At 42.1% G+C, this 130,472-nt stretch overlaps 3 protein-coding genes across 8 annotated transcripts; 2 read left to right on the forward strand and 1 right to left on the reverse strand.

The window, feature by feature from the left end:
• Positions 1-18,632: 18,632 nt before the first annotated feature.
• LOC133209059 (tropomodulin-2) lies at positions 18,633-53,226 on the reverse strand. The gene is made up of 10 exons (XM_061347403.1): positions 53,096-53,226; positions 42,925-43,133; positions 41,025-41,181; positions 29,775-29,897; positions 28,944-29,030; positions 26,147-26,277; positions 25,414-25,521; positions 25,032-25,175; positions 24,580-24,724; positions 18,633-22,145 (listed from the first exon to the last, which is right to left on the reverse strand). The coding sequence occupies exons 2-10, from the start codon at positions 43,048-43,050 to the stop codon at positions 22,111-22,113; spliced, it is 1,056 nt and encodes a 351-aa protein (XP_061203387.1). The 5' UTR covers positions 43,051-43,133; positions 53,096-53,226; the 3' UTR covers positions 18,633-22,110.
• A 7,161-nt stretch (positions 53,227-60,387) lies between these two features.
• On the forward strand, positions 60,388-84,305 carry LOC133209060 (tropomodulin-3-like). 5 transcript variants are annotated; one of them, XR_009724578.1, is made up of 11 exons: positions 60,388-60,533; positions 66,903-67,088; positions 68,539-68,695; positions 75,634-75,756; positions 76,371-76,460; positions 76,967-77,097; positions 78,307-78,414; positions 79,818-79,961; positions 80,306-80,450; positions 81,553-81,674; positions 82,553-84,305. XR_009724578.1 is itself a non-coding variant. In XM_061347405.1 (10 exons), the coding sequence occupies exons 2-10, from the start codon at positions 66,963-66,965 to the stop codon at positions 82,582-82,584; spliced, it is 1,056 nt and encodes a 351-aa protein (XP_061203389.1). In that variant the 5' UTR covers positions 66,546-66,569; positions 66,903-66,962; the 3' UTR covers positions 82,585-84,305. The 5 variants fall into 5 exon arrangements, 2 of the variants coding, with proteins under 2 accessions (XP_061203389.1, XP_061203388.1); XR_009724579.1 differs by lacking the exon at positions 60,388-60,533 and adding an exon at positions 61,418-61,514; XR_009724577.1 differs by lacking the exon at positions 60,388-60,533 and adding an exon at positions 66,546-66,569.
• A 2,171-nt stretch (positions 84,306-86,476) lies between these two features.
• Positions 86,477-97,171, forward strand: LEO1 (LEO1 homolog, Paf1/RNA polymerase II complex component). 2 transcript variants are annotated; one of them, XM_061347406.1, is made up of 12 exons: positions 86,477-86,581; positions 87,494-88,219; positions 88,496-88,603; positions 89,342-89,436; positions 89,821-89,966; positions 91,360-91,444; positions 91,786-91,880; positions 92,164-92,298; positions 92,858-92,993; positions 93,282-93,468; positions 93,734-93,831; positions 96,903-97,171. In XM_061347406.1, exons 1-12 carry the CDS (start codon positions 86,524-86,526, stop codon positions 97,002-97,004), a joined length of 1,971 nt encoding a protein of 656 aa, XP_061203390.1. In that variant the 5' UTR covers positions 86,477-86,523; the 3' UTR covers positions 97,005-97,171. The 2 variants fall into 2 exon arrangements, with proteins under 2 accessions (XP_061203390.1, XP_061203391.1); XM_061347407.1 differs by having other exon boundaries at positions 88,499-88,603.
• Positions 97,172-130,472: the final 33,301 nt, after the last annotated feature.

Raw genomic sequence — 130,472 nt, forward strand, 5'->3', positions numbered from 1 at the left:
GAGCAGTCTTGCACAGGAAATGATGCAAGTGGTTTGGGTCCCCTGGTGAGAGCTGGCTTGTGCTCTCACAAATGCATTCTGTTTCCTCCAGCTGTGTGTTTTTTGGTGTTAATCTGCTGGAGAGTGATGATACCAGTCAGCCTCTTCTACCTCACTACATCTTTTGGCTGATCCTTTTTACTATCTGTGCATGTTGAAAACACAAGTAATTATTGAGCAATTCATAGTTGTTTCCACTGAAAATAGATGACCAAACATGCTAGGTGGAATCACCATGTTCTGCACATCTGCATCTGAGACAGGCCATCCATGTATTGCGTGTTTGGTCATGGGGTCAGCAGGCAGTACACAGCACAGGGGACTTGGCAGGTTGCTGACACTGCTTTGGAGGACTGTGGGACAAACTGTCCAGTAGCTCTTCAGGGACAGCTCTGGCTTTGTTCAGATTTTTTTTAGCCTTTTTATTGTTTGTCAGCTTCTCCTTTGGGTCATAAAATACTTGAAATCAAATTGTTTACAGCTCTGTCTGGTTAATAAGCTATCAGGCAGTGAGGTCAGCAATACAGGAAGAGGGAACATTTAGATCAACAGCATATGTAGTTCAAGATGTTAATGGATATATAAAATGCTGTTCTTGCTAAGAAGCAATTCTTAGGAAGGTGCTATGGACAGTATCTGCTGTTCTTCAATGACTTCTGGGTTAATTGTGTTCATTTCACAACTGAAATGTCAGGCTATAGCCTTCCTTAAATTATGACTTGCTGATGCGTGCAACCTCAAATTATGTGTACCAGATGGATACATGTTGACTAACTTTGTAATGTGTCAATAGTGGTCCCTTTTACACTGTTTAGCAAGCATATTAGTGGCAGGAGATACTGGCAGCCTACCTTTGACCTCCCAAGATGGTTTATAGATTTGCAGGTGGTGGTGCCTTATGTTGCTTTTTGTGTCCATGTAAATCCTGTGAATGATCACAGCAGGTCATACTCATTTGGAAACGGAGATGTGCGGAGAAGAACACCAGAAATAATGCTGGCACTCAACTCTGAGTGATTCCTTTGTCATTGAACCTCATGATACCATATTTGATTTCAATTTTCAGAGTGAAATTAATGTAAAACACATTTTGCATATTTCATTGGAATATTAGGCATTGCAATATACTTCTGAGTTTAAGCATGTTTTCAGTTCAGCTTCTGTATGTTTCCATTCACACTGCTTCACCTTATTCTTATATAATAATAGTAATTAAAAAAAGAATTAAAAAAAACCCCACAACACAATGAATATGGTGAATCTGGATGTAGTATGATAGTTAATGGCACATCCACTGATGTGTAAACCCAACAGTGAGCATAGAACAGACAGCTCTGTCGTGTGGGAGAGCTGTGCAAAACAGCCAGAGGGATGGTAACGAGGAAGTGTCTTGTTTTCACCTCATTACTCCTCTCTGAGTGGCTTTCACTCCCAATGCTTTTGGTTAGGGGATATCTTACTGAAAACTCTGTAAACAGGTAATTCACTGCTAGAAGTGGGTTATGAACACAGAAATTTCTTTAAAAACCAGTATTAATATATCAGTGGGGTTTTTTTTCTTTAAAGTGTCATTATGCACCTCACTTAAGCTTTCCATCAATGTGCTACCTACTAAACTATGTTTATTCTTTCTTTTGCCTGCTCAGTGAGTCTATCTCTGTTAATTATCCATCCTCAGCCTACATTTCCATCTTTTTCTTGCCCTTTCTCCTTCAGGTTGGATCTGGCTTCAGGTCCAAGAATCTGAACCAGTAGACTTGGTCTCTGTACTCCAGTTGGCTTCAATAGGTGGAGTCACTTAGGTGACCGAGAGTGTAATTTTTAACTAAAAGATGTAAAACTTCAGCTGCTTGCAGATATCCCAACAGTCCCCTGCCCACTTGCAAGAGCTGGGAGAAGCGTACAGATGCTTGCTCTTGCAGTGTATGATTGCAGGGTATACATGTGTCTGGAGAAAAACATTAGAGCAGCAGTTAAAAATAAAAATAAAGGGCAGGGGTTTCAGTTTGTGAATATTTTCCTTCAAGGAAAACCAAAATTTGACTCCTGTCTTGGAAAGAGCAACTCAAATTAGTGTTTTGCTGTGAGTCACTTCCAGCATTACCTGTCTTCATTAAGGGCAGAGGATGCCTCAGATGCCGGCTTCCCCAGCCAGGCCTGAAGGTGGTGGCCCTTGTGATGCTCTTCTGAAAGCAGCTTGTTGCTGGTAAGAAGAAAAGCTACTCTTTGCATCAGATGACAAAACAGTGACAAGGGTGCCTTTGAAGCTGTGTAGCAAGTTTCTGTTCCAGGAGCTCTCTTTGCCTACCAGAGTGTTTACTAGAGTGTATTTTCTTCCTGTGGGAATATTTTAATTTGTCCTACTTTGCCTTGTTGCTCATGTTGTCATTCAGTGTCCAAAACTGGAATATGTTCTTGGCCTGTGACTGTTTTTAGTTGGTGTAAATAGGGCAGTAAACCAGCAGTGTTCATGCTCTTTATTACAGGCTTCTCACCTCGGGCAGTTGGCCTTAGAAACATTACAGTGGCATTACTAGAAGTGAGAAGGTGATGATGAACCAAGTGGGACATTCATTTGTATCCTGACAGTTTCTGGATTGCTATTCCTTAGCTTTTAAAGTCACAATTGTACAACAACTTTGTGTGACCTGGTAGAAGACAGTTGGCTGATCTGAGTGAAAACTTTTTCCTTATCTCAGGTAAATTGTTCTCACTGAGGAGTAGGGTGTGAGACGTGGGTGTAGGTGCATCTGTCTTTCTTTCTGGTAAGCGTAGCTAAGCCATAGGCAAGTGCTCTGGTCTTATTTATCTGGTCTTGATCTCATTTTTCTTTACTGCTTACACTTCGGTACTCCTTTCATATTGCCGCTCTGTTTATGTAGACACAGAAAGCTTTGAGATCAACCTGCAAAAAATCTTCACAGTGAACTGAAGCTGCCTAGCGGTTTGGTGTCCATTTTTGTTCCCATGTTGGGTTCTTTTGTACTGAAATGCTGCCCTCGAGTGGCGACCGGCTGACGGATCCAGCCGGAGCTGTTATTCCTGCTTTGCTGGAGCCCTTCGTGCCCTTTGAGGGTGAACGTGCCCAGGTAGCCCCTGAGTGCAGCGAGGCTCCGGAGTCAGCTGAAGCCAGGCTGCTCTCTGCAGAAAGTGATCCCGAGTTTCCAAGTGATGTTACAGTACAGCAGCTGGAGCTCCCTGGCAGCAGCAGTGTCACCAGCCCTTACAAGCAAATGGACAACTGTAATTCTGGAGGAAATACAATGTTTGAGATGCTACTCTGACCACAAACCCTCTAGATTTAATTTATATTAATGTTTCTTCCTAATAACTCCATCTGCTACACTGTTTCTGGACTATGGTTCATTTTTTTAAAATAGAAACTATAACTTTGTAGAGGAGTAAGGTAAAGATCTCTGAGCTTGTACAAGCAGTACCTCTACTCTACTCTCTGGGTCTCCCCACATTAATTTATAACTTCCTTTCTGTTAAACTCCAGGCATGCTTGAGTTAGTCTCTGGCAATGTGACACGGAGAAATGTCATGTAGCAAATGAAGGTAGCCTCTGAAATTGCTCTGAAGTATTCTGACAGTTTACTAAATCAGAATCTTATAATCACAGAATGGTTTGGGTTGGAAAGGACTTTGGAGATCATCCAGTTCTAACCCCATGCCATTTACAGGGACACCTTCCACTAGACCAGATTGCTCAAACACACATCCAGCCTGGCCTTGAACACTGCCAGTGATGAGGCAGCCTCAGCTTCTCTGGGCAGCATGTGCCAGTGCCTCACCACCTGCACAGGGATGAATTTCTTCCTAATGTCTGATCTAAATCTTCTCTCTGTCAGGTTAAAACCATTCCCCCTTGTCCTGTCACTACATGGCCTTGTGAAAAGTCCCTCACCAATTTCTTGTATGCCGTTTTAGGTACTGGAAGGCTGTTTTCAGGTCTCCCTGAAACCTGCTTTTCTCCAAGCTGAACAAGACCAGCTCTCTCAGCTTTTCTCCACAGCAAAGGTGCTCCAGCCTTTGGAACATCTTTGTGGCCTCCTCTGGACTTGTTCCAACAGCTCCGTGTCGCTCTTGTGTTGTTGCCTCAGAGTTGGATGCAGAACTGCAGGTGGGGTCTCACAAGAGCAGAGTAGAGGGGTAGGATAACCTCCCTTGACCTGCTGGCCATGCTCCTGTTGAAGCCAGGTCATGTTGAACTTCTCATCAACCAGCACCCCCAAGTCCTTCTCCTTGGGGCTGCTCTGAAACCACTCTCCATCCAGCCTGTAGTTGTGCTTGGAAGATACAAGATGAAGAATTAATAAAAGGATGGATACAGATGGCTTGTAGAAAAGCAACTTGAGGCATTACTGCTTTCAGTTTTATACCACATCTCTATGTCAGAGGGTAGTCTTTATAGCAGTGTTGCTAGAAGCCTAAGAAGGCTGGCTTCTCAGTGAGTAAGTCATAGCTTAGTGTACTGGTTTAACTTGGAGATGCTTGTTTTTCTGGGCCACTAAAAGTGTGTCAGTGTGTGACTTGTTTTGCCTGCAAGTTAAAAAGCAAAAACAAATGAGGATGGGTTTTTTATGTGAAGGGTGCTATACGTTTTGTGAGTACCTTGTTTTTAGCATCCCAGGTTATTTGAAGAATACTCTGTTTCCGTGCTTCATTGTAGACTAATTATCCAAAGGGATATATAATCCTACCTGTATGTTATTGAATCTTCTGGTAAGTACCAAGTGTGTCCTATTGGGAGTATTCTCATGCTCTCATCTTTTCATAAAGACAGAGGATAGTACTTTTATTAGGTACTGTAAACTTCTGTCATCGTGCACAATGTGAAAATAGCATACATTCTTTCTGCATTAACACATTTAGCGATAGGCTTGTCTGTGCAAGCGTCAGCATGCTTGTGGAGTCAGATTTAAGTGAGTATATAAGGTCACGCAAAATAGTTTCTTCCTCTTCAGAGAACCTTAGCTGCAGAGTCCCTTCTATAGGGAGCCCTTCAGGACTGGTTATTTAAGTTGCCTACTTCCCTGCTGGTTTGGAATCTCTTCAGCTGCCAGTTTGGTATTTTATATATATATTATTTTTTTCCCCCAGTTATTTCCCCCCACTGCTCAATCCTCAGCCTGTAAAGTACTTGCTGCAGTGACCAGCTGATTCTTGCTCACCATCCCTTGAGTGATGAGTCTTTGCAATAGTTGTGTCTATGTGTATATGACTGTATGGCCTGTCTTAGTATATGAAGACCTCTGAGAGCCTCTGTATGAAATACCTGTCAAATATTGCCAGTAAAATAATCTCCTTGATGGCTTGGCTAAGCTGAAGACTGTACTGAAGAGCTCTCTCAGAAATTATTTACATCTCTATTTCTAGTTGCTGAGAGCTCCTTGGTTAAGGCTCTGGTACTGGACATAAAATGTGATTTTTCAAATGACTGTACTGGCACTTCATCTGCTTTTACACAGCTTTTACCTATCTGAAATCCCATCAAAGTGGGGAAAGACTGTCTGGGGAGTTATTAACACAGGCAAGAATATAGAAAGGAATTTACCAGAATATTACAGTAGTAAACCAGGTGCATAACAAGTTTATGCTCTGAATTTGCAAACATGAATGCCAGACTGGCAAACGATGCTATGGACAGCTAATTCTAGAGCAGAAGTTAATAAGTTAGAGTACTTGAAGCAATGGTTATCTCTAATACTAAACTTTAATATTAAATACAGTATAACAGTGCTGGACAGTATAGGAGTGCTGATTTATGCCAACACCGATAAGTATATCAAACTGTTTTTCTTACACTAAAACAGTGGGCACAAACATAACCTTAAAATATACAGTGGCAAAGAGTAATAAATTGAAACAATACGTTGATGTGATCAGTTGGAAAGTAATAAACTAGTAGTGGTTTCTTTGTTAAGATTCGTATTTAAATTATCTGGTTCTTCTGTAAAAGAAATTATATCAAAGCACATAATGTTTTGCTTGTTGGGGAGGTGAATTGGGGATTTTTGTATGAAAGCTTTCTATACTGATTACCCCTTTCTACAGAGTTTGGATGAGGTATGTTGGCAGAAGAATGAGAAACCTGAATTGAATAGGAACCCATTGATTTACTTGCTGCTTACATCAAGTAATTTTTGTTTCCCTTGAATTTCAAATTTGATCATGTATAGCATAATGAATGCTAGTGTCTTGTGCCCTTAAAAAGATAACTTGAAAGGAAATGAAGGGAACAAAATGGAGAACAGTAGTAAAACACGAACACTTGCTCCCTGTGATTCAATGCAGAAAAGCATTTTTCTTTCCCTTTCCTGGCTGAAATCCTCAATATACTTTTGGCTTTAGTTTCCAAGCTCAGCCCAGCATCCATTTGTTACTGTGCAGCAAATCTGTGTATGATACTAACTAGATGTGGCAGCTCTTTTCTAAAATAGACTGTGCCAATCTGTCACTTTATTCTTTGGCACCAGGGGTTTTCCTTTTTCCTGAGATTAACTCCGCTGCTGGCCATCAAGCTGATGGAGTGGAAGAACTGCAGAACAAACTGCTGCCATCAGCTAGTTCACCTGAAGAGAGTGGTGTGGGGGACCTACCTGGTCCTGTGAGTGTCCTCCCATTAGCAGCAGCTGTGCAAGTATTTCCAAGATGTCAAGTGAGCCATTGGGAGGAATTACCTGAAAGAGCACAAACACTTTATGCAAACATCTGTGCTATTGTCATACACATTTCCTGGAACTTGCCTCACATTTTCTTTTATTAACTGATTCATTGAAGATGATTTGAGTCACTTAACTCCATGCCATATGAAGAGCCTGAAATCTTGAATTTCTCAGAATCAGTTGTCTTCTGCTTCCTGGTTAGCATCCCTCACAGACTTGTTCCTTTAGGAAATAATCATGGAATTCATTAGCATTTAGTATCAAGATTGAGTTTCTTGTAAAAATTATGTGAAGCCCTTTGGAGAACTATTTGTTACAGTGGTTATGTTTATGGCTGCCAGGATGCTTTTCTCCATCAAAAACATGCAGTTTGATCACTAATGTGGCATCCCTAAATAATGCCTTCATTTATGTATTGCTCAGTAGCTTGCTTCTAGAAGAGTATGCCACATAAAAAAGGAAAGAGAAAGTGAAGGAGACAAGGGGTAAGGAATCCATCAGAAGAGCCGAGGGGTCAGGAGGTGTGTCTTGACCTCGTGTACAAAACATAGAGCTCACCTCCACAGCTGGAAACAAAAAGCTCAAAGGCTTCAAGCGCATGTCAGGAAAAGTCAGAACAACCATCTGGAGCCAGAGTCTCTGGAGAGGCGTGTCTGTGCCTCTCCAATGACTTTAAAAGGGGGGGGCAAAAAAACCAAACCCAAAATGATTGTCATGATTTGGTCCTTGTCTTGTATGGATGCTGGGGAATAAGGGTTGTATTGAGATGGGTGTTCAGACCCTTTTATTGTCTTTGTCCTCTTCTGAAGCATAATGAAAAATGTGACTCTAGCAGAAAGAGCTAGACTTTTTTCTCCTCACCCCACTTCCATGTGTTTAGTCATATAGATTGAACTTGGCAAGCTGACCACCAGTATTTAATGCATGAATTGAGAAACAAGAAGTACTGAATATATTAATCTCTTGTTATGACCTATTTGCCATCTGCTTTCATTAATTACTGTTTTAGTTGTCTGACAGGGCAAGAAGTTAACTTTCCTTCATTAAAAGTATCATTTCATATATCAGTATACTTCTGCTCACTCATATGACTGATGAGTATGAAATGTAAATTGAGTACAAAATGTGCAAGAAACAACTTTTAAAAGTAAACTATTACATATTAATTGGTCTTCTGGTTGAGGGTGAGGTCTGCTCATGTAATCAAGCCAAGTTACCGCTGAGAAATACATGAAATCTAACAAAAATCAAGGTCTGCTAAAGTTTTCTCACAGAAAGATAGGGCTGTGAGTAACAAGTGTCTTTGAGGGCAGAAGTTCTGTGAATCTGCAGGGGTTTTCAACTCCTATGAAGTGCACTTACTCATCTCAATGAATATTTGTACAGATGGCTCAAACAGCCTGGGAACTCTTATAGTAAACAATTACATGCCTCCTAGGGCAACGATGAAGGCCTTAAAATTAGCAGGCAAAAGGAAAATGTTCAGCAGTAGTTCTGAGAGGTTGGCTCTGAATTAGATACTAAAATTGGGATCTTATTTCACAGCTTTGGATAGGGAAAAGCTGGGTTTGAACAAGAATTGTTGGTTGGTTTTCTTTTTGTTTTAACTGGCAATTAATTTCCTTGAAGTAAAATGTGTTGTGAAAATGTGTCATGAACTGAGCTTTGGCCAGCTTGGTTATACAAAGGTTCATCAGCCTGTTTTACTGAAGTAAAATTAATACATGTGTTTAATCATCCTGTGAATTGTGATCATTATTTTAGTATAGTCATAACTACAAAGGAAAATGTTAATCACTGAGACTGGATTGTGCAGTGACCTTTTAAATCCGTGGTGTTTGCAGCTATTAGACTTGCTTCAAAGTAGAAGTCAGAAACCACTTTCAGTAGTGGACCTTTAGGAAATAATTTAAATGTTTCTGTGTAAAAAAAAATACAAGTTAAATTAAAGAAATTCTACTTTCCAGTTAAAGATTCTTTGAATTCTTTGTGTAGTTCACACCATGAATACACATTATGTTCTCCAGTGCCTCGGTGTCCTGAAAAAGAACAGCAGGTTTTTTTGTTTATAAACCTGTACACTTTTCCTTTCTTGATTTAAAAGGACTTGATGCTTTGGTTTGGTATTTACATTAAACCTGAAAGTGGAAACAAGAACAAGTTCTTTCAGGCAGATCTTTCTCTCCAGTAGGATGGCATCTGCTTGAGTGGTAGCTCAGTGGCTGTGATGGCCATGGGGTTTCTGTGGGGAAAGCACCTGCAACCAAAGAAGGGTTTCTGTGGAGTGCAGTGGGTGAGGACCAGGAGGTGAGGAGTCCTTGCTCTGCTGTGGAAGCTGAGTTAGGTCCCTGGGCACCCAGTTGTGCCTGGGCTGGTCCTGAGTGCCTGCCTGCAGGTACTTTAAGAGGTACTTGGCCTTGAGGTCACTGGAGAGAGCAGAATACATGAAGGCAGATGCAGCTGAGTTTGTATACGTCAGGTACCATGGAGGCAGGCAAGAGTTTGTAATTTTGAACTGTAAATTGGAGGCAATAACACTGTTGGTTCAGTTTGTAATCTTTTTTGCAATGGTAACTATGCTTTTGCTAGATATTTGGTCTCTGCATGGCACACTGGAGCCTCCCATTCAGCTGAGGCTCCTGGCTCTGTAAAATGTAAAGAGCTATTACAAATGTACATGCAATCTTTAGAGCTAGTTTTGTAGCTTTTAATTGGCCCAAGTGATTACCTAAGCTACAGTGAGAGCACTACCAGTGCAGGGCTTAGACTCATCTTCTTAAAAGCCTCTTTATGAATCATAAGTATTTCTGTCCTTGAATAACTTAAATCTAACAGCATTGCAAATCTCAAGATTACCAGCCTTAATGGTGGCTGGTTTTGAAGCACATCTGAAATAGGTACCATTACTCATCCTGCTTGAACTATATCCCTAGGTCCATTTTGTAACATCCATAGCTCTGTTTCTTCATCACCGACTCCTGCCCTGGTTGTGTAAACAGGCAGACTTCTGTTGTTAAATGTTAAATCTGGCAAACAAGTAAACAGAGTAAAATGTGTATTCAAAACTGACATTTCAAAGGTAGAGCCTATGAGGATTAGACTAGGATTGAGTTTATTTTTCCAAAAGTGATCACACTAAAAATTACACCGAAACATGCTCTAGAGTGGACATGCTGGTGTTGTACCATCCAGTCATTTCTCTAACTGCACTCACTGGTAAGGAATTCTCTTGGCAAGTGTGTTTTCTTGCACGTTTTCTGCTCATCATCTCAATTGCCAACATATCTGTGCACAAAATCTACCTTAGTTTCACTGACAGCCTGTAAGGTTTAATGTTAGAGTATTGGCTATTACATTAGTATGTACATGTTGGTTTTCTGTCTGTATTCTCTCAGGCTCTCTAGTCCTGAGATAAAACCAGATCTTGGCAGTGTAGCAGCATTTCCTTGTAGTGACCTGTCTCCCTCAGCCTCCCTGAGTGTGGCTTTGTTCTTAGGTGATTACATCTGGAGGGGATGATGCTGCTATTGTTTCAGCTATGCTGTCACACAGCAATGTAGCTGCTCCTTGTAGCTGGATGGCAATTACTATTTGCACTGAATTTCAGGAGACTCACGCCAGTCTCACCATGAATGGCATTGGTTTCTACCTAGTTTTATATTTTGTCTGGGTACTGTGTGGTGTGACACATAGCAGACCTTTCAAGTCAGTCTGATCTGGGTTCAAATTAAAATCATGATTCTACTCCCAAATTGCATATGTAATGGGATGAAAGCTCTATGTTCTTTACTACAACTGGACTGGTCATTTTGAAAATAAGCTTAATCTTCCCTCTGTCATCCTGGCAACAATACTGTAAATAGGTTAGTTCTACCTTGTTAACATCAAACCCCACTATGTCTCAGGCCTGAAGTGCAGGGCAAGAAACTGTCCTCTCATTGGAGAGAACGTTGTTAGTTATGTTTCTTTCTGCACCCAGACAGGTTTTTCTCTATCACTTATTGTTGTTCTGGAGAAAGAATGTGTCTGCTCCTCCCTGAGCCAAAAGAAGCTCTCAGCTCTCTAGACAATCCTCAGGAATTTCTTCTGGGCAGGTCAGTCATTTGGCCCTAGTAACGCAAGTTCAGCAGGAGCATTTTCTGGTGACAGAAAACGGCTTCTGAGGAGTGCGGCAGAGAGGGAAATCCAAATGCTGATTTACATCACTCAGTATTAAAGAGCTCCCACTCGATATTAGAGTAGGGAGCTCTTTACAAGTCAAAGCTTTTAGCTAGAAGCTTGGCCATATCTGGAGAAGCCTTTTATGTCATCTACATTAAGAGAAAAAGCACTTTGGATTTTGAACCTTGAAATCAAATTGTAGTCTTGAAAGGACAGAGTTCTGGTTTTATCCCCCACACTGCTGATCCTTTCTTGCTGTGAACATCAGGCAGTTAGGGGGACAATGCTGGTCTTGTTCTCTTGTTTCTTATTGTGTACCCCTTATATAGTAGCAGTACTATTTATTTTAAACTTATTTTATACATGTAAAGCAGAAATCAACTTGAGTGCTTTCAGTTAAAGGGAAAATGGAGATTCTCAATGCAGTGCTAGTAGATAAGTAGCCCTTTCTCCAACAGCATAAAAATGACTGGGAGCAGAATGTATTAACTAGAAAGGTAGTGCAAAGGGTCAGTGAGATCTGGGCTCTGTAATGTGACTAGACTTTTAGTGATGTATCCAAAGGTGTGATGAGCATCAGTGAGCATATGAATGTAGCTGTGATATATGTGATGACCTTGTCATCAAGAATAGATGAATCTCTTTCAGCTGTTAGAAGTAATCATCACTGAATCATCAATCTTGAAAACCTCTAATGGTAACCGTCCAAAGGCCACATACTCATGGAATGGTGGTGTTGCTCCACTCCGCTCTACTGGAAGAACAGGATATGGCTGAACAGTTCTGAGTACTTCCAGTGGGTATGTGCTATTCTGGCTGTGCAATGATTTAGGGATGAGTTGAAATATGTTTAAATTAGGCCTGTGAGAATGCAGGCTTTAACATCTGGAAAAGCAAATTTCCTCATGTTCTATTTTTTTAGTATTTTCTGTCTTCCTTGTGTACTTAATTTGGTCTATAGAACTCACAGGCTGCCCTATTACTTCAGGCTGTGAATTTCACTTGCTTGTCACTGAAAGTGGATCTTTACAGTACCTGTTGTGTATCTGTCCCAAGTTGATTTTTCTTTATTAGAAAATGACTTTCAGCATCCACTCTGGATTGATGTCTTCCCATAGCACATGTTGTGAGTGGAATTTCCTTTACTTTAAAGAGTTTCAAAAATGTCATTCCGAAAATTTACAGGTTTGTAGTGTTAGCGTTTCTTGTTGTCTTTGATTTTTTGTATCTCTTTCCTGAATGATTACTTGTATAGACTGCCACCTAAAACAGCAAAATAGCCCTGCAAGTTCCAAGTGCATGTTCAGTTTTTAATTCTATACTGTAGTAGTTTTTAGCCCATGATTTTTGGATTCCTGAAGGTTAGTGGTCCACTGTCCATCTACCAGAAGACGTGAACTTACTTGTGGTAGGTCTCAGTCATCCCACCAGGAGGAGAATGGGCAAACCCTGACCTCTTCCTCCCATGATCAGTGATAAAACTGGGGGCAGTTTCTGATTCTGTGTGTTATCTTTTGCTTCTTTGCTCTGATGCTGAAGGGACTTTATGAATGTTAGAGGTTGACAGGTGCCAGCAGTGAATCTCACTCAGGTTTTCCAGTGATGAGCATACTGGCTCTGGGCAGATCTACTTGGTATCCATCACCCTGGCACTGCTCTTTTTTGAGGCCATGGTCAGGCCACCCAGTGCCCTTCATCAGTTCTCCTTGAAGATCTGGGCTTTCTCCCACATGCTGTGTGGAGTGGCTGTAGTCTCTGCTCTTTGCTGTCTGCTTGAAGTGCAGTAAATATTACGACTGTGGGAGAAAGGAGGGAGTGAGAGTTAAGCCATTAATTAAAGGCTGCCTGGTCCCAGTAATCCAGTGGTTAAAGCGCAGTTGCCATGGCAGCACAGCCTCTGGATGCTCCAGCCTGAGTCATGCTCCTGCTCCCCTCTGCTGCTGGGGTACGTGTGTGTGGAGAGGGTGACGCTGCTCCTACCCAGACAGTGAGCAAAGGCTTCAGTGACTCACTGCAGAGATCAGAGGGGAAGGAGACATATTACCGCAGCCCCAATGAGCTCCACTGGAAAACAAGTGCATGACTAGTAGATAAATCCTCGTTGACAGGGCAGTGCATCAGGCTGTGTAGGAACTGCTACAGGAAACATCAAGGGACTTCTAATTTTAACATTTTGTTGAGTGAATGGGAAAAAAGTATTGAATGTATTTGTCTTCGTTTCCACCTGTGTAGTGTGGAAGATATGTACAGTACTTGCTGTTTGAGTATTTTTACACTTTTGCACCACAACTGTTTGCAGAATGCAGTCAAACTGCTTATTAATGATTTGAAGATGGTCCACAAACTGAAATGTCAGCTGTACCAGTCAAAGGGGGAGTGCAATTGATAGCCACCCCTTCTAAAAAAGGACCTACTTTTACATGTCAAGTTGACAATGGAAGGGGTGTTCTGGCAATCAGCAACCTGAGAGGTAGCCATTAATGCCCAGTTTAAAGAATTATATAAAAGATGGATCACACAAAAAGTACTATTTTTATGTGCTTGGTGTATTCCTCAGCTTTATGAAAATCTCTGTATATTTACAGTGAGGCCCACACATTCAGCCCAAATCTCTTCCCATCTCCCCTCCCTCTTCAGTTAACCATAAGTAACTTGTTTGCCATCCTGTGACTTCTGTGACTGAAGGCAAACCTGCTGTACATGATGTCCCTGGCAAAGCAGCCACCAGTACTAACCTACGCAAAGCCACAGCAGGGGACTGGGGAGCTGTACAGCACAGGGCACCTCACGGAATGCCAGCACTGGTTTCAGAGCCCATTTTTTCTTTGCTGCTGCTTGTAAAACTTGTTGAGGGTAATGTTATCATTTGCCTTTGCAGTAAGTTGATATTAATAGTAGGTTACTGGTGTTTCCAACACAATACATGTGTGTTCGCTATTAAAACACAGCAAAATCAGGCTGATTTTGTGACAGTGAGCAGTAATTTCCTGCTTGCTTGGGCTTTCCTTCACAGTGTAGGAGTACTATTTGTGTCTTGGGCTGCAAGATAAGAGAGGATTTCCAAATACAGCTCAGCACAGCAGCAGTATCTATTCCAAACTCCTACCAGGTAGATGCACCATCAGCACGCTGATGGTTACTGCAGGTGCTGGGCATGGTCTGAGTGAAAGCACTTAAGAAGTGCTTGCTAATTTCAGTGGTGATGAGGTTAAACTCTAGTTGTGCAATGTCGGATTGCTCAGAGCTGGGACCAGAGTTTTACTTTATGAACCCTTTGTGGTATCTAAATTCTTTTTGGGGTAAATTTCCCTTTAAGTTCACAGCAGCTTTATGCAGAGAAGGAGATTCAAAGGGTCATCCAGAGGGCTGATTATCTTGGCACTGGTTTAGACATTTTCAAGTAAGTTAGACTGCTGAGGTCTCTTTTGTTAAGTTGCAAGCAGAGCCAACAATTGGACTCGATGTGAACTTCCATAAAAGAATCCAGAAGGTTGGTGCCAATGCTTTTTTAGTACCTCTGGCAGATCTTGTGTGCCAGACTGCTCATGTGTCCAGAGGCAAAAACTTAATTACCAGCTCTGAGCTGATATCCCTCCAGCCCAGCTCAGCTGACAGACCTTAGGCTTTTCACTTCTTCTGTAGCAGGTGGATTTTACTGTCAGCACATAGGAATATCTACAGTATGTCTTACCTAGCTCATTCCTGCTGTTGCATTGCTTATTCTCTGGAACACATTTCTCATGTTAACTTCTTTCTTTTATTCTAAATGATGCAAGTATTCAACCTGAAGAAATGATAGGCTGGGTACTGGCATGCAATTTAAAGGTATCAGATGCACAACAGGCTAGACTAGGTGGCCCCATAGTCCCTTTTATGGAAAAATGAAACCCAGTAGGGTCATTATTATAAAGCAACAAGCAGTTTCAAAGCAGCAGGAGCTGGATGTAACTCACGGGCAAAGCTGTGACCTGTACCACCAAGGTGAAATACACACCTCTGTGGCCTTTGCAATAGCTTATATGATGCTGATAGGAATGGCGTGGCTGGACACTACAATGGCTGCATGCATCACTGGAAAAACAATAAGCAAAACCTTTTGCAAGTCTGCCATTCAGCACCCAGATCTCCTTGGAGCCTTGCAGTGATTCATTCTGACTCCAAGCTCACAAGGAGCTGAAGGACAGTCCAGCAAGTCCTTCACAGGACCAGCAGGTACTTCATCGGTGTCTCTGAGGATTGCTGCGCCTCTGGGCACTGGCTGTGTGCAGGTTGGAGTCCCAGCTGACTTCAGGGCACGCAGGATCGTGCCTCTTCTCCTTGGAAACAGTGGGTTTTCCATTGTACAAATATTAAAAGCAACTTGTTCAGACTTGTTCATTTAATTAAACTTGGTTTGAAAGGTTCAGAAGTGAAGGGAAATCATGTTTTTAATTGGATTTTCTCATTGGTACAAAAATAGAATAGGAAATAATGAGAAGATTAAGTACAACTGTCTCATTTTACTGAAAAAATGTGTACCAAGTGGAAGCAAATGCATTTTTAAATGTCATCACATATCTTTGTTTAAGCCTTCAGTCTTTCTTGTTGTGGAAATGAACTTTCAAACTCTCTGAATCTCTAGTGCTGGAATGGACTCAGCTCTTGGCAGGTGGCATAACTGCTTATGTCCCTGCTGGCTGGGTTTGTCACAGCTGCTGAACCCTTCTGTCCCCTTATGACAATCAAACTCCCATTTCCCTTCTGTCAGGCACTCTGTTTTTTTCCATAAATGCATATGAGATAAGGTCTCTGCCAAAAGCATGGTAAGGGGAGCAACTTACACGTGAGGTAACCAGGTCCAGCTTCAGCAGAAGTGTTCCTGACCTTACTCCAGGCTCAGAAGTGCCATAAACTTCCCTATGGTGTGTTTAAGAAGATGTCACAGTAGTTAACCTGGATCAACCAGCGTGTTTGGAGTGGAAAGGCAGAGAGAGCTTAACTGGAGCTTTAATCAGCAGCCACAGAGCAGTGAGTTCTGAAGACCAAAGTTTAAAGGAGATTATAACGAGGAGCTATCCTTATTTTCTAGTGGGCTTGAGACATTTAGTGACACTTCTTTTTGTCCCTCCAAGCAGCCTACAAACATGCAGGAAAAAATACAGGAATGGAATAGAGCAACTGTGCCACCCATTGCTGCCTGACAGCTGGGCAAGCTGGCCATGGGGAGGCCTCACCACCAGCTCCTGCCCATGTCTCTGTCTTTTCAGTTCCCAAATGCAGAGTTAAGTGAAGTGTTACAACACATTTGGCGTCTAAGCAACCTAGTTGATGTGCGGATGAAACCCAGTGTGTACAGTGTGCCAATGTTAATAAAGTACAAACCAGCCAAGAATGCCAACACCCCTGCTCACCAGCCACTTGTACAGAGTGACCTCTTTCTCCTCCATCACCATCTGAATGCTTTTGATGCTCATTTAGACAGATGATGACTGTATAACCTTTTCGTGGACAAGTGGTAGAATTAATGTGAGCTTCTCAGGTTTGGGGAATTCTTTACATGTAGTGTTCATTAATGTAGACTGAGAGCCTAGGCAGCTTTTAGGTGACCTGCACCTGTAGTGACAGCTGGGAAATAAACTTTGAATATGAAATGTTGTTTCCAGATTCTATTCACTATGCTACCAGCACAGTCCCTACCAGAAAAGATAAAGTGAAACAGTGCATGTGATGGCTTTATCTGACAGCCTTGTTTTCTCCTCCCTTGCTCATTGAGTGAGTCTACCTAATGTCAGAACCAATAAAGTCAGCAGCTGTCTATAAGAAGCAAACAGACCCTCATTAAAGGAGGCCCCTCATGCTGCTTTTGTTTGTGCTCATCTGCTTTACGGGAATGGACTAGGAAAGCATGAATATTTAAAGCAATTTGTTGTGCTGGGAACCAGCTGAAAACAGTTCTGCTGTGTGTTCCCCTTCCTCAAAAAGGAAATCTCAAATGCCATTGACCATTCTGCTCCATTCAGACAGACATTTGCTGTAGCTGAAACAGATTAGAATGACAGATTCCTTGCTGGTTGTTGATTTTAATGTGCAAATGCTGTCCTCTATTAAAATAGCTGAAAAGATGATTTGAGAGCTGTGTGGTTTAGTGGTTTCTGTCCAACGTCCTCACACCCAACAGAGAACTTGCCCTGTGGTTTCTCTCCCTCGCAGTCTGCTCTCCACAAGCTGCATTTGAATGCCAGCCTTCTGCAGGTTTGGCAGCAGCTTGACATTGGGCACAGAGTGCAGAGCTCCTGGCTGTGGTCAAAGGAATGCACAGGGAGGTCAGAGCTGCTGTGGTATGGCAGAAGATGTAGTCAGCTTGTGCCTCTTTGGTATTAAAACTCTCTCGAGTCTCTGTATCAACCAAAATAGAAGATTTGTGTATATGTATCAAAAGAATACAAGCAAGGCACCTTCTGTATGGCAGCAGCAGGAGATGGATGGCCAGTAGTGAATGCAGCTTGCTGCAGTTCAGGCTGTTGCTCCCTATCATGTTCATGGGGAGACCAACCTGGCATTCCTTGTAGAAAGTATGATACCTGGGGTTTGCACTGCTGTTGCTCAGGCCTGGGAGAGGAACGGAACAGATTGGAATAGGAAAGATATGAGGATGCATGCTCAAGAGACTGTAAGAATAGTATCAATCATTTTTCTATATTAGTTATTTTTCAGTCCTTTGTGTACAAAGTTTCCATTCTGAAAAATGGAAGGGAAGAAGCTGATTCCTAAAATAAAGGCTCAGATTGAGAAGGTGGGATACAGTATTTGTGTTCCTTGGCATATATTACATTTATAGTCAAAATCCCAAGGGACTTCAACACAACCCTTGTAATAGAAGGGATGTAGGACCAAACCCAGTCTTTTTGCAAAAGCTATGAAGTATGTAGAAAAATAAAACCCCATCCTGGAGATAGGAAATGGGAGTGCATGACCTCCTGAGCTTCTCTGCAGCTGTACTCTCTCCTTCCCTTACGACTGAGGATCTGGGAATTGTGCTGCATAGTTTCCATGAGCATTCCCTCTGATGATAGTCTCTGTGAATCCCAGCAGTACCACATACTGAGACATGGATATCTCCTCTTCTTTCACTATAAGATTTCCCCTTTTTATTGAGGAGTCCCTTTTTTTTTTTTTTTACATGTGAGAGAGCAAAGGATACTCTGAGATTTTGGGTTAAAGTAATAACATAGCAAAAGGCTGCCTTTAAATGGGTAGGGAAGAGGTTTTTACTGTGTGTAAACTGACTGGGATCGCAAAGCACATTGTAGGGAGGTGTTCTGGGGTTTCCTTTTTAACTATCCTCACGTGTGTGTAGTTATGTATATTTTGCAGTGTCTTTTAAGGTGCAGTGTAAGTTCTAAGGGTCAACTTGCCCATTTCCTTAACTCAGTCTCTATGCTTTTAAGTGTTTTACAATGCCCTGGATTCCTTTGAAGCTTAGAGCCTATGTATATCCTAGAAGACATCAGTGTATGTTCTCGGTGTCAAATGAAGTGCCATACAGAAAATTGCTGAGACACCGTGTGGAGAAGAAAGTGGCTTGGCAATGACATCATCCAGTTCCCCAAGACTTTGGGATACATCTTATGATGATGGGGTTCTTTCCTCCCAGTGCTGGTTCTGAGCACCCAACTATCATTCACAAAGGTTCAGCCCAGTGTGTGTACTGTGGAGGGAAGATGTCAGAGCATCAAGGGAGGCTTGATTCAAGGCCCAAAACCATAAGAAATTGCAAAAGCCAAATCCTTTATGAAGATTTATTTAGAAAACCCATGATGCTGGGGAGTCACTGTTACATAGAGTGGCGATTCTCCCTCTTGAGTAATATGCACCACACCGTGCGCATGCAATTACTTCTGTTCCAGAGATTACATCTTCATCTAGAGTTATACATGTACACATATGATCCTTAGTGCACACATTGTTCACATATATGTTAGGACACGTACGAAGTTGAGATTTTTCCATGAAAAAAGTATAAAAAATACAAACCAAACTGAAGCTGTCAACACAAGAAGCAATGTGCAAAACCAGACAAAGTTACTCCTGAATGTTTGCGTAAGAAAAAAGGGCTCTTCTGTCCCTGTTCTCCATTCAGTACTGAGAATAGGAAGTAGAATTTAAAATAGTCACATCCCAACCCCCTTCATGTTAGCTGCAGAGATTTTTATCCAGCTAAATGATATTATATCTATATTAATACAAAAATCTGCCTTCAAGCATCACCATCGTGGGCTGCTGTTGTACTGAACAGATCTTTATATTGGTGCAAGTTATTTGAACTGTGATGCTCAAGGCCAGGTGACAGCCAAGCTCGTGTGGAACCCACACAAGAGGCAGGACAGAGATGTCCCTGGTCACTGAGACACCCATCAGGGGCTGGCAGCAGCTGCCTGGAGAGAATGGCCAGGGCTGAGGAATTCTCCTCATGCATGCAGGAAGGAGCCAGACCTCCCAGGTCCCTGCCACGGGGGAACAGCTCCAGGCACTGTCTGCTAGTGCATGGTGGGGCTGGGGTTTGAACAGATACTTCCAAGTGCCTGAGGAATCCTCCCTTCAGAGGAAATGTGCCTGTGCAGACAGCATGGCACAGCAAGGGATGGAGAGCCCCCAGGACCTTCCCTAGCCAGGTACATTGGTCCACGGTGCAAACTGTAGCTAATGTGGATGGAGCCACCAGACTATATAACCACTGTGTGGCTCCGAGCAAAGCTATACAGGATGACACGCTGCAGGCATCATGGAGCAGTCAGACCGTTCCATCCTTGTAAAACTGCTGCATGCAAATACCAACACTTTAAATAGCAATTAAGACTAGTATGGATTGCACTTGTTTCCCTTCAAAACATACATGTACCGCCCTTAAAAAAAAAGTTACAGTAATAAAAATATCTTCAAAATACATTAAAAAAAAAATAACAGTTGGGATTCCCTTGGTTGGATCAAATGAGGAAGAAATAGGGGCAGTGTGAGTCTAATCACTGAAGTTTGTTAGTAACCATAATCTTTAGGTTTTGGGGATGAGGATTTTTCCTATCCATAAGACTTTGTGCTGCAAAGCCCAGTATTCCCATGGTAATCCACAGAGGTTTTAAGGACTGTTTTTTTAAGCCCATGCAGAGTTACAACTGTGTTACAGAACTTGACTTTTTTTTTTTAATGGGATATCAAAGTTTTTCCCAAAAAATCTTGCATGGATCCAGGGAAAACCTCAGCAAGACTCCCTGGTGTATTATGTTTTCTATTTGCAAAGCAAAGGTTTCAGCCTTATTCTGGGGAAGAGAGGGAGAGGTGGAAATTGTAAAGACTGGGAGCTCTCTAGGGAGGTAAACTGTAGATAACACTCGTTGCATCCCAGCTCAGTAGACTTAGAATAGTCTCCTAAAGTGGGATTTAAGTGTATGTTACTCAGTTTGGACCCCAGTGTGAGGGCCAGTGTTTAACAGTGAGTTAAATAGAGAGTGTTGCCTTGGACCTACTTATTTGCATTATAAAAGGCACGGAGGGAGGGTGCATCCTGTCAGCTTGCACCCCAGCTCTGGTCATGAAGACATCACTCAGGGAAGTATGTCAAACGTGTACCAACTGCTTCTTGGGATCCCCTGCGTTCTAATCCCTGGATGCCCAGCTGCACAGTGGCTCACAGCTCTCCCCGCAGGTCAGGAGCATGCTGTAGTGACCATGACCTCCAGCATTCATCCATCATCTGCAGGAAGCTGTGCTTCATCCCTGTTGTTCTGGAGGAGAGGCCAGTGTTTCCCAGGTAGCAGCTCTAGTCCCAGGTCATTTTTGCAGCTTTCTGAAAGCATTACATCTGTGTGACGCACCTAACCCGAGTCTCCCTTAGCTCTTGCAGCATGTGTGTGTGTAAGCAAAATGAACCTCTGGCTGTTAGTCAGAGGCAACTGTTGGCAGTGATAAAACAGTGGTAGAAGAACAGTTCTAGACTGCAAAATACACAAAATGAAACATCAGACTGAATTCTCACTAAAAGGTTGATGCTTTTGAGCATTGGGGTTAGCTGCTGCTTCTTTAGGGGTGCTTTCCACTGGGTTAAGATCATGTCCAAGCATCTGAGTTAAGGCTCTGATTTAGCAAAGCATTTGAGCATGTGCTAAATCTGCCTTTATTTAGGTAATCACTGATGTGAATACCTAGGTGCTTTGTGATACAGGGACAAACCTTAACTGGAGGCTATAAATGTAAGTTACGTAGCTGTCACAACTACCCTTCTGATGTTTCTTTTCTGGGCAGCACAGCTGCTTTCCTGGATTAATTGTTTAATTAATCTTCATCTAAAAGGTCCTGAGAACAGTTCTGTAATACTAACAAATGTACATAAATACTAGAACTAAAAAAAGTCCAACACATGGCTCAAAGCAAAACAAATATTGCTGAGAATACTTGTTTAGATTAAGATTAATAGCTGTAAACTGTGCATTCTAGTAACAAATAAAAATCTGTTGGTCTATAAAATCCAAAACATTCAAAATCTATAGAATTGGCAGCACTACTATTATTTTACAATGTAGAGTAAGGATAACAAATAACATTGCAAAATGATGCACCTAACCTAAGCTTATGTAAACAAGTAGGCTTTGACAATGTTTAGATGTCTAGGCATGAATCTACACTTGGACCTGGATGGGTGGAGACCCAAGAAGGTAGAAGGGTGCTGTTCCAGTTGCTCAGATCCTGCTGCAGGAGAGAGGCTCAAGGGTGTGATCCTGCAAACCTGTACTGGCTTTACTAGTTCGAGCATCCCATTGCAGGATTTAGTTCAGCAGGACTATATACAAAGGATTATTCACAAACATAAGGCATTGCAGAACTTGGCCCTAAAACTTCTACTTTCAGCAGAGAATCCCTTATCATACACAAGATCATAATTGAACATGTCAAAAGGTATCTAAAATAAGGGTCAGAATCACTATGTGTTATGCTCAGTAACACAGTTTAGATTCTGCATATTGGCGTCAGATACTGCAAAACATTTTGGTGTTTTTTCCATTAAAATCAAACCAACTGTGATTCTTTCTCACAAAAAAAAAATAAATTTAACCTTGAAAGTTAAAAACGAACAGGCTGTGTTTTCAAGGTTAAAAGGAGACATTAAGAGAAATGAGCAATTCCCATTATATACTCCCTTCTGACCAGTGAGCACTCTGAGATTGCAGTTGTGGGTGGCCTCCAATCTTGCCTTGCATCCTCTATGGCGTGGCTACTGCCGCTCTGCTTCCACCCGCTTTTTACGAACTAGACCAATAAAACAAGACAAGAGCAGTCATTATTGCTTTTCCAATTGCCTAAGGACTCTTCTCACTAACATGTTCCCTTCCCAGTACCATGAATAGGAAGGAAGAAGCTTCTAAGAAATACTCAGCGGGATTATGACCATAAATGCTGTAATTAACAGATCTCAGTGCTAAACAAAACATTTGTATCTAAATTGCACTTTTCTTTCTATATCACAGACTATAGAATTTCACCAAGTGTTCATATCAACACAGTGTATAAAAAATGGATTCTGAGCTAAAGGTTTTAGATGATGAAGAAATCACCATTTCCAGTGCTTCCTCCCAATAATTCTGTTTAGATTTTTGCTACATTTTAACTGTTCTTTTAAAAGCCACTCTGTTCCAGCTAACTTGATAGTTGTCTGCTCTAATCTGTATGACGGTGCTCTGGAGTATTTAAGCATTAGGCATCAAAAGTAAATAACACTTTTAATTGTGAAAGTGTATATTATAGGTGAGAAATAATCATATTCTTTTAGAAAATAATTTGAAGTACTTTTAAGTACTGATATCAATGAGTATTGGCAACAAGGAAAACAACATATTGCACCGTAAATTATCTGGTTTAACTTCACGTGCTCTGACTGCATCAACCATCTGATAGTAAGTTAATTACCAATTAGCTCCAGATTCTCACTAGAAACCAAGTAGGTTGAAGTTGCCATTTAGCAGAGCAGACAGTGATGAGCTTTGTGTATGTGCAAGAGTATTTTGACAAGCTTCACAAATTAATTGTGAATTTTTACAGTACTTAAAATACATTACAGCAGGCCTAGTTGGGCAGCATTTGCTACTCCTTGCCCTAATAAAAATGTATTGAGTCATCTCTGACTTGGCCAGAAAAGATTAGTGAGGTTCTCCTGTTTGTGCGATACAAAATTTGGTGTTACATCAAACTGTCATGTCCCATTTCTGATATTGAATTGCTGAAGTACAGCAACAAAAGTACAGAACTGCTGAAGTACAGAAACAAAAGTACAGAACTGCTGAAGTACAGAAACAAAAGCAGTAAAACTGGATGAATGAAGGTTTTTCACTACAGAAATTCAATAAAACAATATATTACTACAAACATCCCATTACTTTACTATTGGGAGATTTATCTCATAGTGCTTTCTTGACAGACTGTGTTATTCCAAAGCCTACAGTGTAACATCAATTATTTCTGTCTGCTTTCAGTGTTTCTGTTGCTTCATTTATTTTATTGAATTCTTTTAGGTACTCCATGCTACTAAATCTTGAACAAAACAATCCAATACAAAAGCAGGAAAATGAAGATTGGGTACAGGACAGATGTCTAATGGCATCTGGTTAAATAGTGAAAAAAGGTCTTTTTCTCTTTGTTGTTGGGATGATCCAAATACCATTCCAGAATGTTAATAGTTTCAGGACAAATAGTATATAACTAGAATCTTAGGTATTGCTAAAAATTAAAGCTGAAAAAGCATAAAAGTATGTGTAAAAGAAATGGGTTCTAGCTCAACTCTTATCTTGGTTCTCACAGACATAAACCCAAGCTGAAGCCAGCAAAGGCATCATGGTTTGATACCCCACTTTGAAGTGGAATTGATTAAAAAATAGAGTTAATATTCCCCTACCCCTCTTCTTATTCTAAACTGCCGCTGCTTGGTCAGCTCCTCCCTGTTCCATGTACTGAGCACACAGGGCAGAGCATGTCACGCTCAGGTAAAACTTGCAAAGCTTTGTCTTTGCCCGTACTGGGTCACGCAGGCAGGAAAATCTTTTTTGTTCCCTTGGTTGAGCAAGCTTGGTTTGTCATGGGCAGGGCAAAGAAGCAATGACTTCTGCGTTCACTGAACAAACAGGATGGGTTTGGCTTTCTACTTACTGGCCAGAACAGCTGACATGGCAGCTGGAAATCCAGGGTGCTCCATTGAAAAGACTGAAGTAACTCTCCTTCCCAGGAGGGGTGGGAGAAGAATAAGAGTAGCTTTTAATCACCCATTCCAGTGCCTCACCACCCTAACAGGAAAGAATTTCCTCCTTATATCCAATCTAAACTTCCCCTGTTTAAGTTTTAACCCATTACCCCTTGTCCTATCACTACAATCCCTAATGAAGAGTCCCTCCCCAGCATCCCTATAGGCCCCCTTCAGATACTGGAAGGCTGCTATGAGGTCTCCACACAGCCTTCTCTTCTCCAGGCTGAAAAGCCCCAACTTTCTCAGCCTGTCTTCATATGGGAGGTGCTCCAGTCCCCTGATCATCCTCATGGCCCTCCTCTGGACTTGTTCCAACAGTTCCATGTCCTTTTTATGTTGAGGACACCAGAACTGCACACAATATTCCAAGTGAGGTCTCACGAGAGCAGAGTAAAGGGGCAGGATCACCTCCTTTGACCTGCTGGATGAGTAAATGTAGTAGCATCTTACCCAGATCATTGTTTTTAGTTATAGCTGCTGCTACTCTGGTTCTTGGACCTTGCTTGGTGAACTGGTATCCAAACTTGAGAATCTTGGAGTTTTCCTCCAGCATCTTGGCAATCTCCATCTCTACAGCTGTCCCCAGCTGTTGCCTCTGTTGGTCGTGTGGTGAAATGTCCCCAAAAGAAAAGAAAATGTTTGTTCTCTTATGAGAGAGAAATAAGTAGTTGTATTTCAGTACTGTGCTGCAAACTACAAAGAGAATCCCATCCCCAGGGATTTTTGCTCTGGGTTTTATATTTGGCTTTGACCAGTTTTATTTAGAAGTTTTCCGCTGTTTGGCTGCAGAATGACTGAGTCACAGCGGCTGCCTTGACTTTGCCAGAGCCCTCTAGGAGAGGCCTCTTGGAATCCATATAGAAGGGAAACAAAAGTGGATTCACTCAATGTTCTCTCTTTACCTGGTTGTCAATTTTAATCTCTGTCAGGGATTCATTCTCTTTCAGTGCATCAATCAGTGCCAAAATACCCGTGCCAGTGATGAAGTTGGATTCTACATTCAGACTCTTCAGTGTTTTGTTCACTTTCAACATATCTGCAAATGCCTGAGGGGTCAAAAAGAAGGAATATGAGATAATGTCTTGAGGGTTTCAGGAAATAACAAGGAATTTGCAAAATATAGTACCTGCAAAGAAATAGAACATAAATAGGCTTACAAGGACATAGAGGTAGATCAGAAGAGATTACACTTCTACTTTGCATAGTCATAGAGAAATTCTGTGAGGGAAAATGAAGAATGCATCCTAAAGCAGGGTTTTTTTTTCCAACCAGTGTTTAACTTACAATAGCTACCGGGTCATTGCTTCGAGTAGCTGCAAGGCTGAATGTCTTCACATGCGTGTTGCTTTCCAAAGCTTTTGCAAATTCTTTCAGTGTTGGAATAGGAATATTCTACATTAAGAAGACAAATCCAGTAATTAGGAAAGCCAGTCATATCACTAGACACTGATTTTAATTACTATCAACCTGATTGATAGCCACAGTCTATGCAGTTTAAACATCCCTGATACTTTTAAGGGTAACTCAGAATGGACAAAGTGTCCTCTGTTCATAGAGGCCTTCAGAGACCCATGGGACGCCTGCGCCAGGATGCGATGTCAGCACTGCTTTTAACTGGGTCAGGCCACCACAAGCATGTGACTGATCTTGAGCTACTTTCCTATTCCTGCTGTCGGTTGTTTAGTCTCTACATGCCAGCTCCTCCTCCATTTGCATGGGTGGACTAATTGAATTTGGCTGGTGATGACTGCATAGTGCCCATGAGAGATCTTGCTTTACAGTCTGCTAAAGAAAGGCATCTAGAGTCACCCCTTGGGCTTTTAATTGGCATCTAATTCAGTATCAGGCACAGGTGACCTTGAAACCTCTACAGCAGTTCCCTCCACACCCCTTTCCTGTGTGTCCTGCTTTTTCTGAAGAGTAGAGAGAGACAAAATTTAAAGTTAAAAGGCAAGGGCTTTGTAAATATTTGAATAAACTCTCCTATGAATGACATAAATGAAACCACAGCATCTACCTTTATGTTGTTAAGATTGATTTCTATGAGACTAGGATCATTTGCTTTTATCCTTTGTAAACTTGCTTCCACGTTGGTTGGATTAGGTGGCTCCTCAAAGATGGGCTTGACCTTTTCACCTTTCACCACATCTGCAACACAAGATCTCATGAAATGTTGATGTTAGGATCAGGCATCATCAGTAACAGTCTGATCTTCCAATTCCCATTTAGGTTTCTATAGTAGCATTCAAGAAAGGGTTTATATGAACCACAAAATTTGGAAACAGGAGTATTAGTCCTGTTATCCCTGCCATGCACTTTGCACCTTCTGTGTGCCCAGAAGCATGTCATTGGAGGCTGTAGTTACAGAGGCTGGGCAGTATCATCACGGGCAAATTCCTCCTTTATGTACAAAAGTCGTAGTGCAATGAAACTGAGGCAAAGCAGCTTTAAAATGGGATAATATACACTGTAAAACACTGCAAGGGCTGGTTTGTTTTTTGTCTAATATCTGTAAAGGGAAGGCGTGCTCAGAAATTGCCCATTACATTAGTGAGAAAACATCCCTGTACCTATGAATAGGCTGTGCTAACAGAAAAGAACATGAGAAGGAGGCCCCTCACTTTCCTTCTCTCGGCTGATGCTATCAGCCTTGTATTTCAATTCAATTAGCTCTTGTAAAATTGCAACATCTGCACTTTCTAAATAATAAAACTATCAAGGCATAAAAAGTAAGTCTATCTGCCAGCACCAAGATTTATGAAGTCTTTGAGCATTCATGCTCCAAAGAGATAGAGGTTTTAATGCTGGAAGCTATGGGCTATAAATATTCTTGGAGATTCATAAAAATCATAGGTTAGAACACAATTACTACTTCTAATTCCCATGCATGTAGTTTCAGAGATTAATTTATAATCCCTGACCAACCAGCCCACCAAGGAATATGTTACTGACCACAAGTATGTTTATACCCTTTTACGTTGCAGACAGTGAGTGATTTTGAAGACATGCTCAAGTCTCAACATACTACACATTGCTGTTCAGAGCAATGGGTAAAGTTCATGCCATATCACAGACCAAAAGAAAACCAAGTATTTTTTTAGAACTCTTAGTAGAGATGAAGTCATACACAAACCTGGAGCTGGTTTTCACTCTGCTCCCTTGCACTCTGAACTTTTTATTTCACTAAGTCCCCGAGAGACCTCACGTATCACTAAATTAACACTCCAGCCTTCCTAGGGAGTAGGTACAATGAATAAAGTGAATTCACCTTAGATGCAAAGATGCAAAGTAAAGAAAAACCAGCAAAGCATGTTTTGCACTAGTGGTAACACTATGCCAAGCTGGGAGCTGGAGAGACACTAGCACCCTGCCCTCAGGTTAGACATCACAGTATGCTCAGACTGCAGCCAGCAGCCTTTTTCACTTTCTATTTCTTGTTGCTTCTCATGAGTTATATCTTGTTTCTTTAATCATCATGCTGTTCTGCCGCATTGATGGGCAGCTGTTTGAGATGTCTCCCTCTTTTACCAAAGCATTTTAATTGGCTAAGAAAAGGTCTTGCTTTTGAACCAAAGAATACAGAGATGTGACTTTCTGGTTCTTAACTGTGTGATTGGAGCACAGTGTAGCTGACTCACATAGCTGACATTTTCACTCAGTGCAACAAAAATATTCTGAAATCTGTGTAATCTGTGTAATGCTTGCAGTGCCTCCTATGAGATAGACGGCAGGCCGCACAGTGCCCTGTTAGGCAGGCTTGCAGAGCAGTCTTAATCCTGAGAGAAATGAAGTGGCACGATGTCCTGTCAACTTTCCCACCTCCACTTTAGTAATGAAGCATGAAAATTAAAGTCCTTGTTAAAGATAGCTGCTGTTCCCGTGGCCTTAGAAGAAGCTTCTTGAGTAATTTCCCTAGAAAAGGGCATTCCATGATTTTGTCTTAAAAAGCAAAATTTAGCTCACTTGATATTCCAAAGCTTGGAGGTGACAAGCTCCTGATCAAGACCTGGAAGTACTCAAGAAAAACTTGGAATTCAGACGTACCCACTTCTCTCCCCATCCAGCCTCCTGTTGGTTGCTGAGCTAAGATCTGATTCAGCAAAGGTCTGTTTATCTAGTGCAAACATTTCTGCATTTGTTTTTAGTAACTACAGATGTTTCTGTTGGGGAATTTCCTGAACGATTACGCTTCCTGTGTACCTAAGGAACCATATAACAGACAACACTTAAACACGCTGCCACAAGGCAAAGGTGGGAGGTAGTAGATCAGAGAGAGTAGCTGGGGCAGGAACACATCCATGTGGTTGTTGGCTCCTTGTGAATGCAACTCGATGTGACTCTAGTCACCAATGTGATTCTGCTAGGGATTGTGCCACATTTGAGCCCCATGGTTACAAGTCATTCTTCAGCTGAGCAAATATACTTGGGGTGAGATGGCCTGGCCTGTGTCATGGCCACCTCTTAGCCACAGCTCACTATGTTTTCCATCTGCTACCTACACTGAAGTGTAAAGAAAATATGTATGTCTTAGCTTCTTAAATACTCTCATACTTTCAAGCACCTCTGCAGAGCCAGATATTGCTTTCTAGGAAAGCAAAGCTCCTTAGGAATGATTTGTTTGCGTAGTACTGTTGTCATTATACATAATTAATTTTAAGATTGTATTTATCTTAAAGAGCTACCCCTCATGAATAATTAGATCAATTAAGGTAAGGCCCAGTTACATTACACTAAATTAGACCAATACAACCAACCTCTAGGTGTAAAGTCTCTGAACATGAAATACAGCCCACAAGAGAAATCAGCTTGCTTACTTCTTACAGTTCCTTTTCCATCTTTACTGCGGGCTCCTCCTTCATCAAATTTTGGGTTGTTGACCATGTTGTGCACTCCAAGAACAGCTAAAATGTGTAAATACCAGCAACAGGATACAACGTTAATGGCAGGAACAAAGACTGCAGAAAAATATCTGCTACAAATTCTAGTTTAAGTCCCCAAACAAAACCCCTTTATAAAATATTCATTCTGAGTCATGCTTGTTTGTAGGGAGGGTCTTTTGAGGTCTAAGTACTGGACATACAGACATTTTTAACATGGATTTTTGAGCAATTGAATCAATGTAGTATGCACATCACAGAAATGCCAGCTGGAAGGAACTGCTGCGGGTCATCTTGTCCAGGCTGCCCCCTCAAGCAGGAATGTTGTCAGCGTTAATGAGGTCAGCCATGGCTTTGTCAAGCTGAATCCTAAAAACATCCAGGGAGGGAAATCCAGAAACTCTTTGGGTTACTCCTAATAATTCCTTTTTTCCTCATATACAGACTGAACCTCTTACTGCTTTCTGTCTGGCATATCTGAGAAGAATTTAACTGTACATGCTTGAACTTCTGTAGTGTCAGAGAATAAATTGTGTTTTATTTGCTGATACTTCTCCCATAAGTTATCTAATTAGGTGTTATTCTGTAGGATCATGTATTAATTAAATGTTATTAACTCTGTGTAGATTTTTACTTTTATCATCAGTTTATTCTTATGGAAAAGTGAAACAGCAGATGCCTGGGAGATGATCATGAGACACTGCTGGTGGCAGGTTAGGCAGAGAAGAACCAGGCATGTAGGGGGATCATACCTATACATTATCTAACCTGCAAGATCATAGAGCTCAGTATCTGAAGCGCTGGCCAGGGCTTCTTCTAGTTCTGGATCCAGGGTCACTTTCTCTTCTGTACGGGTTTCTATGGGCTTTTCTTTAGGGATAAATATTTTTCCTAAGACAAGAAAAAAGCCAAAATGAATAATGAATTATTGGAACAACTCCTCTGCCTCCTGGCAGTGCTAAGAGTAGGTCTGTGATAGTGGAAATGCCTGGTTTCCTCTTTCTTACGCAATAGTATCTTCCACACCAGAATCTAAAAATAAAAGGTACAGACTTCTGCTCCTTATTGGTGCTTATTAATGTGAAAGCAAATTCCCTAAGATAAATCCCTAGGAGCAGTCACAGCTGGGATTTTTCTGAAGTTCCTTTGACCTTAAACAGGGAGAATCAGGTCTACACAAAAAGCTTGCACACATTTTTCTTTTACAGTTAAACGAGGCACTAGAAGCAGTTAAAACCATCCGACTGCAAGAACCTTTCAGTTTACCAAATTCCATACAAGAGCCTGAAAGCTCAGTAAACCTGTTCTCCTCCAGTAACGGAATTTAATTCCCACCCTCTCCCTGAGTATTTCCCCTCTGTGTCTTCTGATAATCATTCACATAAGTAGCCTTACCCTAAAAGGGCAGGCCTGGAAAGTATGAACTGAGTTAAACCATATGTTCCCCAAGAAACACTCCTGATCTCTTTGTCCCTCTGTGTATGCTGCTGTTACACTGAGGTCAGCAGGTGTGTGTTTTCATGCTATATGCCCCCAGGACTGAGATCATGGTCCCTTCTGCTGAAATGAGAAAATTGTAGGATAAATCCAGAAACAACATAAACCATCCCACTTCTCCTTTGGCCTGCTATTGTAGTTAACTTTAGGAGTGTGATGATGTAACTGCAAATGCTTGGAGTGAGGCCCTTGACATCAGAGCTAAGGCTGCACTTCAATCACCAGCACTGCTGGGGCTTTTCTCCCATTCAGCACTTTCCGATACCAAACCCATAGTCAGTAATACAGCAAATGACGACACATGCAACAGATGGTGTCAGTGTTCTGACAGTTCTGTGAATTCCCATGTTTTACTCTGCTGTGGAGTAGTTCCTCTCACCTTGTCCCTAACAACTTCTCAAGCAGGCTTTAGTTAATCCCATTGTAATGAAGCTGGGATGACCTCTGGATGCAGGTGGCTTTGGCCCACGGTCAACTTTAAATTGTCTTCTTGCGTAGCTTTGTACACTCTAAATGTAATGCTTGAAGCATATCCCATGGCTTTCTGGAATGTCTCTAAAATAGCCTAATTTTGACTGTATTAGTGATATCATTTTCTTACCATTAATAATCGCAGTTCTGATATTTAGTGTTGAACTACAGATGCTTTGCCTCTCTTTTTTCAACACTGTCATCCTTTCGTCGCTTAATCCTTCCCCACCATGGTCCAAAGTATCATTTTCATTTAGATAATACCCTATTCATTTATCTCTTTGTCTACAGCAATTTCTGTACTGTCAGCTTCCATAACTGAGGTCACTGAATAAGCTCAGGAAAAAAAAAAAAATGGAAATTTCTGGAACTCTGGCAAGGTCTGAATTATTTACTCTAGAAATACTTGTACCAATAGTACATAATTTCTGATTACAAAATTGGGCAGAAGGTTATGCAGAAAGACAGAAATATCATATTATGATTCATTGTTCAGGAAATATTTTAAGTAGGTCATTTTTTTAAGAGGCTTCTAGAAGAAAAAAGCCTTTGTGGGCCAAAGGTAAGAATCATTTATCTTTCACCATGTAGTAGGTGATATAAATCAGAGACAGTTATCTCAGTAGCATCAAACAAAAGTCAAGTGGAAATCGGGGGGGGGGAGGGGAGAAATACTCTGTGAAGGTACGATTAGTCATGTTCTCCAGATTTCATAACAGCTCAGGTGCTAAGATTTCAGACTCTCTCTGTACAACCACCTAATCTGGAGTGTTGGATAGCAGCTCCAGACACCACTGACCAAAACTTGATGCCAGTTTGACTTCTAAGGATAACACATAAGGAAGTCATTACTATGCTGGAAACTAGAAGACCAAAATTAATCGGACTATCTGAGTAAGCAATCAATAGCAAGCAGTGCTATCCATAAAGTATTTTCCTTTCTCATCACTGGTGGTTCCACATGAGTTTCAAGTAATCAGTAGGTTGTCTGAGATCTCAAGGGAATCCTACTTTCCTTTATCCTGACTGATAATACTATCCCTTGACAGCTGTGCTCCACAGCTTGCACGAAACCTCTCCATCAGGCACTAAGTGATTCTTCACAGACCCAAACCTGAGCCACACTGTGAACAAATGCTAATAGAAGTCTATACTTTCACACATTAGGAGACACAGGACCTCGAGTCTGGTGTAAACTGGACACAATATCTAATATATATTGTCCTTCTCTAGGGATAGTGGACATGGGTAGAGCAAGTATCTTGTGTAGCAAGGAATCCAGGGATAATGGAAACCAGTACAGGCTCATACTGTTTCTGTGCAGTTCACATATATAGGAATACAATTTTTAAGCATTTGTTTCAGGCATATGTAATTGTTGGATGGCAGCCCAAATCTGTTTAAATGTGTGTATGACCCCAACGATAGTTTCATTTAAAGCATTCTTGGCAAATGTTATAGAGAAAAGATTCTATTATTGGTTATCTGAAACATTTAAAGGGGAAAGGTCATGTCAAATCTGGCAACACATCTTTAATATATGTGGGCCTTGCTCATGTCTAGGGGCGTTTTTTAAATACTCTTTTCCTGCTATCTCGAGAAGAACATTCTTTTGCATTATCCCACTGTGAAGAGATGCTGTAGCATAGCAGATAAAGGTTAGGAGAGTTTATGCATTTACCATGTTATTAGTCCACCACCAGCAGAAGTGGTGTCTGTGTTCATAGACCTTTCAAGCAGTTTTCCTTCATTATTTTAAGGACAGAGTTTAAAGATTCAGGCCGTCCCTTCTAGTCCCACATCCATACATTGTAAATTCATTATAAAGTGCCATCATGGAATTCGCTGCCAAAATAAAATATGGATTATGGCTTGCTTGTTTCAATGGTCCAGCTTAAATTTAAAATGTGTTCTTTGGAAGAAGCATTGGAAGAATAGTAATGTTTATTATTTTAAAATGAGATTTATGATGAAAGGCTGCTGCTCTTGGTGCTATTTATATTCCTGCTGTATTTCAGAAGGTACTTTATTATAACATTAATTGTGGTGTAATTAATTGTGTTACATTTTCCCTCCACAACATGCCAATGTTCTGTTCTAAGCCTTAATAATAATAGTTTATCTTTCTATCAGTGAAAAACACAGTGACAAAAGCTATGTTTATACATATCATACTTGAGCTACGTCAGAGTTAACAGCACAAATATAACCACATTTATGTACAAAAATAATCTGGTGTTTAACTGCAAAACAAAATTCAATTTCAGGGGAAAAAAAGTAAGTGTTAAAATATCATTTTATTTTTACACATGCATTGAAACCCAAACTGTCTGGAATCCAAAGTGCTTTTTTCAACACGAAATTTTAAGCATAAATCAATGCCATTCTCCCCTTCCTTCAGTCAAACTGGGGTAAATCCCTGGGGTGACCTGGAGATGACTGAGGAGGCTTATTATAACCCATGGTCTTTCTGACTGTGAATGCAGTGGGTAGAGATTGGCCCTGCCTCAGCCTACTGCAGACCTATTACTTTTCACACACTGCAAAACTTCTATTCAACTTGAAATATGATATGGTTCATGTTTTAATCAAAAGAAGCTTGGGGGGAAAAATCCATTGAAAACCAGAGAGAAGGATTCAATACAAAGGACTACAGAGAGACACAGAAATGCAGAGTGAGGTCAAAGGAAAAATTCTATGAAAAAAAGTAATAAGGTCATAAAACCCTAGACATAATTTTGCCACTTTGTTTCAGTAAGCTTTGACTTCCTGCATTGTGCCAATGACCCCAGTAAAGCAGTGTCAAAGTAAAGCAAGGAAATGAGATGCATCCCTAACTTCATCTCATATAGTAATAGTTAACTGCACAACCCCATATGCACATCTTAGGAAACTGTATTAATTGAGCAGGGAACTACTTCGAGTGCATTTTCTTGAAGTAGGTTTATTTGTTTATTGTTGTATAAAGGAAAAAAGAAAAGGCATTTAAATATTTTGAGGATTTCACCTTCATTTATAGTTTTCAGCATTTGGAACATCATTTCTGATATGTCTTCTCTCTGCCTTCCTGCTTACGTTATTACGCTTTCATGCATAAATATAAATTTCCACCTTTTATATTTAGTATAAATACTTAGTGTTTATTCCCACCTTGTACAAGCCAAAACTCCACAAAGCACAGAGCAATGGGAAATAAGCCATTTATACTTGCTGTAAAAATGTTCTTTCATTTAACATCAGTTTATTAGGGATACTTACTTAATTGCATAATATAAATGCACTTCCTGCCACAACTGTAAAACAAAAATGTGCTCTCTTTTCCTATAAACTGTACCTCAGATTATTGTACTTTCAAGAAAATATCCGGTTACACTTATTACTTCCTACTTTTCAATGAATCTTTGACTACAGTGAGTGCCTGTTTATTCTCAATTAGAGAATGCGACACTGACCTTAGGAGTGAAATTCAATAATCTTGGAAATCTGCCTTGCATAAATCACAGGCACTTGATTCACTTTTTCCATTTTGCACATTCTTCCCTTTTGAGCCTTAAATTCCTCCCTACAAATATTCTATGAAAATGGAGCTCAATTAGTTCTTATCAGGAAAAAACATGTATTATGAAAAAAGAAAATAAGCCAAGTTCAAATACGTGTGAAACTGAAAGCCAGTAGTAATTAATATGCAGTGTCATAATTGCTGCTGTACTGTTACTCTTGGATTTGTGTCTGCATATTCCAGGTCTTAAAATTCATGATAATGGATAGGAAGGTTGCAAAGTTAAGCTTTCCAAAGTTCTTAAAAGAATGAACTTAAAACTTCTCAAAAGAATGAACTTAAACTGCACCAGCATCTTTGACCAGTGTGCTGTGTCTGCCACCTTAGAAATTCCCTTTAAAGTATTCTTCTGAAAAGTATACATTCTCAAATAAAAATAAACAAAAGCCAACCTATAATCTTTAAAACAGAAGGAAGCCCAGAATTTAATCAGACCCTCACATGGATTATCACATTATCCCAGTTGTTTCGGATCCTTGTAGTCCTAGAGCAGCCCTCTGGTTTACCACCTGGATTAACCTGATTCACCAACAGAGGAGAAAGCTCTTATGTCTGATGTGGAATGGCAACAGAGTCAAGCTGTGCTGCTGGGCTTCAGGTTCTCAGGGATATCAAAGAACCTTGAAACTTGGGCCAGATGCCACCCTAGTTCTGTTCCTCTCTGGCATCTCTTCTATTCCTTATATCCTTCTTCACTGCCCCCGTGCCTTCTCCATCTCCCGTGTCTCCTGGTTTTGCACACCTTTGAATCCTGAGCCTTCCCACCACCTCTGTCCTCTCTTCCTTACCACTGCTCTCTTCTACATCTTCTACAGTAGAGCTGCCACATCTAGTCCCTCATCCTGAACATATTCATACAGCTCCTTGAAAACCAATCCCTCCACCTCTGCACTAGCCTCTTTGCTGGCTGTTCACTCTTTTTCATTCCTTTACAGCGCACTGACGAAGTGTGGAAAGCGCTGTGAGAGCAGGAGGGAGACTTCTGCCCTTGGTTCTGGTGTGGCAGTGTCCTCTCAGATGAGCAATCCCAAAGAGCATCTTGCATATCCCACACACCTTCCATCTGGCCACGCCAGGTCTCTCCAGGCTCTGCTATGCTATCACGTGTGCTCTCTGCACATGCAGGCAGAAGCTCTGAGGACATAACTAATACTCACTGCAGGAGGGATATTTGGAGAACACTATCACAAACTGGAGGTACAAGAAAGCATAATATTTTGAGGATACCAAATTAAAGTGTATTTCCCTGGGGATTCCAAAGGGCATACATTTCAAGTCCCTTCTTCAAAGCATGGAGGCACTGCAGCTCATAAAAAAAACAGCTGGAAAGATTTAAGAGGGCTAAAACAATGTGTTTTCTCCTAATCTTGTTCTTGGGAACAGCCAAGTCCTTTTTGCTGACACTTCCCAAAAATTCAGCCTGAGGCAGACTCTCAGCATGGGAAATTTCAGTGTGAACTGTGCAAGTTTGGCAAAGTCATGAGCAACTAAAACAGGGTCTTATAAAAGCAAGCAGTGAAAGGCACTGGCTGAGGCATTACTGTCAGCTACTGCAGCACCTTCAGTACTTTAAGAGACAAACGTCGATTCTGAATTTAAGCCTTGAAGAACAGGAAGATGATGACAAAAATTTAAACAAACCATTTCAGCATTGGGGGTGAAAAGACTGCCCTTGTCAAGACAACAAAGATGCCGTGTCTCTAAACCAAACCCTAACCTTTTCATATAGTCTGTTAGAGAAACTGTAGTCGGAACTCATTAGCATCTGCTCTAATACTTCAGCCTTCTGAAAATGACTGTCGTTATTACTAATACTGTGTATTGATACTCTGCTTGGCACATGCAAGATAGATGGGCTCTGCCAGAGCAACTGGAAACAGGGCTTTGGCCGAAAGTTCTGTTTAATCATCCTTATTTTCTTCCTTTTCCATTTTATCAGTTGGCTAAAAATGTCAGCATTTAATCACATACAAGTGAGTTCACCTTCCCTTTCCAACCACAAATAATAATAGCCCAATCCACTGGAGTTTTTCCATGACTGATGAGAACTGGATTGGTTCCAAAATGAAATGGTTTGGCAAGGAGTGGAAGACCTTGTAGAAAACAGAGGTAGTGGTGAAGAGTTGAAACAACAATCCTTATAGCAATTAAAAATGGCATTGCTTACTTCTCATATCTAATATTTCACAACAACATAACTTTTTCAATTATGTTTCATTAGTATCATGTAGTTACAAGAACCACTGCAACAAAGCAGGAACAGAAATGTTAATAGTTCATGTTTGTATTACAGTAGTCCTTGGATCTTAATTGAGATCAGATGTGCATACTGCACTCAGTAAGAGAGAAAACATGCAGCATTGACATTACTCTAATACTTTGTGCCTGCACTGCCCCTTACTTTCTCCACCTTTCTTTTTATTCCTGAAACCTTTCGTGAACTTGAAAATGATACAGAAAAGGCTTCTCAGTGATCGAAGTGTGATAACCAGCTTTTCCAGCTGATGTGCTAAACGCAGTGTGTCAGTATAAGTAACTTCTGTGGTTCATCAGGCTCTATGTAGGGATTTCTAGAATATCTGTCCTAAGTAGGAACTAATCCAAAAATACATAAAATAAATACTTACAAACTGCCAGTTGCTATGGCTACAGTTATCAGCCCTAACTCTCTGTACCTCCATTCCTCATTAATAATGGGGTTTCACTGAAATTTGAGAGCTGTTCTGTATAGGCTTAAAGTCTTCTTTTGTACAGCAATTAATGTAGCATGTTAACAAGCTGAAATATGGCAGAGCGTATACAATCTAATGCATGCCATACGTTTGATTGTTTCTGCCAAACATCTCCAACTTTTCCAAACCATGATTACAATCAAAACCAAGGCAATTCCCTACACGATCAGCCCCCCAACTTGAGCTCATATTTAACACTTCCTGTGTTTCAACCACTCTGAATATCCCTGTCAGCTCTGGAATTTGTTTTGGCTTGTTTTCTAGCACAATCAAAACCTTATGGCTGTGTTCAGTATGTAGAGACCAACGCAGGCAACTGAAATTCATCCCTCAGCAGCTGCCTGGTATTGCTTTTTGGTCAAGAACTTTTTAATAAGCTATTAGCAACAAAAAACAGAGAGGCAGAGACTGTAGATAAAAAATAATGATGTATCATGGACTATTCTGGAAGGACTGTAATTTAAATGCCACCTTCTCTTCAGTTCATCATTGAATTCTGAAGTCAGTATCAGCTTTGCATGCCAAATGTAGAAACTGGTAGAAATGTCACTTAACATTTGGTAGCAGCATCCCACTTCTTAAGTTTGAAAAAATAAATGCTCTCCCAGTAGCAGACAAATACCAAAGTATAAAACACTGACAAAAGCTTAAACCACACTTGACATATTCTAATCCTACTGACATACAAATATTCTCGAGTGGTAAATAGTGCCAAATGGTACATTGGCACCACACCTCTCATTTCTAACTATACACCACTGGATGCATTTTAAAGCTACTGCAGAAGTTATTTTTTAACCAGCAGAATTAGTGTAAAATTAAGTTGGGCTATTTATCATACAGCTACATTACAGTGCTGCTATAATGCAAAGAAATCATTTAACAGGCATCTGTATAATAGAATCATGTATTTACCCATCTTTAAGTACACTTTAGAGACCATCAACATGCAGAAGGTGAGGAATAAGCTTTTCCTCAAGAGATATCCTTCTTTAGCTGCTTTTGAGGACACAGCTTAGAAATGTAAATTATTTATCCTGAACTAATTACTAAGGTTTGGAAGAATACTAATTATTCTGTAATTAAAGTGACTTTAAATTGGGCACGTAGTATCACATCTGGCAGAACTGCTTTATTTCCTTGCATGGAAAATATCATCTTATAAATGCAAATCAACTAATTAATATTTTAATACAGTTATTTTGTTATTGTTTTTTTGAATTGAGTGTCAAAATAAGTAATGCTGCAGTTACAAGCATGGAATCTATGATCCAGAGCCAGCCACACACAGCCTCTCTGTAGCAGTCCTCATGTTTCACCAGATTCACCGTATCAGCAGGATTATGGTACAATTTATGGGAAGATTTCGGTGCATTTGGCACTCAGAGGTTTCAGTCATGTGTTTATAAGGCTCAAATTGTGCGTGAAGTCTTTGCAGTGCAGAGCAAGGGAACAGAGAACAAGAAAAGGAGGCAGCAAAGCCCAGTGCTTGAAGTCTACTGGTTTTTCTGTAGGACACCTTCTGCTGAGCAAGCCAGGGGCAGCAGAAGAGAAACTCAAGCACCAATAGGGATGTGCCAAGCTTAAAATAAACAGATTCTTTCTAAAAGCCAGCTCTCTTACAGCAGCATGGAAAATGAGACTGTGCAGCCCATCCAGTTTGCAATTGTCAAGGTACTGGACCTCATCAGACCTCAGATTAATTCAGTTATTTCTAATATTAACAAAGAAACAGAGGGTATTTTCATGGTATTTGGCTTTTGACTTCAAAGAAAATTCAGTAGAATTCTTTGGATTAAATTGTAATTGTAAAATGACTGCGGATATCATGGAACATGTGGTTGTTTTCATTTGACTTAATCTGCTAAAGCTGATAATGAGGACTTTGTCAGGAACTGGTGGTGTACAAGGAACAGGGGAAATTAAGGGAATAATTCCTTTAGCCTAAAATGTTTCATAACCTCATAATTGTGGTAATTGTTAACATTGTAATTTTGAAGGAAATGATCACAGTGACTCAAAAGCCAAATTATGAATAGCTTTAAGTGCTAGCATGGCTGAATTAACTGTGCTGAGAAAAAAGCGAAATGTGTGGTTATTGGTGTTTGTGAAGCACTGGTACTTCCACACCTGGGACACCAGGAATTAATAAGCAGCACTAATAAGCACTCTAAGGGTATCTGGAAGCAAACACTGGAATAAAACTGCCTTAGCCTCATCAAAAGAAAACTGAAATAAAATAAACGGGCCAGTATATACAACAACACTGTCAGGGACAATATAAGGATTAGTTCTGTACAGATCAAGTGCCAGTCCTATGGGTATATGCGATTCCACACACTGCTGGTTTTCTATGTACTTTTCTTTCAGGCATGTTTAGAGACCTCGGACATGACTACAGTGCAAAATGTGAAGTCTTAGCCCTAAGTCAGTAAATATCAGTAAGGTGAGACCTGACTGAAGATATTGGTGTAAATATGCAGAGACCTGCAAGCAGTAACTTGTACTACTCTGACACAGTGGTGTGTAGGAGACTGAAAACAACTGGTAATAAATCCATACTACAAGAAACCATTTTCCTTTCTGTACAGTATGTACTTGCTCAGTCCTGCTACCAGCAAAATCACTGTAGCGTCACTGCATTTCAGTGGGCTCAGAATCAACCCTGTGAATAGCACTAAATCACATGTTACAATGGTGGAAGAAGTAGGTTAAAGAACATGCTGCATGATAAAACAACATGTAAATCAGATCTAGCTGAAAAATATCACATTTGTCTAAAACCATTGTTTCCAAGACTGATAACACAATGTAATGATAGTAACAACTCTTGGCCTGCAAATAACATTTTCTATCTTTGGTAATGATACATAAAGTAAAAAATGATGCCTTTGACTTTCTTGAAATCTGTCCTTTGCCTTAAGAGGATCCCATCAAAATAATGGCAAATTCATCAGATGGCCAGAAATGGACCCAGATATAGAAAGTTCCTTCTTGAATAAAGGGGTGGCCTGAGGTAGGCATTTTTATTCACTTCATATATAAATAAGGAAAAGGAGATAATGATGCTAAAGGAAAGCTGTTTACTTAAAAATATGACTGTTCCTGTAACCCTAAGGTTATCCTACCAATGTTTGCATGATTAGAGTTAGGTTTTCCTGTTTTTCCTTTTTTTCCTGTGGCTGTAGGGCAAAGGGAAGCAGAGAAACTGTCTGCATTAAATAGCATTGCCAGATGTGCTAGTAAACAAGTGGAAAAATACTCATTTTCTGTAAGTGTGTTCCCTGAGGTATTACTTACAGCAATTGTAGGCAATACTTACTCAGAAAGGTATTTATATGTTTCCTCCTAAACACTCCCCCACTACAGTACCCTTGCATGGGCCCAATGCTGGACATGGGAACAGTCCAAGTCATGGTAGCAAGGCCACCTTTGTCCATGCTTGACTGCAAATAGAGATATTTACTGATCTGGGAGCTGCTCTTGGAACCCTTTGCTGGATGGGCATTTGTGTGTTCCCATTCCCTGGTTAAACTTGCCACTGTAATTCCAGTGTAGCAAGGCAGACCACTACACGGCAGATTAAATCACCACTTCATCTCCTGCCTCAACAGCTCTAGATCTGACTCGTGAGCTTCACGTTGCACAGTAACAGCCTCCACCTCTTTTGTCCCAGCATATTCCACATAAAGGCCAGGCACAGCAGATGCCTGTACCAGGCAGTCCATTACTCAACACCCACATGAAGGTGGACTGTACCTTTTTTTTCCCCCGTAAATGGTACAAAGTCTTCTCTGTCTTTGTGCTCCAGTGCTTGCTTCTCCAGGTAGGAGAGCAGGCGCTCTCTGTCAAAAGGGCCCGTGGCAGGTTTCGTGGTCTGGTCCTTTTGCCGAAATCCCGCTGGAAGCAAGGCATTCTGTGAAAGAGAGGGAGGCATGTAAAGGAGAGGAGGCAATTTCATACAGTGTTCCTAATTTCATTTCAATGGTGCTGGGTTTTAAGTTAAATCATTCTTTGAATGTTACTTCACATTATGCTCTCTGGTGACAGCAATAACACACATTACCTAAATGTAAACATTAAACCCAGTATATCTTTCAGGCTTCTTGATTGTACCACCTATTAGTAGTTTTACTAATGACATTTACAATCACAGCAGCAAAGACCTAAGCAAGACCAGAGCCCTTTGTGTTACACATAACCACAGAGTTTGAAATCCAGGTAAACAGACCAGGATAAAATTTCTGTACATTTCCTTCTCTTCATTTACTCTTTTCCCTCTCTATTTTTTTTTTTCCTCCCTCTTTTCATCTTTTAAAAAATTCCTTTCATGCTAATGCAGATGTCTCTTGGGCTTCAGAAATGAATGGCATACACAGAAAGTAACTGGTGAATGATGTGGACTTTAACTATTTAAAGTATGCAGGAAGTAAAGAGATGAAGCCCTGCTTTAAACATGCAACTGTGTGACCCTGTTACTGTATCTGCACCCCTTAATATAGGAAGATGTGTAAGGCTCCCAAATTTCAGTCCAGGAAATCCCAGAAAGGAGTACAGGTTTGTGGATGTTGCAGTACATGTGCAGTAAAGCCAACATGTTGCAGATGCCCCTGAGTACTGCAGAAACACTTGCTGTTGGCCAGTAAATCTGATCGATGGCAAATATCTGGTGTATTCTGAGTGCATCCAGTGAACTCAAGTCACTAGACACTTTATCTATGCATGCACAAATGTGCCCAGGGCGCTACACATTTACTGCACATACGTAGCCTGACTACAAATGCACCATGGGCTGTTTTGGTTGGTTGGTTGGTTGGTTGTTTTAATGTTCTGTGTCTCCATTTGAGATGCCAGTTACTTGAAAATACCAGAAAAAGCACTGTAGAAGTGTTAATAGTGAGGGAAGTGACACAATAGAGGGAGAGAACAGTAAAGCCAACCCTTAATTTCCAGGTAAATTTGTACTACACAATTAGGAGTTATAATTTGATTGTGTTTCTTCAAATGTATTTTGTTTCCAGAGTGAACTCCTTTTCAAACTCCTACAGTTTGGTTTTGGGGTAGGTAGTCAGAATTCCCATCCAGCACGCTTGTGACTGTAACCTCATTATTGAGGGACCAAGTAGCTCCTACGGCAGAGATCTTTAAATTCTTTGTGAGAGTGTCTTCAAATATCCATATTATCCTTGCTCTCTGGAAAATGACATTTGTGCAGCTGAGCCTTATTTTTCTTAATCATGCCTAAATATATTCCCTTCAGCTAGAACTATCTGTGCTGAATGACACCATCGACAGATTTCAGAAGTTCAAAAGATCTGATCTGCACAAAAACACGTTATGTTAGTTTGTTGCTGTGCTCACAAATAACAGCCATAAAAAGCTTTTCATCATGCTGCGGTGTACAAACATGATTAAAGATTTAGATTGCAGACAAGCTCATGTCTAAATAGACAAGGGATAGAGAAAGGGCACAGTGACTTGTACAAAAGCAAGTCGCACATCACAGCAGGAATAAACCTGAAATGTCCCTAGCTGAGCTGCTACTACTTTAGGATCCACTGCCTCTAGTGTAACAGAATACAAATATAAAATGCTGTAGTATGTGACATTTATAAAAGGCAGCTTTTGAACAATGAATCCCCTGGCCACCATCACTAACCTCAGGATCAAGGTCATCAAGAACATGCTCTAGCTGTTTCAGTTCATCCTCTGAGAGTTTGCTGAGTATTTCATCTTCATTGATATTCTTGTATTTCTCCAACTCTTTTCGGAAGGGCAGAGACATGGCTCCTGCTGCACTGCTTGACTGACGCTGCTTGCCAAGATTTCAACCATCCAGGAGTACTGAGCTTCTTGCCGCTTCACTCACTGTTAACAATAAAGCATTATGAGTATCTCTATTTAGCTGATAGAGTCCTAAAAAGCCCACATGCTGAGAGTCACATTTACACTTGATTAATGAAAACAAAGCAACAAGATGTCCTGGCTAAGTGAAGGGATTGTGGGAAGTGCTGGGGCTGCCTGTGTAGCAGTAGCCAAGAAACAGCAGGGAGGAGTATGGTACATTTGGGAACCTCAGGGGTGCAGCAGCAAAGAGAAGCTTTGAAACAGATAAGAAAAAACATTAGGAACTCATCCTTTTCCATAGAGATAAATCTGTTTTATTTCATTTGCTTAGAAACAGCAGAATCTGCTTGTAGATTCACAGAGAAGAGTCCAAAGCTGACAAACAAGATACAAAATGATATGCCTTGTGGTATTCTATCTTATCCCAGCTTTGCTGATGGCTGAAAGCAGGCCTACATTGTCTTGGATGGCTTTTTGGTACATACTGGTTACCTAAGCAGCTGTAAAGTATGCTGCTTGATAGTCTTATTTCAAAATGTTTGTCTACAACATGTGATAATACTCATCATCAAAATAACTCTTGCAGTAAGGATATACTTAGAAAAATCATCTGTAGATTAGTCTGCTCCATGGGGCACCTGCAAAACATGGTCATGAAAAAACATGGACTTAGTATTTCACAGAATCTTTAAGTTTGAAAACATGAACTTGGTTCCTTGTTAGATGATCCCAAGGGATCAGTAAGAAGAAAGTGACATTTGCATGGCCACAACAGTCACTATGATACCATCTGTCATTATGAAGAACTCTGTCTTTAGTCCCCCTTTTTTTTCCTGTCCAGAACCAATTCTAGAACCAGAATCTGCCTGTAAATAGATGGAGTGAAAGAGAATTAATCTGTGATCAGGAACAGCATTTGCTGGGGACTTTTGCTGTGCTCCAGGCCCTCCCAAGTCGGCCCTGTTTCCCACTCCAGGACCAGAGCTCTCCAAATTGCACAGCCAGCTGTGCAGTTTTACAGTTGATTTTTTGCATTCACAAATTTCAAAGCTATGGTTGATATGGGAAACAGCCAGCTGGCACCTACAGCTGCCTTATGTCTGAACCCAGACTCTGATTTCCTTTGGCCAGGTCCGTAATTGTCATAAAGTAAAAAACATCCATGTGGGTCCTGTTATTATTTGTATGTGCTAGAAGCCAGATATTTATTTTTCTTCTAGTCCAAATCTAAATGAAGATGTTGCATTTATGTAGGGTTTCACTATTAGAATACTAAATATTAAAACATATCTAATTTTGCTATTTATCAAAAAGACTAGAAATCAGCAATCTGTAGAAAGGGACAAGAATAATCAGTAGAATTACAAACTTCAAAGACCTGGAATTCTATGAATACTGCAAGACATGATAAGTCTTGACTTGAAACACTTGAACATCCTATTCCAAGAAAAAGCATTATTTCCCCTATACACTCTCATTTTCTACCTTATTACTGCTCTATTTGCCTGTTTTCATAGCATGCTATCATTGTCAAGCCATTCCCAACATCGTGGTAGAATTCAACTGTTCTTTAAATTGTGAGTAAATTTTAGGAAGTTAGTCAGCATCTGATGTTTCACAAAGTTACAGCCATTGTGAAAATTTTTTATATTATCTTTTATTATCTTTTATTTTATTATAAGGTCCTATCATATGTGATACGTTTGAAAGAGATTTTGGCAACAAAAAAGTCCAAAAGAGCTAATGGTTTTCAGTACCTAGTGCTTAAAGAGAACACTAGTTCTACATATGTTTAATTGATCGAATTTGTTATCAAAACTACTTGTTAAATAATGAAAGCATTTTATTTAAAAGAGATAAGTATATTTGTTTAAACTGTAAAAACATATTCAGCTGCAATACATTGCTGTACTAAGGCACCAGGTGCCTTCTCTAAGTTTCTTTGCATAAACTCATTGAAATGTAACATTTCAGCCAGCAGTCATTAAATGGGCTGGGAACTTTCTTTGAGGGGATTAGAGCTTTTTAAAAGTCTTTAACAATTTAAATGGTTATTTTATTAGAGTTTAATCTCATCCCTGGAAAAGAAGGAAATGTAATCACAAGGTTAGGTTAATTAAATAGTGTTGGAAAAGTAACTAGTAAGAGTACACGAAGGTTTCCCTGGCTGAGGTTCAGCACTTCTATTGTGCAGGATGCCTGATGCCAGTACCTTTCCCTTGGCTGTATGGCACTGAACGATTCACATCCAGAAACACAGCTAAGAGTTGTTTTACTGGGAACGGCAAGATCATGTGTGTAATGGCTTCTGTGGAAAGGTCTGCAAAATTGAATCCAGGTGCTAATAGGTAATTACTGCAGAACATGAGTGGTGTGCACCAGACATTTCTGATTTCTTTGTGAACTACCTCTGTGCTTAGCCAGAGGGAAATGTGCCAGAGGACACTTTTCAACAGGTGACAGTTTTCAATATCATAACTGTTTCCTTTTAATTATTAGGAAGAGAAGGTATTTGACCATGTGCAGCAGGGACACCCAAAGAGAAATATAAACCCAGGTATTAAGGATGTATCAGTCTAACTTCTCTCATGGCATAAAGCACTATGTTGGATAGCCCCTGTTAGACCAGCAGTGCATGGAAGGGCTTGAAACCACGTTTTTCTTGCACACATATATTTGCAGCAGAAATTCCCTTGATATTTTCCCTTTCACAACTGAATCCTACTCTCCTGTGACTGAAAAAAGCAGAAGACACTGCTTAGGGAATTTATTTGTCCACAATCCCTGTAAGTAGTAAGGCTTTCATGGAGCTTGCGCCCTGCTGTAGAGGCTACTGAAAGCTCTGGTGAAGTGCCTGTAGTTCATGTCCTAGCTTTGTGCTTTCTATTGACCTTTCACCACAGTCACATTATGGGAAGCCAAGGGAATGAGACAAATGTGACAATTCAGCATCATTCAGTCTGGGAAGGAAATGCTTAAGCCTTGAGTTCCCATACTTTGGAAATTGCTGTCTAATGTGATGATTATAATCTCCACATTCCTAATTGGATTTCGTACTGTTAATTTTGTATATATAAACAAGACCATATGCTGTCTGTGCTGCTTCTGATTGTGGTTTGACTTTTCTGAGTGTGTGCATACTGTTTACTTTTTACAGATTATATCCACTTGATTTTCTTTGTTATGGTTACTGTATGAAAACTTTCATCTGTTAAAAAGCAATCCCAACTAACCAACACCTCCTAGCTAGTGCAATTTTGAGCGTACAAAAGCAGATCAGTGTCAAACAGCAGAAAGATAGGCAATGTAATCACAGAGACAATATGCTACAATGCGTTAGGAACACTGAGGGAAGCAGAATGAGGGACCATGGGTATGACTGTGGAGATCCACTTTAAACTCACTGGGAAAAGTGAACAATAAGAGTAAGGACTGAAGAAACACAAACCCCATTTGGCTTTTTCCATTTAGTTTAGAAGCAGTACAGTTTTACTAGGGACTCCAACACCCACTGCCAAACAGCAAAGCATGCTGTTAGATGCCCAGCAGGTGAAATCTATGCTGATACATAGTGCAGGCACTGTAAGGGGTACCATCTCTGCTAACCAGGTGCTGCTTTTAAATCTTTGTGGAGCACAGATATTTCTCAGTGAGCTTCAAAGAATCCGTTGCTATATTTTTACCTTTGATACCTTCTAAAGAAAGAAATATATACTCCTGTTTTATTTGGGACAGCTTTTTCACCCATGCCTGTCAACATCAGGAGAAAAAAAAAGCATGTCATTAACCAGCCTGCATAAAATCAGTATTATTCTATGTAGTCAACACTTGCTGTGATGTAACTCTTGTATACTTTTCTGTGTTCCATAAGTACTTCTTGGTTATAATCCTTATACACTACTGATAGGGTTTTCTAGAGTAGCTAGGCTGTAGTTTCTGCTGATACCATAATACTGTTGGAATTTTCTACTGCTGATACAGATACTTCTTCCTGAGAGGGAATCAGTCCTCTGCTGAATTAATGTTAGATGTCAGAGAGGTCCCACTTGCATTTGCTTGGATTGCTTCAGAAGTGTTGGAACAACCTCAACTGTAGAATCTTCCATGGACCAGGAGCTACAAAGGCACATAAGGTCACTCACACTGTCAAAAACACAGGCTATATACCTAGGAAAACACAATGTCTCTGGGGTCCTGTAGTGATGAGAATCCTGTGATACAGATGATGTGGATTTCTAGCTTTCAATAGTGTGTACAAGGTAAGAATGAAGCTGCATGGCAATGTGCATTTATGATGTAAAATGACATGTGCTGAATGGAAAATAATCCATGAGAGTTCTTTGCATCTTTATAGAAAAAAAAAAAAAGATCTTTTTTCATGATCAGATTTGAGTTGTTCTCACTTTTCCAAATCACAGCAACTGATGCTCAGAAAGAAAATCCTGATACACAATCTATTTCAAACTATCTCTGTATCCACAATGGTGGATATTTGTGCTTTGAAAAACAGTTGTGAAACTAATCTATATGGAAAAATTCTTCCCTTTCTTTCAATATTCTTGAGTAGATAAACATGAAAACAAGAAACGGGTGGAATAAATCCCAAGTTAACTTGATACTGGACCAGATAAATGGGATTGGGGTCATTATGATTAAGCATAGTGCTTGTGCAACACAAGCAGATGCTCAGTAGAAGGAGGGTGGTTGTCCCATGCCATCCAGCCAAGGGAGTGCTCCCATCAATACAGTTAATCCAGTGCCAGCCAGGGAACCTCTGCTGTCCAGGAACTGCTATGAAAAATAAGGCTGGGCTGTTGAAAGCTCAAGCTTAATAAAAAAGAGGGAAATACTTCATTAGTTGATCTATAAATAAGATTTCTTTTTCATTTTTATACTTAAAAACCAAGACCAATATGTTCTTTCTGACTATAAACATATGGAAATGTATACCTAGAGATGATGTTTTGTGGTTCAGAATTTCCCTTAGTTTTAGACTAGGAGGTTCATAAATCTCAGAAAAGCTAGAGGGAATATACTGGGGCTAGTACAGCACAAAAATATGATAGGAATGTACAGTGAAGCATTGTGAAACTGATTTTATTTGTGTATAATGAAAATGGTATTAGCTACAGGTCCTGATGTGGCTAGATACGGTAACCACACGAAAAAAACTCATGTAGGTAGAAAATGGAAGAGGTGTGTGGAAAAGCATTTTGTCTTCTAGAATCTATCAAATTTTTCGCCTGTTTCCCCCAAAAAAACTTCTGAAGAACTCATTCATAAGGAGCACTGAACTGCTCAGGTTTGGTCACCTCTTCTAGCCCTTTCCATCCAGAACACACCACAATCACTTGGTGGATCAAAGCGAATAACCTGTTTAAGGATTTGTAGAACCGGGTCCTTTGAGAGGGTGTCTGGGGAAAGCACAGTTAGGTGCACATGGCACTGAGCTCAGGGCTGGCACTGGGCAAGTAATGATGTGGCCAAACCTCTTCTCTTCCCAAGCCTCGTTTGTCATCTTTTGTCATACTGTAGCAAAGAATCCCTAAAAAAAACATGTATATTTAAAACGCTGTTTTTCTCCACGGCTAATGTGGGATGATTTCATGTTCTGTTCCTAGCAACAGTCCCATATAGGCACTGTTAGATACTTAACAGATATGTTGTCCTAACACTAGACTAGGCCTGAACCTTTAGGACTATCATTAGCAATCAGAAACTTCATAATTTGATGAGCCCTTCTGAGCCTTGGTAATGCTCACACCACTCTGTAGTTTACATGACAGTTGGCTTCTTTACTGAGGGACTGACGACTCCTATGCAAATAAAATGCAAAACATTAATTCACTTCAATGGGAGTTCAGTCGTGCCCTTTGTAAGGAAATAACCATCATGTGTATTGCAAAATTATCCATATGAATGTACTGCTATTATAGCAGATATAAAGGGATGAGTGACCTTTGATTCAGATAACATGAAAGCTTCTTCACTGGTGATTGAAGATGAAACATTAATGCTTCTTCCACTGGGGCAGAATGAAGTTATATAATAACTAATTTCTAGTTGTTTCTAAGATAACATTAGGGATATTATGCATATTCATTCAAAACATAAAACTAAGTCCTGGGAAGAAAGTAGATCTCTTCACAATGCCTGATGAATTATAACCTGTTTCTGGGTATTATCATATGTATAAATCATAATCACTAGAATTGTTTCCATACAAAAATTATGACTATACAGTGACCATATGATAATTTAAACCAGTCTTACTCAAAGAAAGCTATGTTTAAATCCCTCAGTTCCTACTTGCAGGAAGAGGATAACAGAACAAACCTAAGTGTTACAGATGTTAGTGGTGTTCTGTATGGCATTCTGACACTCCAGTGAGGCATCCAAGTATGGGAAATGGAAAAAACTGAAAAGACCTGCCCATCTGTTGTGTCTCCTGCAGGGAGAAACTCCCCTCACTTTTAGAGGGGTAAAGTTTAGTTCTAAACCAATGAAGCAACCATCGTCTGTTGCTGCTCATTGCAACTGGTAACCTTGTGGAACTGGAAGGGAGGTTTCCTCCATCTTTAGAACTTCAGTGATTCTTTGAAAATCCATGCAAGGTTAATTAGCATTTCTAAAATAAAAACATAACACAGCTACTGTCTGAAACTGAGGCTGGTGTGAAGTGCTGGGCTGAAAATCCTTGAGAGCAGTCTTTTTATACAGAAAATGGGCTATGAAATGGCAGATCCACCCACAAATCGTCATCTGTAAGATTCAGCTCTGACATGAACAGAAATACCCAGTGCTGAGCTGTACCACTGGAAGAAAACAGCCCCATCATTTTCTGTGGGGCACCCGTGATATTTTAACCTCTTTTAATAACCACCAGACCGTGCAGGTTTGATTCTGCAGTAGAGAGGTGCTGACTGACCTTGGACAAGAGCGAGCACCACCCCAGAGCATGCATGCTCCCAGTCTTGTGATACAGCAGGCCATGGGTCTGTGGTCCCCAGATGAACACGGATAAATAAGTTCTGACATCATGCACATTACAGAATTAGCTGTGACATTTACAAGATGGTGTCTTCATCCTGTTCAGTTTCCCAGATTTTGTGTTGTGTAAAGAATGGAACTGATTGTTGCAGTGCCTTACACACCATCAGCCACACTAGAGCCTCTCCACTTCACCATCCTGTCAGGGGAAATGCCTTGTTTGAGATCAAACAAAAAGTCTGTGGCATGACAACGAATTGAATCATCTTCCAAGTATCAAGTGTTGGACCACTATTCCTTTGGCCATGGGTCCCTTATTCCATGGACAATCTTGTTCATTTCAGTGCATCTTTTAAGTGAATTATATATGCCAAGTGAAAACATAGCACAAAGAGCTCCAAAGGCTAAGAGCATATGCTACTGATTGCAGAACTATGATCCTTAATAACAATCACAGTAGGGCAACTTCTTAAAAAACCCTATTTTTGCACCTTTTGTAAGCTTTTTTTTCTCCTTTTGATGTACGGAGACATCATAACTACCTATATTTTTTTTGCATTTCAGCTGTAAACCAGGGCCAGAAACCATCTGTGATGTGTCCATCCTCATAGCTGAAACAATAAATAGGAGAAGGAAATGTCACTGGAAACAGACTTTCTATTTTCATAGAGAAATAGATCAGACCAGCCCTGGAAAAGACAACCCTAGGTCTGTTTTTCATTGGAAACATCAATAGGAAAAAGGACACTGGGTAACATTAACAAAAGAGTGTTCCACCTTTGCTGCCAACAGGCAGCACACAGAGTGCTACCTTTTTGTCACTGCTGTTCTCAGATTTCCCTGCTTTAGACCAGCAGCTGGGCCTTCAGCTCCTCCTTGAAATAACTCCAGTAAAGAAGGATAGAAAAAATAAGTTTACAGATTTCTGTGTCACCAAGTAGTGATGACCAAGTTTCACTGTTAAACAGAGCCACTGCTGCACTTGCTAATTGCTACTTAATTGCAGTTGTTAATTCTGTTAATGGCCAATTAACAGAACATATGCATTCACCCCAATGTTAAACTACCATGTGCAAATACATGTGGTTACAGGACGCTGCTCCATGCCCCCCAACGCCAGTTCCTGCTCAGCTACCACAGACTCTGTTAAAGGAATACTCAGTCACAAGAAGACACCAAACTATGAGATTCAATAATTTAGGAATGCTACAAAAAAAAACCCTACAGCAGATTAATAACAGCAGAAATGCATAAACATTGCTGGTCAGAAGTTGTAAAATACTGGAAACAATAATAAATTGGGAAAGGAAGAAAAGTTAAGCAGCAAGAGAGAAAAGCATGCCATTCTGAACAAAATTACTTGGATTGTCAAGATGACAGAAGCTACTGGCTAAATTCAGACAAATCCACCCAAGCCAGGTGGATGGGAGAAATGATGGATATGGAACTCGGGTTGGCAAAGTCACTAAATGATTCATGTGGCCTTCTTCACTTTTTACACAGTGATAAAAACTTAAATATATCTAGTGGAATGTAAGTTACACAGTTAAGAGCTGCACAGCACACAGCACCACAGCAAAGACAGTCTGTTAGATAGCAAATGGGTGCAGAATAACATGGAAAAGACTGTAATATCATTAGTATACTTCAGCAAGATACCTCCGTACAGCCCCAGGTTTGAGTTTATTTCCCTAATAACTGTATCCCTTGAAAGGCACTTGAGGACGCAATGCCTGCAGTATTAGGCCAATTGGTCCCGGGAGTTTCTTTCCCATTACATGTTCCTACCTCCAGAACTGGAGGGCAGAACAGAAGAAGTTCAAGGACAATTTCTGAGAATAATCAGTTAAGGAAAAGCTTTCATATGATAAGAAATCGAAAGACTGCACTGATTTACTACAAATACACAACTCAAGAACTTACTGAAGACTTCCTCTACTAAACATTTTCAGAAGCATAGATCTACAGAGTGTATTATTCATGGTATAAAAATATCATCACCTCTTCAAATTATCTCTAAATTGCTGTTTGATACTGATACATTTCTGGACTTGTTTCATCAGTAATGATGTTACAATGTGGGGTTTTACGTTATGTTACTCCTATGCGCAGCGTGGTTACATGAATATAATCAGGTCTTATTTATTTTTAAGTGTTATAGTCCTCAGATTTCCCTTCGTGTTTCTCATTGATCAGCTGTGGATTTTTACTCTAGTAAAATAAATTCGCCCAAAGCTTCCATCGAAGCAAACCCCCTTCAACTAGCAGAAGGCTACCCTGGTAATTTTGTAATCAGACAACAAAATAGAGCATGTGTGATACCTGATGACAATGTGCAGGTCTGGGGGACACATTTTGCTCACCAAGAGATTGGAAACGTTACTAAATGTTACTAAATCCGCATCCTGTGCCTGAACTTGTCACTGATACATTTATTCTGACCTGCTCCACGGCAGCGGAGCGTATCCGCCTGCTCACCCGCCCGCCATCCATCCTGCTGTATTCCTGACGTACAGAAGGCGTGAGAGCTCCGGCAAAGCTCATCTTCATCTACGAAAATACCTTCCTCCCGTATTTTATTAAACTGCTGCATCTGATTTCTGTCATTTAACGCCTGACATACAGGATGCGAGCGCATCCAAGTGAATACAGCCGCCTTCCCTGGGAAAACGCGCTATTAAAAACAATAGGCAGAAGGGAAGGGCGCTCCGCACACCGTGGGAGCCCCGGCCGCGCCGCGGCCGCCAGTGCGAGCCCCGCCGCTTCTCACACACCGAGGATGATGCCCAGCGGCTCTGCCGCCGGGACGCACTGGGCTGGGGCCGAGCCGCCCCGCGCAGGGGATGCTCCGCGCAGGGGATGCTCCGCCGCACGCAGCCGCCCCTCCCGCTTCGCACCGCAGCGCGCGGAGCCCCGCGGAGCCTCCTGCCGCCCGGGGCCCGCAAGCGATGCCGCGGGGCCCTCCCGGTCCCGTCCCCATCCCGCCGCCTTACCCTGCCGTGGGGCCGGTCCTCGCCGGCAGCTGCCTGCGCTCCCCTCCGCGCCCGAGCGCAGCACCGCCCGCCGCCTGCGCGCCCCTCCGGCCCCGAGCCCGGCGCCGGCGGCTGCAGGTGGGTGCCCGGCGCGGCGGCTGCGCACCGCGGGCCCTGTCCTGCCGGGCACGCTGGGACTCGTAGTCCGGCAGCCGCCCACAGCCGCCGCGGGGTCCGCGGGCAGCGGCAGCACTGCCAGTCGCAGCCAGCACCTCTCAACAGCTTCCCTCCTGCCCGTACCCGAGCAGTCACCCTCGCTCAGCTGCTCTCCCGCACCCCTTTACATGTCTTTTTGTGTCAAGCCTGTGGGTGATGCCCCATCTAACCTGCATCCTAGACCACGTTTATTCTCCCTCGCCTTTGGCATGATGCACCCTCAGCCTCACCCCGCCCTGTGCCCCCACTATATGGAAACCATGAAAACGCACTGCGCTACTCCAAACAGCCGCAGCCCCTGCCCTGCGCACATCTCAAAGCAGTTGATGTGCACCCACTACAAGTGGATGCACAGACTGACAGCCTGGGAGATGGGATGGACAGCTTTGCGCACACATGTCGGCAGCCAGCCCTAAAGAGCACGGTTTGCTTCTCCTGCACACCGTTTGCAAACTGAACCAGCCCAATAGGTCCTGTACGCAGAAGCCAGCTGCCCCTCGCCAGGAACCAAGACATGTCACTCCAGGGAGCCAACTCTGGAGTAGAGGGTGCTGGCCTCTGAGACTATTTTGATGTTCTTCTGCTCTTATTTTAATTAGTTTTGACAATTCAATTTATATTCATGTTTTTATCCTACACTGAAGTTAACTATTGGTTGAAATTGTATAATATATAACATATAATATATAATATTATTTGAATATGCCCCCTATAATCAGGGGTATGTCTATAATCTAATTTATCAGATTGCCTTCACTGGGCACTGTGCTTTAGCTGAACAGAGGCCTTTGGTTCTGAGCACTAAGTGATGAGTCACTAGCAGCACAAGAGCTATTTCTGTGATTAAAATGTCTTTAAATTTCATGACATGTTGGCAGGAAAATAAGTTATTGCCTTGTTAAGAAGCAGATGTGCAGCAGAGACTTATTTTCTTATGGAAAAAAGAAAGCGCAACCAGGAAACACAGTACTTTCAGCTTCACCCCAAACCCTGTCAAACACCTCAGGCATCTGTAGCAAGACTTAAGAGCAGAAAACTCAGACTGATATCAGGGACTGAAGGGTTACCTTGGGCTGCTCAGGAACTCACCTATGTCCACAATCATGTGCAGAGAGCATAGAGATGTTCCAAAGCTGCAATTATCTCCTTAGAGCCTCCATGCCTCAAACTCCTTATGAAATGGGATATTCAGCTATAAGTTCCCAAAGCTTTTGCTAAACACTCAGATAGAAATGGGAAAGAAATAGCTCCATTTATTCAACAGTTTTCCTTCTGCCTTGAAGTGTGCAGAGGCAACAGGGTGTGAATCCCTGGCTCACTTGTCCAGTACCAGAAGTGTCAGGAAGCTGGACTGAATCGTTTTGAGACCTGTTTCTTTGTACTGTGCTGGCTCAAGCTGCAGATGAATCTGTTGTTTTGGTGTTGGGGTTGAAGCTGCACTGCAAACAGGGCTGATTCAGACATCAGATAGAGAAATGTGGATTTAATTCTTAACAGAGATTAAACCCCCTCTTCTGGGGTTTAATCTTGGTCTGTAGGATCAGGGCTTGAATGAGTTACTTGATTATACAAATACTGGGAAGGGAAATGTATGCTATCAACAAAGAGTGAAAGTTAACTTTAGGGTGTTAGTTTTCTGATAAACTGCAAGTTTTTCACTCAGATTTTCCTGCCACACCTTAAAATGCATTTGTTAAAACTGTTTCTCAGTTGATACGAATGCGAAAAACCCCTCCCATGCTGACTTTTCCATTTGCAGTTCCTTTGTATCTGCTGACAAATTCACTTCATATTAGTCTCTGTTAGAAATGTAACAATCTAAGCTCTTTGCCATGAGTGCAGAGTTTGGCTAGAGTCAAGGTCCTTCTCCTTGGCTGTGGTTTCATGCTTCTTTCTTCCTTTTGCCTCATGCATAGAATTTGCAATTGAAAAATTAGAAACATGATCAGTCTCCATCTAAGAAAATATACAGGTCACCTTCATTCATGAGACACTCAGCAAAAATACACCTGGTAAATATATTAAATGCAGATGTACACACAGAATGCTTATATGTATAGGAATAAGAGTCTCGTTACGACCACAGCAAAGCAAACTGCATCACATTGCAGTCTCATGTACAGTGCATGTTCCAGATAGTTCTTCATTCTGCCCAAACCACAGAATTGAAAAAGTATTCAATACCCTTCACAGATCTGAGCTATGCCTTTTTGGGAGGCACCATAACCCATGTATGGAATATACTATAACCCATGTATGGGGTACACTATAACTCATGTATGGGATGCACCAGAACCCATCTATGGAATACACTATAACACATGTATGGGATGCGCCAGAACCCATGTATGGAATACACCATAACACATGTATGGGATGCACCAGAACCCATGTATGGAATACACTATAACTCATGTATGGGATGCACCAGAACCCATGTATGGAATACACTATAACACATGTATGGGATGCACCAGAACCCATGTATGGAATACACTATAACCCACCTATGGAATACACCATATCTATAAAAAATTTTGCTCCAGTCTTGAGGGGTGCCTCTAAGAGCCAGTGGTCCTGTGGATCCCAAAACAATGCATTTCCTGGCTCTTCCTTCCCTTTGAACAGTGACAGTCTGGTTCAGAACTGCTGCATGGTAAATGCAGTGTAGAGGTTTGGTGCTTTTCCAGCACTGCCTGAGCTGAGGTTACCATCAGCAAGCTGCACCAGTAAATCACTGACTGAGGCACACAACAGCAAGTTTGAGTTCACTGAACTATTTGCAGCCAAAATGTGGTCAGTTCCTTTAAACTGTTTGTTATATTCTTTTAATGAAAAACCAGAGGGGCTGTTGTGATCTTCTCATCTGTTTTCCTTATAACACAGCTTGTAAGACTTCACGTAATTAATTCCTGCTTGAGCTGGAGCTTGTCTTTTAGACAAACATCTGGACTCAATTACTGTGTTGTGTGTGATTTGATCTCTTCCCTTACAGAACAGCTGTTGATCAAATTCAGTGACCTGTACCTAAAACCCCTTCATTCAATATCTAGGGTAGAGATAAAATTTGATTGTTGTTCACATGTAAAATCAGTGAGTTGTGGTGACACTTGTGAAATGGCTTTGAAAGACTACCAATGTATGTAACCTGACCCAATTTATTACAGCGTGGTGGTGCAAGCCTTAAGCTGGCCAGCAGCATCTCAAGTGGTCAAACTCCAACTATATTTAGGCTGGAATTTTTTAATTACATTGGTTTGATAGATAATAGGATTTTCTTGGGCTGTTTCATAAGGCACAGTACAGTAATATAGTAATACATTAAATAACACTAACTTCAAGTCATCTGTTATTTCACCCAAACTTGATTTCTGAGAGCCCTCCAATATCTATTGCACTCTAAATCCTGAAGAAATGCATTCAGATTTGTACACTGTACTTGACATGGTAGTAACAGTAATAATAAATACCTCATCTGTACCAGTTAATTCACAGCAGTAGATCTCAAATCACCTTTTCCACTTTGCAGATGTGGAAAGCGAGACACAAACCAGATGGTTATTTTAAATCTGGGGGCCACTTGGTGAGCATGCCACTGGGAACAGGAACACTGGACTCCGAAAGGATGAAAGGTGGAAAGGATTGCCCAAGGATGCAAGAGCACTGCTGACTCCAAGACCAGACCTCAGTGGCTCACCATTCTATATGCTCCACTTACAAAGAGAGGCATCACCACTCTGCTCCATGAAGTGTATCCAAAAGTGTGCCTTGGGTTGGCTGACTCTCCCCTGGAGCCACCCCAGTACAGGCAACATGATTTCTGCTCTATCCACTGAGGTACAGTTGTTCCTCCACCCATCCCAGCTCTGCCATTTGTGCTGGCATGAGAAGGAGGAGGCTTTGGAGGTACAGGCTAACTCTCCATGTCCTTTAAACTGCCCTGTTCAAAGTGGTTTGCTCCTCAGAAGGGAGCAGGAGCTAACAGATCCTGTTCTGCTCTCTTTATGGGGTCTGCTAATGGTGAAGATCTTTCTGCTCCACTTCTTTCTCTGTGAACAGATCTGGAGGATGGCTTGCTCAGTGTTGGATTTCTTTCTCTACCTGAAGAGCCTGAGGCCCAAGGTCAGACAAAGGCCCTCTGCCCAATACACACTGGGCACATTTCTCTGAGTGCATGTTCCTTCTACACAGCCAGCTCACAGTGCACTGGATTAATCTGGATATGTCTAAACTGCCTTAATGCTGCACTCAAGAAACTACCCCCATGCAGAGTGGCCCCAGGCGCTGGGCAGAGCACGTTAGACACTATCTAAGCTTCTGCAGATCTGGCTTGGAACACTGCGAGTGTGAATGGTCAGTGCTGGAGCCTGCCTCCAGACACACCTTGCAGGCAGGCCCCAGCTGGCTGTAAGGCAGCCATCTGCAAGGGGGGCAAACTCCACAACACATGCAGGTAGCCACTGCTATGTCCTCCCAGCAAAGCTGTGTAAGCCCCTGCTCATGGGGATGAGCCTCTCAACCCTTCATGTCAGAACATAAAATCTTTAAAGCATTAGGGTTATGTCTCCAGAGAACCAGGACTGAACCATGTCCTTCTTTGCTGCCACTGCAAGGAATATATTTCCTCACTTGTAATTTGTTTCAGCCTGAGTTTGGCCACTCTCATAAAAAATTATATAGGATAGAGTGTCCAAGCATCACTTTTTATTATCACCTGCTTTATGGACAATATCCTTCCTGTATGTATCCTGTGTGAATTCCCCAGCCAGGGAAATATTTCTGTCCCAGGCCTTATACATTAAACCCATGTTTTACATTTGTACCACATCATCATTGTAGAAAGTAAATATACCAAGATTTAATCAGTTTAGGATTATGTCTGAGGCTTTGGATGTTCCCTTCCTGCTGTGCAGAGCTCAGCTTAGCTCAGTGAACAGCAGTGAGGATGCTTCATGCTGTATCTGCTCTTGTTTTGCATGGCATTGTCTCAGCACTGGTGGAATTCCACTGCTGTCCACGTCTTTTATGTCCTTTGAGATTCCGCATTTGTAACACTTCCCTCGCCCATATATGATTGTCCTAAATTAAATCACAGCCTTTGAAAAAGAAATCTCTCTGCTAATCCTTTTGAGAACGTCATGTTCCCCCTCTGACAGACGCATTGGTCTGTCAGCTTGGAAAGGGCCAGCCCTCTAATGACTGGGGGATTATGAATCTATTGCTGAGCATTTGCAGAAGTGCTCTTGTGGTTATAAAAGTGTCTCTTCATTTGCCCATGGGCTCGGTGCCAGAAAGGCTCAGTGTGGCTTTGTGGGTCTCTTGCCTCCAGTGCTGAACAACTGAGAATCTCACAGCGGTCTGAAGCCCAGCTCTGTCATCCGCTGACTGCTCTGGCCTCCTCCTTTGAATGCACTGGGACTTTTCTGTCTTTGAAGTGGATCAGTCCAGCACATTGGATTGTTCCATATTAACTGTGCACAATTTTGATTTAATATGATTTATCAGATTAATTTCTGTCTCTGTTGAAGTTAATCAGAGCCTCACTAATGACTTCAGCACAGCCAGGACTTCGTAAAATATCTTTGATTAATGTACCAGTCATAAGTTGCTAGAATTTAAAGTATTTTAAATAAACTCCATATTAAATAAGATGGATTATGTATGATGAGTTACACTCTATGTATCTCATGGAAATGACATCTTGGCACTACTGAAACAGATGGCAGAACTCATGCTGGCGCCAGCGGGGCCAACATTTCACCCACAAGTTTCTTTTCCCAAACCTGTCAAGAGTTTCCAGTGACTCTGGACAAGTCAGCACCTCACTATTACCTACTGTGCAAGCCTTGGGATCTTTTTTCTCTAAGTAGCAGCGGTGTTGTAGGGCCCTTGGTACCTGGAAAATGCAGAACTGCTATAGCTGGACTAGTGATTATTGGTTATTATTTGTATGCTACAAATGTCTTGTCCTGAAGGCAGGAATGGCAGTGTCTACAAGGAAGGTTACTCAACTGTTTCTACTATAAACCCCTGAGTTCCACTGCTTTATGTTTTGCCACTAAAATGGCACAGGCCAGACAAGTGCCTTCATTTAATTTTTATTTTGAGATGTTAAAGTTTAACTCTTTCTGACATCAAGATAAGAAGAATGTAAATCCATGGTGAAAAAAAAAAACAGCCTCTGGAAACTGCTGTCTGAGCAGCTCCAGCTTTCACACACACAAAGAATAGAGTCAGATCTTTCACTGTTTTCAGGACAATCTGCCCAGATTGCTTTCATATTATAGCTTATAAAACAACGTAGCTGATGTTTACTAGCACTTCATGTCTGGTAGCTGAAATGCCCAACATTCCTGTTCATTAAGCACTGGCCAGCCCTTAACAGGGTACGTTGGCATTTGAGCTCCACCAGTGTCCTGCCAATGGGAGCACCAAAGGTGCTCTGTCCCAGAGCTTCCCAGAAGAAACTGCTGCATCCCTGTAATTGCTCCTCTTGTTGCATCAGGAAAGGACTCGACATTGAGCACAACCACAGGGGACTCATCTCCCCAGTGCCCTGCCCGACAGCCCGGAGGAGGAAGCTGCATGTTTTGAATGGAGAAGAAACTACATGTAGGCAGAGGTGAAGATGAGGAGCCTGGAGAGGCCAAACGAAAGAGACCTGCGTGGATGTGGGGAGCTCTGAAAGCACAAGGGAGCTCCACGACTCCCCTGTTTTGGCAGGGAGGGCAGGACCTGGCTGCAGGCACAGGCCGTGCCTGCGGGAGGGAAGCTGTCACACGCACACCTCGGCCTATGTGCAAACCCCATTCCCGCACAGGATTCACGTCCTGGGTCCCGCAGCCTCCCTGCCCTATCCAGCACCCACGGTGACCGCCGAGAAACACTACTGATGTGTGTAAGCTCCCCAAACAGGCGCGGCTTCGGGGTACTGGAGACCGGCAGCCCTTAAGTAGCCGCACCACGAAGGGCACCAGTGGTAACGGGGCACTACCCAGGGCCGTACCCACCCTCTCCACAGCAGCGCCCAAACCCCCTGAACCCCAACACCTCCCTGTGCTATGCGATCTCACGACCCGCCCCGCCCGCCCCACCTTGCGCAGGCGCGGAGCCACTCCGTGAGCGCAGGCGCAGAGCCCTGCGCCCCGCCCCGCGGCCGGACTACAGCTCCCGGCATGCTCCAGGCGCGCAGGCGCAAGGCTGTGGCTCGCGGTGGACGGAGTTGGTCGCTGCCGCCGCCCGGGTGAGTGGGGAGCGGCCGCGGGCTGGGACTGGAGGGTGTCCGTGACCGGACGGACTGTGCCGGGCGGGCCCCGTGGGGGTGCCGGGGAGGGTACGGGCGGGTGGTCGGAGGCTGGCGCAGCCCTGTGCCCGCTGCCACAGCGCGGCGGGAGAGCTGTGGCGGGACGAGGAAGGAGGGGCTGGGCCGCCGCCCGCCCGCCCCGGCGGCTCACCTTGGTGCCCGGACCTCTGCTGGTTTTGTGGAGTGGGAAGCTCGGGGCTTTGTTAGCGCGGAGCTGGGAGGGCAGGGCGGGGGTTTGGCGCTGGGCACCGGTGGCTTGCTGCGCTGGCCGCGGAAGGGGTTGCGGGGGCTTGGGGCAGGGAAGGGGCTGAGCCGTGTCAGCCGGTGAGTGCTCACGTAGGGCTGTCGTTGAGGTTTTAGCCAGCGTCCGGCTTTGCTGTGGGACCTGAGAGCTGTGTTTGCAAACTCTGCCTGTGGATCTAGTTAGCGTAATTCTCTCAACTTGCTCTATGTGTTCTGTACAACTTATAAAGCACGCAGTTCGCGGCACTGAACCACGGAGGAATGCTTTTCCGGTGCACCCGTGCCTGGGGGGGTTGTTACTACTCTGCAGCACCCCGACGCAGACCAAGGGGCCTGGCTAAAGGGTGCTCCCCACGGGGCTCCCGATCGCCTCTGCACTCCCAGCTCCCTGAACTTCCTGGGAGCTTTGCACATAAGCTCTCGGTATAAGCCCCTGAAAGCTACCCACGTTTCTTCGCAGGTAGGCACAAGCTGTGATGTTCTGGAAAGGTTTTGAGTGTGTTAAATCTGTTATATTGAATGCATCCTCAAGACTGGTGTTTGCTCCTGTGTCAGGTGTGCACAGCTTGAAATAGCCTGGCTTTCAAGGAGGCAATCTGAAATTGGCCACTGCTCAGTTTTCTCTAAGTAAGGTAATGGGAATAAAGTGAATTTCTTCTGCTGGCCTGTTCTAGGCTTGTAAGTTTCACCACTTCTTTGTAATGGATACAGATACCTGAATGCTTCCGTATGTGTTCAGATAGCATGTACCTGGTGCTTTTGGCTGAAAGGCCTGTAGGTAGTTTCTCTGGGAGGACATACGGTGTATCAGTGTCTATGGGCAGTACATTTTTACTGAGGAAAATCCAGGTATATTGTCCGAAAAAAAAAAAAAACAGTGCCAAAACATACCCTATCCTGGCCAGTCAGTAACTCTGGATGCAGTGGTGCTGGCCTGCCTGTTGGGAGAGGGAATGGGCCACTGGAATGGGGATTTCTGTTAGAGGAGCTGCTTAGGGCAGGCAGTACCTGCGGTACCTGGGATTTTTAGCTTACCCCAGCCTCGTGTGTATTTGGGATCATAATACCTGCCCTGCAGCTAGGTTGATGAGCATGCCTGGAAGTGTTGTGGAGATGGGTGTGCTGGAATGCTGCCTCCTGCACTGCCAAGGCTGCTGCTTCTGTGCCCCATGCAGCTTGCCAAGCGTGCTCTGTCTCTTCTGCTATTGCCTGGGCTGGATGGAAATGTCCATGCAGCTCTGCAGTGTGATAACTGTTTTTCAGGAACAGGCATGCGGAATAAGTTTTTATGGGACAATGCCAACTTGGCAGCTTAGCCATCACACAGAGCACCCTTGCTGCAAGATAGCTGTGTCCTGGTTCTCTGTAGCTGTGTACAGGACATGTGAAAGAATGGGCTTTGTCTGGTTCCCGGTGCACACTTACGCAGGGGAGGAGCTGCCAGGAACTGGAAGTACAGCTGTTTTCCAGTTTCCTTCATCATGGAACAATCTTCATGGTCCTTGTGTTCACTCTGCAGTAGCTGTCTGTCCCCCTCCACTCCCTAGGTCACCCTGTGGACACATGTGAAGCTGGGGAAGCTCAGTTTGTCATGTATAAAACTTAATGAATTGTTTCTTTGAACAGAAAGAAGCCTCGGGCTTGCTTTTGTAGGAAAATAGCCCAGAATAGCTGTTCCTTGCTGCTCAGAAAACACTATCCTGACGAAAAGTGTAGGCAAAGATGAGCTGCCACCTGCTGGCTCTGCAAGGCTGTGGGCTAGGGGATGCCTGTGGGATCCCTGGACAGGAGAATCTGGTTGCTGTGCCCTGCCCCAGGCTGGAGATTCAGAGGGCTCAGCTGGGTTTTTGAGAGCTTTCTGCCAAGAAAAGCAGCCTGAGCAGAGTTACCGTAAGGCATTACAGAAACATGCCAAGGAACCTGCTGGGATTGCGGTAATATTTTATTTCCTCATTTTTCTCCTAGCTTTGGTAAATAAAGACAGCTCCTTCATATACAGCTCTGTGTAATCTCACACACTGGAAAGTAAAATGTTGCTATCGTAGGGGTTCCCTGAGGCAATGCTCAGATTAGCCTCCTCCAAGTAGTTGGGATGGTCTGGGCCCAGGCTGGTGCAGAAATGCTGCAGGCCTGTGGATCCCCCTTCTCTGGGTCAGGTTCACCCAGAGGTTGGATGGAAGGAGGCTCTGAAGTAACAAATTTGATTGAAGTGACCTCTGCAAACATGCTGACCTGAACCAGCTCGGTTTGTTTTTCATCGTGTCGCTGCTATTTTAAAATCCAAGTCATAGAAACCATTTGTGGTGGACTTTAAAAAGACTCTAGTTTCCTGTGGGTAAGATTTCTAAAGGGTTACTCCTGCTAAAGGGTCCCCAAAACTTGTGCTCTTAAATATAATAGAAATCTGTGCATGGTGATGAAGTTTTGAAAGAAAGTTGGAATCTAGCTGTTTTTACAGTCTTGGGTTTTAAAAATGCCCTTTCACACAGGAAAAACAAATACTTTAACTTCTAGAGAAGAGGTATGTGAAAACTGCTTGACAGTCTTTCAAGGGGATAATTCAGGTAATTAAGAAATGCCCTAAAGTTACTGCTGTCTTCTGATTTCTTCAGTTCATGGATTCCTCAGGTGAAGGAATAATCACAAGATTCATGTCTCTCTGATGTCCAGCAGAATATCTTCATTTCTGATTTTTCCACTTCTGCCTAGCAAACAGAGCATTGAAATTTGATTGATTGGAAGTGATGGCTTTGTTTCAACTTCCCTACATGTTTCTTATGCAACTATGAAGTTGCTAGAGTAGAGAACTTTACCTTGGAGTTTATATATCTGAAAAAAAGAACACTATCCCTTTGGACTTCTAACATATGAAATGTTTTCATGGTAAAGCTAAGAAAGATATTCGGAGGAAAACTAGCTCTGCTCATAAAAAAAGTGTATTTGCAAATCTGAAATTGATGGTTTTGGTTTTGCCTACAGTTTTGCAATGGGATGGGCCACAAACATTAACAGCGTGGAAAACTGCTGCTTCTAAAAACTTGTACTTTGTTATGCCTGTATCTCTGCTGCAGTGCTATAGTGAGTGTTGGAAAGCAAACAGTACCAAATGTGTTTAATGAGAGGTGAAGGGGCTTGTTTGATTAGATTAGGGCTTCAGCTGGTCTTTATGCCCTTTTCAGGCAGTGAGAATTCCTGAAACCATGTTTTAAAACCTGATTTTTAGCATGCTTTCTGGAGTGTTACGGGCGCTGTTGTTTCTGTTGCAGGGAATGTTTCTGAAAATTGTTACCAGGGAATCTCTGTAGTACAGCCATGCTATTCCCTGCCACCAGCATAATGTCTTCAAGTGTCTCACATTAAGTATGCTTTCATGTTTTAAAAAATATTTTTGATTGATAGGTATTAGAAAATATGGCCAAAACTCTTTAAATTTGCCAGTCTGCATGTGATTCTCTTCCTCTTGCTGAAGTGAAGACTCAGTTACTACGGAAATAGGTTGTTGGTTTTTTTTCTCTGCTGCTCTATTTTTCACTTTTTTGTGTGTGTCTGAGCACTGTGTCTCAGGATTTGAAATGGCTACTTTGCTTACATTATAGACACAAGTGAGACTAAGGGCTATGACCTGAACGTTAATTGATGTATTATAAAGGATGAGTAGTTTTCCAGTGTGAAGCATACTGATGCAGTAAATAAAAGGTGATTAATTTTTGGCAACAGCTTTTTACAGCAATTCATAGAGAGTAAATACAGCCTACATAAATGTAATGCATGGTAATGCAGTCCTGCTCTCCTTCAGAGTAAGGGGAGCATTATTCTGCAATATGCTAACTCTTCTGTTCCTTATAATTACCTGTTAAAACTGCACCTTTTAATATTTGAATGCAAATGGACATGCAGAAATGTGGTAAATAGCAGTGTCTTGATGTAGGATTCAGATGGTGCAGCCTGGTCACAAACAATGCTGTGTAATTGGCTGCAGGAAATGTTTTTCTCTTATGATAGTGTGTAATGGCTTGAACTGTAAGGAAGGGCAAAACATTAAGGCGCTCGGAATGAGAAGTGTGCATGCAGATTGTGTGGCATCTGCTGCAGCTATCAGCTAATTGTCCTTCAGCTGTTACGTACCTGGAGAAACAAATAACCATGAGACTATGAAAGCTGTAGGAGGCGGCATGCCAGCCCATAGAGGCACTCATTTAATTACCTCTGGAACTTGGGTTTGAAAAACATAGGTGTGCTACCCTCTGTGTTTTCTGCAGCCATTAAACTTGGATGTTCTCAGCTCTGTGGCCTCTTGCTAAAGGTCCAAGCTCTTTGAGTATTATTGGTTGTAGTTCAGAGGAGGCCAGACATTTCTATTTGACATAATACACCACGAAATTGAGGATTCCTCATGGTTTTTATTATGTTTGAGGGAACTTTACCAAAGTTGGTAGTTCAGTTTTGGAATTAAGTCCTATCAATGTCAACCGTGGTTTACAAGTAAGCTGCAGTGTTAATATCAGTAATACCTTTTAAAAGCAGACATCCTGGAAATAGATGTAAAGCTGTTCCTTATTCCGCTGTAGATGTTGGTAGGAGCTGAAAATTCACTGGTTTTGCAAAAGAAATTGTTAAAACCATATTTACTATACAGGTAAACTTGACTGAATGATGTGGATGGGCCTTTATGTGCTCATGTCTGTTCAGTATCTCTGAACTAAAATATCATTGAGTGTAACTGTGACTGCCACAGAGACCTTTCTTGATGTGAACAACTGAGGTGAAGGTATCCTGTAAGCAGGATTCCATAGTATAGTATGTATAAATGGCCCTTCTTTTATGTGAGAGGCAATAACTTTAAATTGATCCGGTTTTGACATACAGTGTAAGTGCAAGTTTGAACCAATGCAGTTGGTATACATGGTGCAAGCTTCTAAACTGGAATGTGGGCCATTGGAGAACAAGTTGTTTGCTGCATGTCTGATCTGTGTTGAATGTTTCTACAGGGGCTTTGGGAAGCTAATAAGCCTGAATGTATGGATCTAGCTTGTGCTCCCCGTGTACATTGTGGACACTCTTGCTCACTTACAAAGAGACATTCAAGTTACCTTTTTTTGTGCATGTGCTCAACTTGAAGCAAGAATTTGGCAGAACAAAAGGAGAATCCCAGAACTTACAGAAAATTGAGAGAAACTGACTTGTCAGATTCAGCCCTCTTGTGATCAGCTCTTTGTTTTTTGCAAGCCAAATGGTCAAAAATTGTGACTGTTAGAATAAGGTTCCCTGTGCTCTCCCTGTCTGTAAGAAGTACCATTTAGGCTGGACATCTTTTGAAGGACCCCAGTTTTTCCTCCAAGTATACTATTTAGTGAGCAGTTAAGCAGTCTGTTCTGTATTTTAATTTTTTTTTAATGGGGTGTATGTGTTTGTAGGACTGCCTGGAGTGCTGCTACTTTGGAGCTGTATTCCCTAAGTCTTTCATCAAGGTGTTTTAATTTTCCTTGGACAAAACAATGTTATTTCAATGGCAGTGCTATAATTAACTTGGAGGCAAACTTCCTTTGTTCCCTCTGTAGGTAATACATGGGGATATGAGTCAGTAATAAACAATTAGCTTGTTTGTAGTGAAGTTCTCCTTTACTGCTCTTAAACAGCAGCAGCAGCAACAATAAATGTAAAGCATCTTAGCTCTTGTTTTGACTGCAATATCTGTAAAGAACAGCAGCATTAAGCTGGGCTTATAAATACTAGGTATAGTTGCCATTTACTCCATCCTGCCCTGCAGCCTGCCCAGCTCTGTGGTGTTTTCATTGGGAAAACTGGGTCTGGCATTTGTCTGAAAATATATATTAGCTTAGCTACTGATGGAAAAGGGCATGGTAGGACAGGATTCTTGTCAGTGAAGTGGCAAGGTGTAGACAGCGTCCAAGTGCTCTTTGTCTGTTGTAGAGTAACAGGTAGATATGAATACTGAATGAAAAAGCTTTCCTTTCCAAGATGTATTTGAAGTTTGAAGGTGCTTTGTACTTAGGATATTTACCTTAATTATTGTTGCTTCTTTTAAAAACTTTTCTTCTTTTATAGATCTGGTGAAGAATAAGACTTGGTTTTAAAGTGTTTGAGCAACTTGCTGCTGCTTGAGTCATGACACTCCCATTTCGAAAGGACTTGGACAAGTACAAAGATCTTGATGAGGATGAAATTCTTGGCAAACTTTCGGAAGAAGAACTGAAACAACTGGAAACTGTTTTGGATGATCTTGACCCTGAGGTAGGTGTTAGCCAAGAGAAGTTTTATTTTTTCATTCATTTAGAAAGTAGTCTGAAATAAGTTGAGACTTTTTTTACTTGTACTTTTGGACAGTTATTTCCTAGTCTGCTGATGATCTTATTTACAGATATATTTGTGTATATAATGTTTCAACTGCTTATTTCCTGTTTGCAAAGTGAATGCAACTGCATTAGAGCAAAATTGAAGAAGGAACTGTAAGAAGGAGCTTTCTGGGATGTATTTATAATAAAAATTGCTTTGACTTTGTTCTTGGAAAGAAAGTTTATTGAGAAAGGCCTGTTTAACTTTTTCGCTTCCAGTGTTGTCTGGTAAACAGCCCTTCTGCATCTTTTATTTTGTTGCTTCCACTGTTGGAGTTTGATGGGAGAGGGAGGATGCTAACCTCCTCTAGAGATTCCTGGTACTGTATCTGATAATCTCGATCTATTCCTGTCCTTGTGCTGACTTCGCAAAGAGGAAGCAAATAATTGCTCAGCTCCTGAATTATTATGTCAGCATGGGGTATTGAATAAGGAACATTTTAGCTCTCTGTTATAAAGGGCTATGTCCTCTACTGATACTGCTGCTAATGTCAGATTCCAAGACTTGTGTTTTCACTTCGTGATTGTCTGTTTTTGCTTTAATAGTACCGAGATTAAACTTAATCTGGATGTTTGGGTGTCATTTAAGCATATTATAATCACCTATTTTGTTGCACTGCAAAATACTCGTGATACTTTAATTGGCTTTGGCTTTCTAGCCATTTTAACAGAGGAGAACTGGCAAAAGTGATTAGCTATCCTTTATGACAATCTGAATTTCAAAATATCCCATTCTTTCCATACTAATAGCCTCCATTTTTTGTTGTTGGTTACAGGTTTTTGTTATTGTTTTTATTTTGTTTGTTTGGGGCTTTTTTTTTTTTTTTTAGCTGAAATACTTTGATGATGGCAAAATGAGCCACTCTACCTTGAATCATCTGAAAAGTAGGAGTACCCTGTGTTAAATGTCATACAACAGTACAGGCAGTTGTTTTGAAGACTCAGAAACACATGGATATAAGAAGTGGAGGGAGCAGTCTCTTGCTGAATGTCTAAGCTGTAAATAGCAGAGTTTTATTTACTACTGCTCATTTAAACAGTATTTATTCTGGAAAATAAATCCAAATTACCTAGTAAGTCTAGTGCTGGGAGCTATTGTACTTAAAGTATTGCTTCAGTCCTCTTCAGAGTGCAGTGTGCTCTATTTTTCAATATATTCTTGGTATCTAAAGAACAGATTATCTTGTGTCCTCCTCCTGCCCCATTAGAAAAAAAGGAAGTTGACTAAAAAGGATGATGTGTCGAGTCTGAACCTTGGGGAGAGGGAGAAGGAAGAGGGAAATGAAACTAAGCAGGTGTTCACTCAGACTTTCTAAGCTGTACTTTATATGCTCCACTTTGTTTTGCAGAATGCGTTGCTGCCTGCAGGCTTCCGACAGAAAGACCAGACTGCTAAAAAGGCTTCAGGTCCCTTCGACAGGGAACGGCTCCTGGCATACTTAGAGAAGCAGGCTCTTGAGCACAAAGACAGGGAAGACTATGTGCCTTTTACAAGAGAAAAGAAAGGTAACGCCGCCCTTTCCGGTTGGTGTAGGTGGTTATGAAATCTCTGAAGTGGACTAGCCAGAACTGCTGTGAACCAAAGTTTACTGAAGCACTGGCAGCTCTCATGCTTTTTAACTGGTGGCGTTTCCGAGCGAGTGCTACTGTGCAGAGGCGGGATGCTTCCTGTTCAGGCAGTTGTGACGCTGGTGCTGCTGTGCTGTTTGTGTCTAGCACAGGAAGGAGACAAGACTCAAAGATTTTATCAGATGATAAAGTTCTGATGGGATGGTGTCCTCCAAGTAAGACCTACCCCTGATTTGTGATATTAATAACAAATGCTGTTGTTATGCCTGTGGTTTATGCCCCGTGGAGCTGCATACAGACAGTAACATTTGCAACATGTTGAATTTAAAAAATAGCAGTATAATGATGATGTTGTAGATGATAATGTTCAAAGACATTGTAGCCTGACAAGGCCATGCAAGTGGTGTATGCAGTCATGTTCTTCTTCTAGTATCTTTACTGAGAGGTCTAATAAGATTGCGTAGTTAACTAATTACATAGTTAACATTGCAAGCAGCTTTGAAATCTGACAGTGGTTTGTGGTCTAAAAACCGTGGAAACATTGACCCAATGAGAGACCCATTATTATAGCATGGGATTTTAAATCTTTGTTTTGGATCTAGTAGTCTTGCTGACTTGGATGGAAAGTGTTTTCCTTTTCTGGAGCAAATTAAAGAATGTGAATATTAAATATATAAGAATATTTTATTTATTTTCTTCTGCCAAAAGCGAGAGTTCCCAAATCTGTTGTGCCTTACTAAGGTGCTATTGGCAGGGACAGAAACTCCTAGTATGGAGCACATAGGCATATGAGAAGGCTTTTAGCTCTCACTTCACAGTGTTTGTGTACTGCTTGTGAATCCTAGCTTATCTGAACCTTCCCGAGCAGCAGGGCACATCTGCAGTAAGACCTCAGTAAGTTGTTTGGTAAGTTGCATTCCAACTGCTCGAGGTGAGCAGGCTTTTCTCTTAAGGATTTGAAACCCTTTACTTAATTGTCTGCTGTGAATCACTGTTTATTTTAGACTTGAGCATTCATCTTCTGAGTTTGTATACATGATTGTGATGGTGGTGAATATCCCATGCAAGTTTTGTTTGGGATATTTGTATTTTTCTCTTGCCTGTACCAGATAGCTGTTACTTGACAATGTTGGTCTCTCGTTTTCTTTTCCTCGAAGTAATAGAAAGCTTGTGACTTGAATATGCTGCACTGTATGGGATGTACTACTTCCTTAATACACTGTATTTTGCCTTATTTGTGTAGTTTACACCACTTTCATTGGAAGGTAACTTTTGACACTCCTTTGCTTGTAGGAGAATGGGAGTTTGCTGCCTGGATCTGTAAGAGTAACTGAGTTTGGGATAATGCAGTATATTGAATATAGTGAATTAAATGCTCCTTCAGGCTGTGACAGTGGGCATGGAGTATTTACTCTAGTTAGTACTTTGTATTCTCCTGAATGCTAGTGCTTCATTCAGATAGGTGGTTCTTTAAAGTCTGCTTATGTACACATGCCCATGAAAAACTATTTGTTTGGGTAAAAAAAACCTGTGTGAATCATGTAGAAAAACAGAAGGGTCCAGCTGTAATGCAGATCTTGGTTAAGAAAGATCAGATGTCATTTCCTTTATGTAATATAGTAAATAGCAGTCTGCCTGTATGTTGCAATATGTCATACCAGTTCAGTTAGCAAAACTTCCCGTATCTTAAAAAAAAAAAACAAAACAAAACCCTCACTATTTAATAACATTTTCTACTATAAAGTTTTAGTACCACAGAAGAAGGGAGAAATTATATGAAAAATGAAATTCTTGCTTTCATTAAAACTAAAAATGTGGAAGAAACCTGACAATTGTAACATTCAGATTTATAAGTTTTGGGGAGAAAGAGATGGACTGGAGTTGCAGCTGGTTTTTTAGTGCCATTGTTGTAGGTCAGGCTCTGCTAAAATATTTGTATGTGTCTAAATGGTCTCATTGCTCTAACCTGGTCTAATTATTTTATGGAGCAAGAAGGGGAAAATCTGTTCTTTCCTTTTCTGATTCTAGTAAAATGTTCCATGTGGCAATTTGGCCTGCAGGTTTATCAAAGAAGCTTTTCCTGGGTCAGTTTTAAGCATCCTGGATTGCTAATGATTCTGGTAGTCTTGTTCCCCTACTACAGTGTAAAGGAAAATGTTCTCTTCCAGTTGTCCCAAGTACCTCATTTTGAGGTAATGCTTTATTAAAACAATGTTGCATCATCTTTCACTAGTAGATGATGTGATTTCTCCAAGTCTTTAGAACTCTTTTTCTGTGTGCTATGAAATGTAGATATGAAATAATATAAAGTGTCCTGATGTGAGATGAGCAATGATAAAGAAATGTAAAGTTGAACAATTCTTAAATTATGTTCTATTGCATTTTTCTGCTGCCTGATTTTGTTCCTAAAAGCAGTCTTAAAATCAGTTTGTTTTTAAGCACGATTTAATGACTTAAGTCACATTCTGTTCTAATTAAGTGTTGAAACATACAGTAAAGCATTGTTCCAGAGATTCATGAGAGCAATGTGGTAATAATTTCAACAAAACCAGCTTTGTCTCGATCTGTGTACGTAAGTATGTCATAAAGATTTTACAAGGCATAGTGCAAGGAGAAGGATCTGTCATCTAAACAGTGAAATGAGGCTTCAGTGCTGGAGGCTGTTGCCCTCAAGTGTGTTCCACACTTCTGACTATGTCTGACGAATGCTTGTCACTTCTCTTGGAACAGCAGAAGATGAGGATTATTGCACCCAAGATAAAAACATATCTAACATCAGTAATGTACTTTGTGTTGCATAGTGCAAGAATGCTTTGCGTTTCTAGCCTTTGCACTCTCCTAATTGTTGCTTTCTCTTCTAATTCTCCCTCTACATTCCTGCTGGAGTATGTTTGTGTAGATTTGCATTTCATATAACTTCCTTTTTAATGCTTTCATTTTGGTGTTTTGTTTTGGGTTTTTTCCCTGCTCTGTCACCCAGGCTATTGTTAGGCTGAAACTGTAGTCACCTGGCTAGAGCTCTTTTGTTGCTGCCCTTCTCAGTTACTGCTCTAGATCACCATTTGCTTCTGTTGCAGTAGGATTTGTGATGCTGTGTTCTGTTTGCCTTTCTATCATTGGTCTTTAAAGGAAGCGTGTTACATGTTTAAAAGGAAGCTAATATCATACAAGAGTTTTGGAGAAAATTGATGTTCTCCATACAAGACCACTAGAACAAAATAGCGTATGATATTGTGGCCTTAATATAAAACAGTTTTCTAACTCACTGCTATGTGCTCTGTGATCAGATAATGAGTAACAGAGCAGTTCCTACAATAAGACACTGAGGAAGTCACTTGTAAGTGGATTAAAAAATAATACTATTAAATTGTGCTTGGAAGTGAATTGATGAACCTAAGTCTGGCACATGGTAAAAGCTGGTGATTGATGAATTGCAGGTTACATCAGTTTCTGTATTGATGAAACTTTAAGGAACATAAGATGTAAGGAGTATATCAGATGTTGCTCACTCTTCATGAAGTCACTGATGAGACAAGCTTGTATTCAGTTGTCCTCAGGAGACATTTGATGCCTTTTCTGCAAACAGACTACTGCAAAGTGGATTTTGGATGTTCTTCTGATCTGCAGGTTGAGGTCACTTGCTGTCTAATAGCTTGGGGTAGGATCGTGGGGTATATGAGAATAGCACCAGCATATGCGGTGTATGGCCTTACTGAGCAGACGTGACTCCTGCAGGATTTTGTGTCCCACCTTAGGTACTGTGAGTCTGTGTATGAAATCCCTTTGGCACTTCAACAGACATCATCCAACATTTCTGCCTTTTGAGCAATATGATTTTGTGGAACTTGGAAGTTCATTCAGCAGCAAAGAAAGCCTGTGAATTAATCCTGGGATGCGTATCATTTAACTCCTTAGGTAAAAGCATAGAAGACCCGAATATATAGTTACTACCAAAAATATGCAAACAACTCTGAAATTTACCTCTTTATGTTGTATTGCTTAACCTTTGCAGTATCCTTGTTGGCTGAAAAGGAGGATGTCTTGTTCCTTTATGTGATCAAATCCCTGCTATTTGGAAATGTTCCATTCAAGGGCCAGGAAAGCTATTCAGTTTATGGGTTGTACAGATGTATAGTCTCTGGGGTTTTTTAAATCTTACATTAGGGAAGGGAATTGCTAAACTGTCTTGGCAGCAGGCCTGGAGTTAGATCATTGGCCCCAGAGACACAAGGGTCTTATCTTTTTCTGAGGTATGTTACTAGAAGTGGGGAGTGAGGAAGGTCTTGCTTTCGTATGTGCATGGTAAACCTCTGAACTCTGGGCAAGGATGAGATGAAGCCAATGTGAGACATTATATACACAAGGGTGTGACCTGTTCTGTAACAAAAACTGCTCCTTACCCAGTTCATGTGACTGCAGTTGGCTGCAATGAAGGTTTCTGGAGGGGAGTGGCTCTTAACATTTTTGCTTTAATGAAAACTGGGTATGCTTGTGCCTCTTTAGGCTATCTTATGAGTCAGGCATGTATGGATAAGTTTTGTCTTTTGAAGGAAATGTTTAGAACCAGAAGTTCCTAACCTATGTATTGAAGAATTATGTAAAGTAACACCAGGAAAAGCAGTTCTTTGTTGTGAGTACTGTGATGAACCAGACAAAAGGCTCATATAGGTTGAAATAAAGTTTAACGAAGTTGCTTTTAACTGAGATCGGTTTCCCTCTCCCACTTGCAGCCTGCTGATAAAGGATGACATGGAAGAAGGCTCAGGTGCTCATATCACACTTCTCTCTCCTCTTACTCTGAAGTCCTCACTTTTTTACTTGCCTGTATTACTGAGGGGAAACAACACAAGCGTAGCTAATGCGAGGCTTTAGATCGTGTGTATGCTCTTCAGAGTGTTTCATGGCTTAATGAAAACCTCATCGAGCACTCATCTCTCTTCTGAAAATTAAAGTTAAAAGTTATTGCTTCCCCAGCAGGTGGCGGTGATACAGTGGAGGTAGAAATGTACTGTGTCAATTGTATCAGAATAATCGTCAGCATTTGTTACTGAAGCCTGCAATTTGTGACTCTTTCCTTCATAAATCATTTCTTCTTCCTGATTCACCACAACCATAGTTACTTTTGCACTGTCCATCAAACCAGAGGTGTGGGTGGTAATGCATGTCAGCTGCTTTCAGCTGCTGTTTGTAGTCAATACAGTTATGTAAGGAGATTTATATTCTGCTTCTGACTGTGGATAATGACCATTTATACAACCTTCCAAAGAGATAGCAACCCAGGAACAAAAATACTGTGTTGCTAGCAACAGATCTTTGTCATCTGACTGTGCTGTCAGGGAAAAACCTGATATGCTTCTTTGTAATCTGTGCTAGTGGTCATGCATTAAGTTCCTATAAAAAGAAAATGAACTACAAACTATTGTAATCTAGGATAGGAATTTGGAGAGAGAGAGAGAAAAGGTGGATGAGTTTTGTTATGCTTTTACGGGTTTTGTGTCTGCTGCTGGACTCGGGACCTGACTTCAGGCATTGCTTTCCACAAGTGGTAAAATCAAATCCTGCTTTGTTGAAATTTCCCAGAAATGAAACTGCAATATCCCTATAAAGCTTCTTGTCATGGGGAGGTATTTAAAAATGCTAAACTTAGTCTTAGTCCAAACATGTAACAAGATATGCTTGTATGCAGTTCAAGTTAAAAAAAATCTTGGGCTTCTGGCCAGCTGATTCTGGTGCATGGTGGGTTTTCACCATGTAATTGGGATGAGCTAGAGTGATTTGTGTGTGGAAATGTTTTTTAGCTATGATTATGACAGAGGGTGTTCCTGGTTTAGCACTGAGACTTCATAGGAAGATTATCAGCACCACTTCCTACCCCAGGAAATAAATAATGGCAGTTGGAGCCCCTTTCCCAAGCTCTGTCTGCTGATAGCTCAGGCAACTTGGAAAGCTTGAAAAACTGTGAGTAACAGTGGAGATGAGAGTCAGTTTTCTAGTTGTGAAATACTTGTATCAAATGCATCATGCATCACTTTTGTTCTCTTATACAATATAGTATCATGTTAATTTGTCCTGAACCTAGGCACCCCTTACCTATCCTGGGTTCTTAACCAGTGGCAGACTTAGTTCTGAAAGGCCATTGAATCTTCTATGACCTTTCTAACTATCATTTTAGAAAACAGTCCCATTGGCAGAGTAATCTGTTACCCTGGTTTGTGCTGTTCACTACTGTGGTTTTCTCAAGCAGCTCAGGCATCTCCCTTTTCTACTTAAAAATTGAGTTAACCTCTGAAATCAGAAATATTGTGCAGGCAGTGAATAAAACTGCAGGGAATCATAGAATAGTTAGGGTTGGAAAGGACCTTAAGATCATTCAGTTCCAACCCCCCTGCCATGGGCAGGGACACCTCACACTAAACCATGTCACCCAAGGCTCTGTCCAACCTGATCTTGAACACTGGCAGGGATGCAACATTCACAACTTCTCAGGTTCATGGTTTCAGATCATGGCATTTGATATGCTGTCTCTGACACATTCAGATTACAGTTCTGCCTGGGTCCCTTTCTCCCTTGAGAGGATGCTGGTCCTCATCCTCTAGTGATACTAACTTTCCTTATAGGCACTTTTTCCGGGCTGTTTGAAATGCATGAAGGAGGCTTGTATATACTTTCTAATCCTTAGGGAAGCAACAAATGATTATGTCCTGTTTATGTTTTTTCCCCATATCTGACTTTCAAAGAAGAAACCTCATTCCTTTATGTTTTCCTCAGTGCTCTTAGGATTTATGTAATATATCTTCCTTAAGTACAGAAAAGAATAAAGATAAGTAACTATAGAATATGAAATAACATCAGACTTTTCATTTTCTTAACTCTAGGGAAAATATTCATCCCCAAGCAGAAGCCTGTACAGTCTTATGCAGAAGAAAAATTCACTCTTGATCCAGAACTGGAGGAAGCCTTGACCAGTGCCACAGACACAGAATTAGGTGACCTTGCAGGTTAGTTGTTCTTGAGATATGAATGGGCTGGTGTGTATTTAGACATGAATGATCTATAGTAAATGTGTTTGTGTATTTGTTATTTGAAATGTGATTAGAGGAAGTTGTATTTGTGACAGAAACTAGATCATGTTATATGCCAGTTTGCTTGTAGTGTATCAACTTTGTTGTTTTGTGATAATTCATAGGAAGATAAATTATTCTGGCCTGCAAGGGATGCCTGATTTTCAGACTCAACCCCTTTAAGTTCATTCCTCAGACTGGCTGGGGTTTCTTGTGTATGGTACTACTTTCTTTTTTTTCACATGTAAGAACGTGCTGCTTTAGGAATACATGTACATGTATTCCTAAAGCTTAAGTCAGTAATTTTGTGACTGAGCTGCGCATTTAACTTTGATGCTTGACCCTGGTGAGGTCAAATCTAAGATGTGAAAGACAGCTTAAAAGTCTGCAATTAATTATTTTATTTCTACTTTTCTTTAAATGATTAAGAGATTGAACGGCTTATTCTACTGATAACAGGGTGTTTTACAAACACCAGTTGGTATTAAAGGAACCTGAGCTGAATTAGTCAGAAATTGTTTTATTTGCTTTTTCTTTTTATCCTTTTACAGCTATACTGGGAATGTCTCACTTGATAACAAACTATGAGCTCTGTGATGTAGTCGGAAGCCGTAATGGGGTTGACAAAGACAGCTTCTCAGGTAAGTGTGTACACAAGTGCTAGATAAATGAGTGCTTTGTACTACAGACAGTTACTATAGCATTAACTATTTTCTGTTGCACTAGTATTCTTTAGACTGTGCAGTCCTGAGTTGGAAATGTGCGTGTCTGTAATATTGCTAATTGAGTTCTGGCAAGAGTGAAATTAAAGTATATGTACACTACAGTCTAGTCTGATTTTCAGTCACTTTCGAGGGATAAAGGTAGGCATAAACATGCATTCGTGTGTGTTGGGTTTGTATTTGTGTTTGTAATTCAACTCCCATCTGCTTTCTGTTGTGGAAGGAAAGCAGGAAGGCTGTGAGGGCCTTTGGAAAAGAGTTGAACTTTATGAATATACGGTCAGGACAGGATGGTACGTGTTTTGGGTGGGGAGAGATACAAAGACTGGTGATCTTTAAAGACAGAAAATATTTACTATGAGTATCATTTATTCACAGTGAAGGATGTGACCTGTTTGATTACAATTAAATGCCTTACTTTTCAGATATAGTAAAAGGTGAAAAAATGTTGCCTGTTTTTGATGAGCCACCAAATCCCACAAATGTAGAGGAGACACTGAAAAGGATTAAAGATAATGATTCTCGTCTTGTTGAAGTTAACCTAAATAACATTAAGGTAATTACCTGAAGTCTGAAGTAAATATGCTGCTTTTGCTCAGTAGAAGACACTTTAAACTGCAATACTCTGCATGAGAGTTTTGTAGCTTACACTCATAAGAGAGTATGTCAGGTTTCTTCTAAGTAAAGCAACCTTTCTGTTGAATGTTGTGGTGTGTGTGTAATCTCAGAAACCCAGAGCTAAACCGATAAGCCATCTTGGTTTCTTTTGCCAAATGTGTATTTAAAGTCTTAGATTTTCTTACTGCCCAGATTTCTGTTGCTGCCAAGTTGGCAATGGTTCCAGCAATTCGCCATTATGGAGTTAACTTCTTTGAATCCTTTATCCTTTGAAGGAGCAATGTGTTCTCGGTTACTACTGTTGCAGGCAAAGTGATACTTGTACCTGACACCCTTCTGATTCTTGTACAAAAGAGCTGTTGGTAATGAGGGCAGCTTCTGCTTACAAGTGTAACAATTATGGTTTTAAACATGGCTGAAACTTTTGCATATTTGTGTGAAAGAAAACAGAATCATAGCACTCCTGACTTAGAGTGCAGCCAGCAGTGACAGGCTGCTAGCTGCAGCCTCACTAGCAGCCTGGCATATTTGTTGGCCTTATTAATGGAAGAAAATAACATGTCTTAAGATATTTTACAATAGACATGATAGCCAAAATAAATCCTTAAAAAGGCAACAGAACAAAATCTCCGCTATAATAAACTGAGAAATTTGCTACCCTAATTAGCTAAAATTATTCCTTTTAAGTTTGGTTACTACTACACTGTAAAAGCTATCAAGCTATATATTGTCAAATTCTGGAATTATACTTAAAATAACATAGAGAATGAAATGCTAATGGCTTCACCACTCTAAAGCTCTAAATGCTTTTGTATTTGTGAGAGATTAATTTGATAGCAGAATGTTCTTTCATGTAAATTTTGCTCAGTAACAGTTCCAAGTCAGCTAAATACTTTAACATTTACATTATGGTAATGGCATCAGTGTAGTAAAGATGACTTTGCCTTATAGAATTGGTGACTTTAATAGCTGTTATATCTTAAATATAGCTTTGCTACATGTGTAGCCTTTACCTTGAGACTACTGCAGAACACTGATAGTTAATATAGTACATTTTGCTGTAAAGAGAATAAGATAATGGAAGAACTTGGGGGGAGGGGATAAACTTGTGTATCTCAAGAGAGTGAAATGCTATTTTTAATTCAAGAACATACCAATTCCAACACTGAAAGAATTTGCAAAAGCCTTGGAAACCAACACGCATGTGAAGCATTTCAGCCTTGCGGCCACCCGAAGCAATGATCCTGTTGCTGTTGTAAGTACTCTTGATAATGTGCTTAAGTGGGTTGCAAGGGAAGTTAGGATGGAAAGACAATGGTGAGGGATTGAGTTGAATCCTGTTTAAATATTTAGAGATTAAAATTATTAAATTCTGTTACACTGAAAAGTATGTTCTCTTTAACAAATCTTTGTTGTATCAAAGCTGGTGATTGCTAGTTGACTAACATGCAGCCCTGCATCAGATGTATGAGAGTTCATTCTTTACAATTCCTCCCTGATTTTCATTTTGCTAACTTCATATTTTTCTTTTTCTCCTGTTTAGTTCCTAATGTTTGTTCCAGGAGTCAACTAGTATATTCAAAACTAACTTTAAAAGAAGTTCATTTGAAACTGTAAAAGCTCAATTTTTTTTCACTAGCTAGATTTTTAATTGAAGTAAGTTGTAAAACACCTGTTTCTTTTGATACCCCTCCTACCAAAGATTGGCTTAAAGCTTTGGCACTAAAGCATGACATTAGTGAAGGTATCTATTTTGACACAATTTGCTATCTATTTTGGAACATCTGGTTCTGTTTTTCCTATTTTGAATAAAAAGCATATTTAAAGAAAAGAGGTAAGAAAACATCACTAATTTTTCCAGGACAATCCTCTGCATTTGTTTTAATTTCATATTAGAAAGAAAACTATTTTGAAAAACTTCATTGAATGAGCATTAGAGAGCTTTGGTTTGGGTCAATTAAAGGTCCTTTTCAGTAGAACTGAAACATTTGTAATAGCTTATACAAGCTTCTTTTTCTCAGGTGTGGTTTTGCTGGGGTATTTTGCATTGTGACTTGATACTAAAAGAAAATTCAAGGTTATGGTTTTTATGAAAGTAAATCTTAGCAGTTACTTACTCTTCTTTTATGATTTTCTCATAAATAAAATCAGGTATATGCTATTTCCATAACAGTGCTTTTAGCTGCATCCTGGTGCTGTGCTCGTAGCTCTGCGGTTTACCTCTTCCTACCAAATCTTTAGACACAAGCATTTTGAAAGTCAGATCTCCTGTTTCCAAATTAACCATATCTAATTCTCCTTTCACTTGACTAATACCCTTTCTTTGGCCTTTACTTAGCCACTTGCATTACTCGTATACTGTGAAGGCTGACAAAATGGACTTGATCCAGTATGCTAATTTCAGACTATACTCTGTGTAGCTTTTTTATTTGTACCAAGAGAAAGGGCCTTTCTTGACTAAATACTATTTAAAAGAATGTGGATAATGCCTGGTTGAAGACTCGCTTTAGTCTCAGTAAGTGAGAACTTGCAGAGTTGCACCATGTGTCTGTGACTTGTTGCTTCTGTTGAGCTAGTTAATGGAAAAGGTCATCACTGTGTGCTATGATGTACTATAGCAGAATTTGAGAGCTTAATGATGCTTTCTTGCACTCAAAGGCTCTTGCAGATATGCTGAGAGTAAACAGAAAATTAAGAAGTTTAAACGTAGAATCAAACTTCATCACTGGAGTTGGAATTTTGGCACTGGTCGATGCGCTGAAAGACAATGAAACATTGACAGAGATCAAAATTGATAATCAGGTAAGTGAGGTGGTGGTAATATCATAGTCAAAACCAGTCTATCCTCGTTGACTATTTATTGAAGGCAATTTGTGATAAACTTGCCAAAATATATTGCTTTTAAATACCTTAACCCCATGAATTATTGTCTGTGAGATTCTCAGAAGCATCTTGTTGAGGTTAAGTCCTGGTCACTTCTGTGCTTGCTTCCGCTTTAAAGCGCACAGATGTATTTTGTGACCTGCCTTTTAGATTAATCAAAATGAATCTTGGTGTTTATTGACTGTTATGATGAAAGTATTCTGATCTCTTTTAGGCTGAATATACATAAGCTCTGTTGCCTTTCGTATCTTTTATTTTAACAGAGGCAGCAGCTGGGCACAATTGCAGAAGTAGAAATTGCCAAGATGCTTGAAGAAAACACGAAGATCCTCAAATTTGGATACCATTTCACACAACAGGGACCTCGAGCCAGGGCAGCTGCAGCTATCACAAAAAATAACGATTTGGGTAAGTCCTGTCAGCAGAGAGTGGCTACTAAATGAATGTGTGTGTGATACAGATGTCTGGGTTTTTCTGCTTTTCTGTTGACATAACCAGGATAGCAAAATGCAAGTAGATCACTTTCAAATTTCTCCTGTGCTTTATTCCTACTCTTCTGTTGCTGTTCGATATTCTTCTACTTTGCTGAAGGTGTGTTCAGGTGAATGAGTTGAGGATTTTTAGCATAGTCTAGAACAAGAACATTCAAATTCAATATGAGTTGTGGCAAAGAGAGAGAAAATAATAGTTTTGATCAGTTCTATTGAGGTAAGAGGCATCATTTTTTCAAAAGCAGTACTTGAAATTAATAGTGCAGGATGACCTCTTTAATGCCAGCACACCCAGCCTCATTTGGGATTGCTTGAGAAAGGAAACTGAACATACTGTCATGTTCAGAGACTTCTTCATGCACAGGTACCTTCCCTGCCTCTCTGAAAGGTAGCTTGCAGCAGTGGCATCTTTATTTGCTGCAGTAAATTTTGTTGCAGCTCGTCTGTTAGAATCCTAGCTAAATGGACCAGCAGAAAATTGGTTAGTAAAATAGCACATGAATGGAAATTGTTTGTATAATAATGTCAAATACTTGAAGCTCTCAATTACAACAAGATAATGTAGTCCATCTATTTAAACAGAACTGCATTTTAAAACTCCATTTAATTAAACCTGTTGGCTTTAGATCCTTTTTGATAAGGATTACACATCTGAGCATCAAAATGGGCCACTAAAATGGGCCAGTTTAGTGGGACTAGTAGTTCAGGGACACATTAGAGAGAATGACAGAGGGAACTGGAATTTAATGATCTGCTTCCACTCTGAGTAAAAAAGTGGGGGAGAACAGCTCTCAAGGAGATGGAGAAGGAGTAATGAGTAATGCATAGAGAGAGAAGAAAGACACTTGGGCACTGTATAACTCTTTCTCAAAATAGGTTATAAATCAGTTACTCATATTTTTGTCATAATGTTCTACTTTCTTTTAAGGTTTCTTTCTTCACTAGTTCTTATTTTGGTGTTTGACAGTTGGAAATCTATGTTTCTATTGATCTCTTGCCTTTTTTCTTTGCTTTCTTAGTCTGGAGTATGCGAGTAAAAGTTTCTGCAAATACCCTTTCATCTCTCCAGCCCTGAAGCTACAGAGACAGTTACGCTGAATGCCCTGTTGGGTACTGAGCACTGAAAACTGGGATGTTCAAAGTATCTCATTTCTGTCTTTGTCTGTTTCTTTTAGAAAATAGTCTGCATCATCTTCCTCCTTTGCTTACGCTGTGTAGTACTTCCCTTTTCTTTGTCTGAGCTTATGTATCTGTTGCTTTGAACTGCATGATTAGAGAAGTCTAAGGTTGGAAACTCCTCCATCTGTTCTTGTGACTTGATGGAAGCAGGTGTGCATAACTGCTGTCACTAAGTTGGATTCAAATGGAGGTAATGCTTTAAATTGATGCCCTGTGAGGGTGCTGAGGCACTGGCACAGGGTGCCCAGAAAAGCTGTGGCTGCCCCATTCCTGGCAGTGTTCAAGGCCAGGTTGGATGGAGCTTGGGGGGGGGGGTAAAATATCAATCAAGAACACTACAGATGGTAAGCAAAACTCCAGTCATTGTCAATCTTGCATATTCTGAAGTCTAAACAGCATGTGAGCTTTTAGTGATTTTATTCATAAATCTGTCACTTGCATTTTTTTGACAACTGAATATTTTTATTAACAACCAGAATGTCTGAGGCTATTGAACGTAACATTCTTTGTGATGTGTATCAATCATATTAGATGCACTGTGAAACTCTTGTACTGTTTCTTTTGAAGCCATGTAGATTTCGGTTAGAAAACTGCAGTGTATGAAAAGAGTGAAGGCTAAGTCTGCTTACCAAACAAAATGATTGTTTTCCACAGGTCTCTCCTTACAAGTAGTTGAAGCTGTTCATGAATAAGGCAATAAGCACTGCTAAAGCATAAGCTTAAAATGATGGATAACACACTGCTAATGTACCAGCTTTATGTGGCAACTGTTCGTGTTGTAGAAATATGAAGAGTAGTATAATGATAAAACAGTAAAACCCTTTTTCTCTCTCGTTACAGTTCGCAAGAGGAGGGTTGAAGGAGACATCTAGCAGATCTTGTCAGAACTGTGATTTCAAGGGTCGTCCAGGCACGGTCATCACTCTGGGCTTTGGCAATGTTGGACTACATTTACCTGGGTTAGAAGGGAAAAGACTGGAAACCCCATTCCTTTTAAAGCAAAGCTATATGAATAATCTGCTGGTATACATCACTTTTTTCAGATTGAGACACAGTAACTGCACCAGTTCCTGTACCACAGTCTTTGATTGGGTTTTTTTAAGAACTTTTTGTATTTCAAGACTTTGGCTGTACTTTCTCCTAAAAATGTAATTGCAAATCAATGTTATAATTGTCTGTAGTCAAAGAATGGCGCATTCAGAGTCACTGGTCAGATAATGACCTAATTGAAATGTTTGTTAGAAAAATCTGGGGGTGCTTATTTACATGGAGGGGTGTGTGTGTGCTTGGAAACAATGCATTAGTGATAAGGGATTCTTCACACAACAGTTAGTCTCATTGTGTAGAGCTATTCAGCCTTGTTCATGCACTGAAGAGAAATCTTTCACAGCTATCTCAGTTGTAATTCTACTTTTTATTAGTTCTTCATACTGTGACTAATTAAAGACATCCCTTTAAACCTAACAAAAATAAATCGGCGAAGGACTTTTTTCCAAGAGATTTGAGAGACTAATAAAAAAGTGGAAGCCTTGAAATAATAATAAAAACCAGTAGATGCCTTGCAAAATAAGTTTCTCTATTACACCTAAGCCTTGAAAGTCTTTTTCAAGAGATGCCATGACTATATCTTGCTCTGTATCTGAACTGGATATAGTTTTAGATTGATTTCATGTGTTCATCAGCATTTAGTTTATATTCCTTGTTTAAAAATCTTTATCTACATTCATAAGTATCAATTTCTCTAGAAGTAGTGGACATGTGGTGTGGTTTGTTTTTTTTTTTTTTAATTCTGCATAATTCTGTACAGAAAAAAAATCCCGTGACTGTAAAACCACTGCTCCAATTCGCTGGCAAATGGAAAAATCCTTTTTTTCAAGCTGCTGCATTAAGCTATCAGTACTTCATATAAATCTGTCATTTTTGTAATAAAATAATGAAGTAACACTTTTAAGAAAGGATTTTTCTATTCTACTTATGTCTTGATGTTGAAACACTACATAAGACATGCAGAAATCAATATGCAGTGTCAACTCAGTATGATGTATTTGAAGTTCTGTATCTAAGCAAATTAATAAGGCAACAAGAATCACTTCAACTTCTGTACATAATCACAGTAGACTGATACAATATGAAAACCTAGAGGCTTTTTGGCGCAGATCAGTTTGTCCTATACTAGTTTGCTCACTGTTGTCACAAGATCACAAAAATGTTCTTTAGGACTGCTCAGTAATCTTTCTAGTGACAGAAAATTCAACTGACAACCGTTTTCATCAGAGGATTGTAACATGGGGAGCATTTTATGTATAGAAAACATTGGCCTGAGATTTTTGCATCAGGTTGTATATACTTTAAAATTTAACAGAGCAACTCCTTGACACTCTGCCCACCTTGTCATTTGCTGCAGATCTCATTTGGGATCCTTAAAGACAGACTTTACTCCAGAGGTGACTTCAAATTTTACTGCAACTGTACCGAGAATTTTAAACCATAGTGCCTTCAGTGAGGATTTATATAACTGGTTTATACGTGTGGAAGAGCAGTTTTCCTATTTCAAAATCAGCCTCTTATTATAAATGTGTGCTCTGAAAAGCAAGTCAGTATTAATTCTGTTAAAACCAAAGACAATCTCTAACTTCGAAACAATCAAACTATCTGACTTGTAACAGAAAGGGCTTTGTTTGGTTTTGGCTTTGTAAATTTTCAAGAACTGTTTAGATTCTGAAATGCAAGTTCTTGTATAGTATACATAAAGTCACAAATTAAGTGTCTTTTTACAGGCAGTGCGTATAAACATGGCCAAAGCATGTCATGTGCCAACTTGCCTAAAGCTCTGCTACTTATGTGCTAGGCACCATAATCGTTTTGTGTCAAAAACCAGACTGTAATATCTTCCTTCATTTGTTGAAGGGCTGCATGGTCGTGGAATCTGTTCATGTATTGTGATTCTATGATGATTTGTTGTTATCAAAGAAATTAGGCAGTCATCTGCTTGAACATGGAGAAAATTAATATGAAAATGAATGAAAATCCCTCCCTTAATTAAATCAAGATAGCTGCTTAATGATTTATATTCCAATCAAAGGCAGGGGCTTTTAAGCTGCAACTCAGGTGCATGGTCAGAGGTGATAGTAGTAGACCTTAATAATGAATTTAGTTCTGTAGACAGCAGCTGAGCATTTGACTCCTTATTGGCACTTTCAGGACAGCTATCTGACAGGCTGGGCATAGAGAACAAGTTTGGTTTATTTTCAGCCAGAAGGGTTTGGCCCTCCAAATTGGTGCGAGGCGTGGCATGGTGCATGGACCACTTAACAGCCATCACCCTAGTGCCTACAGTGTGTATCCTCATTGGAATAAATGAAGGAATTCAGTCTAAACGCTCTCAACAAGCAAAGCGAATGTGCAACCTGGTCCAGTGTGAGGTGTCCCTGCCCATGGCAGGGGGTTGGAACTGAATGATCTTTAAAGTGCTTTCCAATCCAACCCATTCTATGATTCTATGTAATGCTATCAAATGTAGTGAGATCTTGTGTATGACTTCATTATTTATGAAGGCAAAAGGGTATTTGGTTACCAGCTATCATAACGACACAATCTTTTTTTCTGAAAGAGGTGATACTTTTTTCCTCCTGATTATATTTCAGGCTTAAAGCAGAAGTCAAATGACCACATGTATTGGTATATTGACTCTGTTGGTTCAAAGCTAAGCATAGAAACATACCCTATATTCCAAAGCAATTACCTATTTACTTTTGTATTTTAAAGTAACAGCCTTATTCTCTCTACAGCTTGAATAATACTGTTTGTAAGCTACAAACGAGCAAGTGTTCAATTTAAATTTCCATTGAGGAAACATGAATTGAGTGTTTTAGCATATCAGCACTATATGCTGTCAGATTGTAAACCAGTGACAGTTTTGGATGATTAAAGTACTGTATTCTTGTTGTGGTTTGGGGATTTTGTTTGGTTTGTTTAAATGTTACCTTGACTTGCTGAACATTGACCCTTGTGTTTATGTTGTTACTTTCTCCAGTAGCAAGGTGAATGCCCTAATGGCATTTGTGGAAGTAAAAGGCTACTGCTGGGCAACTCAGTAGTTCACAGAGCAGGCAGCAGGAAGATGAGTTAAGAGCCCCTAATGGAGTTAACAGCATATTGTTCATGCCTGCTCAGTGCACACAAGAAGAAAGGGCGGGGCACGACGTTAGGCTGCCTTGTGCAGCCTTGCGGCAGCCACAGTTGGCAATGGGGGCTCTAGAGGTGCAGGCATCAGGTTATGCTCCCTGTGTCGGACACACTGGGTCACTGTCCGTGTCTCCGGTGAGTGGGCAGTGCCTCACCCACAGAAATGGGTGGGTTGCGCTCATCTCCATTCACTGTCAGTGTTAAACAGGAGCCAGGTCCAACCGCAGCGTGGTCGCTAAGCGGGGAATGGGTGGAGCGCTTGTATGTAACGGCGATAGCGTTAGGGCAGGGTGACCTGTACTCCGCAAGTGCGGGCAACGGGAGGTCGGAGTTCTGCTCCAAGCCTCGGGCTCTGACAGGCCCTATCGTGTAGCTGCAGCCACATCCGCCCTCACCGTTTCCTCGCGAGGACACTGCGTTAATAAATGATTCGCGGGGAGGCGCCGACACGCGTTTACCTCCGCTGCCATCGGTAACGGCCGCGGCACCCGGCCCCTTTAAGAGGCGCCCCCCCCCCTCCCGGTTTGCCTCAGCCGCCGGCGCCGCGCCACGCTCCGTAGTCGCGTCGCTGCGTGTTTGCATCACGGAGCGGCGCCGGTGGTGTGGCGGCGGGCGCGCGGGCCGCCATGGCGGACATGGAGGATCTCTTCGGCAGCGACGCGGACTCGGAGGCCGAGCAGAAAGGTGCGGGGCGCCGCGCTCCCCTCGCTGCCCGCCCGTCCTGCGGCGCAGAGTAGGCCGCGGGGGCCCGCCGACGGGCGGCCCGATCGGGTAACGGACCGCTGCGGTGTGCCCCGGGCCTCCGCTGCGCGCCGGCGGGGCTGGGCGGAGCGCAATGGACCCCGCTCTGCGGTGGCTGCGGTGCTCCTATGGCCGCGGCCGGGGAAGCGGGGGGTAACAGCCACAAGCAGAGCGCGCTTTGGAACGTGATAGCGCCTTATCGGAGCGCTGCGGGCGCGGGGAGGTGGAGGCATGGGGGGTGCCCGGTTTGCCCCTCGTTATCTTGAGACTCTGTCCCCATTGTCCATGCTGAAGAGCTGTCATCATCCTGTAAATGAAAACAACACACGGAACAGCTCCCGATTTAACTCATTTGTATGTTTTTAAAGTGCCTGTGTCAACTTCTGTAAATTACTTTGCAAGGCAAGTGTTCCTTTTTTCCCCTGTTTGAAACAGCACCTGCCAACCTCAGCATTCAAGAGCAGCTCCATTGTAACAGGCGTGTCAGGGTACCTCATATAGCTAGCTTGGGTGAAAGGCATGATGGCAGGTTCACGTTTGTAGGATCTCATATGCATGTATTTATCTATTTTAAACCATCAGTATTTCGAATTTTATTTTCGTTTGTATAATTGCTTATTCAATAGCTTCTGGTTTGAAACTATGCAGCACCCATCATTTTCATTGTGTCTTTCATTGGCTTTGCCTTTATTAGACATTCTATTTTACTGTTTTAGGTGACTTTTATATGTCTTTCTTAACATTCATGGTAGGTTCTCTCTCTGGATTTGGTGGTTTTTGTTTGTTTTAAAGCAAAGCCCAGCATCTTATGTGTATCCTTGTGGGGACATTTAAAAAGTGATATTTGCTTTGCAGATTCGGACTCTGGATCTGAATCTGATTCTGATCAGGAGAACGCTGGCTCTGGTAGTAATGCCTCTGGAAGTGACAGTGACCAGGATGATGATAGAGAGGCAGTAAAACCTAGTAATAAGGAGTTATTTGGAGACGATAGTGAAGATGAAGGGGCATCCCATCACACAGGGAGTGACAACCATTCTGAAAGATCCTACAATCGCTCTGAAGCTTCAGGACATTCTGAGCATGAAGATAATGATCAGTCGGATGTGGACCAGCACAGTGCTTCAGAAGCTGCTCATGATGATGAGGATGACGATCGCGGGCATGGGTCTGATGAAGGCAGTCATCATTCAGAGGGAGATGGCTCTGAAAAAGCACATTCAGAGGATGAGAAGTGGGGCAAGGAGGACAAAAGTGATCAGTCAGATGATGAGGAGAGGCAGCAGAACTCTGATGATGAGGAGAGACAGCAGAACTCTGACGATGAGGAGAAAGCACAGAACTCTGATGAAGATGAAAGGCCGCAGGTATCTGATGATGAGGAAAGGCTCCAGAACTCAGATGAGGAGAAAATGCAGAATTCTGATGATGAGGAGAGGCCACAAGCCTCAGATGAGGAGAAGATGCAGAACTCAGATGATGATGAAAGGGCCCAACACTCTGATGAGGAGAAAGTACAGAACTCTGATGATGATGAACGGGCCCAGCATTCTGATGAGGAGGACCAAGAGCACAAATCTGGTAGGATGGAATGCAGTAGTAATGATTTGCTTCTGGTTTGATCTCTCTTTATTGTTTCAATTATATTGGCCTGAAAAGATTCAGGCCTCACTGTAAAGGCGTTAATCATGTACAATAATCATGTACTTTCAACTACAGTCATCTTTGTCGTGTTTTTTTTTTTTTATGCAGCACTTTTAAATTCCTTTTCATCTGAATCAACTTTATTAATACAAAGGAATTTAAAACTATGTGGAACAAAATATTTAATATGCTGAGAATAATTGTGCTCCTCAGTAGAGTCTGCGAGGGGCAGTGACAGTGAAGATGAAGTCCTGCGAATGAAGAGAAAGAAACCCATTGCTTCAGATTCAGAAGCAGACAGTGATACAGAAGGACAGAAAGGTAAATGGTGGCATTGTTCTGTGGGGGTTTGGTTCCTTTAATCCCCATTTTAAGCATGACTGCTTACAGAACTTGATGAAATTGATAGTGCTCGAGAGACTGTAACTGCAGTGCCATGGAAATAAGAAAACAGCACAGCAAGAATTCTCTGTGGGGAAGTACATGCTGTATTTCTCCTAATTATCTCTAGGTGGCTTTATCAGGGTTTCTGTTTTCTCTATGAGAGACAGAGTTTCTCTTTTGTGGATGTTGTTTCACACATTTTTACTGATGGTGTTAAGAAATGATGCCTCTAATCAGAGCAGCCCAGAGAACCCTTTCGGGTTTGTATGATGTTTAGCTGGCTGAGAAAGAGCTGTTGACTCTTCTGAAAAGTAAAGCCTTCAAAACATGTTAATGAAGTTGCTGGTGACATATATTTGTTTACTTGAGGAAAGGATGATCTTACACCCTTAATTCTTCTGTTGACATTTTTTGACTAGATTCTCTTACTTGATAGAGCCTTTCCAGGAAAACATACCTTGAATCCTCAGCTTAAAAATACAGGGGAAGACTGTTCTTCAGGATAAGAGAACAGTATGGGCTTCATAAATATTAGTCATTTCTAACCTTTGTAGGTGATTTTAAGTGCAATGAAAGTGAGGGATGTGTTAACTTTTTTTCCTGTAAGTGTGCTTGCATATAGGGGTGTGTGTATACATATATGTGTATTTTAAAATAGCATTTTTTCTGCTCAAGAGCATGCAGATGTCATGGATCTGTTTGGAGGTGCAGATGACATTTCATCAGGGAGTGATGGAGAAGAGAAGCCACCAACTCCAGGGCAGCCCATTGTGAGTAGATTTGACTTTTGAAATAAGTCTGAAACATGCTGTTCCACTCTGAAATGTATAAGGCTAATTATGGTAATATTTTAGTGAAAAAGAGTAACAGCATTAAGCTGAAAACTTTATGTCAGCTCCTTTACTGTTTCCTTACTGTATTTTGGTCTCTCAGATTTACACTGGTATTTGCAATCACTTTTAAATGGCATATGAAAATGCTGACTTGAATTGCTTTCACTGAAAACTTTCGATTTCTTTTACCCAAAGCTTCCTGATCTCTTTCTCTGTGCACATGGATGACATTTCTTTAAGCTAATGTAAGTGCTTACTAAAGCAACAATTGCCAGGTAGATGTATTTTCACTTATGCTCCTCTTCTGTTTTTCTTCATTAGGATGAGAATGGACTGAGTCAGGAACAACAGGAAGAAGAGCCTATTCCAGAGACTAGAATAGAAGTAGAAATACCAAAAGTAAACACAGACTTGGGTAATGATTTGTATTTTGTGAAGCTGCCCAACTTCCTTAGTGTGGAGCCCAGGTAATTGAACGTTAAGTACGTGCTTGATAAGGTTTTTTTAGTGGGTCCCTATACTACTTTTGATTTAGTAATACAGTTAAATATGTTGGCCATATTTAAAATGGTTGACATTGAGATGCACACTTTTGGTTGTGATCAGTCAATAGTAATATATATTGCTGTTACTTAATCAAGTGCTGAGTGATTTCTGATGAGCTTGGGTTTCAGCTTGATTTAATAACCTTTTGTATTTGAAATACAAACAAAAATATGATTTAACTGAAAGCATGTCCTATTTCCGTTGAATCTTAAACATAGGTTCAGGCTCCCAGATGTATAAAAGCTGAATGGGCAGCATCTTTATGCACTTTTGAGGGATAAAAACATCATTTTCAATTTTTGAATGAGCCCTTATTTGCAGATGCTAAATGTGCTGTTTAACTATGAAGGGGCTGGTTACTCATTTTCCTGTTTACCTTACTAAAAAATTTTTCTGGAATTCATAAGGAGAAACGAAGTCAATTATTAGAATTGTTTGTGGTATTAGGTTTGGTCCTAAATTCCACCTTCTAGCAAAGTGCTGTCAAAGCCCTCTCTTGAAGTGTTTTTGTGAAGCAGATTCACTGCACTGCTTAACTGATGTCTTGTTGTGTAGCATTGGGTTTGTTGGACAGTAGCTAAATCATTCTTCCTGGCTTTCTTCTGTAGACTTTCAGGAGAGAACTGTTAAGAATCCAGTTAGTGGCTCTATTCAGAGAAATCCTGGGGAATTTTGGGGGTCACACAGGACTGAAAATAGGACTGTACAGTAGCAGAGTCTTTATCACTTCTCTCCTTTGCAGCAGTCTGGAAACCATTAGGAAGGAGGCTAGGGAATGACCTTCCCCTACTCACACCCAGCCCAGTTGTCAGGTTTGTTGGAGGAGGAGAGGAAAACCAATCTCATTTTCCTTTCCCTTTGATGGGGTTTGAGATTCAAATTAAAAACAAATGGCTAAGGTTGTCCTCTCAGAAAATCCCTAATTCACCACATTTATAAAATGGTATTTTTCTTTTTATTTTCTCTGTACAATATTGTATAGATTTTGTTCCAGACCCTAACCTTATTATCCTGATGCTAAGGAAACAGTATTTTCTGAGGCACACTTGCTTTCTTTAGCTAGAGCCATTTAGGGGGTCTGAATGTTCAAGCGGCTGTAATGGATGGTAGTGAAGATGCTTGGGCAGGCCTCCTGTGGTGTTGAATCAATGCAGTAAATGACATTACTGCAGAAATGGCTGTCTCACAGCTTCAGTGCCTACTGTTGTGTGCAGTGTATGATTTCAGCATTTCAAGCACCTGTTATTTTCACAACTCTGGAATCATCTGGATTAATTTTTAGAAGACTAAAGACTATTATGTAATTTATTGCAGACCTTTTGACCCCCAGTATTATGAAGATGAATTTGAAGATGAAGAGATGCTTGATGAAGAGGGTAGAACTAGGTTAAAACTCAAGGTATAGTGTTAAGTTTCCTTATATCTTTTACACTAATCTAGACACTTTTCTTCAAAGTCTGTTTCAGGTGTTTTAGAATGGTGTTTTGAGTTTTGGTTCAGATTATGAAAGTGTGGACAAGGTCAGCATTGAGGAGAGTTGGTCCATTCTAGTAATAAATAAAAAAAGCTTTGCAGCTGCATTTCCCCTATAAAAGCAGTACCTTTCACTTTCATTTCCTTGCATCCTGCAGCAAATGATCTAGCCTTTCTAACTGTAATTACTGACCTGTACAGAGTATATTTTACCACAGTCTTCCTTACTGTGAGTTCGAAGCAGTGTTTTGTATTTTTTTCCCACAGGTAGAAAACACAATACGATGGCGGATGCGACGAGATGAGGAAGGGAATGAGATCAGAGAAAGTAATGCACGGATAGTCAAGTGGTCAGATGGAAGGTTAGTTTGGACTTTGTGCTGTTCAAGGAATACAGTTGTTATTCCAGTGAAATGCTCTGGCTTGCAAAATTGGAAGGTCAACAAATCTTGATACCACTTCTGCACAGCAGTAATTCCTTTACTCTCACTGCTTTGGAAATGTTATGCTCTGGTTAGTTTGGATTGAAATATAATTATTGGCTGTATTTGAAAAGGAAACATGAGGCTTTCTCCATTTAGAAATGAGGCAAAAAATAGGCTGTGGGGGCCTTATCAAATAATTGATATATGAATCTCTTTTTAGCATGTCTCTTCACTTGGGCAATGAAGTCTTTGACGTGTACAAGGCGCCATTACAGGGAGATCACAACCATTTGTTCATCAGACAAGGGACAGGTCTACAAGGACAGGCTGTTTTCAAGACAAAATTAACCTTCAGGTAAATGTGCTATTCTGTATCAAATGTTGATACTTCCTATGCAATTAAGTGCTGTAACTGGTATATAAAGATTAGAAATACTACTTTCTAAACTTGCAGAGTGTAACTGTTTAGTAAGGATGTGCTATTTTCCAAAGTCAGTATTTCAGTAAGATTTTCCTAAATCAGGTGTTCCTGTTTGAAAGGTTAATATGCCATTCACTGCACTATGCAGGCTACATGTATTGTTTTATATATATTTTAATTTACATTTTTAAGTGTAGGTCCTCATCTGAATCAGAATATTCTCTGAAATTAACCTTTCATCTGATGCACAGTCGCTGTCAAGATGATGATTACATCCTGGGCTGTTGATGTGAAATGTGAGGATGATTGTTTAGGCTGGACTGCACGTGCTTTGTTGAGAGAGGAACTGAGGTCCCCAGTAGCTGTTACAATGCACATAAACAAATAATAATAAAACAAGGATGATGTGGAGGTGAATCTTTGAAATCTTAAGTATGCTGGTCCAACTGATGTTTCTTGAAGAAGTATTTAACCCATAGCTATTTTTTAACAGGCCACACTCTACAGACAGTGCCACTCACAGGAAGATGACTCTGTCTCTGGCAGATAGATGCTCAAAGACCCAGAAAATCCGTATTCTGCCAATGGCAGGTCGGGATCCAGAGTCTCAGCGGACAGAAATGATTAAGGTATTGCGGCAGGGAGGTCTCTTATCTGATGATTTAATCTAAAAAATCACAATCCTAATATAGCTGAGCATTTTGTGACTTTATGAAAAACTGAGTGTATTTTGGAGTTACAGACAAGAGTTGTTAGCCATGGGTGCTTAACCTTACATATTACAAAATAAATCAGTACAGCAGTCTTCACACTGCTGAAACGTTACTTCAGAAGTTAGAGTAGAATACAAGTTCCTCTTGAGTTGGTTTCATTTGTTTTTTTTTTTCCCTCAATATATTCCTTGTTTCTTTGGACAGAAAGAAGAGGAGAGGTTAAGAGCTTCCATTCGCAGAGAATCTCAGCAGCGAAGAATGCGGGAGAAGCAGCATCAGCGTGGTCTGAGTGCAAATTATTTGGAACCTGATCGCTATGATGAAGAGGATGAGGGAGATGATGCAATCAGTCTAGCAGCTATCAAAAATAGATATAAAGGTGGCATCAGAGGTAATAATAAACCTTAACAGTATGTAAGTAGGGCCTGTGTGATTCATATGGATTAATTTCTTGGGAGAGTCCTGCTAAAGTTGCATTTTGCCAGTTCATTTGATACATGAGCAGACGTGAGTTGAGTTTGTGTAAGTTTATTTTGTTTCCTCTGGACTTGGATTTTGCCAGCTTTCTGGGGGACTAAATGTGGGAGAATTATTTTTGATATTACCTCTTCCGCACCATTTCAGCTAAATATTTGTCTTCTAATTTTTTCCTGCAGAGGAACGTGCTAGAATCTACTCTTCTGACAGTGATGAAGGCTCAGATGAAGATAAAAATCAAAGACTGCTCAAGGCAAAGAAACTTACTAGTGATGAGGTAAGAAAAGGGTTTTGGTCTTAAGCTTCTAATTTTCAGTCAGGAACATTTCTTGCATTAAATCTGTTTTTTTTAAAGCTGAGACTTTTGTAGTTTAATTTCTGCTTTGATTAGTGTATTATTTGACTTGGCATGCTTTCCATGGCAATTAATCACCAATTTCTTACACACTGCATCAGTTCATAGACCTGAGCGATTCCCAAAGGAGGTCACTATTGTTATTGCTGATTTAAAGATGGAAAAAATTATGCAGTTATGTAAAATGACTTTACCAAAATTATGCAGGAAGTAAGACGAGTTAATATCTGTATCCTAATGCAGTGTTACCTCCTAAGCTACATGGTCCTCTCCTGTTTATTATGTAAACAGCAGAAGCATTTTCACATAGCATTTCTTCACTTATTAAACAGAAGAGCTAAAAAAAAAAAGAGTAAAGTAGAAGAGTTAAGATCCATTGCTACATAAATGTTATCCATCCCCAAGTACTATCCTAAACATTAGGCCATGGTCAAGTTAACTGCTAGCTACAGCGGTAGTGCTGTTTCCTCTTCTAAAATTGTGGCTTATTGGTTCATAATTTATCACTGCTGGGCTTAAGCAGATGAATCTTTGTGTGCATCATGTCTTGAGGCTTAGTTCATTTCAAGTAATGTGACTTCTGACAGAGCACTGCAGTGTATCACTTTCCAAAATTAATAGATGCCATTTCTGAGATTAAAACTTAACTAGCTGCATCCAGTGGCAGAAGTGGAACCAGGAAGTAGATGGACTCTGTCCTGTATCAGCTGTACCTGTGTAGTCTGTTTTCCTGACACTTGCTTCTCATTGTAAAATGCCTCTGTGGCAAAGAGCCATAGGGCTTTTATTGTATACCTTGGGAAGCTGAAAGAAGAGGGAATTTTGGAATTCATGACAAATGGCAGTTGATGCTGGCTTCCCACTGCCCTGTTCAAGAGGGCATTGGATTGGGTCAGGTGTTTGGCCTACTTGGTTTTAGTAGCCCAGGAGTTTGCTTTCCTTTAGACATCACCACTTCTGTACTACTGTAATCTTGCTCTTGATCAGTATAGTGCAGCCCTGAGTTGCAGCTGTGCTTGCATTGCTCTCAAGCCAAGATTGGCTTAGGAGTGGCAGTTTGGACACACCTGGCTCTGCTGATAAGCGCCTTCACTTATGTGGCAGAATCATAAATACAACCTAACTTAGGTAACAGGCTCTTACTACTACCTTGTAGGCATGAGAGATGTTTCTACATTGGCATGTTAGTTTGATTAATCTTCCTGCCCTGTTTTGCTGTTTGTCTTTCAGCTGATTTCCTACAGTCACCTCTAGTGTGCTATTTTAATAGCTGCTGAAGTGGCTAAAACCGTATCCTTGAATTTTAGAGGTTTCTGCATTATAGCCTCTCCTTAACAGGTCTAGTCAACAGTATTTCTCTGCTGCTTGAGGAACAATAGCCTCCATTTTAAAATTAGATGACTTACAGGTAATATTCCCATCAGGGCCACGGAGGGGTGCTACAGTGTTATGAAAAAAACCCCAGGATGAATCATGACTGCTTACTTTCCGTTACCACGTAGGAAGTATGGTATTTGTAATATGTATGCACATACATGAAACACTGACTTCCTCATACACAGACTTTTATGTGCTGTCAGTCAACAATACAGCACAAATCTTTGTCCTGATAATTTGTTACCATTACTGAAAACATCAGTCTGCTATGAATACATTTTATCAGCACACAGCAGGTAGTTTTACTGTTACTGTAGTTAATGGGCATATTTTGTTAACCAGGAAGATGAATCATTTAACAATAGCCTGGCTAGATTACAAGAGAATGCTTGTTCTGAGGAAGAAGCTATCATTGAGATTCCCACCCCTGCTTATAGCTGTTTCCGTGCTTAAAATTCCTTTCCTAGGTTCTCACTATGTTAAGTTAATATAGAATAAAATGCTTTAAATAAAAACCATTAAAGTTCTGAAGCTCCAATAATTTGTTAAATTTCTGAAGCTCAGTCTTTGCTGCTGCTTAAAATCTGAGCAATATGTGTTGCTTTAAAAAGAAATCTACCAAAAAACCCCACCCCAAACCAACAAATGCAGAAAGGGATGAGCTGAAGGCATTTTTAAAATAGTCTTTTTAAACAATAACGGAGTTACCTCTTGTACTTCATGTCAAAATGGATGAGTTTTACATTAATAATTAGTGATTTGTAGTTTGATTACACATTTTCATTGCATTCTGTTTTAAAATGTTTGGAAGGAGGCTTTAAACTGAGCTCATGTAAATGCACATGGAATAAAAATCAATCTGTTGACACTATATTTATTTGCTAAAAATTGGACATCCAGCCTATAAAATCATTATGGTATTGCTTGCAAACAGGTAACTAATTCAGTAATTTGAGTTCTTTTGACTAGCTCTTTGAAAACTCCTGAACCATTATATTTCTTGGAGTGTAAACTGTAATGTTAGTTCTCAGTACTAGCAATTTCTCATCAGTCTTCTTCCTGTATGCCAGAGAGTGATTAAGTTGCTGATTTGGATTAATTTTTTTAATGAACAAACAAAATGCTTACCTGCTTACTGAACTTCTTCTTTGCCTCAGTAGCTCTGATTTAGGGCCTACAAGTTTTGGTAGTCTGAAAGCTAAGCAAAGCTGCCTGAAGGGAAAGCTTCTACATGTTGAAAAGTTCACTACAAATTCTAGGAATTACCCGTGCTTGTAAGACTTACTGAGAATGATATTGCACATTCCATTAATCCAGATTATGACATAAATCACTTCCATGCCATAGTTCAGCTTGAAGCTGATATGGTTGCATGTTTATTGATGTAAGCGGAGCTGCTGATGTATTATGGACCCATTCAGGTTGGGCCTTGATATTGGTAGAAAATGTTTTCTGAATTTAAAGTACTGATCCATAAGCAGTTCTGCATCACAGTACACAAAGTGGAGAATAATTGTGCTCTTCTTACAAGAAAGACATTGAGGTCTTTCTGTTGTTCTTCTGAGTCTTCTGTTTAGCTTGAAGTACGTTGAGTTTTGCCCTTTTTTTGCCTTTAGGAAGGTGAACCTTCTGGAAAGAGGAAAGCAGAGGATGATGACAAAGCAAGTAAGAAGCATAAGAAATATGTGATCAGTGATGAAGAGGAAGATGATGATTGAGGAAGCACACAAGTTGATTTTTCTTTTATATATATATATTTATATATATATTGTACAGTTCTCTTACACTGAAGATGTAAGTAACCATAATGGGGTTATTTTGATAAAGGAAAATTCCATTGAAGTCTGAGTTTCTGATGTGAATAAAGTTTTTTGACTTCCTTTTACTTTTTAAGCTTTTTCTCTTACTGCAGCAACTGTTGCACCAAGGATTGTCGCAGTGCTGTTTGTTATCTCAAACAGTACATTTCAGTTTTGAGAACTGTAGTAATTGATTATCCAAGTGAATTAATCAGTGATTTTTACTGTATTCTTCAGGAGAAAACATTCTAATATTTATAGAATGCTTAAATGGAAAGTTTGCCTGACAAGGGTATGGTGATTTTAGCTTACGACTTGTATGGAATGGTTGGAAGAACATATGAGTGGTACAATACAATTCTGGTTTTCCTTATTTTCTGTTGACTGTGGACAGTATATCAATATCCTGGTATATTTTGATGACTAAAAATGTTTGTTACTGTGTTTGAGTAAGCTGTGAAGTTCCTGCAGTTAGGCTAGTTAAATCATCACGTAAGACATTTAATTTTCGTGCATTGAAGCCCAGAATGAAAATCCTTAATATTAATGCCTGAGCATTAATAATAATAACAGTAAGAATAGGCACATGCTAGTGATGTAAATTTCAGAGAAAAAGCACCTATTTAAACAAAAATAAGAAATTTCTGCCCGCAGAGATGAAAGTCTCCTTTAAAAGGTGAAATGAGCCATAATGCAAAAATACATCCTAATAATAGTGGCTCATAATCTCTTATAATCCTTATGGTGCTATTTCCTGTTGTTCCTGCTTGGTTTTATAAATAGATTTGTTTAGCTGGGAAGTCACTGGAGGTGACTGGACAGAATCATTGCTGCTTTTACACTATTTCTAAACACTTTATTTGATGATGCAATTCCACTTGTAAAGTGGGGAAAGGCTACAAGAAATATCTGAACTTTTCCATGCTTTCTTTCCAAGATGAAATATCCCAAATGTAGTTTGTCTCACTGGTGAGAGAGCATTCAGATGTTATCTGTGTTGCTTTTTTAACTGTCTTTACACACAGTCCTATGGAGTTTGATGCGACTTAAATAAGGTAACAGAAAGAAAACAAAGCTAGCTTAATGCCTTTTTAAAAACAGTAGAAGGCAAGTGCCTCAGCATTTTGCTCATGATATCCTCTGGTTCTTTGAGGTGCAGCTTTCAACTTGGACATTTTGGGGTTGTTGTCTTTAATTAGGATAATGGCTTATCAAAGTGCTGTACCTCAGTTTCTCCTGCCTGGAAGGTACAGGGAATGTTCTAGCTGAGGTAGGACAGAGCTCTGTGTTAATGTATTCTGCTGAGCAGCTGACTGCAGTGTAGACATTTGCAAGGATGATAACAAAGTGAAAAATACCAACTCAGGAGTCTGAGTGCCTGAGAAACTGTTGTGGGTTTTTTCTATAATTAAATTGTTATCTAAGAGTTCCTGTGCCTCTTTAATGTGCAGATAAAACCTTTCTCCATCTGCTGGAATTTTGACCCTGTAATCCTCTTAGCTCAGACCTCTGCTGGGAGACTGGTTCCTTACATGAGGTTACCTGCTTTCCATTCGTAACCTTCTAAGGAACAAGCCAGCTGCTTAGAAAGGGACTCATTCTGTATGGATGTAACATATAGTAATAAAAGCCTCCCAGATACTTCTCAAACAACAGATTTGCTGTATGGAACCACACTGCTATTTCACTGGTAATGTGTTTGCTTTTATGTCAGTTCAGTTAAATGTTGACTGTTTTTATTTTGACTACACTCCTAAGAGTGCAGATGTTTCAATCACTTTCATAGGTTTGAGGCTGACTAAGCCTTTCCTAAGTACTCCACTTTAGCTTCCAAAAATTAGGCTTTTTGTGGATTATGAAGATGAAAAGAAGTAATTTTTTTACACTGTTGTCCTTTGTAAATTGCTCTTTTACAATCTTCTTTAGACATGGAATTTTAGAAAATGTTTTCTCATCTTAAATTGGTTTAACAATCATCGTGTAATTAAAGTCACTTGAATGAACTTAGCCTTAGCCACAGTATTTTCATAGTTGTGAGTCTAATGTACAATTTTACTTAGCTCGAAGACAGTTTCTGCTGTCCCTTTTCCCAGCCTCCAGTATTAGAGAAGTACTTGGAATTGTTTCATTTTACCCAAATTAAACATATTAAGCCAAAGGTAAGAGAATGTGGATTGAACAGTGTTTACTCTTGTACTGACTGGTCAGAATACTGCTTCCAGAAAGGGCATGATTTGAACAACTTCCAACAGTGAAAAATTTCTTTGAAGAGCTGATACTAAGCTCTGTGAGTAGTGGATTTTATGGCTAGTGGCAGGATGCAGGATAAACTCTCTTGAAACAGTCACTGAAGGCTGCTCTTGGCTGTATAGTTTTGTGGTTTCAAGTATGTTTTTTAACTTTATCCTGGTTTCCAGTTGTTAATTGGGGTTTTCTTTCTCGTACCTGGTATCATTTTCCACCATCCACTTTTCTCCGTCCTGGCTGTGCAACTTGGCATGGATTTCATGTTTCAGCACACCTGATGGGTCAGGGAGTGCACACTGAAGGGAGCAGCTGCTCCTGCTGCCCCTCACTTCTAGCAGCAGGTTTGGCGATAGGTAGCCCAGCTCAGTGAGTCAACTTGCTAAAGTGCCAGGAAATGTCTTTTCTGCTGAGCTGTGTGTTCTGCCAGGCATGCCTGCAGGACTGACTGCCCTGCTGCCATGGGAGCATCAGAGCCAGCGCAGGGAGTCCATGAAATCAGGGAAGGGAGATCTCTTTGGCAGGGGTAAGCATTGACTTGGCTTTCTTTGAAAACTTACCCTGACCATACAGAATGAAGTGAATAGTTCTCTACTGCTGTAGCTGCCAGAGCTGGCACATTGAAAAGTCATCTGTGCCTCGAGGTGCTGCAAGGGGAAGCAGGACAGATCCTGTATATGGCAGCAAGATTTAGCACAGCTCTAATACGAAGCTGCAGCCTGAGGAATGTGTTAAAACATGAGATGGTGACTTTCCTATGAAGTCATGGGTATTTATTTCTCTGCTTGTAGGCACGGGGGACCTTAGTGTCAGCCCATTCTAGCAGAGTGCCTTTGTTCAACAGCGTTAGACTGCTAATGAAGCTCTCTGGGTGTTGAATGTATAGAGATTGTTAGGTGGGAATGATCGAGATGATCTGTTTCTGATAAAAGTCCTTCTGATTTTTGCTGTGAGAGGTACAATGTCTGACACTTGTGAAACGTAGGTAGGCTGCTGTAACGCTCAGGAACTTGCCTGTAACTTGCCTTGAAGTGCTTCTTGGAGAGCATGTGACTAATACCTGCTGTTGCCTAGTGATGCCCTTTGACTTGAGCTAGGTGTTCTTAATACCTGTCTGGACATGACAGACTTGCAGAAAAGCTGCGAGCTGGTATTGATTACCAGCTTGTATCTTTAATTGCTTTAAAACTCCTGGGCATTCTGGGGAATTGTATAAGCTAAGTAATTGAGAAAATAACAGAAAATGAAGTAAATCTTTGATTGTCTGACACAAAGCCTTTTGATTAAAAATCCTTTGAGAGGAATCCTTTTGAAAAGCCTTTTGGTTTCTTTGGGGTTTTGGTGGTGCTTTTAAATTTTTATGCTTTAAAAACCTGTATGAAGCTTATGGGCTGATACTCGGAAAAAGTCAGCTATTAATGTGGGAGCTTAGCTTCAGAAAGGAGGGTTTTTCCATTAAGGCTTAGTCTCGACGAAACGAGGTGGTAGTGCCAGTTTACCAACAAACGTAACTTTGTGTCTCTGGGTGATGTTGAAATTCACTGGGAAGCAGTTGCAATCATGCAGTTATTGTTAGTCATGAAATCGTATCAGTGTTGTATTTTATATTGTAAATTAAAGGTAAATAAAATCTCATAAAACAGTGGAAGTATTAAGTAACATACCCTCTTTTTTATATCCTTGACTGAGTCAGGTTATATCTCATATCGTTTCGTGTTTTTCCTGTTCTTTGCAAGATGCTTCAGTACGTAACTGTGGAGTTGGGGTGCTAATCTTAACCCAGTGATTTGGCATTTTTCTGAGGTTTTCTTTCCATGCAGTGTAAAGATACATGATAAGCATTCTGTACAGGACAGGTTCTTACAGTAAGATTCCCTACTGATCTTATGATAAATCCATTTTTGGAAAATAGACATGGATACCGAAGGAGCATTCGCATTTTCAACATATAAAGGAAATAAACATTAGGGTTTTGATAGCAGCAATGCCAGCCCTTCCATTCAGGTGTCTTCATTAACATTAACACCACTTCAGTTATTACCCTTTTCCATGCCCACCTTGTCACACTGTGTATGTCAGATCAGTAATGTGTCTTTTGGATTGAATTTTCAGTGTTGTTCCTCTCAGTACTGGTGTTTCTGGTGATTAGGAAAGGAAATGGGTATATTCTTCCTTTGGAAAAAAAGTGCAAAATATCTACTGTTGTTTTGAGAAGCATCGGTGCTCACTTACAGCTTCGTGTCTCATGATGAAACAAGAGGCTTAAATAACAAGGACAGAAATAGTGGAGTGTTAGCTTACTGACGAAAAACGTTTGCCTGTTGCCCTTTCCAACAGTTCTGTGAATTGCCTTGGGGTGTAGATGGTATTCCTCTTCCTGGAACTTACACCAGTGTGTTGTTGAACATAGACACCTATAGTCTAATGTAAATGCAAATTTGGGCCCAAATATATATGGATTCTTAAATCAGTCTTATGAAAATGACTAGAACGTGTTCTTATTTTGGAGCTAAGTGCATTTAGATCAACCTAGTGGGAGAACATAGGAAGGATAGAGTGCAGTACCTTGCAGTACCTGTAGTCATGACGTTTAATCCTGTATCAACCTCCCACATTTGAATAAAGAGCTAAACTTCCAGGTTGTAGTTTCAGGAAAGCATGTAAATTTTGTAACAGTCCAGCTACGTATGAATGGTGTGATGCACCCAAGATGGATATTGCAGTGGTCTGTAACAATGAATGGGAAGCAATTTAGAAGGGAACAACCTTCAAGTCAGCAAGTTGACTTGGCAGGCCTGTGATTTTTAAGGAGGGTTGACACTTGCAGAGTGTTTGGGCTTATGGGAAAGGATAGCCAGTCCAGGCTAAAGTATTGTAGAGATGAAATGGTCAGCTTCCAGAATCCTTAACTCAGTGAAATGCAGGCACACAGTCTAGGATTTGAAAGCTGTCTTAAGGAAAAAATCTGTCTATTGATCTAATCAGGCTGTTTAGGGCTGCTACAGCCCCTGGTGGGTATTTATGGTAGGCTTGTAAAAATGCAAGAAATGTGTTGTACAGTGGAAACACTTACTCAGCCTTGGCCTGTCGCTGTGTGACTGGGCATTGCTATAAAAACAGAAGAATTAATTGTTTCAGGTAAGAGGGGGGATCAGATTCCCTGAAAAAATTAGTTTTCTTAAGTGGGATGTACAAATAAGGCATGCTTGGGAAGAAAGATTAATATCTTCAGTAGAAAATACAGGAATTTGTTGCTAGCTGTTCTCTAAAGCTATCAAGACAAATTGGTCTTCATTTCAGCACGCAGTGATGTGTGCAGTTACAGGATGTGCCTGGTCACTGTCAGTATTAATTTCAGGTCTGTCCTGAAACTTCTCCAGTGATTTACAGAACAAGCCAGCAAGCAGCAATACAGGGCATATGGGCAGGTCTTGAATAGGGTCCATCAGAGCCCAGAGTGAGGAATGCAGCATCCTAGCAGGTACTGAGTTCTGTTGCCCAGTCAGCTTCTATGATGTTAAGTCCAGCTGATCACAGCACCCTTAAGGCATAGCTATCCACTGAGTCAAAGGGGGATACACATAGACAATATACTGATTTTTGTCTTGGCAGCCAGCTGACTTGATCTGGCTGCCCTTCCTCTGCAGAGGTGTTGGATAGGATGTTGCTGTAAATAGAAAAGTAAAATATGCATGTCTGAGTTTAATACTTAATTGCAATGGGATGAAAAAATCAGAGGGCAGGGGAATTAATATTCAAGGATAGCAGGAGCTGGCCTACATTGGCTGAAAGAGATCCAGAGCTTTCTGCAGCTCTGACTGCCCCTGTTCTTATCACAGAAGTAACATCTGTGCATCTATTTAGGTTATTTATGGTGCTTGTCTGGTTGATAATTAGGTTTGTGTCTGCTGTAACCATTTAGGTAATGTTTTCCCAGGATCTCTGCTGGCAGGTGGCTGATTTTCTGGGGTTTTTTAAATAGAGTGGTAGAAAGCTCCTTCAGAAGGGTCCCTTCCTGCCCTTCAGCTGGTGGTTGTGGTTTGATGCTGCGAACAGTCAGCTCAGTGCTCAGAGCTCTGTTTTCCCATGGTCAGTATACTGCATTTTCCTTTGGAGAGTTGTTAATTCACAGTTGCCTTGGGTGGAAGCTTTTCTTTTGTGAGCTGGGTGCTGTTTTCATGCTAGTGGCAGAACACAAAGAATTAAAACCAAAGAGTGGGAAGTTTCATATGTAAGCTATTGTTAAGGAACTCGTCCACAATGAGCTTTGGGAAACTCTTCAGAACTGTTAAATGCTGCAATTGCAGATGGGGTTAGGCATATAGAATAGCTCAGTTTGGAAGGGACCCGTAAGGATCATCAAGTCCAAGTCCCTGCTCCTCGCAGGACTACCTAAAACTAAACTGTATCTCCTAAGAGCATCATCTGGGTGCTGCTTGAGCTCTGCCAGTCTTGGTGCCACAACCTCTTCACCCTCTCAGTGAAGAACCTTTTCCTAATTTCCAACCTGAACTTCCCCCAGTGCATCTTCATTCCATTTCCCCATGTCCTGTTGGTGGTCACTAGTGGAGATCACTACCCCCCTTGAAGAAGGCTGGGATGAGGGGGCCCCTCTACAGCTGTGTGCAGGTCGAACATGGTTGCATCAGTGTATTGTTTGATTCCCTACCAATTAATAGTGAATGGACCATGGACTTTGCTTAAACGACTGATATTTTAATACTATCTTTAAATACTTCTTTTCCTTCTGAAGAAAACCTTGTTTAGAAAAGTTGCTTATTAGAGAATATTGATGGGATTTTCTTTGCCAAGAAAAATACACCGTGCTCTGTTGATGGGCTCCCTTTGTTGATAGTATGGCTGTGGGAGAACCTTCCTGTATCAGTAAGCAAGTCAAAATTTGAGGGGAGATAAGAGGAGACTGGTGATTTATGAGTACCATTCCCAGGGGTTTTATATATTCATATTTATGAGTATATATTTTCTATGTAATTCTAATGTCTCTGGACGTGGTCAAAAACTTTCTTAGTACCTACAGATGAAAACGCTTTTGGAACATGATTGCAAAGTGACCACACTGAAACTGAGAACATTCCGCTAATCTGTGGGTATGTTACCCTTTTGCAAATCTGGTTTGATCTCTCAGAACTAAATAGGATTATTTTGGCACTCAGGCTTTCTCAAGCACTAAACCTGGAGTAGGTGCTGGCATCTAGGAGGAAGCACCACGTATGTGGTTGTCTGTCTTAGGGTTTAGTCCTTCCATAGCATGAAAAGTAAATCTGTGAACGCTGCACTGCCAGGTTGAAGACTCGAGTCATTTGTAATTTGGCATTTCATTGGACATCAGGGCTGCCATTTCCTGTAGTTGTTTTCAACCTCTGCTCCTGTAGTTTTAATTCTAGGGCAACTTTTCCTTCAGTTTACCAGCAAAGTTTTTGAGTAAGCAGGATTATCTGAGCTTTTTCAAGTCATTTGAATGTCCTTAATACATGTGACAGTGACATTTGTTCAAGCCAATTCTGGATTGATGTCATGTGAATTATAGCAATGTGTAATGCACTGTGATTGCAATATGTTCAGTAGAAATGCTTACACCTCTGCATAAGTCACATAGCTGTGTAGAACAGCGTTTTTAAATCTCATTTCTGTCTCTGAACTTATTTGCAAGGGATCCATCCACCCCAGGTAACTCAGAAAAGCTGGACAGTTGGGAGTAGGCTGATGCTGGATGTGCAGAAGAGCTGATACTGCTGTTAAATGCTGAGGCTGCAAACTGAAGAAGGTTGAGAGTGCAGAGCTGGATGCTTGGGACAGTTCACGGTTCTGTATGTATGGATATGACAGTAGTTTGTATCCAAAAAACACTTGGCTGCATAGGAAGAACGTTTCCCAGATAAGCTGGAAGGAAGCTTTTTAAGGGAAGAAACTATTTTGAGATGTGTTTTATAAACCCCTTCCAAGCCTATCTTTATCCCTGGGTTTGGTTTTTCTTTTCTTTGCCTTCCTTTCACAACATCTCATTAAATCTCTCCAGACCTTCCTAAGCCGGACAGGTTTTTGTTGTTACACGACATTGTCCAAGGTGCACTGGTGGATCAGCTACTATTGCCAGAGCACTCGAAGTGAGAACTCTAACCCTTTGGTACAGTTGAGAAGAGAAGGTGTCACAATTGAGCTGGAGCTCTCTGGGAGCAGTTTAAGGCAGATGCATTGCGTGCTGCAGGGCTCAACTCGGAGCAAACACACTGGGGTTTTTCAGTAGACTGTGATGGTAAGATGTAAAGACTGCACAGCTTTCAGAAGTTATTAGAGGTTTTAGGTAAATCGGCTTTTGAAAGCCTTTGGGGTCCACCTTTTAGATGTTCCTTACATCAGGTTGTGTAAGTGTTTCAAAAACCAGAAAGCTTTAAAATGAAAGGAAGCCTGAAATAGATGGGGAAAAAATCTCACGTATTTTTGGAAGCAGAGAAGTGGCAGAACTCTTGGCAGGTGGTTAATCTGGCAGAGGGGCTTTGTTGGATGAAGCCATGGCTGTCTGAACCTGCAATGCTTGCAGGCACTGCCTGTCCACGAGCCATGCAGGGCCACGAGGGGGAAACATGCCAGATGGTGTGAGGGGAACGACGGCACAGGTCACACACACTTGTAGTGTGTATCATCTTGGCCTTGTACACAGGGGCTCATTGCAGCTGTAAGTCTGGGGGAAGCAGAACGCTATTTCTCACTCTTTGAGAAATGTGGTAATTAATGAAGAGTGGGCTCACGAATGAGAAAACCCAAGCATGCCCTGCCTTTCTATAAACACGCACTAATTACTCAGAAGTACACGAGTTGCCTGCCAGAAGGATGTGTTCTTCAGGATGTGATTCCAGATGGTTCTTTCTAAACCATATAAATATATGTATTTTAAAGCTGGTAACAAAACAGACTGTAAAATAAACTGAACACTTGCATTAAAAACCCCCCACATTTATGACACACACCAGTGTGATTTAGGCTGAGAAGTCATTTGGATTCACAGCAACACAGAGGTGCTTCCCCCGTCCGATGTGACCAAGCTGCTGTGCTGCAGCATTCGTGTGGATGCTCCTTGTGCCCACTGTCCCCTGTGGACCTGCCACCAGCGTGTCCTCCCTCGTTAGTCATTTGTTTGTTGCTCCATCTCGATGGCTGAGCTTTCTGGTGTATTTCTGCTCTTGCAAGGCAGGGTGTGCTTTTCTACATAGGAAATATTTGGCCGTTGCACAAGTTGGGGTCTGTTAAGTGTTTTTCGGACAAGGTGCGATGTTACCTTGCTCCGAAGTATCAGGTTATGGGAAAGATCCTATGAGTGTGTGGCTTTGGTAGCATTGGGGTTTAGCCTGTGTGTGAAGCTTCCCTGAGGCTCAGGTTGCGAGTTTAGGGCTGTGGTGTGAGATGGCAGGGGGGCCTGGTGTTGGATGGATGGGAGCATAGCTTACAAATCCTATGAAGAGTTTACCAAAATGTTTAGAAAGTAGGGAAATGTCTGTTGAAATATGCAGAACAGCAAACCTGTAATGCCAAAGCCCTGCAGTACAGAATACTGAGTGCTTTGGTCCTTGGGATGCTCAGCATGAAACACCGGTGGGTTTAGACTCAGAAGCCAAACCTGTTTAGGTTTGGATGTGGACCTCCATGCTCTGGGACAGGATAAACTTAGTGTAAGCCTTCCTGACAAACTTTAACCTGTAAATTCCCAGTGATGATTACACTATGTACCTGCCCCCAGTTTCCCAAAGGTTTCTGGGTCTCAGCTCACCTTTGCTGCAGCTTCAATCAGGACATTTCCTACTCCTAACAGGCAAGGGCAAGCTGCTGTTTTCGTAGGTGCTTTTTGAGCTTTTTTCTCAATATGGCAGTGTCTATCTCATTCAGCTGTGGGCACCAAGGTCTTGCTAGATCCCATTTGCTTGGACTTCTATTCCTGCCTCTGGGGAAAAAACCCCAACCAAACCATGTCTTAAGGCCTTACAACATAAGGTTTGTTGTCTGTCTGTCTGTCTGTGTGTGGGGAGTCTGTTTGGTGGAGATGAAGTAAGGCTGCACATTGCATGAGGTCATTTGGAGGTGGCGGGTGAAATATCTCTGTGCTTTGGTGTGACCCCTGATAATGTATTGGCAGAGCTTTGGTGTGAAAAGCTGGGATTGCTGCTTCAGGCTGGCTGTTACTAGTCCATGTTGCCGTTCATCAGTTTTAGGGTTTCAGAAGGGAACAGGGCAGATTAGGAGAGAGCAGCACACCTAATTCTTGTCTTTGGGCAGCTTTTTGGTCCTTGTGACCGGTTTCCATGGCAGGAAAGTACGCAGCTTTGGTTAAACCTGTTACGTGTGACTTTGTTGTTGCGCTCTGAAATGGTTCCTCTATTTCACAGCAGTGTCGAGCAGTGCAAAATCTGCTGTTGGCAGATAGCGAGTGGGTGTTGTGCCAGTGTTTGTGCAGAGAGGAGCTGCTCCGGCAGCCGAAGGGCAGCTGGCAGCTCTCCTGCCTCGTCATGCGCGCTGGCGTGCTCTGATTCACAGCACTGGATCCTCTGCTGGTCCGGGGTGTGCGTGTGTCCCCTTGGCTTGATCAGGGCTAGAAAATGAGATTGCCTCTGCGTGCACGTGGGAGGTGGGTTTGTGTACTAGTAATGCCGAATTTGAGGGGGATTCGTGTGTTGTGCTGAAGATCCCAGCAAATCCTGTGATTCCTCTTGTCCAAAGCCAGGTGCCTTTGGGAGCACACATGAAGCAGTGATTTTTTTGCTGCCAGATCTACCAAGGTGATCCCACAGGGGTTTCCATGGAGTTCAGTGCATGTATGGGGGCTTGTGGGCCATGCGTGCTCTTCCACTAGCAAAAGGAGTCTCATGATCAGTGCTGATCAAATCATCATCTGTTCAGTTCTTTCTTCTTCTGAAGGTCTGCTGTCTGTACAGTAAGAACAGTGGTGCACAGCCAGCACCTGGGGAAACGTGCAGCAAGGAAGGGGTTTGGGTTCTACAGGAGGGGTGTCCCTGGGGAACGTTTGTAGTAAAGGCCTGGTAATTTCCCCACAGCTAACCCCAGGCACTACTTTCTGCAGTGGAGGGATGCTCCTGTGAATGCCATTCCTGTGCTGGATGTGGGCACCCAGTTGTGTGCACCAGCCCTTCGAGCAGCCCCGAGGAGGTACCAGGGCAGCTATGCAGCCTGTGTCTTGCCAGGGCACTTCCTGTGCTTCACTGCTGCATTCCCCTTCTTTGCTTTGGGTCCTACTTCCCTACACAAGTCAGTACTGTTGGCTGCTTTCTGCTTGTCATGAATTCTGAATCCAAGTGTGTATTTAGCAATGGTTTTAATCTCTTTAAAACTGTCATGTCTGTTTCTGTTTTCAAGAGCAGCTCAACACTTTGTTGCTCTCCGACCTCCTTCCACTTCCCTGCCCTCTGTTGCAGACCGCTGAGGTGCAGAATCACTCTGTCTGCGACTGCTTTTAACTGATAATAGTTAATCAGCACCTTTTGCAAACTGGCCTGCCATGTGTCTTCTTTCTCTTGCTCTTCTGCTGGCCTGCTCTGTTCTCTTTCAGTTTGATTTATAGCTCTGCACATGGGCATGTTAATGGAAAAACCTTGAAGGGACAGATTGTGTATGCTCAGACTGCCACTTCAGCAAAAGCATGCATTTAGCTGCTTGGATTTCCATGTATGTACTGCATTATGGCTCAGCAGAGCAAGTGGGGTGTGCATTTAATTTAGTAAATGTCTTTCCTAACCTGTCACAGTGTTGCTCGTTTTCACTAGAGCATATGCTCTGATGGGGGCTGTTGATTCAGCAGAAATAATGATAGCCAGTAGAGCTGATCAGATGCTGCAGAAACAGTTTATCACATAAATTATTCAGTGACTGTTGCTGTTCCTTATCACGTAGTGTGTTTGGCCACTCGATGGTTGGTGCACTCGTGTGCATCAGCTCTGCTGAGGGGGCTTTTCTGCTTCGCTGACCTTTGGTGCAGGTACAAAGGTTTCCTGTGCTCCCCATAGGCGGTACAGGGAGGGACGTGAGAGCCCGGATGGTTGGTAAAGGCTTGTAGGGCTCCTGAAACAATTCCCGGTTGGAGCCTTGTAAGTGGTGAAGCTGTGGAGAGCCCCTGTGCGTGTCAGAGATGTCACCGCTCACTTTGGCCGCCAGTGCCAGTGGAAGGGGTCATTGAACGTGGTGCCTTCAGGTAACGCGTCCGGCTGTGCCCAGAGCTGGGCTTGCACAGCCCCTGGGGCTGGCGGGGCCCTGGGATGACCGCCAGCAGAAGGCAGTGGGGTCACTGGTGGTTCAGGTGCCTGCCCGTGCTGCAGCGTAGGGCTGGCACAGCTCTGCCACCAACAGACCACTTCAATGAGCCCTCATAGAATCATAGAATAGTTAGGGTAGGAAAGGACCTTAAGATCATCAAATTCCAAGCCCCCTGCCATGGGCAGGGACACCTCGCTCTAAACCATATCACCCAAGGCCTCGTCCAACCTGGCCTTGAACGCTGCCAGGGATGGAGCATTCACATCCTCCCTGGGCAACCCATTCCAGTGCCTCACCACCCTAACAGGAAAGAATTTCCTCCTTATATCCAATCTAAACTTCCCCTGTTTAAGTTTGAACCCATTACCCCTTGTCCTGTCACTACAGTCCCTAATGAAGAGTCCATCCCCAGCATCCCTATATCCCCTGCACTGCAGCTGTGCGTTCTTGCCCCTTGCCGCAGGGGCTGCAGGAAGCAGGAAGGTTAGGTTCAAAGTGTGTGGCAGGTCTTTTGTTTGGGTGAAGACATTGCGTGTCTCATGGTTTTTTACATACAGTTTGTTTGCTGCCGGATGTGACACATTCGTGCTTGTGTCAGGGCTTGTGGGGGTTGTGTTTTTTCCTGTTTCCTGGGCCAGGTAAGTTACTTAATGCTTAGGTTGATTAGATGAGTATAAACCTTTTATGACACTGATAAATGGATTATATATCAGATACTGAGGTGCTGTGTAAAATAGAGGGTGAGAAAGATCTTTTGTTATCTTCCACCTGTGGTTGTCCCTGTCACCTGCCCAGTTTGACACAGTCTTCCCATGGGAGCAGCCTTTTCTCTTCCCCAGTGCTGGAGTCAGTTTGCTGGAGCATCGAAACACCTTCTGATGCTGGCGGGTGGCTTGGGTGTTGATCTTGGTGAAGGCGGGCAGTAGCAGGGATGGGTACATTGGGAATGCCAGAGAGACCCCTGGAATTTGCTTTTTTTCCCCATAGGACTCTGTGTTGAATTGCATTGGCAATAGCTGGTTCATCCCTCCACTGGCTGCTGGGCAGTGCTTTTACTGTGGGAACATCTGTGGTGAAAATCCCAGCTTCCCCTTCAGAAGGGACAGAAGCTCAGGCCTGCCAGTCTCTCCAGGGTGATAACTGGCCTGTGCATGCTCAATTTGCACTGCAGATGTGGATTCCTCACAAGCCAGGCACTGGTGGGCTGTTCTCCAGTCCCCACACCCGTCCTTCCCTGCGGTGCCCTACCTTGTCCCTCGGGCACTACAGCTGGAGCATTGTAACCCAGCACTTGGGATGGTGAGTGGCCAAAGCAGCCGGTTAACCCCTGCTCTGCCAGCCCAGCATTGTTTCCTTGGCATTGAGATGCCTCCTGGAAATGTTGGTGTCTGTGGTGGTTTAGATACAGCCGCGCTTGCATCCTTTTGACATGGTCATTAAGGAGATGTGGTGCCCTTAGATCTGTAAATAGAGATTGTGGTGAGCAGGGGATGTGAAGCTGTGATCCTGGCCATGCTCCAGGATGCTGTCATTGGTGTGTGGAGCTCAGAAGGCACCACTGATGGGATCACCTCCCATCATGCTGGTCTTTCCCATGGTCACCTCTGTCACATGGAAGAGGAGAGGAGAGGAGGCTCCCCTTGAAGGGGTCTGGGAGCAGCCCTGCGGTGGGTGCAGTTCCAAGGTGTGGGCACTTTGGTGTCAGCGTTCCCCTCTCCACCCTTAGCTTCTCATCCCGGCTCCTGGAACTGAGTGAACCTCTCCTGGAGGTGATGCAGCTGTGCGTGGGGCTCCGTGCTGCACAGGTCTGCCCTCAGACACAGACCTGATCTTACCCTTCTGGTTTTCAATAGGGTTAATATAAAGACCTAGATCTGTTCCTTGGTTCGTGAAGCCCCATGGAAGGTTCTGTCACTGGCAGCCCCAGGGGCAGCTTGGTGTGCGGTGGGAAGGAGATGTCAGCCACTTCTGCTGCCCAAGTGGGGTGAACTCCACCTTGCTGCAGCATCAGGCAGGATTTTCATCTACTCGGTGATTCATCATCCGCATGTGGACCTCGTGGTAGGCAGACCTCACAGTGAGGGTGTCTGTGGCAGTTTGTGCTGCTCACGCCATGTTGTGCGCCAGGCTTCAGCAAACTGCTTGGAGAAGGAAGGGTTTAAAAGCCACAAGCCAAGAACTGAATGTCTTCTGGTGCTACCTCAGTGCCCGTAGCCACCACCCATCACATGCCTCTTAGCTCTCAGTGTGGTGGGATTCAGCCTGCTCTTAATGCATTGGTGTGTGTAGGGAGAGCAAGGGGAACTGCAGCCTGTGAGAGTATTTCACGTACCAAGCTGTGCCTCAAGGTGCAGCCCAGAGCCATGCTTTCTTTAGCAACAAAACCTTCCGACAAAGCCAACCAAAGCCACCTGACTAAACTATTCCTGCTCCAAGAGCCGCTCTGCTGACAGACCCACCTGTGGGGCCGCGGTGTAAGTGGGAGCACTGAAACAATGAGTTTGGAACTGGACTTCAGTTGTGCACTGTGCGTCCCTCAGCATCTGATAACACTGTGAAGCAGCAGAGAGCGTTACTGGCTCCCAAGTGAGTGTCTGAGGAATCTGCCTCCACCCTGACAGCAGGGAGGGGGTCAGGAGCAGGCACTGTATCTTTGGCAAAGGCTCCTTTATGTGTTTGCGTTTGCTGCTGAGAGGAATCGCCTGTAATGGCCGAACCTGAGTGATTCAGTTCGTTTGGTTTCCTTGTTTTCCCTCCAGCCTGTGGTGGTTCTGCAGTGCTGCTCAGGGATGCAGATCTGAGGCTCTTTAAATACCGCTTACTTTTGCAGTTTATCACAATCTTCCTTGATCTTTCCTCCTGCTGGTGAAGTGATGCTTAAATGTCTGCCACATGGCAAGCATGCAAGTTAATCAGTTAGGATCAATTTGTTGTTAATAGCTGAGGAGGCCATGCTGGACAACCACAGCATCCTCAGGGCAGCGGTACTAACTGTGCTGGCCATGCTACAGCTGGGGAAACCCCTCTAACAGCCAGCTGTGACACCGGTCCATGCTTGAAAGTGGTGAATGAGGCAGGTAAGCTTAGATGGTCACCATGGGGGTTCATCAGGGCTGGAGCTGATGCCGTGCTTCCTCTGGTGGATGTTTTGGAGCTGCTGTTGAACTTCCCCCTTTGCAATGCAGTGTTGCCCCATCCCGCAGGGCCAGTCTCCCTCTCCAAGGGCAGCAGCACGTGTGGTATGAGGGCAGTAGTTACAGCAGGGATTCTCCTTTGGTTCTGCTGGCTTCTCACACAGCCTTTATGTTAGGGTGGCCCAGACAGACCTAAAGGCTGCCTGAAAACAAACGTTTGGGACAAAGCATGGTGCGTGGAGCGGAGCAGCACACTGCCAGTCATGGATGCGCTGTGGTGGGTAAAACACCTGCTGCAATGAGGCTGTTTGAGGAAGGACGGTGCTAGAACCTGGGCTGCCTTCCCACAAACCTTCCTGCTGCACGGATGTGCCAGGTGAGCTGGTGTGGGGACTCCTGAGCAGGAGCTGTTGAGAAACCATGCTGGAGAAGGGAGCTGCTTGCAAGACTGTAGCTTACAGGGCAAGGTGTGAAGCACGTAGGCAGATCTCACTGCAGACACCCAAAGTCAAGCTCCAGGAGTTACGTTGTTCTACTTGCAATTCACTTCCAAGATGTTCCTCTGACCAGGGAGTTATTTTTGTTTCATTTTAATAGCTGAATGACTCTTTCTCTCATGAGAATGTTCTGTACTAGGCAGAAAGGAGCTGACACTAACGTGGGCAGTGCCGGTCTTTTCATTGTCATGGCAAAGGGTCTCATGTGGCAAGAAAATAAGATGAAATCTGCTGCCTTTTCCATCATTAACTCCAGCAATAGATGCAGCATCCACCCAGCACTGCGAGTCCTGGCATTCATTCTGAGAAAAGCAGTGACACTGTGAGGCCATACCAGATGGGTTATGCACAGGTAACCAAACCCAGCAGCAGTAAGGGGAAACTGGCTTGAACATGAGAAGGTCACGTTGCATTGCTTCTTTGGTTTCCCAAGCTAAGCCTCGCTGTGTGTCCTCGAAAGACCTAGGTAAAGCTAAAATTAAGTCAGTCAGATAAATATTTATAGGAGATATGTTGGGATACAATCCTCAAGCGGCCTGATTGCTCTCTCTATGCTCCAAAATGTACTAAAGGGGAAATAATAATGCTATAAATACAGTCCTGTTTAGCTAGCTCATTACCTTAGGGGTGTTTATGGTTGGTCTCTGGGGAACTAAAGCTGCAGCAGTGCGCAAATGAACAGGGAACTGAAAAACCAGTAGAGGGTGATCCCTTTGCCAGTGATACTTTGGTTGCAAGACTCTGCTTACACAATGATTCATCATTACAGTAGCAATCAGGTTTAAAGTCCTTGTATGTACAAGTCATGGCAGCAACCAGTGCAGTGTTCGCACAGCCTGGTCAGACCGTTTTGTTGCAGGCTTCTTTGGAGAAGCCTCAGCCATCAGCTCTTTGGCTCATTTGTGGTGGGGGTTTTTTGGTTTGGTTTTGCTCACTTCAGGAAATAGAACAGTGCACAAGACTTTGAGGATTCGGACAAAAATAATAAAATTATTGTTATTTTTCAGTTGTTTTCCACACCAATTTACTTTGCCATCTTCCAAAGTATTTCATATCTGGCAAAGAAATGAGTTTCTTTGATTTGGTTTTGCTCTTTCCCTTTATAGGAGCAAAGCTCGGTGCACTGCTGAGTATGTGCTTCCCCTGGAACAGCCCACTCCAATTCCTGCAATAAACTGGGTAGAGTTTGCAGGAGTTGAAAGCACAGAAAGGAAAAGGACCTGACTTTCACCAACCCGCGATCCCAGCTTCTATGGGAAAAGCTCCGAGGTTAATGTGCTGCTCCCTTGACCAAGAGGTTCCTGGTATGTGAGTGTCTTGCTGGGAAACGCTTGGTGTTTGATTTGTCCGCTGATCCCCCTTGGAGGAAGGGAGGCTGGCTCCCAGGGTCAGGAATGTGGGGGTGTGCCTCCTGCCCGCGGCTCCACAAGCCTTTCTGCTTGCATATTGGGAAGCGCTCTCCAGAACAGTCAGGCAGGAGCTGAGCTCGCCTTGTTTTCCAAGGGGGAAGCCAGAGTTCATACAGGGACTCTTTCTCCATCCTTTTTTCTACCTGGTAACCTGAGCCCAGGTTATCTCCTTAATGCCATTGAGTCTGTTCCTGTTAAACCTCAGCAACCTTGCTGCTCCAATTCCTATTTCTCTACAGTTAATTCTGAAGTGAAGTTTCTGCAGCATCGCAGCCTTTATAGCAGCGTAGCAGTTTGGGATAAGTATGCACTGTTTATCCTACACATGGCACCAATACCAGAATAAATCTGTCTAGCTGGTCCATGTCTCCATTTACTCTATGCAGACAGTGCATAGGATATATTTAGGGTCATTGCTATCTTCAGTTCTGAAACATGTGACAGCCAAAAGGCCTGGGTTTTGGGCACTTTTGCTTCTACCAGCAGTGAGCTGAAATGTTCTCCTTTCTCCTCATTGGTGTTTGGGCTATAGAAAGAGCAAATAATTGATTCTGCTTGAATTTACGTCATCAGTGTGTTGTTGATTTTCAGCTTCTCTGTGACCACAGCAGTCCTGGAAGAGATGGATAAAATCTCTTTCCTTTGCTGAATGTAGTAGCAATGATGTGGAAGAAGTAAGTGTACAGAGTGTGCTTGGAGCTGTGCTCTGTCCTAGGGATCCCTGGGGTCATCAACCAGTGCATCTGAGTATGCATCGCCCTGTGACTGTCAGCATGATGGAGGAGTGCCCTGTAGCAGGGAACAACTGACTTTGCCCTCACCCAGAAAGAGGATTTAATGTCTCTATTGCACACTACGTTTGACACAAGTTCCATGCAGTTTCAGATCGCTCATCTTTGCACCAGACTTCCCGCACTCTTTCCTTTGACCTGGATTTCTGATCTTTCTCTTGTAGTCGTGCATTGTTGTGTTCATTGGGTGGCTGCAGCCACTCCCCAAACAGCTGCCAAACTCTGGAAACTCTATCCCAGATCAGCCGGCACCATGTGGTGGGGCTAGTCTATGCTGGGACAAAATCCACCTTATTTCTCTTTTCTTGACCTTCTTTGGCTCCAGGTGGATAGCTGAAAATAGCCTTGTTAAACAGACCTCCCACAGAAGCCTGCGAGAGGCTGGCAAACACTAGAGATTGAGTAAGTGCTTCATGATTTGGTTTTGACTTAATAGTTCATCTCAGCATTTGAAAAAAACAAACCAAAACAAAAGGCGCTGCTCCTTCTCACTGAAGAGCTTTCAACTTTGTGCTTGATGACTGCATTTATCTGATCGTGTACAAGATGACTGATTTTCATGTGACTGCCTCCTAATGTCAAGCCATAGAGCAGCCTCGAGTCTGATCCCAGAAGACCTTACCCAGCACTGTCTGCCAGCTGCAGCAAACAGTGATTTCTTGCAAATAATGAAATCCCTGGGGAGCATCGATGGCTGGGTTGCTAATATCACATTTAGATAAGAAGGAGGAACTGTAGGTGATGTGGGAGAATTACTTTGAAGAATCTGCTGTCTCTCTAAAGCACTTTCTAACTGAGGGCAGATGTCTATCAAACCTTCCTCTTGCCAATTAAATTCAGCACTGAGATTGCTGCTAACGTAATGCTTCTGGAGGTCCAGCCCTACATGAGCACAGCTAGTTGGTTTTCTGGACTGGTGCCGGCTAAAGCTGTGATCAGACACGTCCGAAGTACCCCAGGCCTGGCCTGCTGTCCCCGCTCTGGCTGCCTTTAACTGCAGGTACCAGGGCGGGAGCTGGAGTCAAAGCTTTCTTCTGGCACAGCCTATTCCCATCCCTGCTCAGGGCAGCCCCATGCTCAAAGCCCATGGACACAGTGTGTAGCAGACTTCCCCAAGCACGTACTCGAACTCGCCTCTCACATCAGGAGTGGAAACTTACTGGGTGCATCTTGAGCCTTCAGTCAGAGTGGAGGTGCTTACCCCCCCTCCACACATGAAGCTGTTGTGTTTCAGAAGAGCTGAACACCCACAGGTTCTGCCACAGCTAATGGGAGCTGCAGTGAGAGCTCAGCAATCATGGAAATCAAGCCTTCAATTGCACTCTTGGGGATGAAAGGAGATGGCTTACCCTGCCATGAACCTTTAAAACCCTGGAAGTGCAGTGGAAGTGGTTTGTAATAGCAGGAATTCATTTGTTATTAAATTTGCCCTTGCTTGTGCTGTCACTGGTTCAGCAGGGTTCCAGTGTGAGCCTTTGCTGCAAGGTGTCTGGTGCTCAGGCTGGGGAAAAGCAGCTCAGTGCCTCAGGGATCTTGGTCGTACCGTGGTTCTGAGAGAAAGCTTCCTAACTCATTTCAGTACATATGGGGTGACAGATATTTATTAGCTTGATTACCAGCTGGTTTCCTTCTGGGGTGTATGCTGTGCATAAAGAACAGCAACTGTGTTATTCTTAGGAGAGTATGTTTAAAGAAAATACATAGGAAAGAGGGATTGACACCAACAGGTAACAGTCTTGCACTGGCAGGAAGAAGAAAACTGTTTTAGTGGGTTTCCCTGTTTACTGAGGAAATAGCAAATACCCTGTTTTGCTGTTTCATGTACCAAACATACAAAGGCACGGATCTGGAAGGCAGAGAACTATTGGTGTTCTTCTGCTTCACCCATGTCTTGTGCTGCCAGGATCAGTGCTCACTGCTCCTGCAGCCGTGTCCAGCACACGTCCCCTCCTGCTCAGCACCGCTCCTGGGGCCTGACTCTGATGGATCGAGTGGCTGCAGCTGCACAAGGTCACCTCCAGCCATCCCTTGGGCTTCTCAAGGCAGCAGGGGACAAGTGTCTGCACCCTGGGGGCTTCAGTTCCTGGTCCTGCTGCAAACCTGTCTTTGGCACAGCAGGCTGCTGAACTGGGGACTGAGCTGACCCAGATGCAGACCCAGGAGTGGTGTTTTCCAGGAGGGATTAAGGAGGGTAAAGTGTCTTTGCAGGGCTGCAGGCAGCTTGGCTGGAGCCCAGGGTCAGGATGCTCTCCCTCACTTCTGGCTCCTGCTGCTGCACTTCCTGGTCTTGAATTTTCCTGTAACTTGTTTCTGCTGACTATTTTTGGTCTCCACCTCCTGCCGCAATCCTGCTGCATCCTGGCTGTTTGCTGCAGGGGGTCCCCTCACCTAACCGCTGAGGGACATCATGGGAATCGTTCCCTCTGTCAGGAGGCAGTTTGCTGTTTGGTCTGTCACAGTGCTGTTGCGTGCAGTGTGAACCAGGGCTGGCCTTTCTGCTCTGCCAGGCGGCACAGCATTGACTAGGAGTTGTTTCATAATTAAGCTCTAAGACAAGATGTGCCATGTGTTTCTGGGTAACTGAAACGTGCTGCAGGTGATGGTAGTTCTGAGGCAAAAGGATAAAGCTGCCGCAGTGTAACACTCGCCTGCCTGAAGTGCCTTGCCAGAGCCTGCAGTAGGTTTATAATGATCATGCTTTATGCTGAGTACTTAACACTCTTCATCTTCAAAGCACCGGCAAACATTAACTAATTAATCGGCACAAGAGCCTAGTGAGGGAGGTGAGACCAGGGAGAGGATGTTAAAAGCAGAGATGGTCCTCAGGGGAGAATTAAGTGGAGACAATAGGTAGCATTTCATTGCATGGCCATTTTAGCAAATGGAAGGACCCGAAGTGAATGAAATGTGTGAGTTGGATGGGAGCCTTCCTTGTCTGTCACCCTGGCAGGGAGGAGCAGACCCCGCTCCAGGAGGCCCAACCCTGCCCAGAGCACTCAACCATCGAGGGCCATGCAGCGCTGCCTTTGCAGTGTGTCTCTCCAGGGATCTTTGTGCACATCAGAGCTAGGTTTTATAGTGCACATCTAAACATCAACAGATCTGTCTGCAAAATGAGGCTGCAACCTCCACTGAATTCTGTAGCTTTTCTCACTCAGTAGACTTTCCTTAATGAGAAAGAGCTGACATCTGACTTTTAGAAGTGACTTATGCATGACATCTTTGCTTGATGGAGAGGAAGGTAGAGCAGGACTGGTCTTCTTGGAAGAGGTGGGAGTATTGAGTTATTTATGGTTAAGTCTTTTGAACTATACCAGAATAACTCATTGCATCTCACCCGGGTTTTTTCCTCTCCTGGAAATAAAAAGTTAAATGCACGACCAGAAATAGTAGAATTGGTGGTTCTTTTGTTAGTTTGTCTTGAGTAAGTCTTGCTCTTATAAACTAGATAGGGTTAGGATGATGGTGGTGGTTTCAGAATTGCTTGTCCACTGAAAAGATGGAGAGGTGCTGCAGAGCCTTTCCAACAGGCAATGGATCCCTCTGGGAAAGGATGGCAAAGCAGAGGCACTGGCTTTGGAGCCTTGTTCTGTGTCATGGTCATAAGTGGAAATCAAACAAGCTTCATAGGTGGAAATCAAAGTAAAGTAGGGGATAACCCAATTTCTCTTGTGGTGTCTGTTTCTAGAGGAGAGGCAGCGAGGAGGGGTGTACCCAGGAGAGAACTTGGTGTTTCACAGCTGATCTTGCCAGTTGGTTTCGGTGCTGGAAGTTCCCACATGTGCACAGATATTAGTGAGTATTTACAGTTAAACACAGAAGAGATGGCTCCTACAGTCAAATAAACTTACATTCTCTGCAGGTCCTCATTGTGCCCATCAATTAACAAGCACTTTGGCCCTGGGTCCTTCGTGGAGGTCAGACTTGCAGTTGGAGGGAAACATCAGCATGGTTTGTCCATGTGGCCATAGAAAGTCCAAGGCTCTCATCCTGGAGTAGATCTAAGAGCTCTTGTGCTTTATGCACAAGCCCATCCCTGGAAGGACATGCTGTTTCCTGATATTCCTTGGAAAACAGTTTCCTGCCTTGAGATAACAAGAAGTCGTTAACCTTAGCTAGGATTTATCCAGACATCCTATTTGCTACCTCTACCCATGTGGGAGTTGTGGGAACAGATGAGGTTGTCGATGTGCCAAATTCTTCCATGGGGCATTTAAAGCCAGAGTAGGAGGTCATGTTATTGAGGGAAGAGAGGAGGAAGAGGGGGAAGACAGAATGCAAAGTCTGTCCTTTCTTTCTTCTTTTCTTTCTTCCATTTGCGTGGATTTTCTGGACAGATTTTCCTGCTCTGACTCAACATTAGTAAGCCCCTGTTTCCCAGTGTGTAATTGTTCTCTGCTGATAGAGGAGGAAGGCGGCTGTCGTCATGTGCAGTCGGTGAAATGGCCTCTGACATTTCTGTTAACTTGTTTAAACAAATACATCTCAAAACCAGTTCTGTTTAAAAGGGCAGCGCACAGAGGTTAACTCTGTGTGTGCTAGCGAGTACTTGTATATGACATGCTACTTTTTCATAGAGCTAGAGCTCCAGCTAATTTTGGGTTAGCAAGACGTAGCTTCATTGCCAGTGAGCTAACGTGGATGCACTTTCTGCTGCTGTGGAGTTTATCTTGCTCTTTAGATGAGTATAAGGAAAATATTCTGTTTGCCTATCCAGACTTTCAGGTATTTTCCTAAGTGTGGCATTGTTTGTGAAACTGGTAACATTACATCATTATAATCTTTTCTGGTTTTTAAAAGGACTACAACAGAGCTATTATGAACAGACAAAAATTGCCAAAGCAGCCTGTGACAGTGCTTTCACAGTGATCTCCTTCTGTCCTTCGTTACTGCAGGCACGTAGTCTGATTTCTCCCAGCAAATTCATGGCATCCTTTGAATAATCCATTGGACTGCACATGTTTTAGTCTCATGTTCATGCATGTCTCAGAGGGTGAGAGCAGCTTAGTCTGTGAAGAAGCATCTGGAAATCAGGGGGGATTTTAGGAGCCATTTTCTGTCATTTCTGTTTCACTGACGGGTTCCAGCCTACACAAGGGAGCCACTGACACCTCTCCAGGACCACATAAAGCTCGTCTGTGGGGAACAGTGGCTCTGCCAGAAGCCCCCAGTTTTCCACGCTCCTGGAACAATGTGATGAGTTCTCAGATGACTGGCAAAAGGTTTTGAAGTGAAATAATGCCCAGGCTTGTTCTGCTTCCGACATCATCCCCCCAGTTCTCACTCATCAGATGCTTTGTGAGTTCAGAAGCCTGTGCTGTACCCCACGTGCAGCAGGTTTGCTGAGGGCTTTTGGAAAGTCCCTGACGAAGACCTTCCTTGGTGTGCTCAGATAGAGAAGCCTTTTGAAGATTGGGGCCAGAAGGGATTTTTAGGTTGCGTTGAGCTCAAGGGTAAAAACTTTAATCCACAAATCATACCTCACTGAAGGAGGTTGTGCTTTGCAGAACTGGTCAAATGGCAGCTTGTCTGTGTTTGCATTTCATAGAGATTAGGAAAACCACTGGCCTGTTTGAACCCTGGAAAGGGTTGTGCAGAGGCTGGCAAAAGGAAAGACCTTCTCCCTCGGAGCAAGGAGCCACCAGAGTTGGAGTTGCATTGTGTGAAGGACGAAAAATGACCCACTTAGGAGTGTGAATTCAGCACATGAACTGGGAGCTGGGAAATAAAACAGCACAGAGAGCTGCTGGCCATAACTGGTGGTCCAAGAGGAGATTCCTGACCAGGTTTATGCTCGCTTTTGGACTAAGAGTGTTACTAATCACAGGAAGTCCCACTTGTATTTCCATTGACATTCCTGTCCTCACTCCTCCCCTGTCAGGGGAAGCCCACACAGATGTGGGTAGCAGCTGTAAATACCCCACTGCTTGAGATGCTGTGGGGAAACCTTCTGAAGCACATCTGGCAGCGCAGGTGTTCTTGGTCTGTCACCTCTCCCCTGACACCACTAGTGTGAACCCAGTTTGCTAGTGGCTCTGTGGCATGCTGAGTAGGTCTGGGGCAGGGGATAGTGAGCCTGTGGGCCTTAGAGAGCTCTCGCTTGCACTTTTGCAAGCGTCTAGCATTTGGTAGCTGTGTCTGTGCCCATAGGATCAATTTATGCAAGGTGTTGAGCAGCTGGCATGCTCTGCTCCTGCAGGGATCTGCCTCTTTGATTCCTCTCCAGTGCCCATCGGCATAACTGGAGAATCTTTCCAAGAATCTCCTTATGTTACCATTATTTTTAGTGCTAAATTGCACTTTCTCCTCTGCCAGCTCAGTAATCCTTCCCAGAATGCATCCTCATTCCTGCTGCCTTTTTTTAATCCCCATGCAAATGTGACCAGCAAGCTTTCTAGCTAACAGACATAACCTCTGTGGCTTCAGAAGACCTTGACATCAGAAAGAAGTGCTGATGTTGCTGATTGTCTCGCACATAGGTGTTTGCCACAGTTATTTATCCACATGTCTGAGATGACAAGAAATCATGGGAGTGGAGCCTTTGCAGACACAGTTCGGATGAATCCACTTCTCTCCAGGGAGCTGCACTGGGGAGCAAAGTGTGCCTGCAGAGAGCTCCTCACCCCTAATGGTGCACCTGATGGGCCTCACCGATGAGCACCAGGCAGGAGCTATACTCCTGTGCCAGGTTCTGACTGCACAGCGTCACGCACACACTTGAAGCTGATTGTGTTTCACCACCTGAGGACTCTTCAACAGTCCAAACCTCAGCTGATGTGAACAGGCTTCAGTCCCATGCACGTGTCTTTCCATTGCTGACATGACCTCCATGCCAGAAACACCCTTGGAAAACCGGCTGTTGACTGGCAGTCCTCCCTTCAAACTGCTGGTGAAGATCAGCCCCTCTCTGAGGCAATACGAGCCCCATGGATAGTTAGATAAGGAACAGTGGCCATCGGGAACTGGTAAGCCTGCTTCTCACGAACACAGTGAGGATGTGTGCTCCTGTCAAGCCTGGGAACAGAAGTTGTGGAATTTAAAAGAGCTCAAAAAGCCCTGGGTGCAGCTGGGGGATCTGGTTTGGAGGGGTAGGTGCAGGCTGTACCTTGAGCATCCTTGGCAGACCTGGCAACAGGGATAAGGCAGAAGAGCTTTAGGGATTAGGAGTACCATATCTCGAGTGATAGGGGAATGGTGCTGTAAATCCCAGATTCCTGGCTCTTGAGGTGGAACTGCACTTTAGGAATATTTTTTTCTGAGGCTTGACTTGCAAAGAGCTTTGCACCAGGGTAGCTGAAGGAGTGGCTTTAAACTAATACAACACCAGACCTCTCTGGACACTCGTCTGCTGAGAACTGGTAGACTTCTCTTTAGCTTGAACTGGGAGGTGGTTGGATATGGGTCATGGACAAATGCCTTTCTCCAGCTCCTGCCTTCATAGCAGAACCATCTGCTTTTACAGAGATCTCCAGATCTGCTGCTGGAGGTGCCCAGTGTCCTTCAGTCAAAATGAATTGGTTTTGGACCTACTGCTTCTGTGTTATAACTCCTGTGTTCAGCTGGACTTACAAAGTTTGTGCAACTGTTTTCCTATGAATGTTGTTTGTGAGCTTCACGAACAAAGACTAATCCCCAACAAGTGTTCCACAGCCCCCTAATATTATCACAGCTGGAAGAGCCACATGTTGGAGGCCTCTCCTGTGGTAACAGGTTTTGAAATCTGTGCTTTAACGTCTCGTTTCCGCTCTCTGCAGTGAGGTTTCCCTCTCAGTGCTGCAGGAACAATCACTGCTTGTATTTGATCCGCGCTTCAAAGCGAGCCTTGTGCTGCAGCCCTGCCTGTGCCACAGAGCCTGCTCCGGAGCCTGCTCCAACCTCCATCCGAGAGCAGCAAACATCTGCAGTGGGAGCATCTTCGGGGTGGTGCGTGGTGGTGAGGTTGTATGGCAAACCGTTCAAGGCAGACATCTGGTTTGTGTGGAGGGCTGGAGGCAAGTCTTCCCCTTTATTGTCCTTGGGACCCAGCATGGCCTTGGAGCTGCACCCTTGCCACGAGAATGGTTCCTGGTTTCAGAAGATAGCCTTGGGGAAGAGACCTCATGGCTCCATGGTTTGGTTTCCCTTTCTGTAAAACAGGGTTAGCAATACTTCCCTCACTGCCACACTGAATACAGCTTGTAGATAATGACGTACTTCAAAGCGACAGTAAGTACAGACTGTCACCATGGGATGAAGTCACATGAAGCTCTTTAGATATGGAAAGAAAAAGGAAATCGCTTAATCTTTGACTTTTCCACTGTGAATGATCTTTTTAATAATAAATCAAATCAGGAGCATTGCACTGAGGTTACAGAGTAGTCTTTGATCCCAGGTATTACTAAATTCCTCTTTTGCTGTTACAGCCTCATCTGAAGTGGTATGAAATGCAGCAAGTCATTTCTAACGTGCCTGAGCAGGCATAAGAAATAGAAAGACTAGTATTCTGGTAAGTCAGCATATGTCAAGGCATACCTCAACGGGCTCTGTGCTGTTTAATTCCGGCAAGATAGTGCTCCAGTTCATCAGGACAACACAGCATTCAGTGCAGATTATGGGAACTGTCTAAATAAACACATACACACTTAGTCCATGGTAAGACCTTACATTGCTCCAGATACATTTCTACTGTAACCCCAGTGGCTGTGCTTTAGGTACGAGGTGCCAGCAGTGTAAGTGAGCCCCAGTGCATCATGTCCTGTAAAAAACTGCTATTTTGAGATTGCTGCTCTTGCAGTTGCCTTTGGATCCAGTTATCTTGGTGCCTGAGAGTATTCTCTAGCAACCTCTGATTCATTCACTCTGTTTTCTTCCAGTAGCTGTTTCAGTTCTTTTCCCTAAGTTTAACTGTATTTAAGCAGAAAACTTACATGAGTAGATGTATCATTTGGACACTGCGAGTACAAGCTAAGGCAGCTTATTTTTCCTGTCCTAGCTGGCCAACCATTAGCCTACTCAGCCAGCCCTCCCACCCAGGCTGCCAGTACAGGACATATCAATTGTCCCCAGCTAATTGCTTTCTCCTGTACAGAAGCTGACTTCCTTTGAACTGCCGTACAATGTGACACCAAGCATCACGTTGCAGTTTTTCCTCACTCTCCTGTGGCATGTAGCAACCCGATACGGCTACGACCAAGATAAATGCATGTGGCTGTTAAAGTCAATGCAACTTTCCCATGTTTTCTGAGAGCACTGAACAGAGAAATGCTGATGTGATGTGGTCTTGCACCAGCCTTCATTGTTCTTAGAATTAACTAGACTGGTCTTCACTGCTTTCAGACTAGCTGAACTGTATTAATCACTTTATAAAGAAAAAGCGCAGTGCAATGGGGTAAGCCTTCTGTAGCCTCAGAAACACAGGAGAGAAAGCAGTGTAACTCTTGGGCTAAAGCTAAGACAGCTCCTGAGCTGTAGCTGGGCTGACAGAGCTCTGCTGGAGGCAGCTTGTTTCGGTTTTCTGCCTCACCCCTGAAACTTGGTAACTCCCAGGCTTTCCTGGTTTCTCCTCCAGTTCCCCGCGCAGACAGCCGCTCAGCGGCAGGGCTCCCTACGGACCTTCAAGTCTTAACATCTCCAAGTCATCCTTGAGCAACCCTTCCCTCTGGTTGCTTTCCCTTGCTTGGCTGCAGCATGTCAGGATGTAAATTAATATCCCATTGTCCAGCACTTTCCTTGGGCTCTGGTGGTGTATTTGCAATGTGAAAGCAGCTGGAGCATTCAGAGTTCCCCCCCGGCAGCAAGCCTTACGCCACCATGGCACCGTGTTGTAACTCAGTGGTGTCCTCTCTGCATCCCAGCCTGCTCTGGCATGCACAGGTGAGGTTAAAGCATTTTCATTGCAAGTCCTAGTTTGGTGGGGTTTGGGGGTTGGTTTGGAGGATTATAACACGGTGTTATTCCGTGATTGTACTGTGAGTTGTTCTCCCCAGCAGAAGAACAAATGCTGTTGCAAGTCACTCCTCCACAGGGTAAATAACTTGCAGATGGGGCCTCAGTTTTCCAAGATCCATTTGCATCTCACAGTTCATACGACACGCTTCAATAGTTGGTATTTGTTCAAGTGAAAGAGGGAGTGTCTCTTCATAGCATGGGTCCCTTTTGTGTGTCTGTATGCAAATCCATGATTACACTCTGTAATCAAAGAAATTCTGGGAATTCCCTGCTGTGCTTTAGGTGAATCACAGCAAATGTTCCATTTTGGTATTGCTTTGTTTTGAGATGGGGGTTGTGGAGGGGATTTTGTTTGTTTGTTTTTAAATACTTTGCCCCATTTTCTTTGAAATGACAGTAGAAATGAAAATTCCTTACATATAAAACTGGTTCCAGCTTCTTCCTAATAAGGATGGGTTTGGATGCACAGAATAAATTTTACCCCTTGAGTCGGGAATGAATGGACAATATTCTCATAGTGAATACGGGTAACAAGCTTCCTTAACCTTGAGAATGAAATTAAAAAAGCAAGAGGAACCCTGTGTGTCTGCAGCACTACCAGCCTTCCCTCGGACAGTTCTGGGTCATCAGGTCTGGGAAGCAGTTTTCTTTTCCAGCCTCTACAAGATGACCTGGCTCCATGGCTTCAGCTCTCAGCTCTTCTAGGGGTGGTGGTATGGAAGCTCTCAGTCATCTGTGTGCTGTGTGCCCAGTTGGATGTGCCTGATTTTAAGATGAGCTGAGCTAAGAGCTGTTGTTTCTAATGCTTTCAGAAACCAGGAGATTAATGCTAGGTTCCTCATTCTGTTCTTATGCAAATAGTTCATATGCTACTGTTAAGGCTTTAAACCATGTTAAATTAATTTCATCGTGAATTATTCCCAAGCGCTTCAATATCTCACATGAAAGTTGATTTGAAAGAAAAACTGAATTCATATCTTCAGAGGGACAGGAATTAAGGCAAGTAACTCATTGATATAAAGTATTTACCAAGGAACCAAGATACGAAGGTGCTAATCCTGTTTGACGTCAATTTGTTGTGTCACTCACTCTGAACTGAGTTTCTGATATCTCTGTTTTCTCCTGTTAAAGCTGGGACACTGCTACTGCTGAGGCTCTGGAGAAACCCTGCTGGGCTTGATGGCACTGCCCATTCAGAAGGTTGCCAGAAACAAAAAGTTCTGTGTCAAGTAGTAGTTGGTCCCCCTACCTAATACACATCACATGAAAATCAGAGCATGTTGGTGGAAAGAATTTGTTGGGTCCTGTTTATGGCCTCATTGTGTATGCTTGAAGGAGACAGCAGCAAAGGGAGAGGGAGCAGAAGGTACTCACAGCTATAGCAGGAGTTCAGAGAGTTATTCTGGAATGGCTGTACCACTAGAACTATTTCTGATTAACTTGTCTCACACACATATGGCAGGTTGAATGTTTTTTCATTGTGGATTAGCTTAATTTGTTTCCAAAGGCATTTTCTTGGCTCTAGAACAGCAGTCTCTATAGCATTCATCCAAAATAGCTATTTCTCTCTTAAATTCCTTGATTTGAGTTAACTTTCCCCCAAAAAGAAAGAGAAACTCTGCGGTTAAACAGTAACTGCAGAAAGAAAATTGGTGCGAAGAACCAGGCTGCTGCTACCAAGTTCCTTTAGGGAAACAGGACTTTGCATGTTCCTTGTAAATATGTCCACTCCCTGATTTTAAGATTTAAAGTAAAATTAAATTCTCAATGTAAAAACCAGGAAGAAAAAAAAGGGCAAAATTTTAACCACTTTCATTCCTGACACATTTGAATAGGAGGTATGCTTAGATCTATTAGATCAGTTTCACTTGGGAGTAAACATGGATGGAAAGGTTACAGAAGAGAAAGACAGAGACATTTAGAGGCAGTCCAAGGAAGAGAATGGTGGATTTCCATATTTCTTCCCACACATCACATCTGGGGCCTGGAGCACTGCTTCTTCTTCATCTGCTTGTTAATGTACATTTTAAGCTTCCTCTTTGTTCTCAATGAGTGGATCCCATAGGATTTATGAGCCTGGATTCTATAGATTGCTATCGTATGTTGTCAATTTTATGAAAGTTAATGACCATAAAGCAAGAGAGTTGCATAAATAAGTTCATTAGAGGAAGTGCTTTGTAGCAGTGTTTGTCTCTGCTCAGATGCAGAAGACTCAGGAGCCAGTAAAATCATTTTCGTTTCAACAACAGTCAATGAGCGGTGGAGTCCTCAGTCCCAAGCTTGATCTGTCACATATCTTATAAATAATTACTCATGGACACAGTCTGTTAGAACAAGCAGCATTCCTGCCACGCTCTGCTTATGCTGAAAGTTGTAATAACTCCAGAGTGGTTATGTTATGGCTGTTGACAGCTGCAGAGGATCCTTTTCCTCTCGGTGTCCCTACAGTAATGATCTTTAGTCAGCGTTGTGAATAATCTACTGGCAATACTACTCTGTGTAACCTAAAGCAAAAGGAAACAGAAATACAAAGGAAGCAGATGGTGCGTTTCTGTAAGAGGCTTGAAAGCTCTTTCAAGCTGGAGGCTTGAAAATATCCTGAATCATTTCTCTCCACTGAAATAAAACCCCCTTGATGGTCAAATAGCTGATTAAGAACTTGGTATATTCTAATGATAAATGTCTGTGCCCTGGTGAGGAAACCCAGTTCTTGACTTATCTGTTCGCTGGTTAGACATGGTGGTGGCTTATTTTGAATTCTGTTTATATGGGAGTTTTTTTACTAACCCTGCAGAGAGCTGATGTGCTTTGACCAGAGCCCTGTGTCATCAACCAAACTGCCAGATCAAATTTGATTCTTGAGTGTGGATGGTGACAGCTGAAAACAGAAAAAATGGGAGAGATTTTTATCTTCCCCCGCTCCTGGTTCCCACATGGTGCAATGAATCACTCCCCTAAACGAAATTGTCTTGGGGCAAATACTACACTTGGTAGCTATAGCTGGCATTATGTTCCCTCAGCAAAGCCTTGGCCACAGGACAAAGGGAGTTGCAGAGCCTGAGACCCTTGATCTCTGCGTGCAAAGAGTACAAAACACCTTATGAACTCGGCCAGAGATCCTATTAGCTCTCCCCCAGCAGTGCCCTTTGATGTAAAATATTTGAGCATGAGGGTGGAACCTCCACCATAAGATCTCTTTTCCCATTATAAAACTATCCAAATGTCAGGACCAGACACTATTCTTCCGCTGAGAGAGCAGGTGAGAGAGACACAGTGATGTTTGTGTTCGTTTAAATGTAAAGCTATCCATGAAGAGCCTTTAGGACAACTTACCAAGCTGCTGGGGACCTTTCCACCCATCTTCAGAGTGAGCACATCTGCTGTAAAGCCTGGTAACAATTTAAGTGTTAGAGATGAATGAAATGGACATGCAAGTTTGAACCTTCAAACTGAAACTGTAAGGAAAGTCCTGTGGCCTGGGGAAATCAAGGTGTCTGATCACAGAGGACTCTCCAGCCTTGCACTCTTGTCCTCTGTGGAAGCAACACTAGCTTTGGCTTCCAGATGTGGCTAGCTGTAAGAGGCAGTCTTAAAATTGTTGAAATCAATCAAATTGTTAAACTGAGTCTTTGTAAATGATTAAATTTTTTTCTGATGAAAAACATAAACGTGTTATTCTCACTGAATACTAAAGCCAGCCTACAAGTATGTATCGGTTGCTAACAAGAAAAACAAGTAGAAATGTGATCCAGAAAGAGAGGCATTTCTAGGTCAAGGTTTAACAGAAAGCTCTGATCTGAAAGCTCATAATTTTTCACGAATAATCCAAACTGTGATTATCACTTTCCTCATCTGGAAGTGTGATACTTAAGATATATGGAAGACAAGAGATGTGGAAGTCAGTGGCAGATGGCACAGGTAGAGAAAGCTTTCCAGCTCTTGCTGTCACTTCTTCTGGAGGAATGTAGATCAAAATAGGGAGGACTGTGATTTCTGTGCCACTAGCAGTGTAGCTTTTGCATCTGATACCACAGGAGGCTATTTCAAGGCGTATAAAAACTTTGGTGGGTGAGGTCTGGGACAATGAAGGGGCTGCTCATGCTTGGGGGTTGTGTGGGAGGAAAATGAAGTAGCATCAAATTTAAAGCTGCATTTGATCCTTTATAATGAATTTTCATAATGTTAGATATCTAGTGCTCTTCTTTTTTTAAACTCTTTTCAACTTTGAAATACAGTGTTTTAACATTCTGCTCTGGAACTGGGTACATACAACAGTGATCAGTTTGGGAATTTCTTCAGATCTTTAGGGAGGCCACAGTGTTTTTCTTGACAATATAATAATATATGAGAGCCCATCTTGGAAGCAGGCTGTGATAATTAGCTTGTTTTGGTATAAAGTTGTTCTAGCAGTGCTTTGAAGCTATGCCAGCTGACAAAGCCCTTCAACTCAGCTAGGGCCGTGCGAGGTGCTGAGAACTGCAGGTTACTTTTATTGATGTTAGCCTCTAAAACTACGTATGGCAAATGTTGCCAGCAGCAGAATCCAGCTGGATTATGGGGTTCAAAGACTGTATCAAGAAGTCCTGTGTAAACACTGTATTTCTATAAGAATAGTCCAGATCAGTCTTCTTCCAGAAGGCAATGTGAGCGAATAAACTAGGCAAACAATGGTCTAAATGAAACAAGTGATAAAACTCTGTGCAGTGAATATAAGGTTGATTAATTCTTACCTAAATCAGATGTTGATAGGCTCTGTTTTTATTTTCTTTTGAATATAACCGCTCCTGTGATGATCAGAAAAGCTGGATTATCTCCAAAAGCATTCATATTTCAGAGGCTTTGAGTGGTTACTTGATGTTTATTTTTAAAGACATCTAAAGGGGTGCTGCTCAGAAGATACTTTACATAAGAAAAGATTATACGTGGTAAAGGCAGTGAAGAAAGGGTTAGGAACCAAATCCAGTGAAACAGCCTAGGAAAAGTATTTGTGAATGATCAGAGGCATTTGTCTGTATGCATGCTTCTAAGAGTCTTTCAGAAATGGCTTCAAGATTTAAGCCCTTTTTCCTGCAGTAATGCAAGTTTTTGCTAACACTTCAGCTATATTTCC

The sequence above is a fragment of the Neopsephotus bourkii genome, unplaced genomic scaffold (assembly GCF_033783945.1).
Source record: "Neopsephotus bourkii isolate Nb327-2 ecotype Australia unplaced genomic scaffold, CSIRO-AGI_Nbou_v1 NB_318, whole genome shotgun sequence".
Classification (NCBI taxonomy): Eukaryota; Metazoa; Chordata; class Aves; order Psittaciformes; family Psittacidae; genus Neopsephotus; species Neopsephotus bourkii.

Excerpts from the sequence above, each read along its gene's own strand:
- LOC133209059 (XM_061347403.1), bottom strand. The coding sequence starts at position 43,050 with ATGTCTCTGCCCTTCCGAAAAGAGTTGGAGAAATACAAGAATATCAAT. Across the intron at positions 25,176-25,413 it reads GCAATGACCCGGTAGCTATT|GCATTTGCAGATATGTTGAA; the intron begins GTAAGTTAAACA and ends TTGACCCCTCAG. Across the intron at positions 22,146-24,579 it reads AACTAAAAACAATGATCTGG|TTCGTAAAAAGCGGGTGGAA; the intron begins GTAAGATGCTAC and ends TTATTGGTCTAG.
- LEO1 (XM_061347406.1), top strand. The coding sequence starts at position 86,524 with ATGGCGGACATGGAGGATCTCTTCGGCAGCGACGCGGACTCGGAGGCC. Across the intron at positions 91,881-92,163 it reads GTCAAGTGGTCAGATGGAAG|CATGTCTCTTCACTTGGGCA; the intron begins GTTAGTTTGGAC and ends ATCTCTTTTTAG. Across the intron at positions 93,832-96,902 it reads AGAAACTTACTAGTGATGAG|GAAGGTGAACCTTCTGGAAA; the intron begins GTAAGAAAAGGG and ends TTTTGCCTTTAG.
- LOC133209060 (XM_061347404.1), top strand. The coding sequence starts at position 66,963 with ATGACACTCCCATTTCGAAAGGACTTGGACAAGTACAAAGATCTTGAT. Across the intron at positions 68,696-75,633 it reads TTTTACAAGAGAAAAGAAAG|GGAAAATATTCATCCCCAAG; the intron begins GTAACGCCGCCC and ends TCTTAACTCTAG. Across the intron at positions 78,415-79,817 it reads GCAATGATCCTGTTGCTGTT|GCTCTTGCAGATATGCTGAG; the intron begins GTAAGTACTCTT and ends TTGCACTCAAAG.